Source organism: Lytechinus pictus, chromosome 12 (genome assembly GCF_037042905.1).
Source record: "Lytechinus pictus isolate F3 Inbred chromosome 12, Lp3.0, whole genome shotgun sequence".
Classification (NCBI taxonomy): domain Eukaryota; kingdom Metazoa; phylum Echinodermata; class Echinoidea; order Temnopleuroida; family Toxopneustidae; genus Lytechinus; species Lytechinus pictus.
In genome coordinates, this window is record NC_087256.1 from 496,642 (window position 1) to 618,585 (window position 121,944).

At 35.9% G+C, this 121,944-nt stretch overlaps 5 protein-coding genes across 6 annotated transcripts; 2 read left to right on the forward strand and 3 right to left on the reverse strand.

The window, feature by feature from the left end:
* Window positions 1-6,414: 6,414 nt before the first annotated feature.
* LOC129273308 (UDP-glucuronosyltransferase 2C1-like) lies at window positions 6,415-16,568 on the reverse strand. Its single transcript, XM_054910323.2, has 2 exons — window positions 16,026-16,568; window positions 6,415-8,990 (listed from the first exon to the last, which is right to left on the reverse strand). The coding sequence occupies exon 2, from the start codon at window positions 8,984-8,986 to the stop codon at window positions 7,403-7,405; it is 1,584 nt and encodes a 527-aa protein (XP_054766298.2). The 5' UTR covers window positions 8,987-8,990; window positions 16,026-16,568; the 3' UTR covers window positions 6,415-7,402.
* LOC129273131 (hepatitis A virus cellular receptor 1-like) lies at window positions 14,105-35,798 on the forward strand. Of its 2 annotated transcripts, none has more exons than XM_064107161.1 (5): window positions 14,105-14,303; window positions 22,334-22,413; window positions 30,279-30,989; window positions 31,479-31,734; window positions 33,767-35,798. In XM_064107161.1, the coding sequence occupies exons 2-5, from the start codon at window positions 22,408-22,410 to the stop codon at window positions 34,114-34,116; spliced, it is 1,323 nt and encodes a 440-aa protein (XP_063963231.1). In that variant the 5' UTR covers window positions 14,105-14,303; window positions 22,334-22,407; the 3' UTR covers window positions 34,117-35,798. The 2 variants fall into 2 exon arrangements, with proteins under 2 accessions (XP_063963231.1, XP_054766148.2); XM_054910173.2 differs by lacking the exon at window positions 14,105-14,303 and adding an exon at window positions 15,442-15,564.
* Window positions 35,799-37,840: 2,042 nt separating this feature from the next.
* On the reverse strand, window positions 37,841-42,197 carry LOC135156185 (uncharacterized). Its single transcript, XM_064107827.1, has 2 exons — window positions 40,719-42,197; window positions 37,841-40,678 (listed from the first exon to the last, which is right to left on the reverse strand). Exons 1-2 carry the CDS (start codon window positions 42,195-42,197, stop codon window positions 37,841-37,843), a joined length of 4,317 nt encoding a protein of 1,438 aa, XP_063963897.1.
* Window positions 42,198-49,764: 7,567 nt separating this feature from the next.
* On the reverse strand, window positions 49,765-95,976 carry LOC129273309 (adhesion G protein-coupled receptor L3-like). Its single transcript, XM_054910325.2, has 26 exons — window positions 95,069-95,976; window positions 90,055-90,106; window positions 82,536-82,637; window positions 79,982-80,055; window positions 74,185-74,283; window positions 73,577-73,760; window positions 72,044-72,148; window positions 68,565-68,731; window positions 67,530-67,673; window positions 65,882-66,073; window positions 65,413-65,493; window positions 64,554-64,662; window positions 63,969-64,091; window positions 61,930-62,132; window positions 61,360-61,415; window positions 60,796-60,910; window positions 59,968-60,062; window positions 59,328-59,433; window positions 58,946-59,099; window positions 58,436-58,502; window positions 58,035-58,101; window positions 57,375-57,463; window positions 56,120-56,240; window positions 55,233-55,274; window positions 54,481-54,552; window positions 49,765-51,952 (listed from the first exon to the last, which is right to left on the reverse strand). Exons 1-26 carry the CDS (start codon window positions 95,096-95,098, stop codon window positions 51,857-51,859), a joined length of 2,745 nt encoding a protein of 914 aa, XP_054766300.2. The 5' UTR covers window positions 95,099-95,976; the 3' UTR covers window positions 49,765-51,856.
* An 8,376-nt stretch (window positions 95,977-104,352) lies between these two features.
* On the forward strand, window positions 104,353-117,767 carry LOC129273310 (4-hydroxy-2-oxoglutarate aldolase, mitochondrial-like). Its single transcript, XM_054910326.2, has 7 exons — window positions 104,353-104,671; window positions 109,694-109,822; window positions 111,544-111,671; window positions 113,499-113,633; window positions 115,250-115,346; window positions 116,536-116,669; window positions 117,512-117,767. Exons 1-7 carry the CDS (start codon window positions 104,443-104,445, stop codon window positions 117,668-117,670), a joined length of 1,011 nt encoding a protein of 336 aa, XP_054766301.2. The 5' UTR covers window positions 104,353-104,442; the 3' UTR covers window positions 117,671-117,767.
* Window positions 117,768-121,944: the final 4,177 nt, after the last annotated feature.

The window sequence follows — 121,944 nt, forward strand, 5'->3', positions numbered from 1 at the left end:
CATATCAAGTTCAGGTGACAGGTCATCAGGACATATCATCAGAGGTCATGCAAAGGTCACGACGCGCACGTACGCGCGCGTCAAAATTTTAAATTTCCCCAAATCGACCGTGGTCAAGTTTGGGTACGTTTCTGGTCATTTTGAGCATGTCAAGAATTTGCGCGCGCACAGGTATGCGTGCGCGTTCTTGCACCTACCATCGTTATGCATCTTCGAGTCATCATTTCTTTCATGTCTTTCCATTGTTCATTATCTTCTGATTAATTTGATACCTCATTCAGCCTCTTACGACCAATAATACGGGAATGCGCGTCCATTCAAATTTGCATTACGCGCGCGTAAATGGGCTAAAATATGCCTATATAAAATTCACTGTAGCTCTTCAGGGAGTCCGTTGACCCCAATTTTTCTTTTCATATTCGAATAGAGTATGAATAGGAGATATGATTTCATGCCACATTTGACTCTTAATTACATCGTGACGTCATCAAAATGGCGTCGGAACTAAGAACAAGTGTTTTCTGTTTCATGATGTCACCACAGTCATTTAAATTGATTTTAATTCCGTAAATCTTGGTCTGTTCTCGCCAAATTTTCAATATGTTTTAGCTTAGAATGTATCCTTTAGACAATATCTCCACTGTTTCATTTTAAAGCTTGTACTATTCTCAAAACTAGAATTTGTAGAGTTTTGTCATCATGCCAATTTGGAATTGCAAGAATGTACATTCAATGTCAAGTTGACAATATGTTTCCTATTTTGCTCTCTGTGCTTGTCGAACACACTGTGGCCGACTGGATAACACACCTGACTGGTATACCAGGGTTCGGTGGTTCAAACCTCGCTGGACCCCCTTTTTTTTTTTTTTTTTTTTTTTGGTCCTTTTTAGGTGGTCTGTCATTAAGATGACAGATCACCTATTATATTCGTCAGAATTTTCTTTATTTTTATTGCCAAATCTTTGTCCACCTCTATCTCAAAATCGGGCATGTCAATTTCCTTGATTTTCATGTCATGTATGGGCATCATTATGGACATGGGAATGGAAACTTTTCAAGGTTATCAAATCATGATGACGTCATCTAGGCGCCATTTTGTAAAATTAAATGATTGATCATATCATCGCAACTAATCATCAAAAATCATCCATATTTGCATCATATCAAGTTCAGGTGACAGGTCATCAGGACATATCATCAGAGGTCATGCAAAGGTCACGACGCGCACGTACGCGCGCGTCAAAATTTTAAATTTCCCCAAATCGACCGTGGTCAAGTTTGGGTACGTTTCTGGTCATTTTGAGCATGTCAAGAATTTGCGCGCGCACAGGTATGCGTGCGCGTTCTTGCACCTACCATCGTTATGCATCTTCGAGTCATCATTTCTTTCATGTCTTTCCATTGTTCATTATCTTCTGATTAATTTGATACCTCATTCAGCCTCTTACGACCAATAATACGGGAATGCGCGTCCATTCAAATTTGCATTACGCGCGCGTAAATGGGCTAAAATATGCCTATATAAAATTCACTGTAGCTCTTCAGGGAGTCCGTTGACCCCAATTTTTCTTTTCATATTCGAATAGAGTATGAATAGGAGATATGATTTCATGCCACATTTGACTCTTAATTACATCGTGACGTCATCAAAATGGCGTCGGAACTAAGAACAAGTGTTTTCTGTTTCATGATGTCACCACAGTCATTTAAATTGATTTTAATTCCGTAAATCTTGGTCTGTTCTCGCCAAATTTTCAATATGTTTTAGCTTAGAATGTATCCTTTAGACAATATCTCCACTGTTTCATTTTAAAGCTTGTACTATTCTCAAAACTAGAATTTGTAGAGTTTTGTCATCATGCCAATTTGGAATTGCAAGAATGTACATTCAATGTCAAGTTGACAATATGTTTCCTATTTTGCTCTCTGTGCTTGTCGAACACACTGTGGCCGACTGGATAACACACCTGACTGGTATACCAGGGTTCGGTGGTTCAAACCTCGCTGGACCCCCTTTTTTTTTTTTTTTTTTTTTTTGGTCCTTTTTAGGTGGTCTGTCATTAAGATGACAGATCACCTATTATATTCGTCAGAATTTTCTTTATTTTTATTGCCAAATCTTTGTCCACCTCTATCTCAAAATCGGGCATGTCAATTTCCTTGATTTTCATGTCATGTATGGGCATCATTATGGACATGGGAATGGAAACTTTTCAAGGTTATCAAATCATGATGACGTCATCTAGGCGCCATTTTGTAAAATTAAATGATTGATCATATCATCGCAACTAATCATCAAAAATCATCCATATTTGCATCATATCAAGTTCAGGTGACAGGTCATCAGGACATATCATCAGAGGTCATGCAAAGGTCACGACGCGCACGTACGCGCGCGTCAAAATTTTAAATTTCCCCAAATCGACCGTGGTCAAGTTTGGGTACGTTTCTGGTCATTTTGAGCATGTCAAGAATTTGCGCGCGCACAGGTATGCGTGCGCGTTCTTGCACCTACCATCGTTATGCATCTTCGAGTCATCATTTCTTTCATGTCTTTCCATTGTTCATTATCTTCTGATTAATTTGATACCTCATTCAGCCTCTTACGACCAATAATACGGGAATGCGCGTCCATTCAAATTTGCATTACGCGCGCGTAAATGGGCTAAAATATGCCTATATAAAATTCACTGTAGCTCTTCAGGGAGTCCGTTGACCCCAAATTTTTTCTCACTCTTTTATATATTCAATATTTCATTTGGAGATTTTGTAATTACGTCAATTTTAAGTTATTAGTGAAAATTACATATTTCCGCAACAAACGTCAATGACTTGACCGTATCTTCGTTTTTACTGGTCAGTTTTCTTCCAAATTTTGATATCGTATAGTGAAGACAATTCTCTACAAATAACGTGGAATAATTTTGACTTTTGACCACAGCATCAATGTGTTATGATGTGTTTAAATTTTTGCAAATTTTTTCTGGACGTAATTTTTGAGAAATTCTTTAGAGAAATGTTTTATTAACCAATTGTACAGTCTTCCTGAAAATTTCAAGCCCACTTGCCTTGCATTTTTTTATGTAGGACAATTTTTGTAATTTTGCCGGAACTTTTTAAGGGGCAATTTTAACATTGTAAAACATCATTTATGTATTTTTTAGTAAACGCTGCAATATTTAAACGCTATTGGGTTGAAAATTTTCATTCCGGACATTTTGCGGAAATTCCTGGATTTTTTTCTGTTTGTTCATTTTTACTTAATATAACATATAACAAATTTTCAGGTACCTTCTGTGAAATGAAAAAATTGTGCAATTTAGTTAATTACACATGTTCCCGAAATTTTGCGGGAAAATTGCCAGTATTTGAATCTTTTACCTGACTTTTTTTCAGTAAAAATCATCAAGAAAGAATTTTCAAGTAAATGTCAAAGTCATACACAATTAATAAATGGATATTGAAAATTTTTGACGGAAAATATTATTTGAAATGTTTAAAAAGTTTCAGAAATTTGGCAAACATTTACAAAAAAATCTGGTTCTTTTATCAAATACATCACTCATGAGTTTTGAGGTGAATGCTGTGAAATTATAGCATTATGAAACTTCTCATTAAAATCTATTGAAATGTAGCAGAAAATTTGAACAAAAATATTTAAGATATTTTAGCTTTTAAAAAGTATCACCTATGAATTTTCAAGTATTCTGTGAAATTAATACCCACTGACATTGTGAAATGTCAGTGGGTGAAATTTAAAAAAAAATGCTCAAAGTACAAAGAATTTTTAACAAGAATTTGCATAAAAAACATCAAACTGTCGATTAAAAATTAGCTGCTGTGAAAATTAAGGCGCCTTTCATTGCGCAATTTTGGAAAGCCAATTTCGGTAAAATCGTCTGAGATTTTTGGAGAGTTTTTAAGCCGGCATTTTACGTGCTCCTAACTTTATTTCGTATTTAACATATTGCATTATCACCACCATCATTATAATCATCACGATTGTCATCACTACATTTATAATCACATTTAGCAATGGTCAAAATTTATTCCTTTGATGTCTATGATCAAGATTATCAATCATATCTGAATGATTCATTCCCGGGATTCATTTTATACAACATTAGCCGACAATGAATGAAAAATCATGACAGACCACCTAATTCGTCCGCATGACGAATTAAAATCTAGTTGATTATTCTTTTCCCATCTGCTGATCTTATTTGGTTTATACCTTTCCGAGAAACGTTTCTTTTTTCCAAACTTAAGAAATACTTTGAGCTTCTTTCGCCTTCTTCCATCCATTTTACTCTTGCTCGAATACCTGCACCTTTTGATTCAAATTTATAAATAGTTTCGAGTTCTTCTTTTACTGATTTATAATTCATTTCTGTTTCAATATCATTCTTTTTTTCATCAATCTGTTTTCCAAGAAAATCCAATCTTTCCTGTAAAAAATATTTTCTCTCCTTTTTCCTTTCCTTATTTTTGCTGCAAAATTTTTGTGTAAATTCACGAACCATTATTTTTAATAGTTCCCATTTTTCGGAAGAAGTAAAATCTTTAGTTTGAACCTTACATATAATATTACGAACGTTGTCTTGATAGTTTTCATCTTTCAAAATACTAGTGTTCATTTTCCAATAACCAGGACCTTTATTGTTGTTTTTAATTTTGATCCTAAGCGATATTGCGTTATGGTCGGCTCTTATTGCCGGTCTAATATCTGATTTTATTACTCTGGGCTGTACATTTTTGTTTACAAGCCAATAATCTAGTCTCGATGCGATTCGTAGAGATTGGTTTCTCCATGTAAATTGCCTGCATAATGGGTTCATTCTTCTCCAGATATCACAAAGGGAATATTGTTTTAACAGTTTACAAAAATTTCGTGGTTTTTTATAAAATTTACTGTAGGTACCTTGAACATCACGGGCATTTAATAGTCTCCACCTAAGATGAGATTAGAATCTGAATAATTCACACCATTCCTAGTAAGAAAAAGTTGTAAGTTTCTAAAAAATCTCTCCTTATTCTTTTTTTATGTAGGTCCATATATATTAACAAGAGAATAGTGCATAGTATCAAAAACAATTTTTAGAAGCAACATTCTCCCATAATTATTCTGTTTTACAGAAATAACATCAACATCAAATTTTTGATTAAAAAGAACTGCAATTCCTGATGAATGATTCGATCCATGTGAAAAGTAACATGGTCCTTGTCATTCATTTCTGATTAAATTCTCGATATCAGTTGTCCAATATGTTTCTTGTAGAAAGATTATATCAGCTTTTTGTCGTTGAAACCATCGGAATATCTGTCTTCTCTTTTCTTTATTTCTAAGTCCGCGGACATTAAGACTGATCAAATGACAGACTGACATCGGAAAAATGGATGTAGATGTATAAAATCGTATTCAGATAAGCTCATTTCTTTTTTGATTGTTTTTTAATTCCTTTCTGCTTCCTTTTTTTACTATTGACGCTTCCAGATCTTAAACGAGGTCGAACAAACTCTGGTGACTCAGCTGAGACATCAGAGAAACGAGAATCAGCATGACCATTAGCGTGATGTTGACTTTGCACTGGTGTATCGCTGTAAGAAACTCCAGAAGCCTGGTCTTGTAGAAGCGGCGAATTGTTGCTGAAAAGATCTTGTTGCGGGTTGCGTGTAGCGGAGACGAAACGTGTTATCTTCGATTGTGATGTTGTATCGCTTGACGCTCGATCGCGAATACGGGTGGGTCTTGACGGTTCGCTCTCATCATCCCCGTCGTTGCTAGAATCGTCGTTCGAAGATTGCGACTCGAAGGTGGGAACCACATTTTCCGTGACCTTGCTAACTGCCTCTCGTTCTTTCTGCAAGAATGTCGTGATCATGCTTTGTTGCGCTACATTTGGCGGTTGATTTCGTTTGGTAGATGGTGATGAGGCATCCTGTATTCCGGGTTGAGCGGTGTCGTCACGTGAAGCGGGGGAAGGGTCTGGGTCTGTAGTCGTGCAGTCTCTCTGATAGTGGCCAGGTTTGTGACAAAAGCGGCAGATGACTTCATTCTTGCACTTGGAACGGTGATGGCCCCTTTCCAGACAATTCGAACAAACCGTTGTCGTATTGTCGTCGGTGATCTGATTTGGGTGGAACACCCTCGCTTTGAAGGCGCCAAAATTGACAAACCTTGGCAGGGATTGGGAGGGGTTTTCGATGTATAACACTCTGTCCCCGGTTAGACATTCTGTCAGTTTACCATCGACTCGAAGTCTTTGCAGTATGATCTTTCCCACTATTTTCAATTTCCTAGCTTGGAATTCATTCAAGATAACATCATCATGAACAGATAATGGCAAATCTTTGATCAGTACTCTGGTTAGGTTGCCCTGGCTAGCAGGTAGGTATGGGTTTAGCTCAAAGACAGTGACACATGAGTTTTATAAGTCTAGACCTTTTGATATGAGGTCAATTCTACTTTTCTGATCCGACAAGTATAACCTCCAAAGTCCTCCTATCTTCTGAATGCCACGCAATTTCGTGAAGGAAAATGTTTTAGTCAGGGCTTTATACATTTCCTGGCTTGTTACGGCATTGTCCTTGGACAAAGGTATATCACTGTGCTTGATGAGAACAGGCTTACCTTCCGTGTTCATAGCGTGACGTTCATGTTCGTGTGCGCCTGCTTTCGTGGCGCTAGCGTAGGATGAACCTCGGGAAAGCCCACTAGCCGCCATCTTACCACCCAGTTGGTTGTAGAAAAGTTCAAAAGTTTAGGCAATCTAAAGTCCAAATCCTCCAAAACGATAAGATAACAGGTCGACAAAGTGTTTCTGAAAATTATGTAGTCCTTATAAAGAGTATAATATGACTCATTGTGATCTGGTAGCTTTACTGTCTGATTGTCAACCTCTTGAGAATGCTTTAAGATATATATATTTCAAAAGTTTAATAACATAATTGTTAAGACTGGGTCGGGATTCATAAGAATGGTTTTGAAATATGCCAAAAGGAACCCTTTTCAACTTTTTGTGATAATTTAAATGAGGTGCAATATTTTCTCAGTGAATGTAATAAGAGTAAGGACTGTGATGTCCCTGCTTGTAAAGAACTGGATGTGAATGTTCTGACAGAACTTATAGCAGTAAGAGATCAGGAAAGTATCTGCAACACGTTAACAAGGGAAGAAGTGGGTAAGTTCGTTGAATTCCTACATATGTATTAGCTTCAATTTAATCTATCTTCTCTCCCTATATTTTATTAATTGTGATTTATTGTGCACAATTTTTTTTTCTCTCTCTCTTTTTATAGAAGTGCCACATATTATGTTACATGTATATTATTTGGCGAATAAAGATGATATATATATAAGATCTTGACCTGTTAAGTAAATAAAAGGAACGATATTTCCAAACTAGTCAAGTTTGGATTTTATATGACAATTACAAATGAAGGATCGAACTAACATGAGGCATTTGAATGAAACATAGAGAGTTAATATCACAAACAATAAGACGAATAAAATGACATCTATGAGATAGTACTGGAAGAAATTTAAACGGCGTAGAGGTATCTCAAGATGATGTGTACCATGTTTTATTGCGTAATCAATCCAAAACGAAGCTCGTTCAGCTGGCTTCATTTCTCGATTTCGGAAAGCAAGAGACATCTCTTTTGCCCGTTTAGTATAAGTAATGTTCGTTGTTACCTCATGAAGAGCGTCATATAGAATCTCCGCAGTAAGCAAATCTTTGTCCAATTTTAATCCTAATTTTTGACTGACGACTCTTGCTCCGATATCCTTCTGATCGCCGTATACAGGCATTACAACAACAGGTACCCCGTGATAAATGGCCTCATAATAACTATTCTGACCCCCGTGGAAGAAGAGAGCTCTTGTTTTACGATGGCCAAGGATATCATTCTGAGGTAGCCAGGGTAAGATCTTGATATTGGCAGGAATCGGAAATGGAGGGGGTTCCTTCAAAAGCCATATTACTCTTTGGGGCAGTCTATCGAACGCCTCTGAAAATACCCGAATCAAACGAAGACTATTCTGGTCTAGAATAAGAAAAGATCCGAATGAACAGATGATAATACCATCATCATTTGAGCCCTGGATGAATTCATCTATATCAGAAGGCAGTTCTTCTGGTGACCTTGTGGTAAGACCACCAACTGGAATGACATTCGGAGCTAGGGCACATGGAAACTCTCCTACACTATCTGTATTTACTAACCAAAGCTTACTATTCTCCATAAGAAGCATTGGTTCTGATACATTGAACCGCTTGGTCAAACCTTTGTAAGGAGCATAGTAATAATGACCTATCAACGCTCCGAGGATATAAAGTAACGAGTTTACAACTCGTTCATTGAATTTCATCTGGTTTGAGTAAGTTGTCATCAAGTTTGGTACATAGGCTGGGTGAAAATGTGATCCTTGAGAAGATGTTACCAAACAAGGATTAGGAAATGGAAAGACTACAAAGGTTGGTAGATTTAGTAATTCCCCAACCATTGCTCCACAAACCCACGTCATATCATATAAGACTGCAGAAAAATTGGCAGACCGAAGACGTCCAATCAGGTACTTGTCTTCAAGAAGAGCAGTACAATCATTTACGCGAGCCGTCATCAACTCAGTCATAATTTTCATTTCCTGTTGGAAGCCACCTCCCGATATGAGTTTAGTTAGGTTTGCAAACATATCATGGACTGTTTGTCTTGGTATAGGATGCTGAAAGACTTCCCAATGAAACATGTCCCCATAGCGGCTGTTTCTAGCTTGATCGTAAAAAGCACCTCCAAGAAGAAAAGTGACGTTGTAGCCCCGATGAATGAGTTCTTCCCCAATGGCAGCAGATAGGTAAAAATGGCTGCCTTTCCCAATCATCGGATTAATCAGGATATTTTCAGCTTGCACATAGCCCCTGATCAGGACCACAAGTAACAGCCCGCTTGACAGAACGACCAATCTCAGAGGAACGGTAGCCATGACCCTGTAAAGTAGAAAGAAACAAAAATGGTTATACAATTTTGTTATAATGATTAAGTTCAAACTCCCCTAATTAACAATTGGCTATACACCGCTTCAAATTGAAGGTGTACTGTGCAGTCTAGATCTGAATATTCAGTCCCGTTAACGCCGCTTAGGGTAATTTTCTTTAAATTCATTTTCCAAATGATCCCATTTTTTCAATTAGATTTGGAACTAATTTTCATTTTTAGATATATTCTAAGGGGAGGCTGCGTGTATAGCATTTACGATTAGTTCATGATATTTAAGTAAATTCCGACAAAGTGGGAAACATGTCCGTTTCATTTTATAATGGGCTTGTCGAATTGACAAAGAGTTTATAATGTTATCAAACACATTTTATTCAATATTACAGAAAAATTATATTCTTCTTTAAGTAGTACCATTTGTTGACCATCACTAATTAAGCAGCGCAAATAGAAGAGGATGAGTAAAAAAAACAATGATAATTTTAGTTTCGATAGCTTCTGTTGTGGTCAATGTGACTGGCCGTTCTAAACGGCCAATGATGAAGTTTGGTAACATTCCCTGATCGAATTTTGTTTGGTGTGTACCACCATATTTTTTTTTATTGTTTTGTTCATTACCAACGTATCGGGCAGCAAGATCTGCCGTGTGTTGCTGCCCTCTACGTTCGTTGGGTTTATCATCTACAAGTATCCAGAGGAAAAGAATAGTACTCTATGAATTACAAAGCCGGTGGATCATTAAGATGTGCCCCCTTCCCATTTTTTTTTTTCAATTCATTTATTTGACATCCTTTAAAAACATACAAACATATGTACAAGTATACAACAACAAAGGAGTAAAAGAATTTAAATCACAGTATAAGCAATAAAAAAATTGTAGAAATATAAAATAAATGAAAATAAAATGTAGCGGATGTAGGAAGTCAGAAAGGCCATTGACCTGTCAAAGCCGACTCCCTTTATTACTATACATTATGGTACGATTAAAAACACAAATAAAATAGTAGCCAAAAAAAACCAGACACGAACATATCGACATCAACCCCCCCCCCCCCCCCCCCCCCTTAGGCAGTTGGAATTATTAACTATAAGTAGACAGTTGGTTTTGTTTCAATCTACGTTTCAATGATGAGAATGGAACAGATAATTTTAAAGTATCGGGTAAATTACTCCACAAGTTTGGTCCTTTATAACGAATTGTAGATTTAGAAAGCGTATAACGAAAGAACGGTATATTTAATTTGTTTGAATTTCTCGTTACATAATTATTTATACTGCTATTAATTAAAACAAGATGGAAAAGTAGAATTTAAATTGAAATATTTGTACATGAATGAAATAATTTGCGATTCATAAAGTTCATTTAGCTTTAAAAATTTTAGCTTAAAAAATAAAATCTGTGTATGAGCTCTAAAAAAAGAATTTGTTATTACCCTTATTGCACGTTTTTGAATCACATATATCCTTTGGAATAAATATGCTGCACAACCACCCCAGATAATCAGACAATAATTCAAATGTGGCAAGATCAAGGTATTATATATATTTACAAGGATGCGTAATCATTACGGTAATTTTTTTTTTACTCTGTTCAATACTCAAATTATTCTAGAAATCTTTTTACAAATGTAATCTATATGATATTTCCATGTCATATTTTCATCAAGAATTACTCCTAAGAATTGTACTTGATTAACCTGCTTTATTGCTTTATTGGCAATTGTTATTCGTATTGCACTGTTATTAACATGTTTATTGTGTGTTTTGAAAATAACATAATTTGTTTTTTTCGAAATTAATAAAAAGTTTATTGGCAAGAAACCATCGTGGCAATTTTAGTATTTAATATAAAATTCATATTAAAAGGATCATTACCAGATAAAAATATTGTTGTGTCGTCAGCAAAGAGAATAAATGATAAAATACTGCTAAAACTTGGAAAGTCATTTATGTACAATAAAATTAATAATGGGCCTAGATTAGATCCCTGAGGTAAAACGCAATAATTTCTAAGTTTGTCAATAATATTAGACTAAAAAGAACCAAACAAATAAGTAAACTTACATTCAACGGTAGAGACGATAAAAAATAACTTTTTAAATCCTTAATACATGCTAAATCTATTTTGTCACCTTTATATTATCATGAACGCTTTAGAAATTAGGCTTGTGAGGTCCTGATATTAAAAAAGGAGAATATTTTGAACCCACAGTAGCTTCATGTAGCTTTATGTGCCCCCCCCCCCCTCAAATTGCCAGACTGAGATTCCACTCCTTTTCAAATGTATATTTAACCTATGTAAATGCTGCCAACCTTTGACGATGGTGAAAGCAGTTTCAGAGCTACACTCTTAAAACAAATCAGGCAATTGGCTAGACCAGTAGTCAGCTGGGTGCAACTGATATGGCAATCACAAATATATTCTGACATATATTCTAGTCAGAAATAACTATTTTCTAGTAAAAAACGACTAAAGAATAGTCGAATAGACTAGAATAACAGTTGCACCCAGCTGAAGTTGTCGCCGGAGCAAATGTCATGGAACCGCTAAATGTAGTAAATATCAGAATGTTTTTAATTTTCCTCCTATTTCCATTTTTTTTTTAAATGTTGGAACCCCCTGAAAATGTCGAACGGGGGCACTTGTCCCCCGCCATACACATACGCCACTAAAAACGGCAGATTATCACGTTATTTTATTATACCAAGAAGATTCTATGACTGGAGTTCCAACAGGCAACAAATTTATTCAAGCAGATGTTCATTTCTAAAGAAGCACAAAAGAAAGAACAGCAATAAGGACCTTTTGATGTCCGCCTTCGAAGCCGCCAGTTTCAGTGAAGAAATCCGAGGGGTGAAATTTTACGAATATTCATTTGTATCAATTTTCCATCTTTCATATTAATAAACAAACTGAAATTTGAATGCCTGACAAAACATCAATAACCAAGCACTATTACGACGAGATATTTGCCCAGACTATATCAATTAACCTTTAATTATAGTGAAAAAAGAAAGAATTTGACCTTTACTGAAACCAGATTTTAACACTTTTCCGATCGTTTGCGGCGAATGAAAATTTCAAATGTGGTCGGTGGAATATTGTCATTCATTACTGTATATGCCAGATGAGTGCCCGCACATGCCCAGTCGAGCAAATTTGAGTCATATTTCAGGACACATTGCATAGTTTATTTTCGCATGCCTCCGAATTATGTACTACACATATAACCAGACCAAGATGCGGCGAAAAAGTAATTATCATCACAAAAGCATATTTCCCTTTATGTATGACCTATATAGCTGCGGAGTCATGCGGGAATCATTTTGTCTACACAATGGCAAGAGATGTTGAGCAAAGTGCATGCCTGACATACTTTCTGCTGGCGGTTCTTAACCTTGTTCAAAGAGATTTTATTTGCTGTTACTCCATCGCATTGAAACCTCCTTGGTTATACTGCAATCACCCGAATAAATCCAACTTGGGCCAAGTTTAGACATGTTATCCTATCTTGGGGTTTGATTAACACATAAACTTTTGATAATAAAGCGTGAGACATACTACATCTATATTCTCGCTTATGACATTTTAAGATTTCGCTTAATTATTAACAGTTTTATATGCACAATATAAGTGATATTTATGAGCCGAAGATGTCACACCAGGGCCCTGTCTTAAAAAGATTTACGATTGATCCAATAACTCTATGGAAATCCATCCATTTCATATTTTATACAGGAAATATGCACAATGTCCTTTGAAAACAAAGTGAAGTATGATGAGGGCCTCAAAATTTAACTTAAAACTTAACCTGATTTTTTTTATTTCACAGAAAATTTCAGTTGATAATGTTCATTATATTCTTATGAGTAAGTGTGCCAAAAATTTCATTAAAAAATTGAGAGAAATATAAAATTTTCTTCAAAAGAACCAGGGCCAGTCATTTTCAGATTGAACGAAAAGGTGGTATCCCGTGTCTGCGCACCGATTCACTTTACAAATGATACAGGGATTTTAATGAGAAAGGCTGCATTTTGAGGCTGTCACATGAAATGCCTGAAATTCAGTATTTTCCCACCATTTTGAGTCGGATTTTGTAATGAATATCTGTCTATGCATTATAAGTGTGAATGTTCCTACTAGAATCGCGCAGATACGGGTGTACACAGACAAGGCCGGATTGCGCACACTGTAAAAAAATAAGTGCTAATTTATATAGTGACTGCACTACGAGTGCTGATTTTGTAGTTTAAATCAGCACTTGTAGTGCAGTCACTATACAAGCACAGTAAGTAAATTAGCACTTCATTTTTTACAGTGCAGACTTGGGGACATTGCCATGCAATTGGCCTTTCTTTCTTTCATTTAGCCAGAAAATTTTCAAATCGAGAATCAAAATCAAATTCATCGATTATATAATGAATTCATTAACAGGTGACTGTTATTGTCATCTCAATAAATTCTTTGTCTACTTTGGTTCTATGATCGTCACTGAGAGAAGGGCCTGAAGCAGTTCGTGATTCGACAGTTAAATTGCATGTGTAGTAGATAATAAATCACTGGTATCATGGAAAATCGATGTGCAGTTCTTGTTTACTTGTGGTTATCTTAGTTCCATGGTTTTATTTGGGGAAATGTATGCATATTTTAATATAGATGCAATTTAGTGATTGATTGTTTATCATTTAAAATTCAATTTTCTCAAGTTTCTCCTTAATATTCCATATATACGTGGAACATAATTTATATGCATCGTGTATCTCTCAATGTTAACGAGGTCATTATATGTGAGTGGATCGAATTATATCATATTTCATAATCACAAAAATCGTCTCCTCAAGTTTGCTGCTCCAAATATGGAGCATGTTGATTGAAGGCATATTCTGAAATAGGGCATCAGCGAACAAAAAATCAAGACCAAGGAAACCGTCCCTTCTTTTAGTGATCAGATACGCCTTGGTAGTCATGGTAATTTCTATTGTCACAACACCTTTTCTAATAATAACAATAGTAATAATAATTGTACATTTTATTGCGCAATTTCTATATGAATATACTCAACTGCGCATTAAAATAATGTTATCATTATTATTACTCCTGCTATATAGCCGCGTGCTGCCTACAGGCGCTCTGGCATTCGAGGAATTTCTTCCTACCGGGTTCCCATTCACCTCACCTGGGTTGAGTGCAGTACAATGTGGGTAATTTTCTTGCTGAAGGAAAACACGCCATTACTGGGAACCCAAGTACTTCAGATTGGAAGATGAGAGTCATAACCGGCCACCAGACCACGACGCACATGCAGGTAAAACTAGCATAAATTATCATTGGATCAAAGAAATGCTCGCATATTAATGGAACTACAAACTATAGTTTACGAGGTTGGTATTCTTAAAGTGAAGAAATTGGAACCGAATATCCTCCCCTTTGGGAGCCAAAAACTTGATTCTAAGCACAGCCACCTTTGAAACGACATTTGCTCCGGCGACAATTTCTCTAGGCTTTATATCGTCCAAGATATTGGGTTGGGGTTGCAATAGGGATTTATGTTGGGTTTAGGTTTAGGCAAGGAGCTTTAAGACATGGAGAAACATCCAACACTTTCCCTTTATAGCCATTTTGATGGCGCAATGATAAAAAAATATTAAAATATATTTCATTGCGTATTTCTTGCAGATTGTAGACAACGGTCACATTTGCCCTACGGCAACCGTACGGCGAGTCGAAAATGGCAATTTGATTCATTTTTATTCAAACCACCTATTATGTAGCTAGTACAAAAAATGTTGAAACGGCTGGTTTCGACTCGCCGTACGGCCGCCATAGAGCAAATGTGACCGAGGTATTAGATGCGACTTACAAAAGGAAACATGCTTTTGTAACGATAATTACTTTACACTGCCTCTGGTCGGATAATATAAGCCGCAGTGTTCGTTTTACAGGGGACGGCAAACATAAATGTTGCAATATTTCTTGAAATATGATTTGAAATTATTCGACTGGCCGCATTTGGCCGCAGTTCTGGCACATAGCATCACAAATTAGAATAAAAACTAATAATGATATTTTTATAGTGGTGGAAGTTTGCGGGATTTTGTAAAATGTTGATTATAAAATTGTCAAATTATTTATTTTTATCACAATTTAAAACTGTTATCATTCAGTATTTTGCCCAATTTCAGGACACAATATATTTCGTCATGTGTAAAATATCTATGTTTTGTGCTCAAATAAAATATAAACAACCTGTATCTATTTTCAACACAAATAATTTTTCAGTTTTCGCAGGAAACTGCATGGCGGCTTCATATTTCGCCACCAAAGGGTACATTGCACCTGTGTACTTCGTTTTGTACGTCCTTAGAAATTGGAAGACATTTGCATATTATCGTCCCTCCATTCTTTTTACGTCAATGGTTTATGATAGGGTATACGAGTTGGTTGAGTTGGTAACGTTTGCAGTTTGCGGCGGAGCAATAAGCCAGCTCGGAGCTCCGTTCTATGCCCGATTCCGCGCATGATCAGAAGAAGGTCTTTGTACTTCAGTGACAAGCATCAACTTTGAGGTCATGATTATTCAAATATATTCTTTTGAATTGTGTTTTTCATTTGATCCACAAAAAACAACTTAATGCGTCCACTATAGCGACTGGTATTACACAGTTGGCCAAGTACTTACATTGTTAAACAACGTATGCTAATGCATTCAAAGTAAATACAACAAATACCTTCATAGAGCATGTAGAGTGTTCATTGGTGTGCTATCGGTGTGCTATTCTAGTCACCTGGTCTGACTATGCAATTTCTGCATCCTGCTGCTATGTAAGGCATGCTTACATAATATCTTTCTTTGAAATCTGCCTATCATAATGAAAGAAATGAAAGGTCATTTGACCGAAATTGCCAATAAGAGGTAACTCCAAACTTGTCTATTAATTGTCGCGCCAAGTCATAGAACCCATCCATGCAAGATCCCCTGTTTGAAATTGTCTCCATGCGCAGGGCTCTATGAGTTGATATGACTTACCTGGTTTTCAACACGGGGTGCAAGCACAATCGTCCAGTATCAGGATACCCTCACAAGTGCCCAGTCACCATGGATACTTGATGTTGGATGAAACTGAAACAGAGTTCGACATCAAGTTCGCAAAGGTCATTTGTCGGAGAGCGTAATACCAATATAATATTTTCATATGAAGAGTGTGCTGTGTGTCGCATCATGTCCGTGGTCGCATGCAGGTCCTCCGTTTAAAAGCGTGTGAACGCGATGCACTTTTCAAATAAAAAAAATGTTCTGGATATCGGAATAATGAATTATTATTCTGTAGTACTTGTTAAGATAGTAACAGGTCATGAAAACGTCAACTACATTGATATTTAAATCACAAGAGCAAGACTTTCAACGGTGTTATTATTCCAAGATATGTCAGTGTGTCTGTATTTTATTCCATGCAGCTGCATGTAGCTAGACGACTGCAGTGAATGGGTACACCGGGGCGCGGTATATCCTTTAGTCAAAGTCAATAGAATTCTCCTCCATGCTGCCACGCGTGCATGGCTTTCTATTCTAATCGAGGCCGGAACATTGTTAGGTTAGACCAATAGAATAAAAGAATATCGATTGTAAAAAAAGTCTGTCTTGTGCCCGGGGGGGGGGGGGGGGCACTTCCATTGACGAGTGTACATGCTTGACCATGGGGTTTCGAAAAGCGCCCTACACAAGTATTTTCCATGTTTTGAAAGTGCCACCCCTTAACAAGTATTGGCGTGTGAAACCCTAACCTTAACAAGTATTGGAAACAAAACGGTACCCTTGACAAGTATTCCCTGAATTGACACCTTAAACAAGTACACAACGATATCTTAAAGGGATGGTCCGGGCTGAAAATATTTATATCTAAATAAATAGAGTAAACTTCACAGCCAAAATGCTAAAAATTTCATCAAAATCGGATAACAAAATAATAATGAAGTTATTGAATTTTAGAGTTTATCAATATTTTGTGAAAACAGTAAATATGCACATCGTCATGAATATTCATTAGGTGGGCTGATGATGTCACATCTCTACTTTTTTATGTTATTACATGAAATCATAAATGTTTCATTTTTCCACACATGTGTAAATGATGTGTCTCCATATAAGCTGCGGCAATAAATAACTAATGCACTCAATCAGTTGTCAATCCAATTGTTTTAGTTCTTGGTAGAAAATCTATTAATAAACCTGATTTCCTATAATAAAATACAAAAGAACAAATGGGGATATGACATCATTAGCCCACCTAATGAATATTCATAAAGACATGCCCTAGAACTGTTTCACCGGAATAATGCAAATCTTTAAAATTCAATAACTTTGTTATTTTTTATCTGATTTCGATCAAATTTTCAGCATTTTGCTCTGTGAATTTTACTCTATTTATTAAGATATGAACATTTCCAGCCTGGACCATCCCTTTAATTGTTATGTCACTCACGTGGTCATAGACGTCGGCTTTACCTTTACTTTCATTGGGCCCCACACACCTAGCTTAAATCGGACCCTAAACACGTATCGTGTTTCGGGGGTAAAAAGTGGATCCTTTATAAAGTGTTTTAGTCTGGACCGTAAACACGTAGTTTTCATAGCGAAATGTATACCCTGTTTTTCATTATTTTAGTGTTTTTGACACCCTTATTTATTTTACGTACGTAACGTGCCATATCTTGAAAAAGATATCCTTTTATGTAGGTTTTTTTAAGGTCACGCATGGTATCTACTCGTCAATGGAAGTGCCCCCCCCCCCCCCCCGAGGAGGGGGGGTCTTTTGCACTTCTGACTAGCGCTTAATACATCGGAACGACGTCTCTAAGCGCTTTACAGACATATTATTACCCCGGTCATCGGATATTTGCATGCCCGCATACAATGAATGCACCTTCTCCACTCCCTGGGGAGCATTCCAACAAGAGTTCCAAGACTCAATTGCTAGGCATACTACATAGGCTTTCACATCCTACCGGGTACCCATTTAACACCTGGGTGGAGAGTGGCAAAGTGTGGATTAACGCCTTGCCAAAGGATGCTAGGCCATGGTGGGATTCGAACACACGACCCTCTGATTACAAGGCGAGATTACATCTCATTGAACTGCACAACCATGTTGAAGACTGAATACCCTGCATGATTTTCTTGTTATACCAGGAAGACCATACACAGTGCTTCTCACTTATTAAGCTCGTCTATCCAGTAATTCTATACCTCTTTCCATTATTTTCTTATTTTTACTATCTCCGAGACTCCGTCATTCCAATATTCAGTTATTTCAGTATCTCAGTATCCACACTCGCCTCAGTATTTTTTAGTAATTTCAGCATTTTCAGTATTCTTAGTAATCTCAGTAACTCGGAAAATTCATTATTTTCCGTATTCTCACTCTTCTAGTCAGTACAGTACTTTCTACTCTTTCGTATTTCTGCTTTTCCGACCATGCGTTCTTTAGCTCCGTTCAATAACGAAATAATGACAGGAATATGAACAAATAGTCACATTTCTGAAACTCTTACTGAAGTATTTTCACCCTGTCGCAGTAGGTTCCAGGAAAATTAGGGCAGAACTTCAATCAGAAACTACGATGCTTTTGTAGCAAGGCACGTAATTGAGCTTAAAGCTTTTTAAGGCTGCACTTAGAGGGCCGCTTGTCAGGCGGTAAACTTAGAGCTTATTTCAAAAACAGTTAAAATCATAAAATAATTTATTTCATTGCAGGCCTACGAATTCAAAATAATACATGTATTAGACCTCGTAGACTTAAGAAAAATCGTTGATATTATAACAATGTTGGGTCGATATAGATAGATCAAATAGAAAAGGCGATTAAAGTTTAATAAATTGAAGGGAGTTGTTGAATTAATCATACATTGTTTCCGTTGAAAGTAGTAAATAGATTAATCATTATTTGCCACAAATCGCTCAAAACAAATTACTATATAATTAATTGAAAGCCAGTGCAATAATTACAAAATTCAGTAATCAATTAATACAAAGCTGACATCATGTCTTAGAAGTGACATCATACCTTAAATGGACCTAGTTCATTAAACTTGTACATAAGGGTAATCAAGTATTACTGAACATTCTGTATTGGTTTTGGGTCACATGACCAAGGTCAGGGGTTTGGTTGTTTGTTTTATTTCCGAAATCAGATAAATAAATATATATATATACAATATACAAGAGAGATATATACAATAACGGAGGATCACCCAATTCAGCTGTATTTACAAAATACTGCTGTTCTTCCTTTGGGTCATTTAGGTTCAATAAAGTTTGACCATATATAGTGGGGGAATCAATACCGAAATCTTAACCTATGGTTACGTTTTTGAAATGTCATCATAACTTAGAAAGTATATGGACCTAGTTCATAGAACTACACAATAAGGGTAATGAAGTATTACTGAACATTCTACCTGAGTTTCAGGTCATAGGAATAAGTTCAAAGGTTATTAAATAGGGTCAATGAACTTTCGGCACTCATCTCGTTTTCTACGTTCGATTCGCAGACTTACCATCAGACAAGGTATTTGTTGAATTATCAATGTTTATAGATCTTGTTCAGAAAACTTAGACATAAGAGTAATCAAGTATCACTGAACATCCTGTGTGAGTTTCCGGTCACATGACTGAGGTCAAACTTCATTTAGGGTCAATGAACTTTGGTCATGTTGGGGGTATTTGTTGAATTGGCATCATAACTTAGAAAGTTTATGGATCTAATCGCTAGAGGGTATTCATTTGTCTCGCAATCTACTGTGGTCAACAAGGAAATTCGTGATCACTCTCGCAAAAAGTGTTCACTGGCTTTCTAGGAAATTCGTGATCACTCTCGCAAAAAGTGTTCACTAGCTTACAAGTTCACGAGCTTTCGAGTGCCGCTGCAACTCTTTATCAAGTGACGAAAATTATCTGATGACGTACGGTCCTGGAGATTAGTATAAATAGAGTACGTCATCAGATAATTTTCGTCACTTGATAAAGAGTTGCAGCGGCACTCGAAAGCTCGTGAACTTGTAAGCTAGTGAACACTTTTTGCGAGAGTGATCACGAATTTCCTAGAAAGCCAGTGAACACTTTTTGCGTGAGTGATCACGAATTTCCTTGTTGACCACAGTAGATTGCGAGACAAATGAATACCCTCTAGCGATTATTTCAATCCGCAATAATGAACCTATTTAGTATTAGTTTTATGGATCTAGTTCATGAAACATAAACATAAGGGTAATCAAGTATAAATGATTGTTTTTGCACACATCTTAGATCACATATCATGGTCAAAGGTCATTTTGGGTCAATGGACATAATGTCTTATTATCATATGAATGTTGTCTTTTGTGAATAATTATTCAATAGCTGTTTTCAAAGTCATCACTGCTACTTTATCAAATTGCTTAATGCAGGCGAGACTGCCAGAGGCGTTCCACTTGTTAGAACTAAAACCAGGATGTGTTTCATCACCAAACAATAATTAGTCCGTGGTACTTTTCACCGACTTATTTGTATTTCTTTTTTAAAGTCTTTATTGATTTTCAAGTTTCATAGGAATAACAATTTATCCGACTTGTTTCATTTTCACCAACTGTTTTACTACCACTGACTAAATTCCATTTCATGAAAATTTGTCGAAGAAAATCACTAACAAAATTTTAGAAAACATAGACTAGTTCTGAAAATTTTGTCGATGGTCTTTTACCTTCCGACTAACCAATTTTCACCCAAAAAAATCTGCCTTTTGAGGGCTTTGGCAGATATCTCTGTCAATTTCAGATGATTTTCGATACGCAATTTTTATTTCATTTAGAAAATTAAAAGAGAATGTATTTTTTTTTAGTCATTGACAAATAAAAAATGATATTTCAATAATCATATATTTTTCAATGATAGTTCAAATTTATTTCAAACAATGGGGATGTTTTAGGCTGACAAAACTTCCTGGGCTGACTTATTTTGAGGCTGTTGATTGGCTAAGAAGCACTGGTCACAAACTGTTACTATGGCAACCGTCATCGAATTTGTTGTTACTGCATGACAACTTTAATGACACGCTGCATTGGAAAAGTTATACAGTGCCCCTGTTAAGTAAAGTCAAACCTGTGTATAGTGGCCACTGAATTGAAACAGCAAAATTGGCCACTATAGACAAGTAGGCAACCATCTTGGATTTACCATGTATTGTAGATACCATGCAATGTATTGGACATACGTTTTTAAAGATTTCAAGTGTTTTCTTTTTTATTATTACATAGTGTATATCTCAATCCATCAAGGTGATGTTGATTATATAATCGTTATTTTAGAGTAAGATTCGTGTCTAATGCAGCTGCAAGAGTAAGGAATAACTAACCATTGCCGGAGTCAAACGTTTTGGTGAAGCCTATTTTCAGTGGCCACTTATTTAAGGTCTGCTATCGATGGAGGGATGCAAAATGAGTGGCCACTGGCCGCATAAGACCGGTGGCCACTTTAGACAGAGACACATGAAGTTCCTATATAGGGTTACGACGGATCAGAATCAGCTACCCTAATCAGAGACGAATAGGTCCGGAATAGGTCCCAAATCAGAGCAGAATCGCCAAGAATTGACTACCCAGAATAATTCAAATACCTCCAAGAATCTAACCGAATTTCATTCGAATATACATCCCTAATGAAATTTGTCATGGTCACATTCGGGAGTATTTTGGATTTTGGAAAGTGTTCGGCTCCGCTGGTTTTAAACATTTCAAAACGAGCTGAATCCCTCCGGAATTTTCTCGCATTCGGGGAGAACAGAATACTCCCGAATAGGGGTACTCTGATTCGAGGAGATCCCCGAATCATATATTATGACGAATCCACAGAATTCATCCGAGTCGGGCCATATTCAGGCAGAATCGGTCCGAATTTATACGGGAGAAATCGGTTTTGGTGTATAACCCTGGCTTTATACATGTTAGACAGGTTTGACTGAACAAAGTTTTTGCTGTCGTTGTTGATTCACGGTTTATACATTGTTATTAAGCTTAGTTTCTATTTTGATAACCTTTGGAAGCTCCTCCTGTTAGAGTAATTAGAACAATAGACCATGCAGTTCGGACTTCGGAGTAACCTCATGGGAAAGTTTATTCAACTGACCTTTCCTTTCTCTCATTAGGATGATTATTATGATGATGATTATTATATTTATTATTCTAACATTATTATAATTTCTATCATTGTTATTATTATTATTACGATTATTATTATTATTATTATTGTTATTATTATTATTTGTATTATCATCATCATCATCATTATTATTATTATTCGTTTAGCGTCACCTGTGCCTGGGAGGCAAAAGAGCAAACTGAATCACTGTGACCCGCAGATCTCCCCTCCTGATTGGGAGATGCAGGTGAGAACCTTTTTTTTTTTTTTTGCTTGTCAAATTTAAATCAGCACCCCCTGTTAAAAAAAATCATTCACAGGGCCCTGCCCGCCTTCTTCTTTTATTAATTTTTTTATCACCCAAATGTTTTCTGTCTATTTGCCCTGACTTGTCTAACTTGTCAAACTCGTCATGTTTATCTTGCCTTATTTTGTTTTTAAGTTGCCTTTTCTTGGGTCATATCCCTTCCCATCCTGTCTCAAATTAATGCACCAAACACGCTAACAACATTTATACGGCGGAGTCTTCATTGTGTGATTGAACCAGCAACTGGTCTCAAATCCTGTCTCAAATTAATGCACCAAACACGCTAACAACATTTATACGGCGGAGTCTTCATTGTGTGATTGAACCAGCAACTGGTCTCAAATCCTGTCTCAAATTAATGCACCAAACACGCTAACAACATTTATACGGCGGAGTCTTCATTGTGTGATTGAACCAGCAACTGGTCTCAAATCCTGTCTCAAATTAATGCACCAAACACGCTAACAACATTTATACGGCGGAGTCTTCATTGTGTGATTGAACCAGCTACTGTAATATAAATTACTTTTTTTATCTCTGTATCGTTTCATTATCTTTCTTCTAATTTGATTTCTGATTTATTTTCGATAATTTCCTCCCTGTCCTTTCTTATAGGTGTCTATTACAATATCTTTTTTTACCTTTGCATGAATAATCTATTATAATTAAACTTTATTTCAGTTATAAAAAATATGTATATACACTCGGCATAAAAAGTTCTTGGACACTTAGAAAACTTAAAATATTTCATATAGATATTTGATTAAAGGCAAATTATTGTATGTCAACATGACCAGACAATATTCCTCTTCCAGTATGACATGACATTTTCATGTTAACAGTCATGCATGGGCGGTTAAATGCTTTAAACAATAGCAATGTCAGTAAAAGAAAATTGCAAGAAATGGATCAGTCAGTGCATGGCTGGTTTATACAGGCATTAAACAATAGCAATGTCAGTAAAAGAAAATTGCAATAAAACGATCAGTCATTCTTTCAGTTGTGAAAGTTTATGTGGCATAAATATCCATTAAATTATAAAAGCAAACTTAAAGTCAAATACCACTCTAAAAGAGAAGAGAAAGTTATCCACCTTGGATGCATCACTATTCCACTGGAATTTTAAGTCAAAGTAAGTCGATAAGCAAAAGAAAATTCAATATCTCGTTTGTCCACCCTGGCTCTGAATGAGTGCAGCACTTCGACGTCGCATGCTTGTCATAAGTCGGCGAATCTGCTCTGGGGTGATTTTGTCCCATTCTTCCAGGAGATAACGCCGGACATCTTTAAGAGTGTCTCGTGGTTGAATTATTTAATTGACCGATTTTCCTAGCTGATCCCAAGAGTGTTCAATCGGGTTCATGTCTGGTGAACAAGCGGGCCATGGATCCAAGCGCTGAACATTGTGGTCATACAGAAATCTTTGGACAATGTTCGCTCGATGGGGACAACCCCCTGTTGAAATTGTTGAATGTATGCCTACAGGATGGCCATGATCATTAGCTTTTTAATGGTCCATTTCTTGCAATTTTCTTTTACTGACATTTCTATTGTTTTAAGCATTTAACCGCCCATGCATGACTGTTATGAAAATGTCATGTCATACTGGAAGAGGAATATTGTCTGGTCATGTTGACATACAATAATTTGCCTTTAATGAGATATCTATACACAACAAAAAAAGTAAGTCCCCCCTTAAACAAACATCAATAATTTCCGAACCAATGCGAGTTTTTAATATATTTTTACATGAGCCTGTAGGTAATTTTATAAGCTACCCTCTGAGTAAACGTTATGGACGTATTTCACTTCATGCTTCAGTGAGCACCGTCAGAAGGCAAAAATGTCACTTTTCAAAAGTCACAAGCCAAATATCATGACTTTGATTCCATTTTATTGGAACTAATTCCACATTCTCATCATAAAAAATAGTCAGAAGGCTTGTAAAAGGTACTCTCTAAAAGACGATACAACTTTTTTTGCTAAATTTCACGGTTGAATAAACACAAGTCCAAATTTGCTATAATTTGATTTTTTACAGATTTATATCAATAAAAATGATAGAATATGATGACAGTTATTTTTGGAAGAGTTTCTTCAACAATATTCATCGTTTCACGGTTCAATGAACATTTATTGAAAACAAAAAATACGATTTTCAAATATAATAGGCAAGTATTGGTTCATTTTGGGAACTTAAAATGATCTTTTCTCAACTTTTTCGTTATGTTCATGACCAATTAACATGCTTCAGTGATTCAAAGGCGTTTAATTAAATATCCACGCTTGAATGAACATGTGGAATGCGATTAGCTCTTTTTTACGTTATTGGAAAAAATGCAATTTGTTACTATGGATATCTGTCACAAACCTCCTTGCATAGTTCATTTGATTTGATTTTTATGAAAATCCCGCTGTTTAATGCATCGTTGAGCACACAATATTCGAAAATTATGCAAATGAGAAGAAAGTTCAAGGCCTTGGCCCCACTCTGTGTAGTATTGAATGGTTATTTTGGTGTGCGCGCCTTTTGGATAGTGTTACTCTGAAGCCATGTACGAAGTTTCATGAAATAACTATTGGCAGAAGTAACAAAAACCATTTATGAAACAAACCCTCATTTCATATTTGTTAAAATTTTGACTTCGTCTCTCATAGACTTGTGTACATTATGGATGCACATGTTTAAGAATAAGTAACCCCTTATTCAATATGGTGGAACTTTTTTTCACGGCTGTCTTTAGCAATGTCATTTGGCAGTAATGTTTATCAACCTATGGGCAGAATTCTGTGCAAAAATGAAATCGATTTGTTTATTTATGGATGAGTGAGCACGCATCAAAGTGGGAAAATTTGTATTTTCAATGTCACAGACTCATTTTAAAGGGTAATAAAGTGAATATTGGGGGCAAATTCGGTTTCAAATAAGACTTTAATTGCTATTGTTTTTATCATCCATCATTTCTATCACCACACACTTTCCGAACTTTAAACATTTTCATGGTTGAGCGAGCACATTCGAAAACTTAGGAATGAATACTCTTTATACTGCATAAATGTATTCTTTTCCTAACAATTTCTCATGATCAGTTTAATTTATGGACAAATCAGTGGTGGGTCCAGAATTTTAAAATGGGGGAGGGGCCTATAATCGGGGGAGCCACCAACATTTTCAAATTCTAACATGAACTAACAAGTTGCAGAGGATACTACCATAAACCCCTATGATGATACGTCACAATATAGCGGCCGGGGAAGGGTTTTCAAAGTGGGGGGGGGCTGACCATGCAAAAAATCACAATCGTATGGTTATTTTTACATTTTTTAGATGCTTTTGGAAAAAAGTGGGGGGCTGAAGCTCCCCGCCCACCCCCACCCCCCCCCCTCCCCGCTTCCGCGGCCCCTGCAATACATTGTGCTCACTCAACCATGAACATTGATATCAAAATTGTGTGTGGAGTGGCTAAATGATGGATAGTAAAACAGCATAATACCATAAAATTCACCTAAAGACAACATTTGCCCAACTTTGTATTTGCACAATCTGAAAAACGACTCTTGTGACTTTCGCAAATTGTCATTTTTAATTCAATCTTTAATTACTCATGCATGACTCAACCGATCAATCTTATTTTTCCCCAGGAGTTGCTTAATGAGTGTAGAAAACCACCTACGGAATATCATATCTCAAAATAATTCCGTTCAAAAGTTACAGCAATTTGATTTAGGGGGGACTTACTTTTTTTGTTGTGTATATATGAAATAGTTTAAGTTTTCTAAGTGTCCAAGAACTTTTTTTGCCGAGTGTATATTATATATACATAATTGTGGAAAAAGTGAATGAAAAGAAGAATTGCAGGCGTTGCATTGATCAAGGTACCCAAGAGCTATCTACCTTTATCTACCCTGAGGGTGTTTGTGTGTGTGTGTGAGGGTGTGTGTGCGTGTGTGTGAGGGTGTGTGGATGCGAGGGTGTGTGTGTATGTATGTATGTATAATACGTAACGGTACATATTTCCATATATTTTAATTTGCGATGATTCTGTTAAAAAAAACAAGGAAGATATTGTTTCGTGTTATTTTTTAAATATAACCTGTACATGAAATTTGACCCTTTTTTCAAAGAAAATTCAATTTTTATTAATAGCTTGTGATATGAAGCAGCCCGACACTCGACTCTGCTCTCGGTATACAATAATACACATCAATTATTACTACATTACTAGGTAATTAATGTCAGCAATTTAGAGCTTTCAAAAATAGGCCATCCATGAACATGTACATGCACATAGCAACGTTTCCGGAGTCACGTCGATTGGTAGTGTTCTGAAAGGGAGAATGATGTAGACGATGTAAGCCATTTTCATGCCTTCACATCATGATCATGATGTTGTTTTATTGTTTGAATTTATTAACAAACTTCATTCATTTGACATGAAATTTTTTTTTTACAATATTTACAATGATAACATAAACAAAAATATTTATAACAGTGTGTCGCTTAGATCAGTAACATATCAATACATTTTCCATAGATTTCCAATTGATATACATAATTATATACATCTATATATAAAGATAGATAACGTATTGAAATCTAACATAGAGAAAACATAGCATAATGCAAAATAAAGAAACATAATAATAATGAAACATAATTTTATACAAGTATATCTATTTATCAAACACAGATCAGAAAGTAACTTCAATGTATATACAATCTATAATAGAGATATATCTTTGGTATACATTGGATTTTAAATAGCCTGAATGATAAAAGAAATTTTGGTTGATGTTAGAACTCCCCTCTCTTATTTAAAATGGCTGTGATGAATTTACAGAAATTATCAATTATGTTTTCATTATCAAGTTATATAAATTTTGTATATAAATATGTATATGAATTTGTCTTCATCGCTATTTAAACTGCTGATACATTTCAGCTATTTTGTAAAAAATACCCCCTTTCAGTTGTGTGTACATTCCATTCAATTATCGTGTGATATTCATCCCAAACCCTTCCTGAATAACAATTAGTGCACGTTCTTTAAATGCGAGGGTATTTTATCAGGGCGTCTATCCGCCCTTTCACACGGTAAAAAAATCGTAATTTGAATGATGATTCCAGTGAAAAATATTTAGCACATGTGAAACCAAATTAGAACATGATTAGATTCACGAACGCTAATCACATTCACGAAATCAAATTCTACTCCGGTGGTGAATTCCAGTTAAGTATCACTCAAATTACGTACGAATTTTGCGTGTGAAGGGGTTGACCTCCAAAACAGCTTTTTACGTGACCTTTCAAGCACTTCCGTAGATAATACAAATGTCATGCACTCATCGTAGTTTGTATTTGCGATGCCGTGCTTTGATTGATAAGTCACCAAGGACATATCGCCTTCGCTCGGGAATTCGAATTCAAATCACAGTTTTCGAGTGAGCGTGTGAAAGTCCGATGATTCTAAAGACGAATTGCAATTATCTAATCATTTCAATGATGATTCAAGATTCACGTGTGAAAAGGCCCTATGACTTCAAGTTTCAATGAGTAAATTATGGGAACTTATTCTAAACCGACAGATGATTGTATTCAATTGAACGAGATACGTGCTGGTGACCTAGCTAACCTCTACCCTGGTGCTGCCGTTGCTTACATACTTTCGTGGGAAAACAAAAGGCAATTAAATAAAAACAAAAATCGGTAGTCAACATATGTATGTTATATGAGGCGAGCATTGGCATGTAATTGATGGCGTGGCGTGAAGCTGGACAGTCCTTGGACCAAATTAATGATACAAATAAGAAAATAATCGATGTAATTATTGCTGTGGAAAAGGGGGAAAGGTCATGATAAGCAGTTTTAATCGCTCAAATTACTGAATAAGCACAACAAACAAATTTGAGCGGATTATCGAGAGCCGGATCGATCCCATACCCAATATGGGGAGAGCCATTTATTTTTCAAGAGCATCCAATATTGGCATAATTTGTTTATGAGTAGAATCACGTGAACCTATATATAGCCACAATACAGCGTTATACCGTGAATTATGATCTGCCTCATTTCATCGCTTCAAGATTCTGGTTTTACATCAACAGTTTGTCACTTAGCTCATCTCGGTTATAATTTGTACATTCGCGTTGATACTTTTTCATCATTCAAATCATTATCATGGAAGTAATCTTGGATATATCATACCGACAAAAAGCGCATTCTCTAATAGAGCTACTTGATAATCATATAATTATTGTCTCTTGAATGGTATTTGATCGTTATTTACCTGAGCCTATATTGATCACTCTGGATATGAAGAGGAATTATTTTTTCGTAATATCTAAGTTTCAAGAAACTGGCTAAGTGAGAAAGAAAATCTACAATACCACAAACTGTATACTGAGCCGCTGCTGGATAATACTCTGAAAGCAAAGTAGTTTTTTTTTCCTTTAAGCAGAGAAACCCCACATTAATTTGTTTAAAACACAAATTTAAGATGTCTTGAATTAGGTTTATCAGGAGGGAATTGGAGGATTTAATACGCCCAAGATGACTGGAAATTTGGGTGCTTATTTCTTTCTCCTCTTGCTGTCTTTATTTGATTTCAGCTGTGGAATAATTAAAAGATCCTATCGCTTTGCGACTAAAGAAACAGACAGCATCCTAACGGGTCATGTCGTCGAGGAAAAACTAAGCATTTCTTTGTTAAAATGCGCTTTGATTTGCTCAGACAATAGCGAATGTCTGTCAATGAATTATCATAAATTAGAGCGAAAATGTGGTATCAACTCGGCTACATCTGACCAGTATCCACAGGACCTGGTTAAACAGGAGAGCGTGGTTTATTTGAGTCGAATAGATGGACAGGTAAAAAAAAACTATTGATTTCGTCTAGTTGCTACGTGAAATTAACAGCTTTTAAATACAGAATCCACACAGCCTGAAATACTTCGTCAATCTTTGTTGCGTGTTTGTATTTTGTGCTTTATTGATCCTTTTTATTTCAAAGTGTACAAACCAAAATATTCACAATAAGTAATGTATGATTAAGAAAATACAAATGACTTATATATACTTATATGAAAATAAACGTTTGCCTATAACATACAAACTAAACATTCCAGGTGTAAATTAACAGAATTTAAAGAGCCTCAAGTGATTTTTGTTCCATATATTTTAAAGCATAGTTTTTATTTCATACATTACTTGCATGTCTGTATATGCAGGATTATTTTCCTATAGGATATTAGGGTGCAAGAATATGCGAAGTAATATATGTATGTATTTATAGAAATGAGAGAGCGAAGCGACTGAGTTAATTACAAGGAAGTTTCTCCATTAAACAAATTCCACACATCGAGTATATTTCTTGTAATAACAGTATCTGAAAAAAAAATCGGGGTGGGTCTATCATGTCTGCAATGATGAAGAGTTTTTTTTTAAATTGTATGGTAGAGGGCTAACCTTCAAAGCATTTTTATAGGTTTAGTTCATATTGTTTGTTTAAAACTAATTTTTTTAAAATTTAAGCATATTATATCGAGTCTCTATAGTTACCAACGCTATGTGTTTTTTCTGAAATCTGATGACCCCTAAGATGCTTTTTTTATTAGTATTCATGAATAAACATGCTAATCAACCAATTGCAATCAGCGCATTGGTCATTCTACGGATATGAATGCATGATAAATCGTATTATCACTATTATTAAAATTATTATTATTAATATTATTATTATTAATATCATTATTATCATTATTTTGATTATAATTATTATTACTATTTTATCATGACCATTGTACAGACTTCTACAACCGCTTCCACAACAACAAAACCTACCACAACAGTTGATGCGACAACTAAGCCGTCAACAACCACAGTCAATACAACTCCACCAGCTTTAACTACGGCCGCTACCACATTATCCACAACGACAACGGCTGCCGCAACTACGCAGGCAACAACTACAGTCACTACAACACAACCTACAACTACTACATTACCCACAACGACAACTACTGCCACAACTACACAGGCACCTACTACAGTCACTACAACACAACCTTTAACTACTACATTACCCACGACGACTGCTGCCACAACTTCACAGGCACCTACTACAGTCACTACAACACAACCTACAACTACTACATTACCCACAACGACAACTGCTGCCACAACTACACAGGCACCTACTACAGTCACTACAACACAACCTACAACTACTACATTACCCACAACGACAACTACTGCCACAACTACACAAGCACCTACTACAGTCACTACAACACAACCTACAACTACTACATTACCCACAACGACAACTACTGCCACAACTACACAGGCACCTACTACAGTCACTACAACACAACCTACAACTACTACATTACCCACAACGACAACTGCTGCCACAACTACACAGGCACCTACTACAGTCACTACAACCACCCAACCAACGACTACAGCCTCAACAACACAGCCAACAACAACTGCGGTCGAATATCCTACTGATGTGGTATGTTCATAGTCTGCAATTTCTATTTTCCGATTCTTTGATCATTTTGTTAGACCAATAATGGATCTTTATTATCTTCTTAATATTTACCTCTATATGAACATGATAACAATGTCCTTGCTAGGCCTTCATTTGTCACTTTATCATTTGGACATCCACAACTACATATCATTTGTCATTAAGGGGAGAGAAATGGCAACACGGCAGACTTTTTTTAAGTTGACCTTTACTGAATTGCTTACAAATTGTGACTTCATTTCATATCATCTTTGTTCAAGATCTAAATTTATGTATAGTGGTTCTAATGAAATAAATTGACAATAAAAAGAATCGTGTTAACCACGATCGATTGGGCAATACAAATTTTCGAAAGATCTCTGTTTCGAACAATATAAAATATGGATTTTTTTTCGTTAGGAATCGCATTTCAACGATTCATCCTGTAATGAATTATGGCGAGTGGTTGATAAATAAAATCGTTATTTACAGGTAATGCAATCTCGTAGTAGCGGGAGTCTAGACTTTTCACGATCATGGAAGGAATATGTGGCAGGTTTCTCAGATGAAACAGAATCGTGGATTGGACTGGAGTATGTCCATCAGATGACGTCATCAGTCAAATGCGGTCTTCTGATAGAATTAGTCCATCCGAGCGGTTCATATTATGCTACATTCACTACATTCCAAGTGGGTGGTGAGGAAACCAACTATCAGATTGAAATCGGTGATTATGCTGGAACAGCAGGTGAGAAAATATAACTATAATGATTAAAAGTGCTTATATAGTATTTAAAATAGAAATTAAAATTTTGATTTTGATGATGTAGACCATGTTGATGATGACAATGAGGATAGTGATGAACAGTGGCGTAGACAGGTTCGTACACCTGGGGGGGATGATTGGGCTGCCAACGCTAGTGAGGGCGCGAAGCGCCCGAGCGAGGGAGCGAAGCGACCGAGCGGGGGGAGGGTGTGGGTGTCCCCCCTCCCACGGTAGGGAGCTTTTGCAATTTTGAACTTGAAATCGTGCAATCTGATGCATACTTAATGAGGTAAAATAACACACACAAGCGCGCACGCACACGCACACACACACACACGGGTGCGCGCACCACACACATACTACGCCTTGAATGGACAGACATACATCGACAAGATCTACACACCGTGGCATACGAATACAGAATGGACTGACACATAGTATTGCATATTGAACCACACTACGTATTTATTTTATCTCTGTGAATTTTTCTGTTACACCTCTTCAGAAAAAAAAAAACAATGTCAACTGTGTACACGCAGGTATAGTCTTTGTTGTCTTGATATGGGTATGTGGTTATGAATGAAAACAGCCTCTGTGGCCATTTGTGAATAGAACACATAAACAACAAACAAATAACAATATGTCTGTTCATTATAAAGCATAATGAATACGTACATACTATGCTTTTTTTTACCTCAAAGAAACAGGCATAGTATCCATAGATGGATATTGGCTGGCGGCTCATTAACATACAGATACAAAAAACATAAACAGTATCACTATGATCCATGGAGTAACAATACTGCGAGATTGCGCGCACTGCAAAATATGCGCGATTAATCTTGTGGTTTCCAAACCACACACCGTGTTTACACTTAATCGGCATTTGAATCGGCTCGCGGTTCTGAACCGCGAGCCGATGCAGCATCGGCTTTTTCATAGCGTGTAAACGCGAGTAACTTGAATCGGCTCGCGGTTCAGAACCGGCAATTTGCACCACCAAAGTAGTAGGTTCTGAACCGCGAGCCGATGCAGAATCGGCTTTTTTACTACGTGTAAACAGAAAGCCGATTCTGCACCGGCAATTTGTGCGCATTTCAATTACTTTACCATTGTGACGTAATTGTTAGCGCACTGATCCAGCGTTGTCTTTATTATGACGTATATTGTAGGTATGCGTATCATTTCAAGTTTTTGCATCGGCTCGTAACAACGTGTAAACGCAATCCAAATGCCGATTCTGCATCGGCAATTGGTTCAGAACCAATTGCCGATTAAGTGTAAACACGGTAAAGATAACCACAAAATACTTGTAAGATTTTCTTTTTTTTACCGTCTGAATTGGCTTTCACCGTGTGAATGCGGCTAATAACAATAAACACAATTACAATAATGATGAGGATTATTATTATCATCATCATAATAATAATTATTATTATTATTATAATTGTTATCATTATTATTATTACTATAATTATCATCATTATGACTTATTAAGTAACCAAATATCATTCCCCCAAACCTGGGGGGGATGATTGTACATGCCATCCCCCCCACCTTGTGAGTTGGGGGGGATGCATCCCCCTCATCCCCCCCGTTGTCTACGCCCCTGGTGATGAAGAAAATGATGATGATGATCGTGACAATGAAAATGATAATGATGAAGATGATGAGGAAAATGATATTGATGATCAATGATGATGATGTTGACGATAATGATGACGACAACGATCTAACTTTAAAATAATGAAAACTGTATTTTCTTAGATGTGTATATACTTTACTGACTGCGCTGACTGTTAGCTCGCGCCGCCATCAGACTCAGACACAGGAGCTTGGCGTGTTGTTACTGTATGGGCGGGTTTGTGTGGGTGTGTAAGGGGTAGGGTGTGTGTGAGGGTGTGTGAGAGAGAAAATTTATTTGTCGTGTGTGCGCGATATAACATTTTATTCCACGATTAAAGGCCTACAAACATATGAAAATTATTCATCATAACCCAACTTCTCTCATCAGGTGATCCAACTACCACGCTCAATGGCCTTCCCTTCTCAACTGAAGACAATGACCTTTCATCGACTAGTAATCTAATGTCAACCATTAAAGGTGGTTGGTGGGTCAACGATCAGGGGTACACCAATCTCAATGGTGTCTACCAATCTTCGCTGGAATCACCTGCTATAGGACAGGGTATCTTTTGGATATTCAGTCCGTCCGGAACGAAAGTTTCCTATGAGAAGAGTAAAATGACCATCAAGCAACTCAGCTCATACCCTACCAATGCCGACCTAGCCCCTGCCATAGAACCAGCAGGAGATTCAGATGCTGTAGCTGTCGATTCAGATGCAAGATTGGTTGGTAGATAATCACCTCCCCTTAGTTAATATACACGCTGGTTTTAAAACCACCCTGTTTTCCTGGCCACCAATTGGTCAAATTTATACCGTAGGCATAATCAGGTAGATTGTTTTTTCTAACTCTCACCGTCTAAAGATGAGTTATCCGTGAAAGGTATATACCCATTTACTACGCAAGCATGGGCATAATTACTTTTTTGGGCCATACATAGGCCCTACAAAGTACGAAGGACACCTCTGTTAACTTGATCTGAATAAGCACATACAATCAAACAAGCCTGGAATTCAACAATATATCATGTAAAATTATTGAATATAACATTGCTGTCTACAATGGAAGGTATGCTAATGAGCAAGCCGACGATGCCAAGCACTGTATTACTGCATTCTTTGTACTATATTCAATTATAGTTTTTCACAAAAACAATATAGTGCCCTATGTACTTTTATTATTAAAATAACATATTTAGTCACTACTTTCTGGCTTCCACTTGGAAACAATGCACAGAATGAATGAAAAGAGAATGTAAGTGTAAACCCAAAACAAATTGCAACAGAAACGATTTTTTTTTTCAGCAATGAACTATTATTGTAGCCATAATAACATCCAAAATGTAGGCTATTAGGTCCATGGACTGAGAGAGATCTGTGCTTAGAACCAAATGTCATTATAATTCTTAATACTCTTCGAGAGCTCTTATCTTAATATGCCACCAATCGAACATACATTTTTTTAACATTCTAGTTTCGTCTTCCTTGAGCGATCGAATAGAATTTTTTAAAAATGCATGTCAGTGGTCTGCTTTTCCCCCTCCTTTTCCATTTCGCTTTCTCTCTCTCTCTTTCCATTTAAACACCCTCCCTCTCTCTTCTTGCTTTGCTCTTTCTCCTTTCTTACTTTTATCCGGCTTTACTTTCCTCTCTCTCTCTCTTTCTTTCATTTTTCTTTTTTCTTTTCATGCCTTCTTTCTTTTGTTTTCTTTCTTTCTTTTGTTTTCTTTCTTTCTTCCTTTCTTTTCTTTCTTTGTTTTTCTTTCTCTTTTTTTCTTTACTTATTCCCTTCTCTTTCTTTCTTACTTTTTTCTTTCTTTCTGTTTCCTCCTTTTTATAAACCTGTAAGCCTGAATTATTTTTTTAAATGTCCTTGTTATTTGTTACTTTTTCATAATGTTTGAACTGTATTTTAATCTTAAAGGAGAATGAAACTCTTGGAGCAAGTTAGCTTTTATGAAAGCAGAAAAATCAAAGAATAAGATCAACAAAAGTTTGAGTAAAATAGGACTAGCAATAGAAGAGTTATGAGCATTTGAATGTCGAGATCACTAATGCTATGGAGATCCTCCCATTGGCAATGCGACCAAGATCTATGATGTTACAGATGAACAACTCTCCCCTTTTGGACACTGAAAATATACATCTCTTTTTGCTCATTCTAATCATATGACAAACGATTCATCAATTATATAATCTTGTGAAACCTCTGTACTTGTCCTCTCATAAAGAGAACACCTCACCTTATGATAGACTCTAGAAAAGTGAGAATATAAGTTGGTTTATGGTTTATGAAGAACAAAATTCAATCTGTAAAGAATAAACAATTGAACCGGAAATTAGACTATTTTGTCTAGATTAAATCACACTTTGAATAGTACTTTCTCAAAATAAATGATGAACCTGAATAAAACATCAAACCATGTCTCTTTGTGTGATTATTGACTTTTGACAGCTCTATCTTAACTTGCAAAAGGACCATAAAATTATCAGTAGTAATCATAATTATCTTCATGAAATATCTGCATTATTTTCCTAGCAAATATTCAAGAAAAAGCTACATCAGTAATCCTTTTGATGTTTGCACTGGAAAATAAATCTCCAGGAAAATACAATAAATTCAACTTGAATTTAAGTATAAATATTTCACTTGACAAATTGTAAATCCTACTCAAAACAACTCTTTAAAAGTTTGCTTAAATTCCTTTGACTAGCCACATTAAATTGCTTTGGTCTAGTTTGATTCATAATACACAGTTATTTTATAAATCTGAAATGCTTCTATAATATCTCTGTCAATAATATTCCATAGATATATAAGCTTTCATAAACCCTGGACATTACTACTCATTGCTTTATATAAACAATGCAAATTTAGTGCTAACTTCAGTTTTGGTTTCATGTCCCAAATCTACGTAGCTTACATATCCAAAGAAACTAATGTTATTTCTAAAATAATTATCATCAAAATAATTTCTCCTCAACTCAATTATTTCTTTCCGTTCTCCTTATCCTTGACAAGTATAAAACAATGAATTTTATACCTTTTTTCATACAAGACATGTCGCATTCTGTTATCTATACGGCGACCTCACAGTATGCAAAATTTATGCAAATGAACATTTAACCACGTGAAGGTTTTCTTCATTTTCATTTTTACATTTTAGATAATTGGTTCAGAAAACCTTTTAAAACAATATCTAAGCACACTTACTTCTTTGGCAGGAACTACGAACTTTGTTTTACATAATACTAATTGGACAAGCTTCATCCTAGACGGAATCTGCTACTTTGGAGAAATTTGAAGCATTCGGTCGAAACTTGTTGCTCGATGTTTTATGACATGTTTCGAAGCTGAAATTTTAGGCTGAAACCGATTTTTACCTATAAACATATATTATGGTATCTGCAACAAATAAATAGTTTCGATCATCGAAACATCCTCCCGCCCCTCCGGAAGAGGAGACCTTTTGAAAACTTGAAATTTCTCAAACAAATATATCATATGACATGCAAATGAATAAATACATGTATAACATATCAATAATTTTCAACGAATTCAGCTGAAATGAACGTTCAGTCTCAAAGTCTTTAATTTAGTCAATATAACCTTCTGTTGGGTAGATAACCGCTAGTTTTGTAATGGGTCTACGATACTCTCCGGAAACAGTTTTTAGCTTCACATTTCGAACTTTACCATCAGGTCCCGGATAAACCTGAGTGATTCTTGCTATAGTCCACTTTCCACGAATTGCATTGCTCTCTGCAGTCATTACGACGTCACCAACTCTAACGTTCCTTCGATCCGTGTTCCACTTTCTACATGGTACTAGAAGTGGTAGGACGTTTTGAGACCACTGCTTCCAAAATGAATCCACTATTTGCTGGACAAATTCTACGCGATCGCGAGGATTCTTTGTTTGCTTTATAAATGGACCATGGGGAACATTTCTAGAAGACCTACCTAACAACATATCATTTGGACACAAATAATTTCCATCATCTGGGTCATTGCATTTCCGTCCTATCGGTCTCTCATTCATAAGATTAGCTACTTCAAGAAAGCATGTATACAACTCAAATGGTGTGAGCACTTGCTCACCAATTGCTTTCTTGATTGATATTTTGGCACTTTTAACAAGAGATTCAGCGCACCCATTTTGGTGGGGTGCATTAGGGGTGATGAACTTCCACTGTATCCCCTTATCTGCACAGAAATCTTTGAGCTCATCTTCACTCCATCCCGATATCATCTCGCGAAGTTCGCGTTGAGCTCCCACAAATTGAGTTCCATTGTCGCTAAGGATCTGAGCTGGTCGTCCCCTCACTGCTAAGAATCTCCTTAGGACTTGGAGAAATTCCATTGTTGAACAATCTGTTGCGATTTCCAGATGAACGGCACGCGTATTTAGACATGTAAAGATTACACCATAATGTTTGGCCCTCTTATTACGACCAACCTTTACTTGAAAGGGGCCAAAATAGTCACAGGAGGTGTAATGAAATGGTGGAGTGTGAGGTGCGACACGACTACTGGGTAAATCAGCCTCTTCTGGGTCTCACGCTTACATTCTGTTGACCTGCATTTAACACAGCGATGCTTGACAGTTTTCGCCAAACGATGTCCTTGTAAGATCCAAAACTTGCGTCTCGCCTTGGCGGTTGTCGTCTCAATACCTGGGTGTCCAATCTCATGAATGTGACGTGTGAAAAGTAGAGCTATGTGATGGGAACCTGGGAGCAGAGCTGGATGTTTAGATTCATATGATGTTACTAAGTTCTCAACTCTTCCTCCTACTCTGATTACTCCTTCGTTGTCAACGAAAGGGGTAAGGGTTCTGAACTCTCCTCTCTCAAATCTGCCTTTCAGACCCTTTTGCACTTCCTTTGTCCAATATAGCTCAGCTTTCTTCAACTCTGCTGGGGCTAACGTCACATCAGCATCTGGCATGGATTCTTTCTTGAGCTTTGACTTAAGAATCCGCACAAATCTGAAAACGTAGGCAGTCACTCTTACTAACTTTCGCCAACTTGAGAAACGTTCAGATTCGATGGGAGCAACTGACATGTTGACAACTAATACCTTCTGATTCGTCTTTCGTCTCTCTAGATTCTCAAGACTCTGATCATTATTCACCTTGTCTACTGGCCACTCTGTTTCGTCAAGATGCAGGAATCTAGGACCGCACTTCCATTCATTCATAAGGTCGTTTACTGCAATTCCTCTTGACACTTTGTCTGCTGGGTTATCTTCACCAGGTATATGTTTCCAGCTTGAGGGATCAGTGAGAGTCTGAATCTCCCCTATTCTGCTTGACACAAAAGGCTTATATATCCTGGCCGAAGACTTGATCCACTGTAGAGTTATCATGCTGTCGGTAAAGAGCATCACTTTCTCAACCTCTAATCTCATCTCTTCAGTGATCGACTTGTACAGTCTGGTAGCTAATACGGCGGCTTGTAGCTCCAATCTGGGTATTGTCAATGTCTTTAATGGTGCTACCTTTGACTTGGATGCAACAAAGCGAGTCTCGAACTTGCCATCTCCGGTTTGCCACCTTAGATATGCACATGCACCGTATGCATTTTCTGATGCATCAGAGAAAATGCACAACACTGGTTTACCTTGAGCTTCAGGAGGTGTTAGACATCTTTCGAGAGATACTTCATTCAATCCTTTCATTTCCTCGAACAGAAGCCTCCAGTCCACATCTTCCTTTTCAGTAAGAGGGTCGTCCCAGTTGTAGCCTCTTTGCCACAATTTCTGCATCCCTATCTTGGCTCTAACAATCACTGGGGCAGCAAATCCTATGGGATCAAATATGTGGGCGATTTGACAGAGGATTTTCCTCTTAGTTAATCTTTCTTGACACTCTCCATCTATTCTTGAATTCAGTACACTGTCTCTCAGCTTTACTTTGTATGAGAAGGTGTCATTTTCTCTGTCCCAAACTACTCCTAGGACCTTCTCCTCAGCTATGTCATCTAGTAATTTCATCTTTCCTTGGGTGAGGTCTCCCACATCAGATTCATTGGAAATCCACCCTTTAAATTTGAAGCCTCCGTCATTTAACACTTCATCTATCTCTGCACTTAGTTTCCTGGCTTCATCTACAGTCTGTACAGAGTCGCAAATGTCATCCATATACACATTCCTTTTCAAAACAGAAGCAGCATGAGGATGTGTACACTCTCCTTGTTCTGCTGTAAGCTTCAGAGCAGTCTGGGCGATTGCTGGGGCTGGTTTGTCACCGAAAGTGACAACCTTCATCATGTAGACATCAGGTTCTCTGTTCCCATCCATGTCTCTCCATAAGAACCTATGGACATGTTGATCTATCTCTGGGATTGACACACGATGGTACATCTTAGAGATATCCCCACATAAGGCCACTTCATTTTCCCTGAATCTCAGGAGCACTCCGACCAAACTGTTCAAGAGATCAGGACCTTTCATCCAGTATTCATTTAACCGATGACCTTGGTAAGATGCAGAAGAATTAAAAACAATTCTGATAGGGGTGCTCTTTTTTTCTGGTCTTACAATAGCATGATGTGATATGTAATGAACTGGTCCTTCATACTTCTCGATGTCTGCTGCTGTGAGTTTCTTAGCAAACCCCATTTCTTCCAGTTCATGGATTTGCTTGTTGTAAGCTTCTGCGTGCTCTGGGTTTCTAGAAAGTCTTTTTTCAGTTGACTCAAGGATTTTCACTGCTTGACTCTTATTATCTGGGAGTTCATTAGGATCCCTTTGCCATGGATAACCTATTTCCCACTGCTTTCCTTTCTTCTGTGAAGAAGCTCTGATGATCTCTTCCTCTTTCTGTTCATCAAGGGTTAACTTAGTCTCTTGGCACTGACAACTTACACCTTGAGATTCCATTCGCCAAAATTCTGACAAATCTGGACTCTGAACTGCTACGTGAAGGACATTGACACACATGGTTCGCTTCTCTGTGGCACCAAAGATTACCCATCCTAATGGAGTTTTTCTTGCTATGCAGTTACCTCTCTTCTTTAGTTTACCACCTACTATGTATCTTGGATGATCTATTCCAATCAAGATCTCCACTGGTCCACTATCTCTGTTCAGGTTAGGTATATCAAATTGATCTTTGAGGTCTTTCAGACTAACAGCTTCTTCCTCTGTTATTGAAGGTACGCCGACAACCTCAATAATCTGGTGTTTCTTGGTTGTGTTTGCTTCTCTAATCGGCACTCTATATCTGAAAGTCTCTAACTCTTCTTCATCTTCGCCAAGCTTCTTTATTGTGATGCTCGTTTTGGTGCCTTTCAACTGGAGTCTCTCGGCGAGTGAATTTTTTTATCAAACTAACTTGTGAACCGCTATCTAACAGGACATTTGCTCTGGTATCACTGTCAATGTCTATGGATAAGATTGGCAGCAACGATGCTCCAACTGTAGTCGCAACGTTAATGTCATTTTTACTGCTCTCATTTTCCATCTGTTGACTCGCTTCAAAGTGCAACAAAGGATGGTGATAGTAAGTGCACCCTTGCTCTGAACATTTCTGCCTTCTCCTACAGTTTGCCATGTAGTGGTTTTTCCCTGCTTTCTTTAGGCAGCTAAAGCAGCATCTATTTTCCTTGAAGAACTTCAGTCTTTCTGGGGCAGCCATGGAGATTATACGCTTACACTGATCTACCCAGTGCTCATCAGTCTTGCAATGCCAGCAGCAATGTTGTCTCTGAGCTCTGTCTCGTGGCTGCTCTGCATGGTATCTATCACTATGGTCTGGTTTGCTCTTTTCTTTGTATGACAAATGATGAATATTCGCAGACTTTCCTTCACTTTGCATCTGTGATCTCAATGGTGCTGAAGCTCTCATCCTAGCTTTCATTTCCAGGTTCAGCCATGTCAACAAAGTTTCAAAGCTTGCAGCTTGCTTCTCTGATTCTTGGTATCTAAACCAATTCTTCCTATCAACTGCGCACAATTTTCTCTCTATGGTTGCTAACATGTGACTGTTGTCCATGTCACCCTTCTTTCCAACTAGCTTAAGGATGTTATAGCTTCTTCTCACAAGGTTGACAAACTCACAAAATTTGTTGTCTTCGTTCTCTTTCAGTGGTTTGAATTTGCTCAGGTCATTGATTATTGTATCAGCAACAATTCTAGCATCTCCATACATGGCATCTAATAGATCCCAGGCAGTATCATAATCCTGACCTATGCCTTGGATTAAGTCGTGTGCACGGCCAACGAGACAGCTTCTCAGGATTGTCATTGCATCACGTTTTCCATAACGCGAATCAACCATGTGAACGAAGTCTGATCTGAATATCTCATAGTCCCGAACATCTCCAGCAAACTTGGGTAACTTCGGCTTCTCCACCTTAAAACTGCATCTAGCATCTGACATACCTGGAGAAGTGTCTGGTTTTTGCAGTGGAGGGGGATACAAGATTGCCGATTCTGGAGGTATAGGAGACCCTCCCTGCATTGGCGGCATCTCTGACTGTGGTAGTACTTGTTCTGTTGGCGTCTTGACTCCTGAGCTGGTTTGAGAACAGTAATCTGTAACCTCTATCTGCAATTTCAGGAATTCTTTTTGGCAATCACCCATCCACTGTTCCTCTATCTCAAACTCAGCATCATCATCAATAGTCATAGTAAAGTTCTCATGGGTTTCTTGTAGGTCTCCATATGCTTGCTCAAACTTGCTATATGCAGACTGAATTTCTGGCACTTCTCTGTTATTGTTAAGCAAAATCTGAAGACCGTTACTGTGTCTGGTGAGCCTGGCTTTCGCTCCCCTTCTCTTGAGTTTCAGCGACTTCTTGTCCTCCGCCATCGTAGTAACAACTCAGCGAAGTTCCACCAGAAATTGAATAGTATGGTTTATGGTTTATGAAGAACAAAATTCAATCTGTAAAGAATAAACAATTGAACCGGAAATTAGACTATTTTGTCTAGATTAAATCACACTTTGAATAGTACTTTCTCAAAATAAATGATGAACCTGAATAAAACATCAAACCATGTCTCTTTGTGTGATTATTGACTTTTGACAGCTCTATCTTAACTTGCAAAAGGACCATAAAATTATCAGTAGTAATCATAATTATCTTCATGAAATATCTGCATTATTTTCCTGGCAAATATTCAAGAAAAAGCTACATCAGTAATCCTTTTGATGTTTGCACTGGAAAATAAATCTCCAGGAAAATACAATAAATTCAACTTGAATTTAAGTATAAATATTTCACTTGACAAATTGTAAATCCTACTCAAAACAACTCTTTAAAAGTTTGCTTAAATTCCTTTGACTAGCCACATTAAATTGCTTTGGTCTAGTTTGATTCATAATACACAGTTATTTTATAAATCTGAAATGCTTCTATAATATCTCTGTCAATAATATTCCATAGATATATAAGCTTTCATAAACCCTGGACATTACTACTCATTGCTTTATATAAACAATGCAAATTTAGTGCTAACTTCAGTTTTGGTTTCATGTCCCAAATCTACGTAGCTTACATATCCAAAGAAACTAATGTTATTTCTAAAATAATTATCATCAAAATAATTTCTCCTCAACTCAATTATTTCTTTCCGTTCTCCTTATCCTTGACAAGTATAAAACAATGAATTTTATACCTTTTTTCATACAAGACATGTCGCATTCTGTTATCTATACGGCGACCTCACAGTATGCAAAATTTATGCAAATGAACATTTAACCACGTGAAGGTTTTCTTCATTTTCATTTTTACATTTTAGATAATTGGTTCAGAAAACCTTTTAAAACAATATCTAAGCACACTTACTTCTTTGGCAGGAACTACGAACTTTGTTTTACATAATACTAATTGGACAAGCTTCATCCTAGACGGAATCTGCTACTTTGGAGAAATTTGAAGCATTCGGTCGAAACTTGTTGCTCGATGTTTTATGACATGTTTCGAAGCTGAAATTTTAGGCTGAAACCGATTTTTACCTATAAACATATATTATGGTATCTGCAACAAATAAATAGTTTCGATCATCGAAACATAAGTGAAATAAGTACTAAAGTAATGAGGGAGTTGTACGTGTGTGACATCACAGATCTTGGTCGCATTGCCAATGGGAGGATCTACATGGCATTAGTAATCTCAATATTCAAATGCTCATAACTTTCTTATTATTCATTCAATCTTCCTCAAACTTTCAACAATATGTTTCTTTGATTTTTCTCTTTGATATGGATTCAGCTGGTTTCAAGGGTTTCATTTTCCTTTAATATTCTTTTTTATCACCAGCTGATGAGGAGCGTCTCTTAACAGAAACTTGATTTATTTCAATAATCTCCAGACATAAGCTGGTGTTCTTTCCTATTTTGTGTGTAGATTATTATTCTCATATTGTATTTTGAATATTGTATGATGATTGTTTTTAGTGTACTGGTAATTACTAAGCAAAATTAACAAATTGGAGGTGCGTCCTTCAGTACCACGGAATTCCTTATACCTCGGTCACATTTGCTCTACGGCAGCCGTACGGCCAGTCCAAAACAGCCGTTTTATTGATATTTATTCAAACCAATTATGTAGCTGGTACAAAAAAATGTTAAAACTGCTGTTTTCGACTCGCCGTACGGCCGGTGCCAGGTAAAAATGGCAGAGGTGATAATGGCAGAGGTAATAATGGCAGAGGTAAAAATGGCAGAGGTAAAAATGGCAGAGGTAATAATGGCAGAGGTAAAAATGGCAGAGGTAATAATGGCAGAGGTAAAAATTGCAGAGGTAAAAACGGCAGAGGTAAAAAGAGCAGAGGCATAAAGGACAAGAGGTAAAAATGGAAGATGTGATAATGGCAGGGGTAAAAGTGGCCGAGGTACACTATTGGAAAAAACAGTAGATTCTACAGAAGAAAAATAAAAAAACAGGTTTTACAGAAAAAAACAAAACAAATAATTTTGTAAATTATAATAACAGGAGGATTTTCCACTATATTTCTACAATTTTACAGAACAGATGTTTTTAAAAAGGGGAAAACAGTTTTATTACAATACATTTGTAAGGGTACACGCACAAAATACCAATTTCTGTTATTTTACACAAATGCATGTAAGATTACACAGTGCAGTAAGATTCCAGGTGTTCTCCAGACTCTGTTGCAGGAATTTTTGAGTTTTAAGTGTAAATTTTCAAACATTGTAAAAAATGGCGGAGTTGAAAATGGCAAAGGTAAGATGGCAGAGGCAAAAATGAAAGAGATATGGGGTGCTGGTTTGTTAAGAAGCCGAGAAAAAAAGTTTTCACTCCAAAATGAAAGTGGATTAGGTTAAGGGGGAAAATGACACAAAAAATTATTTCAACTAAATGAAGTTCTTTTCGGTAAGAAAATGAATTACAACAAAAATAATAAGAATAAGATAATAAACAATGTTTTTTCTTCTGTTTGAAAAATAACATTTGTATCAAATCTCTACATTTTAGCATACCAAGGTAATTGCCAAGAGGGTGCTGCTTATGGTGTACAAAATACCCAACAGCACTTCCGCTTCCAAGGGTTTTGACCATCAAGGCGTTTATTTCATATTGGATGCAGTGGTTAAGGTTCAGGGTCTTCTTTTATGCAAAGAATCCGACCCCAAATTGGTTTACCAGTCAAAGCAAGATTATTATTGATTTTCATAATCAGTTACATATTCAGTGCCAAGCCTGGGAACGCATGCTTATTGTCATTCAAATATTCAAAAAGAATAGTACAGACGACATTACAAATAAGGACATAATATTTAACCACAATCATTCGTGCGTGACAATTTCAACGTCTAAGCTTTCCCAGCTCTGTTCTCTATCCCTCTCTGTCTCTCCACCTCTCTTATGTCTACTCTTCCTCCTTTTTGCATCGGTAAACCTGGCAAAACTTTAGATATAAAAAAAAAACAGCCAGACAAAAAGGAATGTTATAAAATGATGAATGAGATTAGTGCAGTTTCATTTTTCTCCTGATAAATTAAATGAAAAAATATCTGTCGTTTGATTTCTTTTTAAAAAGCGTTCACGGAACACCTCCAACGAATTCGTAAATAGCATTGTTAGGCCGATGAAGACATAATGATATGATGAAATGCCTAACCGTGACATGCACTTCTAATTTAATCTATGTACATGCGGGGGCTTTTTGACAACCTTTAATAATAATAACTCATCTTTTTCAAATGTGGAATGCGGAATTCCGCAGGGGTCCGTACTCGGCCCCCTGCTTTTACTATTATATGTCAATGATTTATGTAATGTTTCATCATTTTCCATTTCATTTTGTTTGCTGATGATACCAACATTGGGCCGTATGCATAAAAACAAGCAATTGCTTGTGCTAGCCTTTTGCTTGAATCGGTATGCACACAAACAAGCAATTGCTTATAAGCAAAAGCTTTTGCTTACAAGCACAAACAATTGCTTACTACTCGTATTAAGCAAATGCTTACCAAACAAGCAATTGCTTAAAACCGTATAAAACAAACCTTTTACTTGTCTTGATAAGCAATTGCTTGCGTTTTTTCAAGCACCTCCGGACCAGCTTGAGCTCTTGCTTACTCATGGCATTCTCGTTTAAGGATTAAATTTTCATACCGTTTCAAGCTCCATATTCCAGAGGTTATGTTGTGATTTCATATCTAATCAAATTCCTGTTATTTTAGACTTTTTACGGCAATTTTTGTCCATCGATCTACACAGAAACCCCCCTGATGCTCTGCGCTGTTTTCCCCCTATTTGCGTAATAAAAAAATACTGCTGCCAGGTCGGGCACGAAGCGTCGTTGTCCTACTGTGCGATGTTCGCACAACCGTAACGATCCTTTGTCCAACACATAAGCAATTGCTTAGGCAGTGCAAGCAAAAGGTTTCAGCACAAGCAAAAGCTTGTGCATACGAATTTAAGCAATTGCTTGAACTTGCCCTTTTGCTTGACCAGCTCTTGCTTTTGCTTAAAGCATTTGCTTATAAGCAATTGCTTGTCTTTATGCATACGGCCCATTGTGTCTTCACACAAAGATTTTGATATACTTCAGCGTAAGACAAATGAAGAACTCCGCAAACTTATCGACTGGGTTGATTCCAATAAGTTAGCAATCAATTATGATAAAACATGTATTTTGTATTTCTCTAAATCAAATATTAAGTCTCCTCACCACAAAGTCAAAGTAAAAATAAATAATTTATATTTGAACATTTCAAAGTCAGTAAAATTCCTTGGAGTTTTACTGGATGATCAACTTTCTTTTCGAGACCATCGCATGAATTTACTTCATAAGATTTCCAAGAATGTTGGTATCATCAGTAAATTACGTTCTATTTTACCCGAAAAACAATTATTTATGTTGTACTTCCTTTTATCTATTATTGTAATATTACTTGGGGAAACATAGAAAAAAATCAATTAGAACCCTTTCATAAATTGCAGAAAAAAAAGCCTTACGTATCTGTACTAAATATTCCTATTATGCATCATCTGCCCCCCTCTTCTTTGAATTAAAAACACTAAATATTTATCATATTTATGAATTTGAAGTTGCAGTTTTGATGTATTATATAAAACAGGAAATGGCACCTGGAAACATGAATTTTTTCAATTGTAATAATGATTTTCACCAGTATAATACTCGTTCAGCTTCTCATTTTCATCTTCCACTGACCTCTAATAATCAAATTTATAATTCTTTTAAACATGCAGGACCTAGAATTTATAACAATTTAGATCCTATAATTCGTTCTTGTTCAACTGCCTCCTCATTTAAAATTTTACTTAAAAGACAATTAATTAGTGGTTATTCATCTTGATTCCCTTTTCTAAACATACATGTACCCTCCTCCCCCTCTCTTCTCTCTCTTTTGTTTGAGTGCAATGGGTCATGGATGTGTGTTGGGTGTGGGTGATTCTGTGTTTGATGTGTGAATGTATAATGATTACGTTATGATAATTAATGATTGTTTGAATACTTCTAAAGGGGCAACTGCCTTCCAAGATTTTAATCTTTTTGGTTGCCTCTTACCATATGTTGATTTTTCTTTTACATGAATGTATAAATTATATTTATTTGTTGTATATTTATATTTTGCATGTTTTGTCACATTTATGCATTTATATATTGTTATTTTTACATTGTATTTAAATATTTTGTATATGGTTAATAAATGAATTGAATTGAATTGAATTGAATTGAAATTGAATTGCGTGGGGGTTTAAGACTGTCCATATTTTACCTAGAGCTGTCATTTTTACCTCTCCCATTATAACCCCTGCCATTTTTACCTCTGCCATTATAACCCCTGCCATTTTTACCTCTGCCATTTTTACCTCTTTCATTTTACCTCTGCCATTATTACGTACCTCTGCCATTATTACGTACCTCTGCCATTTTTACCTCTGCCATTTTTACCTCTGCCATTATTACCTCTGCCGTTTTTACCTCTGCCATTTTTACCTCTGCAATTTTTAGCTCTGCCATTTTTACACCGAGCCGTACGGCCGCCGTAGAGCAAATGTGACCGAGGTATTAAAAAAAATCTTTGAAGAATATTGAGCATGTTGCAATAATTTCTTTAGGGGTGAAATTCCAAATCACAGGAAAATTATGTTGTACATATCCATTACATAATGTTTTAACAAGAATTAGCGAAAAAATGATAAAAAAGTATGATATTGATTGTGATAATGTAAGGGTCATCTCGAGACTGATATAAACCAAGAAGCAATGTTTCAAAGTGAAAATGTAAAAAGTTGGCAGAATGGACATGAACTAACATCATGCATACGAGAAAGGCTTTTTCTGCATTTTAAATGATTCGTACAATTTTGTTGGATTACAATTGCCCCCCCCCCCCCCCACACACGAAAAAGCAACGTAAAAATGAAATATGATGCCATGAAATTGTCATCTAAATAGTAATATTAATGCTGAATAATGAATGGATTCTTTTCATCTGTATATAATTTAGATACATTAAGATTCTTTTGAGGTGACTTTATTGGCAAGGGTGTCCCATTGCTTATAATAATCAATAAACAATAAGAAAATATAACATTTTGTACCTGACTTAATGTTAATTGAACTTTGTTTATTTCATAGTAACTAAGTTTTATTAAAAACATGTATACAAACTATCTTTACATTGTAAAATTAAGATTTGGTTCTAAAATTTGGTTCTAAATCATCGTTAATGTGTAAGATCATTATCATCTAATTCCATTTCATACAACCAATGTAATGCATATGAAATGATATATCAATTGAAATAATAAGCTTGCGTTACGTATACGCCTAACATCTGGGTAGACTTGTTTATCAGTTGGTATGGCGAGTGAAGTTTACTGAAGACTCATTTGCTAGCATCTTTATTGATAGTAGAGTGATGAAGTCAATATATATATATATAGGTTGACGGTATTATCGATGTAATTAAAGCACAAAATCTATTATGGAACGTGTATTTGAGAAATAAACAATTTCCCTATAGGTTTCATTTGTCCGTGACAATATTCATGATGTTAATCAATAATATAAGCATGGATGCTACAAGCATGATAAGGGCATTTTGCACAAGGGCTTCGAAGAACATTATGTGGTTGTATTGTGGGTGTGAGAGGGATACTACCTACAAACTCCATTGTTCTATTATGCTCACAACTCTCTATCAGCGCATATTGTACACGGTCATCCTTGCAATTTTGTTTTAATGTAGACAAATTTCCACTACCCACTGCAAAGAGTTTGAATAAACATAGAAAATCAAACTGTAAAATCAGAAACTTTCAGACATTTTATGGTTTCGCTAATTTTAGCAAACTAGTACGGTATTACAACAAAGGTGATATGACAATGAAAACCAATGATTAAACGTTTTGATTGTATTATATGAATTATACATTATTTCATTTCTGTCGGAAAATTTTGCAACCAATCACTTTGGTGTTTAAAACAGATAGAAAAGTTAAAGGGATAAGAAAGAGAAAAGACCAATATATAACGAGAGAAAGAAGGAAAGAAATAAAATGAATTCTTATTCTTCTATTTTATCTCTTCCCACCCTCTCCATTTTTTTTTGTTCAAGGGCGATGAGAAGTTTGGTACATCAAAATTTCTCTTCCCAAGAAATGCCCTTGATTACGGCCTTGAGTGAGCGCTTGAATACATATTTTTCTACACAATGCAATATTTTCATCAAGATTGTCGAGGACTGGAAGCCTGTATCTTGCACGTAGTACATGTTAAATTATCTAACAAAATGTATTTGTCACTGTCGGTTTCCTACTTTCTCCCCCATTCCACTGAAAAGTGTTTATTTTTCAAAAATGAGGCCCATTATTCTTAAGAAAACTGAAGAACGATGATAACACTGTGAAACTGAAAAGACAATAAATATATCAGATCATAAATTTATTGAACACTCTTAGAAACAAAATTGTAATAATGACGTAACAGAAATACGCATTGTGAGTTTAATAGGGGCGGCACCATTCCAACGAACGTGTGTTGCTGCCTTCTACTTTCGTTAGTATTTTTGATGGGGGTGTAAAGACAATCTAAAGGCGACATTTATTTTCTTCTATAAACTATTAAAAGGTTTACATGATTCTCTTTTACATACGCTTCTCCCTATATTATCTTCCTTTCCTTATCTTTATTTTTTCTCCATACTTAAAAAATTATACGGACAGTCGCCCCTATCCCCTCCGTGATGCCGCCTGGGGGACTATATGAAATGGTTTTATCATAACTTTGTAAGATCATAACTTCATTTTTTAAATCATATTCTTACTAACATGCTGCAGTCTCATCAGCAAAATGTTGATAGAATGCACTTCCCCTGTTACCATGGTAACCATAGTGTAGCATGCGTAAATTGATCAGCGCGAAAGCACATTTAGTATATTTACAACGTTTATGACATAGATATAGAGCATATTTACATAATACAGTCATAATAATAGAAGACTCTGAAGGGTGTTAGCACTGCGTATAAGCATTCAATAACACGGTTTTAAACTATTTTACAAAATCCTTCTCACACAATTCCAAATTCCCATGTAATACTCTTTTTATGGTATCCGTGAAGTATTGACAAAGAATGCATGGTTGTAACGATCTGCATTATAAACATAAAATAGATTAACGAAAGAAAGCACCACGAACAGCACATCGATGTATGAAATTTCACTCAGTCTTATAACTTCTATTTATCGTATTAAATAGTTTATTGTAAAATAAACCGATTAAACATGTGTACACGGTGGATACATCGGCTCTTTGAAATGGTTATCATACTTCGTTCAAACTGAAGGCAGTAAATATATACAGATACGCGATAAGATATTTCAAGTATGATTACAAGTTATTGGCATTCATTCTTGAATCTTGTTTCTATTTTAAGACTATTTGGTTTCAAATTTGAATGCACTGTCGGGGGGAAATAAAAAGAGTATATCATTAAGAATAAAATGTATTTAAAAAAAAGAATCTATTTAAAAAAATTGTTAATTTTTTTGTCACAAGACAATAATAGGACTATACAATTCACTTTTTTAACCTTTGCCAAAGCTTTTGCTGGCTTTGTATGCAAAACAACGTCAATTTGAGCTACAGAGAATATCTAATTAACAAATCAAATTTCCAGAAATTCACCTTTCCAAGAGCAAAACACGAAAGACAATTGGCAATAAGGGACAACAGTGGTAAAGCTGAATATATAAAGGGGTGCATGGATGGTATCATTTCATTTACTATTGGTATAGGAGTATAAATAAACTAAACATACAAATCAGTTATTCAAGAAATTTGAAATTTCATTTACAATGATGAAATTGTTCAAAAAGCTAGAAATATTTGAAAATCAGTGTGATTAATAAAGTAAACAGTAAATAAGTTAAAAAAGAAAAAAGGTGAATGACTTGAGTAAAAATCTGACATTAAGTATCATTTATCATCTGCGCTGTTGTTCCTTGATTTCATTGTTCATTCCTTTCTTCAAAATCTTTAAATTATTATCCGGAACAAACTTTGAAACTATTGATTTAGAACAACCGAAATGGTACAGATTTCAGACTATACAATCAAGTAAAAGTTGTTCTTTATTATCAATTTCTCAACCTATCATGATAATGAACATGCTTTATTATTCGTCACTATGACAACATGAACAGTATTTCATCAAACCATAAAAACATATAAAGGTATCAAGCTTTCATTTCGATACGTCTTACTTTGCAAGATACAATATGATACGGTGAATTTATCAAAATTTTCATAGATGTAATCTTTGTAAGAATCAATCCAAGATATACTTACAACTTCAGGATTTAGTTATGACTACCCCCTTCAAAAAGACCAACCATGAAATTAAGCTTTAAGCTGTCGATCGGCGAAATTTTGGATGAAAATATCCCCCCCCCCCCCTTACTGGCGAAAGCTGGATCCGCCCCCTGGTGAATCATACATTGGCCTGGATAAGGAGTGCTGTTACTTTTCAGCGGTAGATTTGTCACAGCTTGGTGGGGCTGGGCTTACACGGACCTTACGAATTGTCACAGATGAATGTGTCTTCTTAGTATTGTCCTAAATATAGAAATGATAAATAAAGAGAAACATAAAAAGGAAATGACTGGAACATAGTTCCGACCTGATGGTTAACACTAATAAAATATATTTTTATACTCATCTGATTTTGCATGAATAAAACAATCAAAGATGGTATGTTTTTATAATATATATTAGGCCAATTTGCTTCAGTACAGGAGGTTCTCTTTCTTATTTCATTGAAGAAAAAAAAACAATTTTTTTGTAAAATCATATTTTTATGAAGAAGTATTATGACATGCGGAGTTACAGCAAATGAAAATCATACAATTGATAAGCTAACTTCTTACGTTCCATGTGAAAACAAAATTTAATCAAAAATTATTATTTCGTCTCAGTTGTATAAAAATGAGGATAAATTTTAGGCACTTCATCGATCCATCTCTACAAGTGATATATTACCCCATTCAACACTATATACATGAAAATTATGACAATTCACCGATCAAATTAGTGAACACCAATGTCAAAGCCGCAATAACCGGAAAACAGCGCAATAGATAAATAAAAATTATATGTAAAATGGCGGTAGCTTCAATGCGAGCCATCATATATCATTCACAAACCTAATACATATTTAAAGGAAATTATTGTTTTCCGTTAACCATACAAATCAATATAAATATTGAAGCCTGGTTGCTTGATGCCGCCTCGTCGTCGGTAAATGGTCTTTCAAAGCCGAGTCATTGTTTCGTCCTCACGCTGTGAACACAATTTATCGATATATTTCGCGTTAACTGTAAAATGATATGGATATTGGTAATGTTTGCTTTTATTATTGATTTTGGAATTATTAATGGCTCACATCCACTACGCACTGGGTATAATAATAATAATAATCATTTAGAAAATGTTCCCTCATTCACTTGCTAATGCATGGCGCGTTTTCCTTCAGCAAGAAGTTTACCTACATTGTGCTGCACACAACCCAGGTGAGGTGAATGGGTACCAGGTAGGATTAATTCCTTGAATGCACCAAGCGCCTTTTGCAGCTGGAGCTTTAGCTGGGGTCATGTAGTGCACCACTGAAAAGGCATCTAGATAATCGGTGTCTCATTAATGCTATATATTATTATTCAGGGGCGGCGGAGCGAAGTTAAAAGTGTGGGGGCACAAAGAAAAGGGGCACTACCTTAAAACAAAGAAAAAATGACTTATCTACAGTGGCGTAACGGGTCGAAAATTTTGAGACGGCTAGATATGTCGTATCACGTAAAATTTATAAAAAAAATATTAACATTTTTATAACAAAAATCCAATTTAAATTTGTGATAGATTTTGACATAATATTCAGAAAATAATATATTTCACCATTCTCTCTTTCCTTTTCTCTTTTTTACTTGGTCGTTATTTTTTGGGGGGCGCAAGAACCCCCAAGCCCCCCCCCCCCATCTGTACGAAACTGTTTATCTACCCCCACTCACATGACCTATTACTTAAGGCACGTAGGGTTATCCTTACAAGGTTTTTTTTTCTTAATAACTCGTAACACATAAAAATGAGAATATTGTTTTCTTGTTTCAAAGGGGCACTCGTTACCATAAAAACGGGTCCTTCTCAGGTGAAAGGGGCACAGAACACGTTCGTGAGGGGCACTTTCTTGGATAAAAGGGGCACTGATACGAGAAAGGGCACTTACAAGAAGGCTTTCATTATGCACTTGAAGAAGGAAGCAGAATGACGCTAAATAAAGAAACAGTGCGCTCAACAGGCATGCACGAAAAGAGTGTTTTTTTAAAGAAAACTTAACTGATATGAAGAACAGGCACCTATGAGAAAGCAAAGGGGCACTTGCTCGCACATAAAACATGTCCTCCTCAGGTGAAAGGGGGCACAGTACACGTTCGTGAGGGGGCATTTTTCTAGCGTAAAAAGTGCACTTTTTCAGTGCTTTAAAAAGTGGGGGGAACTGTGCCCCCGGCCCCAGGATCGCCCCCTGCTATTATCAATATTATTGTTATTATTATCATTAATATTATTATTAGTAGTAGTAGTATCATTATTATTATTATAGTTATCATTATTATCATTATCGTCGACCTCCGAGTAGCCAAAGTTGCTATTACTTTATAGTGCTACATCCCTAGACTCATAATCAGGGATGGTGCTGGGTCATATGAGTGCAAGAAGTAACCTCAATTTAAATTCAATGTTAATCTTCTCCTTGAAAATAGGGGTATTACATAATTATTATTATCATTATTACGTATCAGTAATGCTGTTTTCCCTTTTCAACTGTTTATGAGAAATCACTAAGTGCATAGATTAGAATGTCCCGTTTTAGGTCTATAACTTTAATAAAATGTGTATTGAGATGCATAACTTGGTCTACACGTGCTTAGCATGCTTAGAATGCCACTTGTCAGGTTGGAATATCGAAATTTACAGCTCGTGCTCCCAGCTCGCATCAATTGATTAGTGAGATATGAAAGTAACTGTATTTCTAAGATGAATCACCAAGTGCCGCCACCCCCCCCCCCCCTAAACACACACTTTATCAAACTTACAGAAGAATTAGTAAATGAAGCGTTCTGACTGTCACGTGTTTTGCGCATGCTCGATTGGATTGTTCGTCGAACCTGTCAAGAATAATAGCACATCATTTTAGGCATATCAACATTGAGTCTGAGAAAAAAACGAGATTCGCCGATATCATGACTTAAACAGAGATATACATTATAAAGAACACATCCGTAAAATATAGAATCTCCTCTTTCGTGTGACAATGTTGGATGTATATTTCACTTACAGTACAAATATGTAACCCATGAGCATGATGAGTGAGCATTATAATTTCACAACGGAATGTCAACAATTTATTTGGCATCTTAATTTTAAGAGTAAAATCACAAGACCATAAAATTTGATTTCTGCCCTTTTACGGACACTGCAATCAAGAAAATGTGTGTACATAAAAAACCCTCAATATTTGCTAAAAGTATAGATACTGGTATTTTCATACTTTCCAAAATGAAGGCTTTATTGAACCTATACTGATTGGCAGAACCAGTCACTTGTATACTATATGTATCGTTCAGTCAGCAAAATACCAGGATTGGCACATCACGCTAACTGACTAATCTTACGAATACAGACCTACATCAGGCAGTCAATGGTTTCATGAAATTATGGAAATTCAAGTATTATTTTGAACAAACATGACCCTGATATTCTGGTAATTTTTCTTGATTGACAAAATTACAACCCATCAATGTCTGAGAAATAGTTGATTGAAAAATATTGTTTTTTTTTTGCTTACCTCTGAGTTCAGGAAACAGTAAAATAGAGATATGAAGAGTCCCTAGAAATAAAAACATTGATTAACTAGTGTTAGACTCGTTATAAACTTTACAATATTTATAAACATCTTATTACCAAAATTACAGAACTAAATCTACTTAAAACATACTACTTTTGATATGAAAAATAGCATTTACAATTTCTAGGCCTGGATATTACAAGAAAAGTTATATTGGGTTTGGCACTACCTTATGAAATCTATCGGGCATGTGTCCATCACATGCCAAGTAGGTGACGATAGCTTAAAATCAACATATAGATATCATTGACTGATAAACCCTTTTAAGGTTGCCTCCTACTTGGTTCCATTATCAGACTATTGGTCAAAAGTACTAAACACATCGGTTTGATTGATTGATTGATTGATTGATTGATTGATTGATTGATTGATTGATTGATTGATTGATTGATTGATTGATTGATTGATTGATTGATTGATTGATTGATTGATTGATTGATTGATTGATTGATTGATTGATTGATTGATTGATTGATTGATTGATTGATTGATTGATTGATTGATTGATTGATTGATTGATTGATTGATTGATTGGTTGATTGATTGATTGATTGATTATTTGATTGATTGATTGATTGATAGATTGATTGATATCATTAAAACATATCTAGAAAATAAATATGGTACACATGATTTCGATATCTTTTCACCAGGTTAATTTCGTTTAACATGTTAAGAATTATGGAATAAAATGATAATGAACAGAGAATGGATCAAATATATAGTTACAGGAGGGAAGAATCTAAGCATTCAACAGAGGTGAGAGAGGCTTGGGCAGAATGGGAAGCAAGGGGCAAGTTATTGTTTTGTTCTCGAGTAATATTTACCTGTAGAGTATTAAGAAAGTCAAATATGTAGGTCAAAGCATAGTTGAAATGAACAAATGGACCAAGAAGCCATGGAATACCAAGCAGAGGGAGAAGGAGAAAAGAACTACGGACTCCAGCCCTGCATAGAGAAAGAAAAGATACGAGGGTGTTCTAACAACTTCTATAATGACAGGTCATCCTCATATCACTTTTTAATCACAATGAATGAAATTGTCATTATTAACCAAATCGTCATTATCACCATCGTCACAATTTTCGTAATCATTATAAACTTTCTCATCAACATCAATATTATCACCGCAACAACAAAAAAACACCATAGTCCATCCGCACCGTCAATAACCCTTTTCCTTTTAATAATAATAATAATACAGAGTACTTCTAAAGCGTCAAATCCACATTGATTATGTGCTCAAGGCGCTGCGAAAAGGAAATAAGAGAATAATTTCATGGAGCAGGAAGGGACAAAGATAAAAGAAGCACAGTCATGACAATGAAAGGAAACTACTGGAAGGCAATTTTAAACAAATGGGTTTTTAGAGTAATTTTGAAATTATCAATATTTGAAATACTACGAATGGAATATGGCAACTGATTCCACAAGGATGCAAGCAATTTTGAATCAGAAGATATTAAACGTCGAGGAGGATTGTATGGCATCAACAAATTAACATTATATTCTGGGGCAGATCCATGGATACAGTGAAAAACTAACAATAATGGCCCGAATTCACAAAGGTCGACTAAAGTTATACCGGCGTATAAAACGCGTCATTTGACGTAATTTTAATCCATGGACTAAAGTTAGCACCGGGGTATAACTCAACCGTGGGTCAAATTTAACCCCGGGTGCTAAAGTTAGTCCATGGATTAGTTAGTCCACCGTTTGTGAATAGCGCGGTGGACTAACTTTATACCCGGGTGTTAGTTAACCCCGGGCTAAATTTAACCCCGGTATAACTTTAGTCCACCTTTGTGAATTCGGGCCATTTAAACTTAAATACAATACGGTACTCCCCCCCCCCCCCTCTCTCTCTCTTTCTCAATCTCTTTCCTTTTCTGTCTGTCTCTGTCTTTCTTTCTCAGTCCCCCTACCCCACTATCTCCTCCTTCCACATCCCTCTCCTCATGATACCCATTAACATACAAAGGGGGACGCTTGGGGGCAATGGTCCTTGTTCACACCTTTTTAAAAATGTTGCCCCATACTCCACACCCCCTCAAAACTCATTACACCATTTGTGATACCTACTTGATGAGATCTATTTGTCCGACTTCATTTTGTTTCTTTGAAGCTGTGATGACCGTCTTTACCACCAGAATGAGAATTACAAGATTTATCTGAAAGATATCATCACAGATAAGCTATCGTTATAACTTCATAGTCATACTATTACTAGTACACAAGCATGACAAGTACACTTTTAAATTCGAAACTATTATATACGAATAACAAGATTCTCATTGCTTGAAAGCCACGGGTACCCAACAAATGTGAAAAAATATGAATAAAAAAAACATTGCAATATTATATTACATTTGCAATATGAAACAAATGATAATCTAGGATTTATATAGCGCATCTATCCACCTTGTTAGGTGCCCAAGGCTAGTCTGCCTATTCCTGTGTGCGGCATAGCTTACTTCTTGCCGGTACCCATTTACCTCACCTGGGTTGAGTGCAGCACAATGTGGGTAAATAGTAGAAAATAGGGGAAGAATGTCTTTTTAAATGGGTCTGTTATGAATATCTTAACTCAATGCTTACTCGTTTGTCACAAATTCAACAAGGCTTGTATTACATTTAATTTAATTCACAATTGAAACCATTAAACCAACCGATGGTCAGCCATTGGTTTGTTTATCTGTGTGGAGTCGGTTTCTCTTGTGCAACTCTGACGTTATTACTCACCATCATGATAGGAATAGCAGGTCCAATAAAAAACCAGATTGTGTTATCCATCGTGGACAACCAGCAACTGAGGATGAAAGATATTAGAGTTTGGGAATGAGAAGTCACCATGTATCTATTCATTAAACCATTATGATCTCTTTCTGAATGTACACCCAAGAGAGACAAATAATGGTGGTGGTAAAATGGTCACTTAGTTTGTTCTCAATGCTGTGGAGACAACTGTAATGAGCTGAAGAAACGAATCGGTTCTTTGGGTGAGAATCTTATGAATGGCCTTTTTTTAATATCAAGTATGGTTGAATTATGAATTGAAAACAATTGTTACACAACTTCATCTGTAATATTAAGGCTCAAAACAGGGAAATCTATATTAGGATTAACAGGAGTTTTCTACTTACGCATTTCCGACGCCATAGCTTGCATGCTTTAGGCCACCAGCTATACCCACGATGACTGCCGGTATTCCTGAAAAATGAAGACAGTCAAAATCTTACTCTTGGGTGTTTGATTATACTGTACGATTAAAGGTCTCCACATTGAGATAAAGTCTGCATGATATTAGTTCCGAATTACAAAATAATTATCCTTCGAATACTGCCCGATATATTTTACCTGTATTTTTGCGACTTGCTATTGAGTAAAAGAATGAATAAAGCATTTATATTTTTCATGAATGATTGACATTATCATAGCTTCCAATGCTAAGTGAAAGTTGAATGTTTTTGTTTGTTTCTTTTCATTGCTCAAATTAAAATCATTCCATTGAAAGTATGAATAAGAATTTTCCCATCATTAGACTAATATCATGGTTAAACTTTTTTATGTCGACTGGTTCCCAAGCACTGTCTGACAGTAAAACAAAAATATACTGATATTTTATAAAAAGAGTTAGCTATGATGAGACCTACCCCACCCGACTAAAAAGTAGATCCATGTTCGAGGTCTCTCCGACTCAAACACTCTGATAATCTGACGATAGAGATGTACGCCCTCTACGAGCATCCAACAGATCACTGCTTCATAGAAGAAATGTAGTAGGAACGCCACAGCCTTACAGATGGGCTGATGGATGGATTGATTTAAAATGGATAAAGAGGAAAGAAGATAATGAAAGATAAAAAGCGATGGTTGCATAACATTTTTACTCTTAAACGAAGTTATGTCCGTGAAATCATTTTAAGAAATAATGACTTATTGGCATTTTTGTGGAAGTTTTTAAATAAATAAAAAATACTGAAAAAGAAATGCAAACTGCAATTATCTTTGTGAATACATGGATTTTAAACATACCGGTTTGCTAGTTCTGTCTATTCCTGCTAGGAATGTGACGTCAGCAAGTAAAATGGCGATCATCAGGTTGACATGTACAACCACACGATCAGCTGTCATAGAGTGTCTAGGAAAGAAAAAGAAACGTAGACCTAGACGCTACCTTCATAAGGTGTCAATGACTCACAATTTCACAATTATGTTTGAAATTCACTTTGGATATACTTACGAACATAAACTGCACAAGGGTAAAATAATTTGAGGTACAAAAGGGGTCTTAATGTTGAAGTTATTCGATTTCCTTAAAAAAGTAATATCGATAAGATCCTTTCCTCTCTATTCAATATGGTTCTTCTTTTTTTTTTTTTACCTTCCCCTTCTTTCATTTCTAATACCTTGAAAATTACAGAGACAGATCTCCATACACCAAAAGTAACTCCCTCCCCCTTTCCCGTAGCACAGCCCGCCAAAGTGATTAGCAGGAACTATTATCTTTTATTGTATTGATGCTTTTTATATGAAACAAAAAATCAAGACGATAAAAGCAAAGGGAAGGAGAGTAAGAGAGTAACAGGAGAGGAGAGAAAGGAAGGGCTGCCTCGATCATAAACAGTGCCAACTTATTTGTTATTATTATTATTAAAACAAAGAATTTATTCACCTGAGAACAAAGAATATGATGAGACTGATGACAAGAGATGCCACAGAAAGTCCTAAACCAGCGTAGGTCAAGATGTCAGAGGCAAGATCGTATTTCTGTTGGTTTTAACAAAAAAAATAAGTAGAACCTTACTTCAGACAGAATATTATAGCCATTTGAAGCTATCTCCTTGCAACGATACTTGGTGTACTGTGAACAATTAAAATGTTTAGCGTCGGGCAGACGAGTGTTCTAGTAATCGGCTGCGAAAAAAAATGGTTCGGTCCATACGCCTACACTTTATAAAACCAGAGCGACTGTACGAAAGTTTGGCAGGAGCCGTGCGATTTCTCAAAACTCGACCTTTCTTGAAAACATGCAGTCCCTTTATGATGTCCGAACCAGAACATCCATGCACAATTTTGTGGGGGGGGTCATAAAACACCGTGTATTGAATGTAATTACGCAATAATCCTTTTTTTTTATTAAACCGTATTACTTATATAATGTTATCATCGTGATACGATAACTCAATCTCTGCAGCAAAACTTTCAGTCCCGCTTCAGTCCCAAATCACTTGTTCAGTGTGCTGTCAGCATCTTCTTGCATTGACTTTTCTCTTGTAATCTGAAGCGGCTTCTCCAATTTCTTTCTACATGCGCTTTAAAAAAAATATTATTTCAACATTTTAGATCATAAAGTTCAGATCTGCAAGAAATGGACACGTCATTGTTTATTGCGTAACGTTGAACGAAGGAATTAATTTTGATATGCAGTGCACTATATACACAATAAAAAAAATACCATAGTAATTCCATTGTTTTAATATGGTGTTTCTTTCATATATACCTGAGGTTCTTTGGATAAGCTCATCAAGATTGAGAAACTAGTGGTGTGATTACAGAAACATGTAATACCAGTCAGAGAACTGTTCTCCATGTTACAACCATAAGAACTCCATCGTCTACAACGAAAGGAGAAAAAGGAAAGTCGTATAGCGTTTATCTTAATACTACGTAGGTCAACCAGAGACGCAGTCTTTAGAATCGCAAACGACTAGCTCTCAATCATCAAGATGTCAGGTCGGAGAATAAAGGCAATGAAATAAACATCAGTCTATCGACTCTCATTTTTTTTATATGCAGTATTATGTTTGTTCGTTTATTTTCATCTGCATTTATTACAATAAATTATAAAATAATATCATATTGAAATGGGTTTTTATGACACAGAACGGAGATAATCTGATGTTTATGATAAAAGACGATATACCAGATAACAATGGTATGTGGTGAGTTAAATTAACATGAAGTGAGGTACTTGGTAATAGTATGAAATCGAATTGCAGTTTTAAGGGAAATTTCATTCTTATAGGTTTAATCCCATTGATAATGAATAAATGAATATACTTACTTTGATTCCACATCCCAGAATTTGCAGCTCGGAAATCTGTATTCATCAATATCATCCTAGGCGAATGATAAAGAAAGTTAAAATACAGTGATATTCTTGATCTATTCCTACATTATCTCCACTATAAACTACTGACCATTTGAATTATGTTATTCCAATATGTCCAATGTAAAGTGTTCATGTGATTCCAGTAGTTAGGTGTGTAGTATACATGCGTGTAGCAGCACTTTCTCTACAAAAGAAAAGCCAGAGAATCAAATTTACCTTTTGCCCCTGTCTTACCTAACGTTCACCCTTACAAACTATCCATTTTATGTAATTGGGATATAAACAACGGATGACAGGAAAAAATATTTCACAAATCCTTAAACAAGACTTGATTGTGTTCACAATGATACGACCTGTCATGTTGACTCTGTGGTAGAGTACTCCCCTAAAAAGGAGATCGTGGGTTATCTTCTGACCTCTTGTCTGATAGTGGGGAACGGTAATGATATGCAAGCCCTATTGGGAGAGCAATTCCTAATTGTTCTAAGTTGGCTACTCTGATTATCTTATAATTATACTCACTTTGGTAAAGCTTAAGGTGAATCGAAAAGGCACAGATTCTTGCGAAGAGTCAAAGTATACCACAGCTGATATGATATCAGTTACGATTACATCCTCCTCGAAGACAACGACGTCGTCTTCTGATGATCCTATCTGAAATTGGTTAAATATGGCGCCCAAGGTTGAGTAGGTCGTCACTCCGATGGTTATGTTTTGATCAGCATCTGTTCGTTAAAAATGATTATCGATTTTCTTGTTACCATTATTATTCTACTTATCATTACCATCTTTTTCATTACCATTACATGATCGTTACCAATAAATTTCATTAAAATCATAATTATATTATCATTATTAATATTATCATTTATATTTTAAACGTGTAGTACTACTGCTTTTACTATACTACTACTATTACTTATAATGATAATAATACTAATGATAATAATAATAATAGTAATAATGATAATAATAATAATAGTAATAATGACCATTATTCTAATAATAACAGGAAAATTAATATTAATCATCATCACCATAAAACTATGTTTATAAATATTATAATCATCGTCTTGTCATTATCATTAGATATTAACTTTGAATGTGATTATCTTTAGTAGATATGAATGTCTTAATGCGTAGTGCTACTGCTTTTACTAACACTACTACTACTACTACTACTAATAATAATAATAATATTATTATTATTAATGATAAAGATAATAATAATAATGATGATGATAATAATAATAATGATAATAAACAAAAAATAATAATAATAGTAATAATGATGAAGAAGAAGAAAGTTAATATTAATGATCATCACAATAAAACTATGTTTATAAATATTATAATCATCGATCACATTGTTATAATCATCATCGCCTTGTTGTTATTAAGATTAGATATTAACTTTATGAACATGATTATCTTTAGTAGATATGAATGTCCTAATGAATGCTGGGTAATGAGATTATTTTGGATTACTGCTTCTTTGTTTCCTTCTTCTTTTCTCATAAGCAAACGATATTAAATGAGAGACTGTGTTGATTTTATCGCATGGTGGCGCATTTTCACAATCATAATTTGAGACATCAATTAATAAATAAAAGAGGAAAATGAAACGAGAGGACATAGGTATGCATTAAAATAATTATACCAACGTTGAAAGTACTCCTCACTGTTTTTGTTCATTATAAAAAAGCCACCTAAGATCAAACCGAAAAGGAATATCAATTTCGTATCATTTCTCATTTATCAAAGAAATTCTATAACGCTACCGTGTTACTCCTATATTTACTTCATCGATGTGGGTCTCTATGAAAGATCGAATGATTGATAACATTTTGTTGTTGTTTTTTGCACGTAAGAGTTAATTCCCCTAAACAGCATTATTATTATTTCAATGATAAATATAATAGAGGTTGTTTTTACATTGCGCACAAATCACTAGCGTACCTAACGGAGGGGGGGGGGCGCAGGGGGGCAGACTGCCCACCCCCCCCCCTGACGAGTCACAACTCATGCAGGGGACGTACCCCTGCCCCACTGACGAGTCACAACGGATCCATTTGTAATGTTGTAAATGTAAAAATGCAATGAAAACCTACGTGTGCCCCCTCTTTTGAACCTGAAGACATTTTTTTTTTTGCTTGTCAATTTTTTTCGGGTAAGAAATCCTTTTATTTTTGGTTGAAGACCTTTTTTTTTTTTTTTTCCGAGGACGAAATCTCCTTCAAAAAATTTGCCCCCCCCCCTTTGGAAAATCCTAGGTACGCCGCTGGCACAAATGCACATTGTTAGGTGCTCAAGGGGCCGTTCCTATTATATTACCCGGCTAAGTTAGTCTATCGATTCTGGTTTTCACATACTTTTTAGGAATTACTTCCTCCCGCCAATCATTTACCTCAAATGGATTGAATGCAGCGCATTGTGTGTCAAATTATTGCTGAATGAAATTGCGCATATTTTTTTTTTGCAAAATCTTGTTGCAAAACACAAAGGTGCAGATAATAATATTAATTCGCTAAAACGATAGAATTATTACATGGTGTATTTACCTGAGTTGGAACTTTGTTGTTTACAAAAGAACTTCTTCGGAAAAGAATACTGGTTTCTTTCTGTATCTACAGAGAGGTCATTCATGCACAGCTCTCTAGTTGTAGATCGCTGAATCTCAAGAACTATTGAGGAAATGAAAACGAGATTTGCCCGGTCACTCAATAAACTAGATTCGAATTTCGATACTTTGGAGCGGGGACTTCCTTATGTCAACCCGTTTCAGCATTTTAATCTCATTTCCTGATAATACCTCGATAACAAATCATAACTTTTGAAAGTTAGCGTTTTATAACATTATTTGAAATGACCATGTTGCATAATGAAACAATACAGATTTTTTATATCAAAATAATAATTCGTTATATTTTTAATACTCACACGTTTTACAAGCTCTCACCCCGATCGTCAGACGGCCCAAGATATAATAAAAAAATTATTACAATCTTTGTGCTAAAAAGTATACAAAGTGTGCATGGAAACTAAATATAAAAAAATAGATCAAATTTGATTCGATTTATAACAAATAATGTTGATCATGAATGACAGATACCATGGTTATTATTCTATACTTGGTTGACACTCACCGAAGGTATCACGAATAATACTAATATTCTCTCCTGGTTTAAGATCATCACCAAGATCCAATACACGTTCATCAATAAGAGTAGGGATGTCAAGAGGTTGAAAATCGTTCTAAATAATTGTAAGATGGGATAATAGAATATGATATATTCACCGTAAGAAACTGACACTACAGTTGGAGTCCATACAGCACCACACCCTAAGGTGCTAAAATTACACCCTGAAGATTGAGCATTACACCAAAGAATATTAAAAGTAACAACCAAACGTGCTGTAAAAACACCAATTGGTGTTGAACTAATACTAGAAATGTACACCGGTTTAAAATGACTGGTATAGTGTCCCCTTTGCAAACCAATTAACACCATAGTTCATATGTAAAGGCCTATTGATATTATTATCATGTAAATTCTGTGATCAATTTCGATTAAATTAAGTCGAGATAAGAATGGAATAGAAAGATTATTTCATCTTCTTTTTTATTTTACTAAATTATGATAACTTTGAATTAAAGTTAATTGTATTTTCCTTGAAATCTATTTTGATAATCATCTCTTACCTGAAAATTGCTATTAAAACGGCCACTTATCAAGAAGTTCGAACCTCTATTCCATGTATTCATGTTACAAAGTTCTTGATTCAATAAGGAACCATTCAAGATTCTTTATACAACCCGAAGAAGAAGCCAGTCATTTTTATAGGCTTCTTTACACCATCAAGATGTCATTGTAAAAAGAACATATAAGGGTTCCTTGAAGAACAAAAACAAATATAAAGAACAGTTTAGAAACCTTGTTTCTGTTCCTTTAAAGAACCTTAAAAGAATGCAAATACGAGACAGGGTTCTGATATTTCGCATACCTGTGAGGATAGTTCCCAGTCATTAGACTTGTTTGGAGATGAAGGTGAAAGAAGTTCATTGGCGGCAAAAGACCAGGTAGGCTGGAGACAAAATAATGAAGAAAAGAAATGGTCAATTTGAATGCTGTCATAGCAATAAAGCATTTTATTAGATCAAACTGATTTGCATGTCATGGATAGGTAAAGTAAAAATACACATCTTATTGTATATTAACGTGCAGCCTTTTCATCACATCTCTCCTCTATTTCTCTCTCTCTCTCTCTCTCTCACTCTACAAACGGGATATTGTCCAAGCACAAACATCATAGACCTGATAGACATTTATCTCCTGCCAATTGTTGAGATGAGACAATATTCTTTGGTTGTTGAGAAGTACTGTTATCTGACTTGTAATTGTCAGGTTGTTAGTGCTGAATGCTGATAGCTTTAATTAAATGGTTCGCTTGACAATGTGAGTTTAGAGCTTACTGAATCTGATTGGAGAGTCTTCCAAATATCACTATTCCTCGCAGCGGAATCCGCTGCTTCAATGGCGGAGAATCTTCCACCAATCAAATACAAGCTTTCAGGTTCTGTTACAAGTAGTTTTACGACGGTCGTTACGACGGGTTCAAACAAAGAAACAGTCTCGCTGTGGAACCGGACGCTTGAATTAAAAGTCTGTTGTGTACAGAAAGAGAAGTGGAGTGGAGATAACTGAATTAATTTAAATATACAGTAAATGAAATGGTACAAGATTAATTAATAAATAAAAATAGATGGAAAAGAGAGAAAGAAAGAAAGAAAGAAAGAAAGAAAGAAAGAAAGAAAGAAAGAAAGAAAGAAAGAAAGAAAGAAAGAAAGAAAGAAAGAAAGAAAGAAAGAAAGAAAGAAAGAAAGAAAGAAAGAAAGAAAGAAAGAAAGAAAGAAAGAAAAAAAGAAAAAAAGAAAAAAAGAAAAAAAGAAAAGAAAAAAAGAAAAAAAGAAAAAAAGAAAAAAAGAAAAAAAGAAAAAAAGAAAAAAAGAAAAAAAGAAAAAAAGAAAAAAAGAAAAAAAGAAAAAAAGAAAAAAAGAAAAAAAGAAAAAAAGAAAAAAAGAAAAAAAGAAAAAAAGAAAAAAAGAAAAAAAGAAAAAAAGAAAAAAAGAAAAAAAGAAAGAAAGAAAGAAAGAAAGAAAAAAGTATTGGAAAGAAATGAAAAATAAATAGATGAATTAGTCAATACGTTAGTAAATCTATTAATAATATATACCTATATATAGAAGAATTGTTCAAATGTTAACTTCGTGAATTAAATTACAAAATTATGATAAACTACAACTAACATGTTTGATCATGAATTCACATCAATTCAAATCCATAAAAAAATAATGAGCTTACTAATTTGAAAAAAAAAAATCTTTAAATTCGTTTTACCCGTGAGAACGCTATGACTGTCATTGGAAAACTGCAATTCCTCTTCTCATTTTCAAACAAAACATTTTCGTCTGCAAAATGCGAAATTGTTTGGTTATGTCGTCTTCCATTTCAATAATCTATCCATTTTCAAAACCAACTCCATATTGCCATCATTTCAAAGCATATATATCTCTGTGACCGAGATCATCCATGGAAGGCCATCGACATCATAACCGTCCATCCAGAAAACATATTTCTTTGCATAATCTCGTTCAATAACTCGGTCCGTAATATGTCATCAATCTCACTATCATGTGTATCCCTCGGGATAATAGAAATAGGGTTTGGAAATTCTTGCGAAAATGCTCCCTCTGGAGTGGAGAAGGTGCATACCATAGAGATATATTATTAGTTTGCGTATATCTCTATGGTTCATACCTAGTTTGTAAGGGCAAGCCAGGGTGCTAAGATGCGTCGTTCTTGGCCCCGTTTTACAAAGAGTTACCATTGATCAACCTCAACTGTACATGTTAGCTTTCCATAGTTGTGGTTGATCAGATCAATCACAACTCTTTGTAAGACGGGGCCCTGATGTATTAAGCGCTAATATAGAAGAGGTGATGACATTGAGAATATGCCGAGAAACGAATAATGAGGTTCCTAGCTATTCATAGTTTTACCCACAAAAAGATAACCCGTATCCAATTATCAACATAAAATATGATCACATATATTATTCACCTTCCTCTTGTCACCCATCATAATGAAGAATTCTTCATCTCCACTCATGTAGGCAATTTGAAATGCATCAATCCTGCGATTGAAGTCAGCAGCCATTCCTTGAGTTACAATGCCAATAATCGTCCGAAATTCATTGAATAGTATCTATCAAAGCAAAGTAATATTAGATATCACCATTGGTATCAAAATGGAATGGCGAAATGGAAAATCACCAAGTTAGCACGTTGCACTACTTACAGCACATAACCATCATTTCCCATCTGCAAATGGCAATGATTTCTTGATCTTTTGTTGAATTCTTTCCTCCTTCGTTTTTTTTTTTTTTTTTTTTTTTTTTTAGTTTTCCCTTCTTAAAAGATAAGGGAAAGGGGGCACGTGTCCAATTCAAAATAATTTTTTACCTGTCGAATATTTTGACGAGTCCCCCCTCCCTCCTTCATCGACTAGTGCTCATCATTTTTTTAAGTGCCCCCCCCCCCTTGTAAATCATCGATCCACCCCCTTCATCTATAACCATGGTAACTCTGCACTCATGCAGTGAGTCTTGTCCATTAGTAGATGAGTTCATTTATCATTTAAGATGTGATCAACAATACAACACTTGTCAAGATCACGAATGGTTTCTCTTTGTAATCGATAACCTTGAATGTTACAAAGGTGGCATGAGAGAGATTGAGTGGCTGACAGGTTGGGTGTAAGAGAGAGAGAGAGGGGGGGGGGAGGTGGATGGTTACACAGATAATAGAGGAACACACTGAGGCATACAGTGGAAAAGATTGTTATCGGGTATCATGCGAACTTCATCAAAATTTAAAAAAATAATAATAATACAAATTTGTGAAATTATCGACTATTCGTAGAATCATGCAGTTTCTCTTAGTGTAAGAGCATTTCCCGTAAACACATGAAACATATTTCTCATCATCTCGTCACTTTAAACATACTACATAATAGTAGGCCGACTGAAGAGAAAATACGAATACATGTTTTTATTGTAAAGAAAAATAAAAGTAAGTGAAAAGCGCTGAACTTTACCTGAATGAAGGGTTGTGTATCGTAAAGGTCTGGTGCCCAGCCCCCGTCTAAAGCGGGTTCAAACAGACGGAATTTACCAAACTCTGCTGCATAACTTCCTGTTAGATTAGAAGATGATGAAATCTCACATCCTAGCCATGCCGTGTCACCACACCAGTCATAATGATCTGAAAACGGGAGAAACAAGAATGACATGAAAGTTCTGATTGGAGTCAAGTAAGCAGCGGAATTCCGCAAGGGAGCGTGTTAGGACCCATTCTCTTTGTCATCTTTATAAATGATTTACCTAATATTTTGGACAATTCTGTGTATATATTTGCCGACGATACCAAAATCATCGGTGATGTTAGCTCTGATGTTAAACAAAAGACTCTTCAAGCAGATCTTACTCATGCTGTCGAATGGCGTGAAACCTGGCAACTTAAGTTTAATACTAAGAAATGCAAGGTTCTACATATTGGAAAGAACAATTCAAGAAGTGTGTATACTATGAATGGAGATGAATTAGAACCATGTAAGTAGGAAAAAGATCTCGGTGTTATTATGGATGAAGAGCTCAATTTTCACCAACATGTCTCAGCAGCTGTTTTGAAAGCTAACCAAATACTTGGAATAATACACAGGACTTTTTCTCAAATAACCCCTGAAATATTACCAATTTTGTTTGTATCTCTGGTTCGACCTCATCTGGAATATGGGAACATTTTATGGCATGTGAGATTCAAAATGGATGCAGACAAAGTAGAGAAGGTGCAAAGGAGAGCTACTCGCATGATTCCTGGTCTCCAGAGCTTACCGTATGAGCAACGTCTACAGAGACTAAACCTTCACTCACTGTTTTACAGAAGACGAAGAGGAGATATGATTACTGTGTACAAACTGTTAAATGGAAAGTTTGGGATCTCGAGTGATATATTTTTCACACCAGCAATCCATTCAGCAACTAGAGGTCACAAGTTCAAGCTCTTCACAGGACGATCCCGGTTGGAACTTAGGAGCAAATTTTTTAGTCAAAGAGTAATTTCTGACTGGAACAAACTGCCTACAGAAGTAGTGGAAGCAAAATCAGTGGAAATGTTTAAACATCGTTTGGATAAATTTTGGTGGGGGGAAAGATTTAAAACCTCCATTTCTCAACGCACGTAAAGTCTCACAAGTTTAAACTGTCTAGATAATCGTCAATTACCGGAAGTTAAGATCGGAAAACCTACAGGAGAAGTCCTTCATTTCCGTACCTGATGATGTGATGTGATGAATATTTTCGCAGATAATAAGGCCGTTCCATTATGCCCAATATTCGCGCCAATGAATAAGATTATACATTGGCTTAATACATTCTCTCAAATAAATACAATCTTATTTATATTCAGTTACCAAAGCCAAACATGTTTTGCCAAAAAATATGCCTGAATATATCCTGGCGCCTATTTTTAAAATAAACTCCAAGAAAATGTCGGGAATTAAATGAGTGCAATATTTTGTTTGATATAAAAATCCATAATAAATTAAAATGAATCATACTACACGTTTGGATTCACCCCTTACTTTTCAATTGCTTCATTTTCCATGTTTTCAACATTATTATCCAAGCGCATTATTATCTTTCGTAGATATTGTTTAGTTGATAAAACTTGGTTGATATCATTGTTTTTAAAGCAATTTTAATTCGATAATCTCATTTCATTTTGCTTATGTAAAATAAAATGATTGGGAAAGGACTTGCTGATAAACAATCTAACGACTGATTGCAAGTGTATTTATCTTTGTTTGAATAAAAACGACATGATAAACAAACATTCATACTATTTGGGCAGGGGGCATCAATTTGAATATTATTTACCCATCTTGCATTTCAATAATTGCTCATTACTAACTTGAACCATAAAGACAATCTATTTTTATTTCAATGAATCCCTAATCATATGTTATAATTTCTATTAAAGCATGTCTTTACCTTTGGGGGTCAATAATGTGAACTCTGCTTTGATCTGTATTTATTCAACCACCAATTCTTGTTAAAAACACAAATATTCAATTCAAACATAATTATCTATATCGCCCCAGTATCGATGTTGGGTATATCCTTTGAAAGGGCTCTTCGAGCATTCATCTTACAGATGTACAGATTTGATATATTATGAAGAAGCTATAGAAAAGGATTATTATTTTCCTGAAATTTTCAGCCCAGTCCTTCCTTTAAAATAGGTTTCAAATCAAATACAAAAACCTTGTAAATATTTCATATAGATTGGGCACTTGGTCAAAATACATTTTCATGTAAAATCTCAAACTTAATCGTGTGGAACACATTTCAACTTCATATCCTCAACATCATAACTGTCATAAGGCATACATAATCATTATAATCTAGTAGTAAATTGTAATATTCATAGCCACATATGTTGGGGGTGTATTTACCAAAGCTATAAAGACAGACTTTTAAGAAAATGGAATCTCCTGACAAGTATCAAGCCATTTAAACGAATTAAATCTATTCATCTTTTAATGTCTTTTTTAGAAATGCTATCAAATACCCCTTTGATAAGATCTATATTGAAACCATCTTTCAGAATATATTTTTTTTTTCAAACAGTGATTTTTATCAATTAAAAAAAATTGTTACAGCGTCTAGATTCAAATGTAGTCATCTATAATCTTGATTACAATACGTCGTAAGAAATGGGAACTTACATAATCGGGCAACGTGGTCTTCAAATTTATTTATTTGTATCCGAACTAGTGGACATTGCATCAGATAGATTAAAAAACATGCACGGGAGCTTGTGTAATTTTCATCGATAATTGAACAAGATAATACAATTATTGTTGGTTCGTGGCGGGCGATGAGGTCTCCTTAGCACTAGCTGACCTATTAAAACAAATAACTTTTCAGAAAATTATAGTTTCTACATCTGAATTCTTCTATATGCCCAATCTCTTTGCCAATGATTGGTAAAAATGGAACGTGGTTCGAATTGCTTATTGCCACTTAATTTGATAACTCGATCTTTGCGTGAAGGCTATTATCAGAACAAATCAAATTCATCTGTTCAGGAGCGGTACTAAAGGGAGAGGGGGCGACCCCTTCTCTGGATCTGTTTTCTTTTTAAGTAAAAATATCGAATAAAGGAAAAGAGGAAGAAGAAATAAATAAAAGTATCAAAGGGAGAGATAGGGGCCCCGATTTATAAAGAGTTACAAGTTACTTTGGTAACTTTGACGTTTTATGGAAACCTTGATTTTGATTGGCTGTCGGGGATTATTACCATAGTACTGTTATAAAAGCAAAATTACCATAATTGTGAGTCTTTACGAAACCGCCCCATCTGACATGACTGTAACCCACTGAATTAACAAAATAATGTCACCTTTACGCCATCTTGCCCCCACCTCTATCAAACTATCCTCATTATCCTATAGCACTGCCCCTTTTTCTAATATTTCATCAATAATTGATTAAGGTAATATATTGGAATTACCTGATGGATTGTATCGGGTGATTGGATCTTCTGATGATGTGTAAGCACAAAGCCCCTCGGTACAGCTCCAGGTTGTATCACCATAGCAACTAGAATCTGTAGCCGCTGGTGAGGTGAATTGAGATATGGAATTGGGAGGGTTGTGTTGGATGATGGGGAGGTGATGTTCGGTTTGAATATCGGAGAAAAAATACCGATATTTGAGGTGGAATTTGATAATTCAAAATGATGAGCCTTATCAAAATTGTTCTGATTCTGATAGGGTATGCCTGATGCATTTGAAAGCATCCCATACCTGATCATATTCGATGCTATCAAAATTACTTTCTGGTGATCAAAAGTTTTATGACTTTCGAAAATTGATGAAAATAATAATTTCAGTAAATATAATTTGGGACAAGTAGAATTGATCGTCACTGTTACAACGAGTAGTATTAACACATCTCAAAATTCATTGAATAAACAAATCATATCTAAAATCAAATGCATTATATCAGATAAGTTTCGGGAACTGTTTTCAAACACCGGCATTGCCAAGGCGGTGGAGTCTTCGCCTTCTAAATATTGAGTCTTTCTGACTGCATCACTTCTGTACCATCTTCTATTGGAAATCAATACCGAGTTGATAGCAGACAAAATGAAATCGATCTAATGTACACAAGAAAAGGGTCTTCGATAAATAAAAGAAACTCTAGAAATCTGAAAAACAGAAAAGTTTGAGATTTACTTCGTTTTATGAAATAAAGCATAATCGCTTTGCATCGTCTAAATCAATATTTATGTTTGACTGCAAGGAATGCAAAACATGGAATGGCTCCTCAGCAAACTTACAAATAGCAAGCGATTATGCTTTATTTCATAAAACGGAGTAAATCTCAAACTTTTCTCTTTTTCCGATTTCTAGAGTTTCTTTTATTTACTGTTTTTGATCAAATGAATTTAATGCCAGCGTGGAGTTTCCCTTAAAACGTTTTAATTGAAGATCCTTTTCTTGTGTACATTAGATCGATTTCATTTTGTCTGCTATCAACTCGGTATTGATTTCCAATAGAAGATGGTACATGAGTGATGCAGTCAGAAAGAGTCAATATTTAGAAGGCGAACACACCACCGCCTTGGTCATACATCTAAAAAATGTGAATAGAAGAAATAATATTATGACCAGTTTATAGGTTCTACCTATAATCATGACAATGGAACGGTAACAAGCTTGTTTTCCGAAACAATGCATTTACTGTCAAATTGATATAATATTTTACATCCGCAATTAATTATTGCGATTGAATGTCTACATTGCTTTTAAACATATTAATGTTACACCAAATTTAGATATTAGATATGGTTTGTGATGTTATTGTTAAGAATGATAATTTCATCCAAGATACATTTCTTATGAAAGAACCCTAGCTTCGGCAACCCCAAGATACATCTTTAGATAGAATAGGTAAAATACATCCCGTCCTGACCAGCTGATGATTATGCCCCCCCCCCCCTTCCACCACCACCACCACAGCCACTACTCCCACTACTTACAAAGTTCTTCTGGGTAGATACTATTATGAGTTGTACCATCCAGTTCCCAATCGCTATATGTTGGCCATTGTGAACTGGTAATATTCTCCTGGCAGGCTTCATCTGATTGTATAATTTGAATTGCTTGGAATCCTCCTACAGCCTCACAGTCCTCAGCTGCGAAAATCACTGTAGAAACTCTAACCTGGATCAAGAAAAGAAATCAATGTCAAAGTTAGGACAGGGGGACAGATGAACATGATGAAGCGTATTTACTGAAGGATACTGATGGTCGATCAATACGAATTAATACCCATACATGCGCGATATAATATCTCTATGGAATGGAATTCATGTAATTTTCATAGTTAGAGACAAAAATTGCCATCTTGCTAACTGAATAGAAACTAGTCAGACATCTTAGAGTAAGAAAAAGAATGAATATTCTAAGGATTAAAGAGTTGAAACTCATTCTGTTAAGAGTGAAAGAGTGGACATTTTACGTTTTTAGAGAACATAAGCTCTCAAACGATGTGCAATTCAAACAGCGATCGCTGGCGCCACTTCAAAAGTAGTGAGAATTCGCATTTTTTTCACCTAAAATTGGGATGTTAAGAAATAAAACTTACATATCTGGTGTCTTTTAGCAAGAATACCTCAGCCTTGGTTTGTTGGTAACCATTTACGTCATCAATCGCAATACTGCGAATAAGAAGCTGTGGTTCTGCCTATTATATCAACATAGATCATGAAGAGATTCACATAAAGATATGAAATGTAATGTTCAAACGGCTCAACAAGTTCTAACTAAAATGAAAAACTGAACCCCCTCTAAGACCCTATGCAAATGCCTTACAATCTGACAATGTTGAGTTTGATGTTTGCTATAATTGTATCATATAGCAAAAAATAGTATTACGATCTATTTTTCCAGCATCATCGGAAATCCCCCAACGCTTATGATGCTTTTCTGTCAGGTGCAATGATTATACCAATACCAAACGTCTCAATCTATATGCTCATCTTGGAGCCTATAACGTTCTGTTTAAAGGACAAGTCCACCCAACAAAAAGTTGATTTGAATAAAAAAAGAAAAATCCAACAAGCATAACACTGAAAATTTCATCAAAAATCGGATATAATGTATAGATTTTACTTCCTGTTATCCTTTCAGTCACTCACCTTCACTTGTTTACAAACTCCCCCAATGTCATCTAAGAATCCCAAAACCCCCAATACCATTAACTCCTAAACCTTGACCATAAATGACCAACCCTCAGTGACGTCAGTTAACTTCAAGGAACAAAAGTTCTAAGAAGTATGACTCACACTTCCAGCCTCAATCACTTGCACAGAGCATCACCACACCCCTTGTAACAGAAAAAGTTTGATAGACAGTTACCTGTAGACCAATCAGAACAAGTTTAGATCACTCCCACCTTAAATTGTTACACCCAAAAACTAATGATGTAAATACGACTTCTTGATTATTAGAGAGAGAATACTAGACCCACACTCATCCATATAGACTGACTGACTTCAAGACTTAGACGTCCATCCAATATAAGTTTAACTTCAGAATCTTCATCTTATACTTCGAAATAATTATATTCATTGTCTCCTGTTTTATCTGAATCTTCATCGATATCATGTACTTCGAATTGTAAACTGTAGCTGATTATTGATTATTAAATACCCTGTGATTTTGAACTGTAAAACTTTCTCCAAAGTTTCTTCATTACGCTTCCCTTCTTAATTTACCGATCCCAACACGACATTAAAATTGAAAAAGTTATGACATTTTAAACAGTTTTATGCACATCCCGGTATGCAAATGAGGAGACTGATGACGTCATCCACTCACTATTTCTTTTGTCTTTCATTTTATTAAATTTGAAATATATGAATTTTCTCCTCATTTTGAAGTGAAAAAAAATTCCTTCTTGAAAATGTGGAATTTGCATTGATTTAATACTATATGGTTCAGTCAGGTTGATCCTTATTGTCAAATCTGTAACAAATGAAATATTGTATGATTCAAACAATAAAATACAAAATAAATAGTGAGTGAGCAGGCGCGTATATATCCAGGATTTTGTACCCTGGGATCCCGACCTAATTTTGGCACCCCTGTGAACTTTTCGCAAAATGGCGCCCCCCCCCCCCCCCCCCCCCGCTAGGCAAATATAGGTGACTTAAATGCATGCTGAAATTATCTTCATTTACAATCACATGAAAAAAAATATCAATGAATGTTTTGTAATACCACTTGTTGTTAAGAATAAATGTGACCAGAAACTATTTTAAACACTCTGGGGGGTTTCAATTTAGTTTAATTTCTCGTCAGATTAGGCCTTAATAAAATTATGTGAGTGGGAGCTGTAATTTCTTTACCATGGACGGATTGTGCTTTCGGCAATAGGGGGGGTCGGAAAAATATTTCAACTATATGTATCCCGATCGGACATTCTAAGCACTATTTGTAACCGTGGATATGATGGATATACGTATATCTAAACAATTGATGCGAGCGCGAAACGCGAGCTGAACATGTTTAATATTTTGACTTAAAATTTGGAAAGTCTAAAAGCACTTTTGGTATTCAAGAACAGGATGGGTATCTATCTCAACATTTTATGCAAGCGCGAAGCGCGAGCTGAAAATTAAGTTAAAAACTGGACATTCCTAAGCACTTTCCGTAACCATGAGCAGGATGGATATGATCTAAATAATTGATTCGAGCGCGAAGCGCGAGCTAAAATTATTGATATTCTGACCTTAAATTTGGAAAGTCTATAAGCACTTTTGGTAATCATGAACAGGACGGGCACCCCTATGTCGAACATCAATTCGGCGTCCCTAAGTAAAACATAAATTCGCCCCCTTCCCCATGTCGAACATCGACTTGGCGCCCCCTCGATCGAACATAAATTCGGCACCCCCCCCCCCCTAGGATGAAGATCGATTCGGCGCCCCTTTGTCGAACTTCCATTCGGCGCCCCTAAGTAAAACATCAATTCGGCACCCCCCCTAAGTAGAACATCCATTCGGCGTCCCCTTTAAACTTCCCATTTTTTTCTTCTCTTTTTCTTCTTCTTTCACTCCTTTGTTCTCCTCCTTTTCTTTTCCTCTCTTTTCTTCTTGTTTTGGCGCCCCCTTTTCGCCTACCCGGGGGCCCGAGCCCCCACCCCCCCCCCCCCAGAATACGCGCATGAGTGAGGGACATCATCGACTGTCTCATTTGCATGTCACCGAGTTGTGTATATTAACCGTTTTGTGAAAAATAAGCGAATCGTAACTTTCTTATTTTACAGTTTTACATCCAATTTTGATGAAAGTTTTATCGTTATGCTAGTTTGATTTTTCTCTATTTATTCAAATCGATATTTTTCTGGGGTGGACTTGACCTTTAAATGTACGACTTCTTGTGCGATTGTTCAAACTCAGAACAGAAATAATGACATTTAACAAAATATTTTTAATCATTTTGATGTGTTTCATATATAACAGATTTATTGACAAGATTATTAACAACTAAATCTCCGACAGCAACTAGTCAGATAATTCACCTCAAACAGTAGTTCACACACAAAAAAATATATATATATGGGAGAGGTTAAGGGCGATGAGGAAATCAGGAAAGATGGGAGAGTGATAGAGAATGAGAGATGCTTATATCTAATAATGAAGAGACGATGAGATTGATGGCTGAGTGATCGAACAGTAATACGATAATGAATAGTATGAAAGAGAAATCAGAAGCCTCATAAGAGAGACGGATTGGGTGACATTGAATACATAAATGACATGATTTTATACATGAAATGATTGATGCCAGTATGAACTTTTTAATGGCATAATGTTGAAGGACTCGTTGCTTAAAATAATTGATAATTACATAATTACAATATATGTTATTCATGTAGTTAGGGACTAAGCTCTTTTGTCATGGAAGTAATTTGATGATTGCCACAGTCACGTTACCACCTAATCATGGCTTCTCCCAATCAATCCCAAGGTTGTGATTCTACCTTTTTTCTATAATCATCATCATCACCAACATCACGATCATTATCACCATCATTTTCACCACAATCATCATCATCTTCATCATCATCACCACCACCACCAACAACAACAACAGCAACAACATCATCATCACCACCACCAACAACAACGACAACAACAACAACATAATCATCACCACCACCAACAACAACAACAACATCATCATCACCACCACCAACAACAACAACAACATCAACAACATAATCATCACCACCACCAACAACAACAACAACATCATCACCACCTCCAACAACAACAATAGCATCATCACCACCACCAACAACAACGACAACAACAACATCATCATCACCACCTCCAACAACAGCAACAACAACAACAGCACCATAATCATCATCACCACCAACAACATCATCATCATCATCACCACCAACGATAACAACATCATAATCATCATCATCACCAACAACAACAGCAGCAACAACAGCAACATCATCATCATCACCACCTCCAACAACAACAATAGCATCATCACCACCACCAATAACAACGACAACAACAACATCATCATCATCACCAACAACAACAGCAACAACAACAACAGCACCATAATCATCATCACCACCAACAACATCATCATCATCATCACCACCAACGATAACAACATCATAATCATCATCATCACCAACAACAACAGCAGCAACAACAGCAACATCATCATCATCACCAACAACAGCAACAACATTATCATCATCATCACGTCCACCACCAACAACAACATCATCATCATCACCAACAACAACAACATCATCATCACTACCAAAAACAACAACAGCAACAACATCATCATCATCACCAGCAACAACAACAACAACATCATCATCATCACCAACAACAACAACATCATCATCATCATCACCACCACCAACAACAACATCATTATCATCACTAACAACAACAGCAACAACATCATCACCACCAACAACAACAACAGCATCATAATCATCATCACCACCAACAACATCATCATCATCACCACCACCAACAACAACAACATCATAATCATCACCAACAACAACAGCAGCAACAACAGCAACATCATCATCAACAACAACAGCAACAACATTATCATCATCATCACGTCCACCACCACCAACAACATCATCATCATCATCATCACCACCAACAACAACATCATCATCACCACCAACAACAACAGCAACAACATCATCATCATCACCAGCAACAACAACAACACCATCATCATCACCAGCAACAACAACATCATCATCATCACCACCAACAACAACAACATCATTATCATCACTAACAACAACAGCAACAATATCATCACCACCAACAACAACAACAGCATCATAATCATCATCACCACCAACAACATCATCATCATCACCACCAACAACAACAACATCATAATCATCACCAACAACAACAGCAGCAACAACAGCAACATCATTATCATCACTAACAACAACAGCAACAACATCATCATCATCATCACGTCCACCACCACCACCACCATCAACATCATCATCAATATTCCTATATTAAGTGGATATAGTGAAGTTACCGTGGCCGAATGGTCTCAGGCGCCTGACTAGACACAAAAGTCTGGGATTCGATTCCCAGCCACGGCACCTATGCTTTTAGTCAATAGTTTTATCAATACATTTAAATAAATGGAAATGCTGTACGCAGTCTTAGTGACTATATGTGTGTTCTTGTTTAAAACCAAAAAAAATAGTGATTACTATACAGCAACCCTTTGGATATCAGTGTTATCTATAGTTTTGATATTCCCTATCTATTGTCACGCACGAATTTTCTTGTCTCAATGTACTTTTTGAAATATAATTTGTACATATTATGTATAGTAGTGGAAGTAGTAGTAAAAGTAGCAATAGAAACTTTGTAAAAGCATGCATCAACAGTCGCTTAAAAAATCCGAGTCATATCTGATCTTTTTGCCAGGAATGGAGTCTTGGGGTCGATTGCACGAAAGGTTCTTTGCAAGAACTATATTATGTATTATGATGCTCCAAGTGAAACGCATTTTAGATAAATTACCTGCAAACATATTTTATTCGTCCGTGAGAGTAAACAAAATCTGTGTTATAATGTGATGTGATATCTCATGAAATTGTTTAAAATTGATTTTAAATCTAGCTAACGAACTTTATTTATTTATAATAAATTTCAGAAATATCCCGCATACAGCGCATCATAAAAGATGGGCGACACGAAAGACGGTCCTGGACTTTGTAAGAATGTGTGCACAGTGTAAGTAATATAGTGTTTGTTGTTTGTGTTGTTTTTATTGCCGTTGTTTTGTAGCAGCATTACTTAAATACAATATTAGAAAATGATATTTTCACTCACACGTTGTTTCATGATACAGTAAGGCATGAAATCACAGCAGCATGGCTCACTCATTAGAGACGTCATATTACATTCTGTGTGATAATCAAACAAAAAATATATATATCAAATAGAATTAAACACTAACTCTAATATCAACCGTCAAGTTGGATCGCATATTCATCAAACTATTTTTCTTTCAGACGGTTTAAAAGAATATTCCAGGTTGGTTAATAATATTTGTACCTACCAACTGTTGATTAGCAGCAATCCCCGTTCGTTTTACACAAAAAAAGGTCCTCACCCCTGCATTTAAAAAAGGCATTACAATAAGTGGGTGCAATATTACACCCTATTCAAGTCCTTCCTTTGAATTAACCCCTGCTTCAATTTTTTAATGTTTTCCAGGGAGAAAATTATGACAGCCGGCCCATATGCTTAACCGAAAAAATACCAGTATCAATATTGAATATTAAGGAAAGCATCATTTTAAAAAGGAATGTTAAAAGGCAAATATTGGCCTCCTCATATTTCAATAAATATGAAATATAATAGAATAATAGTATAATAAACATAATGAATTATTACGATAAACCCTTCATTTTTCTTCCTCTTCTCTTGATAAAGTCAATTACACCGAGGCTAATGACAGCTGAGTAAATTTATCTTTCTCTGTTTGCAATTCTAAATGCAATCAATGGCTTCCTCCTGCTGCTGACTGATCTCTTTCAAGATAAAAGTTACTTAATTAAATGCTACTGTGTCTTCAGTTTGACATGAGAGTCGATATCTTTCAAACGGTTTAATACACCAGATACCCCAAGAGTAATGAAACGACTATGAACCCCGTTCAAAGAACACTTTCTAATAAGTTTGTTTATGGAGTGTAGTAAACACTTTTTATGTTCATATCACTCTTTTAAGAATAATTGGTGAAGAGAAATTATTGGTGAAACGTAAGTATTGAAATCGGATTTTTTTTTTTACCGGGAAAGATTGACCCTGATTCAGACCATGCAGACTGTGTGGGCCACACCCCACTCCCCGTAAAAAATTACATGGAATAAGGTCGGATTTACCCTTTTCATAATTATGACAACAGCCACTTATTCGGATTAAATCTGGCACCAAACTATAACGAAAATACTTTAATTTTTTTTTTTCGAATCTGACCCGAAATTCTTACTTATTATAACAAATTTTGGCAAGTTGTAGAACCTATTTGGAACGCTAATTGATTCAAACAGGTCGCCTTTTCTTCTTTGACTGACCTATTTATCAAAGAGTTATTCAAATATGGTCAAATCATGCTCAACATTTTAATGAAAGCATCTGTTTGATTGTGCCTTTATCAGCCGATTCTTCCGTTGGGTAAAACGTAAGTATCAAAATAGTATGACAAAAAAGTAGAAATGAAATAATGCAAACACATAGGCCTCATGTTATTTTCATGGCGTTTATCAGTCAGCATTAAGGAAAAAACTTGCACCTTCAACCAAAGACATTCTTCATGTAATCTGAGCTCCTTTTATGAGCTTAACTTTGACCCCCCCCCCCCCTCACGCACACACAAGGAATAATAAAGAAAAGAGTGATGATAAAAAAGTAATAATAAAATGAAAAATCAAGTTTAGATATAAAAAACAGAAAGATAATGAAATTAATTTAAAAAATACACCTTCCGGAGCATCGTATGTTCATTTTAAACATGTTAAGGTGCACAGTCGTACATTACCGAAGAATGTGGATTAAACAATATTTCTGGATCTTTTATGTCGCATTATACAGGTGGGTGAATAATTCCAGATGCCAAGTGCATTTCTGCACCTTTCTTGTGCAGGGTGCAAAGAATTATGTTGCCATGGGTGTTGCTTTTGGAATGTAATTTGAATCGCATCAGTTTAATCTGTAAGTTGAATGTAGGGGTGTTTATCATGAAACATCTTGTCAGGAATTTGCACTGACAAATTTCTTCTAATCCAATCAGATTCAAGGGTTTCAGAGGCTTGATTCACAAATGCTAATCACAATCACAAATTCAAATTCTGCTCCGGAGGTAAATTCATGTTAAGTTTCACTCAAATTACGGTGTGAATTTTCCTTGTGAAAGGTCCGATGATTCTAAAGACTAATTGCAATCATCATTACAATGATGATTCAAGATTCACGTGTGAAAAGGCCCCTTGTTTCTTAATCACTGCATGCAAGGACTGAAGATTCGACACAATGTATATCCAGAGTCTCTATTCAGCACTGATAGATTAATCACTTTTATCCACAGTGATTCTTTCACCTTTTTCCCTGAAAGTTATACAGGTGGGTGAATAATTCCAGATGCCAAGTGCATTTCTGCACCTTTCTTGTGCAGGGTGCAAAGAATTATGTTGCCATGGGTGTTGCTTTTGGAATGTAATTTGAATCGCATCAGTTTAATCTGTAAGTTGAATGTAGGGGTGTTTATCATGAAACATCTTGTCAGGAATTTGCACTGACAAATTTCTTCTAATCCAATCAGATTCAAGGGTTTCAGAGGCTTATAAAAATATTATATTTTGTTTATGAAATGCTGACATACCTGAGCAGGTGGCGTTCATATTAAGAGTCGCTTCATCACAGTTACATGTTCTCTGTTGACAGACCACATCAGGAATACATTCAACTGATTCCGAACAAGATTCTAAGCATTGGATAAAAAAGAAGATTGATTTTAGTACATATCATTAGCTAGCAGATACATTAATCTCGCCGATCAAGGAATAATACTAGATTCCGATGAAAGTTTTTTTTTCAAAGTGAATAGGGAATCGCTACAATCATAACGATGCTTGTTAAATCACGAAGCGAGAAAGAGGTATGTTTTTAGTAATTTTTAAGCTTCAACCAACCTCAATGATTATTTGGGGCTAGCTTTCGTCCACTCCTGTGGACTTTTTCAAGCCAATTAAGTCACAAAATTTGCAGCCTGTGGTGCTATCGTAATTTGAACGATTCCAGTAAAAAAAAATAAGGCTAATTACTATTTTTAGCACGTGTGACACCAAACTTGATTCACAAATGCTAATCACAATCACAAATTCAAATTCTGCTCCGGAGGTAAATTCATGTTAAGTTTCACTCAAATTACGGTGTGAATTTTCCTTGTGAAAGGTCCGATGATTCTAAAGACTAATTGCAATCATCATTACAATGATGATTCAAGATTCACGTGTGAAAAGGCCCCTTGTTTCTTAATCACTGCATGCAAGGACTGAAGATTCGACACAATGTATATCCAGAGTCTCTATTCAGCACTGATAGATTAATCACTTTTATCCACAGTGATTCTTTCACCTTTTTCCTCCAGAAGTTACTTTCAAAGTAAATTACTTGCCGCCCTTTCACACGGTAAAAAAAATCGTAATTTGAATGATGATTCCAGTGAAAAAATAAGGCTAATGACGAATTTTTAGCACATGTGAAACCAAACTAGAACATGATTAGAATCGCAAACGCTAATCACAATCACGAATTCAAATTCTACTCCGGAGGTAAATTCCAGTTAAGTTTCACTCAAATTACGGTGTGAAAGGCTTGACACCCTAAACATCTTTTTTTGGGGGGCAGAGCTTATGTGACCTTTTGATCACTTATGTAGATAATACAATTGTCATGCACTCATCGTAGTTTGTATTTGCGATGCAGTGCTTTAATTGGCAAGTCACCAAGGCCCATGCCGCCTTCGCTCGGGAATTCGAATTCAAATCAGAGTTTTCGAGTGAGCGTGTGAAAGGTCCGATGATTCTTAAAGACGAATTGCAATTATTATTACAATGACGATTCAAGATTCACGTGTGAAAAGGCCCTTGGAATGCTTGTTGCAAACGAGAGGATATGCTATTGACAAAATAGGCTTAATCCTGGTTTTGTCTTTTGCTCTACTTCATAACGATGCTGGGTAACCTCATGACTCTGGCTAGGTAACCTCATGACTCTAGCTTGGTAACCTCATGACTCTGGCTAGGTAACATCATGACTCTGGCTAGGTAACCTCATGACTCTGGCTAGGTAACCTCATGACTCTGGCTGGGTAACCTCATGACTCTGGCTAGGTAACCTCATGACTCTGGCTAGGTAACCTCATGACTCTGGCTGCGTAACCTCATGACTCTGGCTGTGTAACCTCATGACTCTGGCTAGGTAACTCTGGCTGGGTAACCTCATGACTCTGGCTGGGTAATATCATGACTCTGGCTGGGTAACCTCATGACTCTGGCTGGGTAACCTCATGACTCTGGCTGGGTAACCTCATGACTCTGGCTGGGTAACCTCATGACTCTGGCTTGGTAACCTCATGACTCTGGCTAGGTAACCTCATGACTCTGGCTAGGTAACCTCATGACCCTGGCTAGGTAACCTCATGACTCTGGCTGGGTAACTTCATAACGATGCTGGGTAACCTCATGACTCTGGCTAGGTAACCTCATGACTCTAGCTTGGTAACCTCATGACTCTGGCTAGGTAACATCATGACTCTGGCTAGGTAACCTCATGACTCTGGCTAGGTAACCTCATGACTCTGGCTGGGTAACCTCATGACTCTGGCTAGGTAACCTCATGACTCTGGCTAGGTAACCTCATGACTCTGGCTGCGTAACCTCATGACTCTGGCTGTGTAACCTCATGACTCTGGCTAGGTAACTCTGGCTGGGTAACCTCATGACTCTGGCTGGGTAATATCATGACTCTGGCTGGGTAACCTCATGACTCTGGCTGGGTAACCTCATGACTCTGGCTGGGTAACCTCATGACTCTGGCTGGGTAACCTCATGACTCTGGCTTGGTAACCTCATGACTCTGGCTAGGTAACCTCATGACTCTGGCTAGGTAACCTCATGACCCTGGCTAGGTAACCTCATGACTCTGGCTGGGTAACCTCATGACTCTGGCTAGGTTACCTCATGACTCTGGCTGGGTAATATCATGACTCTGGCTGGGTAACCTCATGACTCTGGCTGGGTAACCTCATGACTCTGGCTGGGTAACCTCATGACTCTGGCTGGGTAACCTCATGACTCTGGCTGGGTAGCCTCATGACTCTGGCTGGGTAACCTTATGACTCTGGCTGGGTAACCTCATGACTCTGGCTGGGTAACCTCATGACTCTGGCTGGGTAACCTCATGGCTCTGGCTAGGTAACATCATGACTCTGGCTGGGTAACCTCATGACTCTGGCTGGGTAACCTCATGACTCTGGCTGGGTAACCTCATGACTCTGGAGTGCATCATTGTCTGTGGTGATGTTTTGAGCTCTCAGATACAATGAGCTGGCAACTCCAAACTTTGTGTTGAGGGGATGATCTGATTCAAAATTCAAATATGAATGGGTATGAGTTGGTTCCTGTACACACTGATGGATAATGAAATGTCATTGTTTACACGGACCTTCGTGTCCAAAATGTCTAGTGACCTCTGAACTTCTTCCTCAACAGTGAAGATAATGTAATGATCAATATTATTTATATAATGGGTGAAATCGTTGATATATGATCACAGTCAATGAATACGAATGTGTCGTCCACATGTCTTCATTAAATCCGAGAAAACCTCCTCCTCCGATTGTTCTTGATATAAGTTGCACACAACTAGCTGGGGAGAAGGGTGAATGCATGGGTGTACAATGCGTTTGTTGGTATAAGTCGCCATTGTAAGGGAAATAAGTGTTTCCAAGAAAAATACGCAATAGATGACCTTTTTCTTTAGGACTTAAACCATTTCTCTCGTCAAGTGTTGGATCATCTTGTACAGAGCAATGGTATACAGATAAATGTTTTCCCGACTTTTTACCGGAACCCCGCTTTTATAGCAGGGAACATTCCTTTACCAGAAGGGCAAGATTGGTTGAAGCTTAATTTATCATCCCCAACTGATGAAAATTTACTGTATTAGTTATGTTTATACCTTTTCCTATTCCTTTCCACCTATATTTGTGTTTTGCTATTCATTACCTATTACCTATTACCGGATGTACAATCTTATTCCACAAGTATAATATGTATGACAGTGTCAATTTACAGTGTACATGGTGCATTTACAATCATTTTTGTCAAATCAAATCAAATCATTCCCCCCAAGGTTGACTGTACCATTCTTTACTCCAAAACTTATCAAGACTGGCTTTAAATGAGTTTACAGATGGAGCAGAGACAACTTCATTTCCGGTTATAATGGTCATGCACTATTCTGGCTCCAATGGCATTTGCTCTTACATCCAGTCTGTTTCTTTTCTTGAATTTGTGGAATATGGGTGGGGGGGGGCAAATGAACATAAATTGAAATAAACTTTCTCTTAAGTACAATTCATTATCTTGTTTACTTGAAATGAACATTTGTGTTTTTTTAATAGCTCTCAGTATAAAACTTTTTTTAGATAAAGGCCAATCGCCCTTTATTCTACCGCATGATTGCACAGAGGATAATTGCAATATTTTTTTATCCATTTTCATTAACAAGATTAATATCACCATCATCAATTATTCATTCATACTAGCTCATTAGATGAATTGGCGTAAAAAAATAATGCACGTTATTCCCTTCAATCAAAATAGAAGTTGCAATTTAATTTCACCGTTCATGGTAGTCATAATGATAAATACATCCTTTGCAGTTCAATTTGCCATTAGACTTTAAAATAATTTGGGGGCAATCAATTAATTTTATTTGCGCATCGTATACCACTTAAATGAATAAAATTACAATGTAAACTCCTCGGTGTATCCATGATTAGGGCATCTACGTTATCATGTTTATTGGTGATACATTTCATTTTGGGGTTGTTTTTCCAGATGTCGAGAGTACGTTCAACTTTCCGGAGTATATGTATCTCTCGTGAATTTAGAAACTATTATTACCCTGTCGTGCATTGAAGAGATTATTTTTTTTTTTACATTCTGGGAAATTAAGGTGATTTCAATTTAAGCACTGCGTGAAATAAAGCATGAAAAACGAATAAGAACCCAATGATGCATGGTGACTTAACCTGATAGTACATTCACACACTAGAAAGAAAGGGGCTTGAAAATGAAGACAGAAATCATAATTTAATATTTTTCATCTTAAACCATCCTGTATTGTTCGGAAGCTGAGGAAGCTAATATATCCACCGTACTGATAGAAACAATATTCACTGTATAAAGAAAGGGAAAAGAACGGAAAATGACAGCGAAAAAGAGGTTGAACCCTTCATTTCAATTTCATTGTTTTGTGTTTCTGTCGCTATGTTTATCTCTACTCCGTCCCTTTCTATCTTACAACGATATCCACCTAAACTATTATGTTGAATTATTCTGAATGAATATCTCTATCCATGCTTCGCTCAAACTTTGACATGGAAATGATTCATAAACCTGGTCTTATATAAAGGTAGGCCTATACACGACTCTTAGTTAAAAAATGAAAAAATCAAAAGGGTTGCAGAAATTTATGTTGACATATTTTTTTGTCAATGATTTGATGTTCAAAATTAAAGGAAATGCTAGCATATGGCATTTTAACCCTTTCTGTCCTTTAACGCATATTTTGCTGCTATTTTCCGGAAAGAGACCCATAACAAAATAACGTGATGTTATTACGTGATATCATTATTGTGTAGATATTGATTTGTTTGAAATATTTAGGTGAACGGATATGAATAACGAGAGGAAGAAATATTATCATTCCAATGTGATCTACTAGTCTTGAAAGTAGAGATATTCTATCACGTACCAGTTTAATAAATAATTACACTTTAATTTTGATCGATAGTTTCTCCTCTACAAAAAAAATCAAAAGGGTTGCAGAAATTTATGTTGACATATTTTTTTGTCAATGATTTGATGTTCAAAATTATAGGAAATGCTAGCATATGGCATTTTAACCCTTTCTGTCCTTTAACGCATATTTTGCTGCTATTTTCCGAAAAGAGACCCATAACAAAATAACGTGATGTTATTACGTGATATCATTATTGTGTAGATATTGATTTGTTTGAAATATTTAGGTGAACGGATATGAATAACGAGAGGAAGAAATATTATCATTCCAATGTGATCTACTAGTCTTGAAAGTAGAGATATTCTATCACGTACCAGTTTAATAAATAATTACACTTTAATTTTGATCGATAGTTTCTCCCCTACAACTCTACTCAAACCTATATAGCTATATTTATCTGTTTTCCTCCGTAATTGTTTTCTTTTGTCTCTTTTCTTCTCCATCTCTTTTTTTATAATTATTTTTTTTACCTATATAGCTGTCAATTTGCAAGATCTTGATTTGTAATTTTCAATTTCATTTTTGTATATTGCTTTGGGTTTTTTTATCGATAAGAAAACATACAAACCCAACCAAATAACGTTTTCTTCCATAAATTTCAATGATATCTGTTATTCAACTATTTTTTCAATATTCATTATTTTTTCTGTCAAATTAAGCTGAGCGGTGAGTAATCAAATTAATTACAGTGTACCCTACTCCTATAAAGTACATGTTATAGCAAGACGAAAAACGAGAATCCATATGAAGTTCAAGCTTAGTAGAACTTAAGTAACTTAACGTGCAGGGGATGCGACAAATGAAGGTGGGCAAATAAAAGCCAAAACACAGGAAAGGGGGAAGTATGTAGTGTAGAACATACAATTATGTAATACCCCTATTTTCAAGGAGAAGAACATTGAATTTAAACTGAGGTTATTTCTCGCACCATCCCTAATTATGAGACTAGGAATGTAGCACTATAGAGTTGTAGCGCCTTTGGCTACTCGCAGATCGACGATAATAATAATAATGATAATAATAATAATAATAATAATTATAATAATAATAATAATAATAATGATAGTGATAGTGATATTAATATTAATAATAATAGTGATGATAATAATAATGATGATAAACATCTTGGGGTAGGGGTATAAAGGTCTTTGATGATTTGTTCGTGGAGATTTATTTTGGTATTACAGGATGGATGGTGAAGGCGGAAATTTTGTGTACTCAGTTACAGCCACTGCTTATGTAAATATGTACATAATCTTCATACAAACATTATCACTGATCGATGAGATTCGCTTTATAGCTTACAGGGTAAAAGTGTGGATTACGATAGAAATGTTCTGTATTTAGTTTCACTATCGTTATGATCTGCCCTTTGAATGACGACAATAATTTCAAACGAAAAGCATTTCGTATGTAGATAAAATATTCGATGATTTTGACAGATTCGTAATAATATAAATTCTGTTTCTCTGTGAAAGCTTTGGCACTCACAAAATAGGATACACACAATATAAACCACATATAAAATAGATATCTAAGGTAGATGGTAAGTTACTAAGTAAGTAGGCGATAAGTATAGGGTAAGTTACTAAATAAGTTGCTAAATGGTAATATCAAAAAGTAGATGGTAAGGTAGTTACTAAGCTATTTATGTGATTAATGTGATTTCTTAGGCTATAATTGGGTAATCATACAAAGTTTATAGGTGCGGAGTTTAAAGCCATGCATGTATAAACACTCAATCCCCAATCGGATTAGAAAAGTACAGAATTATTTGTAATAGGATCGTCTTATAAGCTTAAGACGCTCCTTTAAATGAATTATTGAGGAAAGCGAATCCTCTGTATAGCAACCGCTAGTCATAACGTGTATACCCGAAGGTCCGCTAGTCATAAAAATGAAATCGGGCCACTATTCATAAAATAAGATCATTAGTCCTATTCATGAAGTCTGCTTTTAATATTGTAACTGATAAAATGGTTGATAATCTGATTAGTTATGCATTCTTTCATTCGATTTTGACTAGCAACCCTTTCCTATTATTAATGATTGATGACTTTCATATTCGTGTATGAAATCACACCTTACCTACTGCTTCCCCTTATCATAAGTAGAGAAGGCGAGATTATTATACTATCTTTTTTATCAACTTTTTTTTTTCCAGGGGGCCCCCTGACTCGCCACTGTGTAAATTGATTTGAACTCGTTGTTCTATTGATGTGCATGAATGGACGTCAATTATGAGTAGCTACCTTCATATAAAATATTCAGAAAATAATTAAAAATCAATGAAGCAATGTATTCACCTGAGGCAGTGGCATCAGTAGGAGCACAGAGAATAACCATCACCGTAAAAACCTTTAAAAATGAAGAAAAAAAAGAGAATAGATGAACATGATTTATTAACACAACAATGATTATAATTTTAAACAAGGCATACTGACGGTATATAATTATATTGCAGTTTACGGTAATACTATCGTCTGAGATGCGTTTGATAATACACAAATAAGTCATATCCCAATGCTGAAAAAATATATATATTGCTTAATAATAATACGATAAATATCTTGTCACAAAGAGATATTCGTAATGTCAGCCATCAATTCGCTATCATGTTCTTTGGCTATGTAAATTTCAGTGTGTCTTTTATTTACTTGTAAATGTCAGCCTAAAATATCAAATTATAAATTAAGATGAATATCAAAAGTTGACAATTCAGTGATTAACAAACTGAGAAGACAATAGCTTAATATAACGATAATAACAATAATGTTCAGATTTGTAAAAGCCCTTAAGCCACTTCCTTCAAATCACCATATTTACACAAAGCGATCAATAGAAAAATTTGTTTAAATAAGAATTAATATTTCTTATAATAATATCAACACTACTTCGATTTTTTTGCAAATCAATATGAAACAAAAAGAAAAACGAATTATATACATGCAACTACAAACATGTCCATTGCCGGTGCTGAAGTTGAAAAAAAATATTATCCACAACATCAATGATGATGATGATGATGAAGATAATGATGATGGTGGTGGTGTTGGTGCTGGTGTTGGTGGTGTTGGTGGTGGTGTTGGTGGTGGTGGTAGTCGTGGTGAAAATGAACAACCGAATAGGGGTATGGAGGAGTAGGTGTCCAAGTGGCCCTAATCTCCCATACTCAAATGGGTTCTTAATGTTACAATATACAGTATATCTAGATTTTTGCATTAATCACTGAAATATCGTAAAGATATCGGGTTGTAATTTATTAATACTAATCAGTAAATCCGTTTATATATGTTCCTTCGGATCTCTCTTTTTAGGAAGGGCAATACAAATGTATTCGACATGTTCGAGCAAATTATGCAGAGTATGGTATTGAAGGATCTGATGCACACATTAGTTGGATTTGTTGATTTTAATTCGATTATAAGAAAGAAGGTTTAAACATTGCAATCACCCCCTCCCCCACCCTCCGCGCCGTGTTGACATTTTGCACCCATTTTGCTTTCCCATAAATTCCCCCTCCCTCCTACCAATCACATTTCTATTTTCTCCCCTTTACAAATTTTACGCAGAAAAGAGGAAATGGCAATTTTGTGCTGCGACTATATCACATTGACAGGGGATAGATATATCTGCCAGTCTGCCTCCTACATCATCGTAATTGAAAACGCTAATATGTTTGATCAACATCGAGTGATCCCTTCAATTTCGGTTTCATTCAAATGAATTATGGCTCGGGCGTCATAAATTTTCAAACATTCCGAGTCAACAATAATGAAAAATTGCAAATCAATTAGAGAGACTTGAAATTCAACCGCGCTCTAGTTTTACTGATAAAAATAGATAAATCATAATTTTCTATTAGATATTTGATTGGTTGCATATGTAAAAGAAGATTGATCCACTTCAAATCCCTCTTCATTAAAATTCAATAATCAGATCAACTGTGAGAGAATTCGTGCATATATCATTATATTCCTTCAAATTGATTACATTTTGATATTGGAAATGAATTTCAACCGGGCGCTTCTTAAGAATAAGCAGAAAATAGTGATCCCTATCAATTTCTATTTTACTTTGATTTATGTTGTCACCATTGTCGATGCAACGTCATCCCATCATGATTAATGTTTATTTCTATCATTAAGATTATTATGTTTGTCGTCATTATCACTATCGAGATCATAAGTTCGAGATCATCAGTATCGTCATCATTATCAGTTTATGATCACCGTCATCAACACCATAATCTTCACATACCTTGTGTTCATCTTGCTTTTTCTAACATCATTAGAAGTAGAAGCAACTTCTGAAGGTTTCCATGGCGAAAAAGGATATGTAGTAGGTTTCACGGTACGCCATGTATCTTTCTTGGGCAAGTGTTGGTCCTGAAAAGGAAAACTCAATTTGGTGGTCCTTTTCAGTACCAACACTTGCCCAAGAAAGATATATATGGTGTACCGTGAAACCTACTACACTAGAAGTAGAAGCATTTTGCATCGCCATTTTTACCATCATCATCATCACCACCTGCAACCACCACAACCATCATCATAATCATCAAACCACCATCACCATCACCACCACCATCATCATCATCACTGTCATCACCATCATCATCATCATCACCATCATCATCATCATCATCACCATCATCATCATCATCACTGTCATCACCATCATCATCATCACCATCATCATCATCATCATCATCACCATCATCATCATCATCACTTTCATCACCATCACCATCATCATCATCATCACCATCATCATCATCACACTGCAAAAACTCCGGTGTTGATTTAACACCAGCCCGGAATCTATATATGTCCACACCAGAGAAGTGTTAAACAACACCGGTTTTGGTATTAGTCTAACACCAGATAGGTCTTTATACAACACCTATTAGTATTAAAACAGCATCGGTTTGATTCCAAACTGGTGTTGTTTCAATACTTCTCTGGTGTGGTCATATATAGATTCCGGGCTAGTGTTAAATCAACACTGGAGTCTTTGCAGTGCACCACCACCACCACCTGTTCCCTTTCTACCAAATATTGGGTAAAATTTTACTCATTGTTTTAAGAGTGTAAAAAGGGTTCATAATTACATTGCATTACATTAAATTAAATTACATTACATTAAATTACATTACTTTATGTAGCTTCCATATCAAATCTGTATTCTCAACTCTTTTATTTTGTAAATATATTGTGAATAACACTCATATATTTGTTCATAAATATTTTACATTCTGTTGATGTCTTTATTGTAAGTCAATTTGTTGGAAGCTTTTCCTTTCAAATCGTGTTTATACTTTTACAAGTATCAATAGAGGCCCCCGCACTCTGAGAAATGAAATGTTAAATCAACATTTAAAACGTTGGAAGAATGACAACCTCTTCTAAATCTTGCACTTACCACTTTAAATGGTTCGACCAAAATGTTGGATTCAGCTTAGTTTATGCAAGGTTAGATATAACATTTGGAAAGGATTGTCACTCGTCCAACCTTTGATTTAACTTTTCATTTTTCAAAAAAAAAAAAGATATGCTGAACGCAGAGAAGGACAACCTCTTCGTCTTTTTTCATTTTTTTTTAATTGTAAATACATAATATTACTGCTGTTTTTTTTTTATTGAAGCCTCATAAATACAATACATTCATCATCACAATCAGCATCATCATCGCTACCACTATCATCATTGTTACCATCATCTCAACCACGAGCGTCATCATTTATCGTCATGAATAATATCAATTCAAATCAAATCAAAATCACTTTTTTCACAATAATTATTAAAAAAAACATTACAAATATGTACAAAATGGGAAACAAACATATTTGAAAAGGAAAGTGTACCGAGTAGGGTATTCAAAAATAATACAAAGAAATGTACATTTTTGTGAGGGAGCCAAAAGACAAAATAAGACATTTCTTAACAATATATAATATGTAAATATGGCTCTCATTCATAACTTTTAAAACAATACTTAAGAAAATCAACAAAATCATAAAAATAGTAGATAGCGTTACATATTAAAAAAAGAATTCAGAATAATAACATAAGTAATGACATAAACAATACAAAAAACAAGAAAAGACCAGTTTGATTTCTAAGATCTACTGTTATTTGTTAAACTTGTATCAATCAGGTACTTTTTGAAATTATGTTTGAAGGAATGGAGAGATACTGAGTCTTTAATTTCGTTTGGTAAGGAACTCCACAGTTTAGGGCCAGTGAATATAAGAATGGATTTAGCATATATGATGTTCGAACCTTTGGAAAATGAAAGTCATTGGCAGATCGGGTTTCATAAGAATGTAAATATCATCCGTCATCATAATCCACATCATCATCATCATCATCGCCACCTCGATCCATAATCATTAGTACCATTTTCATCATCATCATCATCATCATCATCATCATCATCATCATCAGCATTCTCACCATTATCATTATAATTACCACCACCACCATCATTATTACTAAGACTATCGTTAGTGCTATTATCATCAATCTATACCTCATCAGTATGTCACCAGTAAGATTCCTGTCCCTGGTGTCAGTATACACTTGTCTAAATGATTGTACTCATGTCTGCACTGTTATATACAAAATAGTGTATAGTGGCCTGGGGGGAGGTCAAGTCCACCCTGATAAAAGTTTATTCGAACATAGCTAAAGAAAACTCAAACAAGCGTAGGCCTAATGCTGAAAAATCATCAAAATTGGATGTAAAATAAGACAGTCATGGGCAATTCCATAAAAATGTACGTCCGACCCCCTATATGTGGGACTTTCATGAAATTTTCTGTCTTTGATTTCTTGTTCTTTTTGCAGTCTTTAATGTTCTCAAAGGAACATGACTTGGTCAGTTTATAAAGTGAAGTAAGAATCGAGAAAAAATGGGGTCGGACAAACAAAAAGGTTGATCATTTTATGGGAAGCCCTTATGACGTTTTAAAAGTTTGCTTATTTTCACAAGACAGTTTTTATGTACAACTCAAGGATATGCACAAGAGAGAGCTGATGTCATACTATGTCTTACTATTTGTGGTAATTGTTACACGGATTTGAATATTTTAAATTTTGCAGAATTAATTGTATCACAGTTTTAGTTGCAACTATTGCAATTCCACATATTCATGAGGACTTCAGACCTTTTTCACACTACAAGGAAATTTTATTTCGTTTTCCAAGTGAATCATTAATCGTATGCTAGTATATATTTTGCTGAAGATTAAAAAAAAATATGTTGGAAATTAAAATGACTTCGTCCAAAATCTTTTGGAAATATTGACATACTTACAGAAAATGCAATAATTCTGTGTCCCTTCATCGTGAGTCTCTTGCATTTAGATAGTTCTTCTCCAAGTCATAAAGTGATCCCAAGATGAGAATGTTTATGATGTTACTATGGTAACAATAATTGTACAATCGAAAAGGACAAACAATCTCAATCTAGTCTTGACGTGCGACCAGCCAATTTGCTGTATACCTCGTTTATGTTGTTCAAATAATCTTGCTGACTCCTTGGCTTATATTGGCAATATATCTTCATATAAATTGACTGAAAAGAATGAAGTGGACTAGACTATAACAAAAATCTCATCATAGTGTTTTGCTCGATGTTTTGTAATGCTTATCAAAACTAAAATATTAGTTTGCGATATACTGAAGATGATGATAGGAATGGCCAAGGTGATGATGATGATGATGACGACGACGACGACGACGATATAATGTCTTTGGGTGATGTACTTTAAACAGTTGGAATTTCCATCAATGTGGAAATTCTTTGAATCCAAAACCAAGAAGTCATGCGTACTTTAGAAGGCATTCATGCGTTCCAATTAAGATTTATTTACATTGATGAATCCTGTACTAATGGATAACAGCAAACAGCAAAGTTACTATTAAAAATCATCCAAAGTCCGTGTTCGTCATCTTCAGGAGAAATCGGTACATTATTTAAACATTTACCGCCCTCTAAATTAGCGAGTCAAAACTGTCTGAGTATGACACAAGCGATGGAGAAAAGAAAACCTCTTCCAAGACCATTTAAGAAAGTAACCGAAATGATTTCTAATCGATTGCCAACATCGCTCAATTATCAGTCCAACTGAAAACCATATCTTCTATGTCAATCAATTCAAACACTCTAGTCATACCCAAGGAGTGTGGATGCAGGTGAGATACAGTTAGCACCATCCCATTAGATTGGCAAACCATCCAATCATAGTTCGCGTTACCATAGATACAGAACGCCACTCTGGCACGCTCTATTGTCTCCTAATATTTGTCCTCGGCGAGCCCTGTCACAGTAGATTTGGGCATATGAAATTATCACTTCTCTCGTCTTGATTAGCCGTCACCTGTTACTTTGTTTAATTGTACTATGATGATCGTGATGATGAGGAAAATAATTTTGCTCTAGTTGAATTAAATAAGTTGATTATATGAAAAGGGGATTAAGTTGATTTACATGCCAAATTATGACAGGATGGTGCAAAAACTATTTGCTTAACCCTTTAAATTTCATTATTAAACGCTTTATCCCAACATCGTTCCTCCCTGAATAAATGAACATAACAGATTTAACACCACTACATCAAAAGGTTTGGACATAGTGTCCTTTCATTACATCTCCTCACCCCGAATATGTTGTTAAAAGGAAATAAGGTAGCATTTTCTGTACCCTACTAGACTTCTAGCGAATGCAAGGCTTCATTATCTTTAAACTAATTCCTGACGTAATGGGGTCCTAAAAAAAAATACCTTGTACTTTGACAAATGTGTTATTATTTCTAATGATACTAATGATCGGACGCGTTCTTACTCACCGAAGCAACCCCATACCTTCACCCCCCCCCCCCCCCGATAAAACACCCACACTAACATCAATTTGATAGGTACAATTCAAGGTCATTAGAGATTGCGGTGTGAAAATGTGATTAGATGGAATCAAATATCTACACCTATGTATTTTTTATCTTCTCACGTTTTCAATATTTGATTTATTAATACCCCTATAATTCATGTACGATCCTGTATGTTTAGTAGCCACTTGCGTAGAAGATTTGGAAGCTATAGACCCCAAAAATTCCATGACCGATGAAAAAAAAATGAAAGGGGTGAAAGGTAAAATATGAAATTACTTTTGCTTATTATGTAAATGCCTGTCACATTGTCATATTATCATTTAAGCATTCGTGATGGACAGTTATTTTTCTCGCTTGCGATTACCTTTTTTTTTTACTCTGTGTATAGGCCATGTTCCGTCCCTCAGATTTTATTGTATTTTATTATTCTTTTTAAATTTCATTAATCACTATAGTCAACTGGTTTGGAAGGGGATAGCTGGTTGATGAGATGTTATGCTACAGTACAGTCGGCAAGAGGCCAGCAGGTGTTTTATAAAGCTGTTTGTAAGTTGCCGTGGTAACGCACGAGTTTACCAAGTTTTACCATGACTGGCAACCTGACATGGCATGCCCTTGTGTTAAATGAAAAGAGAAACCCAAAGTTCTCCCTGGCCATGCCGGCGTTTTTAAAATGTGTGTCACTGGATTTCCATAATCCTTCTTTTACGATCGATATAATACAGATGCTTGTAATAACAAGATCAAAGCCAGAATTTCAACTGTACCAGACGAAAATTTGATTTACATCCCAAAACAAACGTAAGTGTGTGGATAACGCCATGTTAGACTTATACAAATAGTTCATGAAACACTCTCAGGAAATAAATAGCAATTATAATCAGAAAGACAATGATATAGGGACAAAATTGAAATGTCACAGGACATAAACCAAAACGATTCGATTTCATAATACACATTTTTAAAGACCCATTCTTGAGTTACCATGGTTACAGTGGTGTAAGAAAAGGAATGGAAGCTAAAACAAACTAAGGCTCCTGCGCTTGGCGAGAGGAGGATATTTAAAAAAGCCAGCCCCTTCGATGCACCAACAGCCCAACACCTTTCAATCTTGAGATGATCATTAAATCATTATGGCGTGCTTTTGACATTTCTCACCTTCACCTTTCTTTAAAGTACCATGTATACAAAAAAAATCTATCACAATAAAAATAAAAAATCGAATAGAATTTGATTATATTTCTAGTATTGCTTTGGTTATAAAAAAAATGTATATATATCGGATTCGGAGGTCAAAGATTCCACGCTTCGCGCAGGAAGAGGAAAAGAAAACGAATTTCCCCTGAAGCCATCATCCAATCGATGAAGGTACTACTATTAGAGTTATCTTGCCCCTTATAAATGTTGATAAAAGGTCAAAGGTCACTTACCTCATTGGAACATAGTTGGTAGAGCCACGCCCCCTCTTTATTGAACTTTATTTTTTGTCTGTTGTTGTATTCCCCAGTTATCCCTTCCTTAAATGTTCTAATTTTCTTTATTAGCCAACAAAATTTAGCTTTAAATGTCAAAACTATTAAAAAATGTATTACCCTTAAAACAAAAACGCAACTCGAACCGCTTGTGTTTTTTTTTTGGGGGGGTGTATTTTTGCCTCATTGGGCACAGCCTACTCTCAATAGCCTTTTTCCATCCAGTGCACCCCCCCCCCCCCCCGTCCCCAGGGGCCTGTTTAATCCCACTAGACATCATTATGTATCTTCCGGGCACAGTTCTCACGATCGTTTCTTTCCTATTGTAATCGATCACAATGATTTCGAATAATTGGTTGAATTTTTTTTTTTTTTTTCATTTAATTTCTTTTATTTCAATTTCCAACGATTATTAAGTTTGGTTTATATCGGGCTATAGTCAAAATTATCATACGAAAAGTTTGGGAGTGGAGGAGGCTAGACATGCGGAGCTTGTTGGGTGCAGCCTCCAATTAAATCATATAGATAGTAGTTGGATCCTATGTCCTATTTGCCCTTTTTTCATAAATAGGCAGTTACAAAGAAACGAAAATGGTGATATCGTCTAGCATGAAACAAAATTTTGGTTGTAGTGCTTTATTAAACATATTAATGTTTATTTTAAAGAATATGTATATTCAATGCTAATTAAAAACAAGTGGAACGCCTCTGGCAGTCTCGCCTGCATTACGCAATTTAATATAGCAGCAGTGCTAACTTTGAAAACTACTATAAAATAATCATTCACAAAAACACCATTCATATAATGACATAATACCACGTTCATTGACCATAGATGACATTTGAACGGTGACTTAAGACTTGTCAAATACACCCATGTCCACATTTCATTCACTCTATCCATAAACTTTCAAAGTTATGATGGCAATTCAACAATTACCCCAACATGGCCTAAGTTTATTGACCTTAACTGACCTTTGACCTTGGTTTTGTGACCTGAAACTCACAGGGGATGTTTAGTCATACTTGATTACTCTTATATCCCAAGTTTTATGAAATAGATCCATAAACTTCAGAGTTAGGATGGTAATTCAACAAATACCCCCAACACGGCCAAAGTTCATTGACCTTAAATGACCTTTGACCATGGTCATGTGACCTGAAACTCGTACAGGATGTTCAGTGATACTCGATTACTCTTATGTCCAAGTTTTATGAACTAGATCCATAAACCTTCAGAGTTAGGATGGTAATTCAACAAATACCCCCAACACGGCCAAAGTTCATTGACCCTAAATGACCTTTGACCTTGACCATGTGACCTGAAACTCAGGAAAGTTGTTCACTAATACTTGATTAACCTTATGTCCAAGTTTCATGAACTAGATCCATAAATTTTCAAAGTTATGATAGTAATTCAACAAATACCCCCAACTTGACCAAAGTTCATTGACCCTAAATGACCTTTGACCTTGGTCATGTGACCTGAAACTCAAGCAGGATGTTCACTAATACTTGATTAACCTTATGCCCAAGTTTCATGAACTAGGTCCATATACTTTCTAAGTTATGATGTCATTTCAAAAACTTAACCTTCGGTTAAGATTTTGAAAATAATTCTCCCAACATGGTCTAAGTTCATTGACCCTAAATGACCTTTGACCTTAGTCATGTGACCTGAAACTCAAGCAGGATGTTCAGTAATACTTGATTAACCTTATGTCCAAGTTTCATGAACTAGGTCCATATACTTTCTAAGTTATGATGTCATTTCAAAAACTTAACCTTAGGTTAAGATTTGATGTTGACGCCGCCGCCGCCGCCGCCGCCGCCGCCGCCGTCGCCGTCGGAAAAGCGGCGCCTATAGTCTCGCTCTGCTATGCAGGCGAGACAAAAATGTTCCTGTATTTTATTGAATGTTTCATGAACAATTTAGTTATTTGTTAATAACTTTGCAGTCGCTGATAGAAGTGTTGACTTTTCAAATACGCATGAATTGTTGGAGGCTGATTTTTACCAGTATCGATTTTTGTCCACTCTGCTAATTTTATCCCGTTCGGATAGGACTTTAGATCACTCGTTTTGTTCAAATTGTAATCGATTGCAAATATTTAGATCCTTTTAATTCGTTCAAATTCGTTTTCCATTCTTTCATGGATTTGCCGAAACAATAAAAGATAAAACAATGCATATAAGCTGAATATTATTTTGCAGAAAAATCAAATTTGTTTGTTTAAAAGTTATATTTTGATAATTAAGAATTCTTCTTTTTAAAGAATTATAAATCTATTTAATGCTAACGGGAAAATATATTTCCTTTTGTGTAGATGGATATTTCATGTTCTTTCTCGCAAAACGATGTTGACGACGCTGCTGCCGCTGTAGCAGTGTTGACTTTGTTAATATTCTTTGGTGGGGGCTGATATCGGCAAGCTACCGACTTCAGCCACTAAGCTGAACATAAATGAAAATTTTAATTGTTTAATTACTTGAACCAAATTCCTTTATGTCGGAGGCATTCACATTGTGCGTTTATATTGATAAAGAATACAATACAAGCAATGAAATCAGCTGCATAAAAACATAAAACTTTCACACCAAATGTATATTGTATAAATGAACAGAAAGGTGAAGTTTAAAAAGAACGCTGTTCAAACAAGGCTAGAACAAAGAAGGGGACAGCATCCGCCCCCTTCGCAAATCGGTAGCTGAGGACCACCAACCCCCCCCCCCCCCCCGCTATTCGATTGTGGGAAGTTGCAGCACGAAATAAAAAACATTAATCCCTTTACACCACATAACTACCCCTGACTACCATGTGAGTAAAAACAAATCCTCCCCCTCCTTCGACTCACACTTTAAAACGAATATATATAGAGAGCATTTGCCTTTCATTAGAAGTGGAGTAAGTTTAGCTCTTCAGTTAGGAGAACAAAAAAGTCTTGCCTGTAATGCAGTGTAATGAAATACTTGTTGCCCTGCATGATTCTTGGGGGCTGTGGGGTTCCCTTGAGAGGCGCCGGAACTGAAGGGGTAGACAGGGAGGGGCAGTCGCCCCCCCCCCCCCCTGTAAAAAAAAAGCGGGTGCCAATTAACTCTCCCTCCAAATTCACACCTGCCAAAAATGATAATAATATGTTCCATTTGTATAGCGCAGCTACTGTAATTGCATATAATTATACTCTACTGCGCGCTTGATGCTTAGTATCATTATTATTACACTGGCTGTATAGCTGAGCCGCCGTATAGGCGCTAAGGCATTCAAGGAATAAATCCTAACGGGTACCCATTCACCTCACCTGGGTCAAGTGCAGGACAGTGTGGGTAAATGTCTTTCTGAAGGAAAACACGCCATGGCAGGGATTCGAACCCACGTCCCTCTGATTGAACAGTTGAAAGACGAGAGTCGTAACCACTAGATAATGACTCCCCACGACAGACAAAAAGGGACAAAGAAAAGCATGGTCATACTCAGAATTTTTTTACTGGGGGCAGGATGCGTAATATTTTCTTTAAAAATCTAAAACGTAGGAGCGAAGCGACCGAGCTTATCATTATAAAGCACTTTTGCATTTTGTAAAGTGGTATTACATGATTTCGTACGTACTTTTGGTGTATTTTGTGAAAATTTTCAAGAAAAAAATATAAGTTTTCAAATTTACCCCCCCCCCCTCTCTTTCTCTCTCTCTCTCTGGAATATTTTTTTTAAATTGGGATTCCACATGCGACATTGTTGTAGCTTTCCCATAGAGGGTCTCGGGCCTACTACAATATAGCCCTATACATAAACAGCCAATGGGTCACATCCATCATATAGCTGTATCGATCGACCGTTAACTGACTTGGGGAAGAGGCAGTTGCCGTTTAAAGGGGGGTCAAGCCTTGGTCATAAATTGTTGAGTAGGAAAGGAGAAAAATGAATTTTAAAAAATGGTGAAAATTTGAAAGAAGCAATAAGAAAGTTATGGCTAATTCTCTAAATTGAAATCCCTAGGACTATGTACATTCAAAATTGACAACTGGGAAAGTAAATTATATCATGGGACAAGGACAGCTTTCCATAGGCCATGTATTTAAAGGGGTACTCCGGGCTAAAAAATATTTATATCTAAATAAATAGGGTAAAATTCACAAAGCAAAATGCCGAAAATTTCATCAAAATTGAATGACAAATAACGAAGTTATCAAATTTTAAAATTTAGCAACATTTTTTTAATACTTATATGCACATCATCATGAATATACATGAGGTGGGCTGATGATGTCACATCCCCACTTTACTTTTTCTAAAATGTTATTACATGAAATCATAAACATGATAATTGTTTCATTTTTTCATACATGTGTGAATAATGTGTCTCATTTAAGATGAAATAAGTTGCAGCAATGAATATCTAATGCACTAAATCAGGTGACAATCCAGTTTTTGTAGTTCTCGGTAACAAAAATTGAATAATCCAAATTTCATATCATAAAATACAATAGAGAAAGTGGGGATATGACATCATCAATTTGCTCATTGAATATTCATGAAGACTTGCCTAGAACTGTTTCACCAGCCGGAACAACATGAATAAGGCTAATCTTTAAAATGCCATAACTTTATTATTCCTTTTCCGATTTTGATCAAATTTTCAGTATTTTTTTTGTCTCATTTTTCTTTCTCTTTTAATCATATTATTTTCAGCCCGGAGCATCCCTTTAATTATCAGGGATTTGTGGTTTTCTCCTGAGTACCCATTCCCCTGGGGCGGTATAATCTAAATATTACCCAGGTAGTATATTATTTTGTATAAAAGAAAAATATCATCTGAAGTTCAACTTTTGAAAAAAAATACACATTAGCCATTTTATGCATGTAAGAGTAGTCCTTGCCTTACATCACGATTACATCATATACAGGGGCCGCGGAACGGTTTTCAAAGTGGGGGGGCTGAGCCTAAAGTGGGGGGGGGCTGACCATGCAAAAAATCACAATCCTATGGTCATTTTTACGTTTTTGTACACGGTTTTGGAAAAAAGTGGGGACTAAAGCCCCCCCAGCCCCCCCCCCCACCCCCGCTTCCGCGGCCCCTGATATAGGCCTATATGCGGCCAATTTGAAGTCTCCATGGGTAGGGCCTAATAGTGATTGATTACCAACATTTACAACCTTGTTTAAAAATCCATAACTTTCTTATTGTTTGTGTGATACGTTCAAACTTTCACCCTCTGATTTCCTCTCAAAACAAGTCTTTATTTTGGTTGGATTCCCCTAGTAAAGGCGAAGACCTTTTTGCTTAAAATCTTATAGAAGTCATCAAATTTTTGCATCAACCAACATTTTCATTATGAGTCGCTTTATCACTTCAATTTTTCTGTTAAAAATACATTTAAAGCCGGTAACGGAACACCCCCCCCCCCCCCCCATCCCTCCACTCGTAGGTCCAGTTAACTCAGAAAATGTGTAATGAGTATGGGGTAGAAGAACAAAATAAATGAGGCAGTGGAAGGAAATATTGCGAAGGAAATGAAATGGGCCAGTGGCGGATCTAGTTTTGTTAAGGGAAGGGGGGTTGACAAGTTGGTTTGACCAATATCGATGAACTGAGTATAAGTAGGCCAGCCCTCATATCCGCGCTGCGCCACCAAGCTGTTCTGCTTGTAGGCCTACGACTCTCTCGTTGGAGTTTGATCCCATGCACACACCTTATTTATTCTTGTTGGGGAGCCCTTAATTAAGGTGAAGGTTTAACCCAATTAGCTGACCTGCATCCCCCCTCCCCCTCCCCTCCCACTCCCAGCTCCGCCTTCCCTGCCACTGAAATGTAGGTCAAAAGGGGCATAAATTTGGTCCTGCATTTTTCCCTACACGTTAGTCATTATTTGGTACCGCACAGGGGCCGCGGAACGGTTTTCAAAGTGGGGGGGGGGGCTGACCATGCTAAAAATCACAATCATATGGTAATTTTTACGTTTTTGTACACGGTTTTGGAAAAAAAAACCAGCAACCCCCCCAACCCCCCCCCCCCCCCCCCCCCCCCGGCCCCATGACGCACCATAGAGATGGGTAGATTAACCTCCGTTTAGTAATATACACATTTTATTAATTTATTTATTTTTTCATTTAAAATTTGTCTCGTTATCGATCATCTCAGCTCCACTAGCTGAGACCAGCGTCGAGCTAGCGCTAGCGATCGACACCGCGCCCGCGCCCCGGGGCGCGGCGGGCGGTATCAGCGTCCGATGGTTCTATTTTTGAACGAGCGGCTAGACTAGAGCCTGAGCTGGTGCTGCTGACCTTGGACTTTGTTGGAGCTGAACTGGGTTTCAAATTCGATAAAGTCACAATGATCCAATTCAGAAGTTCTTGTTTACGTCTTCATGTATTACTGCAGTCATCGAATGTTTTAAACCCTTGTTTTTCTCAACGCTATATTCGCACGATGACAACTGCAAATCGACTCGACTTGAGCGGTGTGATGCCACCTATCGCTACTCCTTTTGACCATGATGAGAATATTCGATACGATTTGTTGGAACAAAATCTTAGTAAATGGAGTCACTTTCCATTCAGAGGTGAGTGTGGGTTAAAAATAGTCAGATGATGATATGTTGATGTTGCATTGTTAGGTAGGACAACGGAAAAAACGGCATTTTTACTAAGACTTCTAACTTAGAAGTTAGAGTTAGAACTTAATCACTCACACAACATGCGAGGTTAGTATACTAACCTCGCACAACACATGTGATTTCATAGTGCATTTTGACGTTTTCATTCATCTCACGAATGTGAGGGACTAAACTACGCCAAACCTTTCAATATTTGTCCACTATGTTAATCTTGATCGTATGGTTTAAGTTTAGGCCTATTTGAAAAAGAAATTATAAATTATTTATTAAAGTGTTTTTATCGCTTACCTCCAAATCTCAACCAGGATACTTCGCTCGGTCCGTCCTTAGTCATCCTTCGTACTGCGGTGGAAATTACGCAAACAACAATCGAAATGCGAAATTTTCCTATCGAACATTCTCGATTCAAGTCGTCGGCGCATAATAGGAAATTGTACCAAAAATCAACATAGTTCTCTATTTATTCAAACAATTTTTTCTGGGGTGCACTTGACCTTTAAGAGATTTTCCAATGAAAATATTACATGGAACTTGGAAATACAAATCATAATTTGGTTGAACAAAATGTTTTCTGTTAAAGTATAAAACAGAAGAGGAACATATCCTTCACATATTTTTATATCCAAAATATGTTGCCTTAGTATGGAATAATCACAATGACATAAAATGAAAATGGGTAAAGTACCTTCCTAATGATCATTGAGATTTCGCCTATGGAATCATTGTTTAATAATTTTCAAAGCTTTAAATAGATGAAAATGTTCATTGAGAAAATATACATATATATATATATGAACAAAATGATAATGTCCCGATCGTTTCGCATTACGTGTGTCAGATTGCGGGCGTTTGTGTGTGTGTGTAGGAAGCAAGATATTCGTGTTAATGTTTGCACAAAAAAGGAGAGGGAAAGGGAAAGGAAAAGGGGAGGGGGAAAGGTAGAGGAGAGAGAGGGAAAAGGAGACCATAAAATAGAAAGAAAACAAAGGAAAGGAAGAGGGGAAGGGAGAGAGAAAGAAAAATGGAAAGAGCGAGAAAAGAGTAGGGGAGGGAGAAAGGAAAGAAAAGAAGGGAAAGGAAAAAGGGAGAAAGGGAATGGAGGGGGTGGGAAAGGAAAGGAGAGACAATAAAAGACAGATCAGGGGAGGGGGAAAAGTAGAGGAGAGAGAGAGGGAAAAGGAGACCATAAAATAGAAAGAAAACAAAAGAAAGGAAGAGGGGAAGGGAGAGGGAAAGAAAAATGGAAAGAGCGAGAAAAGAGTAGGGGAGGGAGAAAGGAAAGAAAAGAAGGGAAAGGAAAAGAGAAAAAGGGAAGGGAAAGGGAGAGAAGAAAAGAAGGGAGAACGAAAATGGGGAAAGGGAGAAGGAGAGGGGATGATGAAGGGGATAGGAAAATGTCAAGTTTGAAGATCTGAATATTAACACTAAAACAAAATAAGACTCCCATGTTTTATTTATAAAAATACCATCTTTTTCATGATTATAAAGGTTCAACGTCCCTGTTCTAGGTCTAAACTTCAACATAAATCTACTGGCGCTTCGCGCTTGAATTCTGGAGGTCATTCCTCTTTTAAAAGTATAGGTAATCTGTCGGACTTTTCAAATCCCAAATTTAAATCTTAAGCGCAAATGCCCTCGCATTATTTTTCATTTAGATACAGTCCTGTCATCAATATCAAAAACTCTAAGCGCGAGCTTCGCGCTGGCATCATTTTTGTAAGTGACATTTATGATGTTGTTCATATTTTAAAAATGTCCATTTGTTGAGGTTTAAATGTCCAAAAGTTCAGCGCTCGCATAATTTGTAAGGTAAATAGGCCTACCCTTTTAATTGTTATACAAAGGCACTTATACAACGTCCAGAATGCAGTTCGGAATATTGAAAATAACTATTGGTCCCGCTATTTCTGCCCGTGCGACAAGCATTTATCATTTTGAATCATGAGATTCACCTTTAAAATATGATGAAAAAGTATCGTTAAGACTGAATTAAGAAAAAAAGAAGCTCACGTTTCACGCTCGCATTTTGATCCGTTAGCTTGTGATAATAATGGTGACTTCGTTAATATATCTTAGCGGACATGTCCACCTTTTGGTGCTTCAAGAAAAATAAACACAACACACAAATAATAATAGAAAACGAACAAGAATAGAATAGATAGTTACCTATCCCACTCATGAATTCTTATTTAACAGTCCCCAAAACGTCTTTTTTTTTGTGTTAGCTTATTTCATATACATATATATATATATATATAAATATATATATATATATATATATAGGTCTCCTCATCATGGTTATAAAAAGTGCTCAGAATGTTTTATTTTCAAGTCCTTGTATCAGAATTTTCAGCTCGGGCAGCTCTATCGCATTTTGATTACTATCCTGTTGATTTATTTACTTGAACAAAATATTTAAAATGTCCAGCTTTTAGAACAGATATCAAAAAAAGGTATTCACCTTTGATCATAGATGAGGAAGAAGAAAAAAGTGCAAAAAAATAGGAAACAAACTAACGAATTAATGTGACATAATTTTCCTTCATTTCAAGGCGACTCTTTACATTTCATCATCGCTGATGGCGCTACAATAGAAAATACCGCTTGACAGCAAAAAAAAAAAAAAGAAAGAGGAAAATAATGCTGAGCGTCTAAAATGCAGCTAGCAGTACAAGCTGCAGAACCGTAAACAAACATCTTGTGAATAATATCGCGCGCCCTCTTTAAGCAAAAGTTTACAACCACGATGACCCTGCGGTATCTACGTGAAGATCACGAGAAAATGCTTTTTTTTTCTTAAAAACACACCAAAGAGAAGTCAAGAAACGATCCATATGGTTCGGTAAGTGTCATAGCACAATTAGAAACATTATTTTAAAAGGAATGGCATAGTTATTTTAGTAAAAAGGGTGTGAAAAATTCGCGTGCACCATGTGCATATGAATCCTTCGCACCCGAGATGCATTGATCCCATGAGTGGAACTTAATAGAAGTCTGACTCTTACTCTTAGTATTTAGTAATAGTATTTTAATAGTAAAAATGCCGTTATTTTTCGTTGTCCTAGTCCTACATGTACCTAACAATGCAACATCAACATAACATCTAAGATAAGACTATAAAAAGTAGTAAGTAAGTAAGTCTAACTAAGTAAAATTAAAAAGCATAAATTACCTTATAATATTAAGTTATAGTCATGATAGTGCCGGTAATTATTATTAGCATTATTGTCAAAGACATGTCATTGCTCAAAACTTACCATAAAATTTCCCAAATAGTGAAAAATAAGGCTTAAAATAAAAATGCTCCAGAAAATGTGCTTAGAAATGCATACAGCATTTTGGCCCATCTCCAGACAGTAGAGGCGCACGGCCAATATTGGAGACTGTCTCCAATATCAGAGACTTTTGTAAAGAATTTTGGTATCCAATTTCAGAGACAGTCTCCAGTTTTGGAGATCAATTTCCTTTGTTTACATTTGCTGCAAAAGGATTACCTTGGCGGCAAATAAAAATGTGATAAGCAGATTCCTCATGAAAAATTACCCCTTTTCACCGTCTACTTTAAAAATTCACCGTCTACTTTTGTTTTGATAAGGATTTTTGTTGTCAATCACACACAAAACAAATGGGCTTCTGACCTCAGTGAGACAAAATTTTGGGTGGAAAAAATCATGTTTTTGTTGGTGTTGTTTCTTTTGTCCTTTTGCAAAGCAAGTCTCCAATGTGGGATATTGTCTCCCCTATTGGAGAGAGTCTCCCATATTGGCCGTGCGCCTCTACTGCCAGACCATAGCCTAGGCTAGGCTATACGGTACTGTCATGACTGTGTGGGCTAGTGGCTGAAAATAGGCATTTTTAGTTTTATGCTGACCTAGAGTGAGCCATAACCTTGTTCATTGAATGAGTGGAGTGAGCCTCTGAAGAGCCATGGTCTGGAAACATGTCACACTGGATAGATAATCAACTTGGCTGCCAGAAAATGTGAAGATGTTGCTACATTTAACTACAATGTTCACTCAAAATATAGAATAAAAATTTAAGGCAAATTCACCTATTGACTTTTTTTGACACATGTCTACTACAGCACAAATCTGGGGGTGGGAGAACTCGGCACACGGTCCGAGTTGTCCCTGATTCCTCATGCACGATTCTAGTAAAAGAAGATACACAACGAACACAGACTTTTCACATGCAATACATAGACAGATATTCATTAAAAAATACGACTCAAAAATGGTGGAAAAATAATTAATTTGGGGCATTTTATGTGATGTGACAGCCTCAAAATGCAGCCTTGAGTTTCTCATCAAAATACTGAATCTTGTGCAAAGTGAATGGATGCGCAGACATTGGGTACAATTTTTGGGTTCAATCTGGAAATGACTGCCCGAGGTTTTTTCCAAGAAAATCCTATATTTCTTTCAATTTTTTATGAGATATTTGGTACATTTACTCAAAATGATATAAGGAACATCATTATGTGAAAGATTTTTTGAAATAAAAAGAAATCCATGTTCAATCTTATCTCAAATTGTTAGGTGCGCTGACTTGGGAACCACCATCATACTTACGGCTGCCTTAGCTTACATGTCTCAAAGTCTGAAATTGCAATTGATGAAAATTTGTGTAGGCCTAGATCTTGTAGTTGGGAGATCAGAATTTCAGATCAATTATTCACAATGTGAGTTTGATGTATATTAAGTCTGATTGACTTTAGAGTTTAGACAAGGGCCAGGCTTATAACTTCCACTAAGTTCTGGAGCCCAGGCTAGGGCCTAACTAAGGTACAGTGGACAGCACCTAGTTTTGCAATCCATGTAGACCTACAATGTAAAGATATAAAAAAAATTGTTGAATAATGGGTAGAATCTAATCAATAAAAAAGGCTACAGAAATCGGCAAATTCCGCAGAAGAAGGCCTATACTGAAGCAAGTCCTGAACCAATATTTCTTGTTTGTTTCTTTCAGGTTATGTGGTGCAGGGTTCTAATGGAGAATACATGTATCTTACCAAAGAGGAGAGAGTTGAAATGGTTCATCGAGTGCGTCAAGCTGTTCCATCCAACAAACTCATTGTAGCTGGATCAGGATGTGAATGTAAGGATCAGAGGGATGCCAGTTTTCTGATTAAACCATGAATTCAGGTCATAGAAAACAAAAAATGGCTAACACAAGATAAATTCAAGGTTTATAACTTTTAATAATGTCAGTTTGGTTGGGTTTAGAAATATTCAATCCAAAGGGATGTACTTTGATTTTGTCAGTTCAAATTCTAAAAGGAATCAGTCATACAACTAATAGAATGATGAACCTGTGAATATGGTCCAAGAAATTTCTTTGACAAATTTTCTTTTTTGGTTTTCAGGTAGGAATTACATATACATGTACTACATCTTGTTAATAGAAAGTTTTTGTAGCAAAATGTACATTGTATATGAAGAGCCACCTCAATGTATTTGAAGATACCTTTGATCAGCTATTCTTTCAATAAATAAAAAGCAGCAGAAATTTGCCTGTTTGTAATTATAAAAAAGTGATTCTCAGGTTTTAGCTCATCCGGCCCGAAGGGCCAGATGAGCTTATGCCGTGGCGTGGCGTCCGTCGTCTGGCGTCTGTTGTCTGTCGTCCGTCCACAATTTCAAAATGCTTCTTCTTCGCCATTTCAAGTCCGATTTCAATTCTGTTTGCTTTATATGATAGCACTAGGTGGGGGATTCAAAACTTCCACACAGAATTTTGAAACTCATTAAATATGCTAATTTATGCACATTTTTCAAAATTCACAAAAAATGCTTCTTTATTTATTGACCGATTTTGAATTTTTTGCCTCCATTTGGTAGAGCTTTATGAGGTTCACCAAACTTCTACACAGAATTTTGAAATTTTGACTAAAACAAGTTTTATGCTAATTTATGCAAAATTAATTTATGCATATTTTTAAAAACTCACATAAAATGCTTCTTCTTTATTTGTTGACCGATTTTGATTTTTTTTTCTTCCATCTGGTAGAGCTTCATGAGGTTCACCAATCTTTTACACAGAATTTTTAAATTTGCAGTAGAAAATTATTTATGCTAATTTATGCAAAATTCATAAATCACAGAAAATGCCTCTTCTTTATTTGTTGACTGAATTTCAAAATGCTTCTTCTTCATCATTTCAAGTCTGATTTCAATTCTGTTTGCCTTATATGATTATTGGGTGGGGGATTCAAAACTTCTACACAGAAGTTTGAAACTCATAAAATATGCTAATTTATGCGTATTTTTAAAAATTCAGATAAAATGCTTCTTTTTTAATTGTCGACCGATTTTGATTTTTTTTTTCTTCCATCTGGTAGAACTTCATGAGGTTCACCAAACTTCTGCATAGAATTTTGAAATTTTCAGTAGAAAATTATTTATACCAATTTATGCAAAATGTATTCATAAATCACAGAAAATTCCACTTCTTTATTTTTGTTCCATCTGACAGCTACATGTACATGAGGTTCACCAAGGTTTTACACAGAGTTTAGAAATTTTGACTAGAAAATTATTTATGCTTAATTTATATGAAATTTATTCATAGATCACAAAAAATGCTTCTATCTCATTTATTCATCGATTTCAATTCTATTTCCTCAATTTATGTCACCAATGTAATTCACTAGTGTCAACTGGGCTGAAATTAAAATTGTGTTAAATTTCGTTGCGAGATGCCGGATGAGCTCCACATCATTGATGTGCTAGTTCCCATCCAAACAAAAGTTCATATTCCTCAAATGGGATAATCTTATTTGTGGTTTGTGTATTTCATCTAATATCTTTCTTCTCCAGCAACCCGTGATACAATTGAGATGAGTCAGAGAATGTCTGATGCTGGTGCTGATGCTGTACTTGTGGTAACGCCTTGTTTCTATAAGAGTGGAATGACTGCAGAAGCCCTTATACAACATTTCACGAAGGTAATCATTGAATGAGTGGGATTCTTGAAGGGTTAAATCAAAATTGATAAATTGTGAATAGTTCAGCAAAGAATTAAGTATTACAGCTCTGTATATTTCCGTACATTTTTATCATGGACATTTATTTTTCAGCTATGAACATAGCAGCTATGATTGCATTTTTACACCATGGTGGATATCCTTCTCTTGGAGGTAAATGTACTATTCAAAGCCCCATAGAATATAACTAATTATTACAAAGAAGTATGAATAGATAAATAAATTAATCAAAAAGAGAATGAAATAGAATAAATAATTAAATGAGTGAATGAATGAATGGATGAATGAATGAATGAATGAATGAATAAAAATACAAATAAATGAATCAATTAATTGGCCAGTGTATGGTTGTGGTATCAAGAATAGCTTCAGTATTGATGTTGTTTTAATGGGAATGGGATGGGTAAATAATTTGTTTGTTTCCAGTCTAAAGACCAGTTCATTCTGTTTATTTAGGGGAGGGGTGTAATATTTTTCTCTTTTTTAGTTATCCTTTTAAAGCACCTATATTTAGGGGGGGGCGTGATGTGCCAATCCTGGTATTTTGCTGACTGAATGATACAGATACAGATTTGAGTAAATTATTTTATTCATGATTTCTCTTTACTCTTGACAAAGAAAATTTGTTATTTCAAATTCAGTTGTGTATTTAAAACATGCTCAATTATGAAGTCATGACAACTGTAATACTGTATTACATGCGATTGGTACAGAGATGATGATTCTTCTATTGGTAGATTAATAAATAGTTTTGGAGGGGAAAATATATCATACTCTTCCTGTGGAACCACCTATTATTAATGTTAATAATAATAATAATAATAGCCAATTTTTATAAAGCGCTTTTCCCAGAATGGCTCAAAGCCCGTTACAGCATATTATTACCCCGGTCATTGGATTCATTTCAATCCCGCACGATAAGTGCACAATTTCCCCTCCCTGTGGAGCGTTCCTTGCATTCATCGCAGCCTCATTATGGCGCGGGCAAAATCAAACATACAATATCTTTCGCATCCTACCGGGTACCCATTTAGCACCTGGGTCGAGAGTGGCAAAGTGTGGATTAACGCCTTGCCAAAGGACGCTAGACCGTGGTGGGATTCGAACACACGACCCTCTGTTTACAAGGCGAGAGTCAGAACCACTACACCACGGCTCTTCCATGCTGCATGTTATAACCAGCAAAAACAGTATCACATGACACCACATCATCATGGAACCATGATTTCAGCTTTCAATTGCTTAATTTGTCAATTGATAATTTTATGTCATATATACTTCAGATTATGGATTCTATTACAAATCTTCTGTACACTGCTGTTAAAGCAGCTACATGTAGCTTGTTCAGAGCTGAAATCATATGACTTTTATGGCCTATACAAATCTACTGATTTCTCCCAAAGGCCAAAGCAATAACAAATGACAGTCATTTCAAAAGGAAGTCCCTCGGAAAGGGCCAAAGTTTTGTTTACTTAATACACTATGTAAATTTTGACAACAAACACAGGGTTAATGTTCATGTAAGTCTGCAATTTGTTACAAGTTTCCCTTTATGTATGTAGTGTATGGTTGGTATGTAAGTTTAATGAATGTATTTGTATGCATGGTAAAGTGTGATGATAAATACAAGTTCTGATACTGAATGAATCCATGAAACTTTTTGAAAATATAAACTGTTTATACTATAACTTGAATTATGCTAAATATTTTCAACCACAAATACAAATTACAAAATATTATGAATGTTTTATTGTAACTGGTTTCACCTTATTTGATTGTATTGAGCAGGTAGCAGAAACCAGTCCTGTACCTGTCATCTTATATAGTGTACCTGCTAACACCGGAGTAGATCTTCCTGTTGAGGTAGTAGCTAAGATGTGCAGTCATCCCAATGTCATCGGTGTCAAGGACAGCGGAGGTGATGTAAGTCAACTCTGGAGATCTTTTGGGAAATACCATAAAATTATAATAATAATAATAGGCATTTATATAGCGCCATCTATCTAGAAATATTCTATTCCGAGGCGCATTTTTATTATTATTATTATCCCAGCTTTAGATCAAGCTGCCTTTCAGCGCTCATGCTTTCAAGGAATTAATCCTGCCGGGTACCCATTCGCCTCACCTGGGTCGTGTGCAGCACAATGTGGATAAATTTCTTGCTGAAGCAAATTACGCCATGGCTGGGATTCGAACCCACGACCCTCTGTTTCAAAGTCAGAAGACTTATCCACTGAGCCACAACGCTCCACTTATCAACCTTTTTGTACATCCGACCCCATTTTTCTTAAATTCATGAACTGACCAAGTCATCATCATTTGAGAACATTACAGACTGTAAAAAGAACAAGGAATTAGAGACAGAAAATTTCATGAAGGTCCCACACATACATGTAGGGGGTCGGACATACATATTTTATGGAATTACCCTTTTGCTTTCAGGCTAATAGTGTTATACAAATAATGCACAAATGACAGTGGCCCGTATTCTGAAGTCAGGTTTGATATAAACTCTGGTTTTAAGTTGTGGTTTAACTATGGAAAAGTAGGGCATGAATCAGCCCCCCCCCCCCCCCAGTCTTCTTAGACGTCGAAATAGCCCAGTCTATTTAGGGTTAAATGGACCGCAAGTAATAGCACCCCTGCCTGGATCCGCCACTGCAACTACAGGCTTAAGTGTATCCTTAAGTGTGCGCACTGAAGAGTCATTGCTTCCTACAACTTTTGAATATGAAACCACATGTATATAATTACGAAATAGATTTGTTGTAAGCATAAGAGATATCATACAGAAGTTTAAAGTTCATTCCAATATTCATGCACTCTGGTACATTTGACTCCAGACACTTTGGTAAAGATAATAATAATATGTCCATTTATATAGCGCAGTTACTATGTGCATATAATTAAGTTAACTGTGCATTGATACTTGCTATCATATTATTACCCTGGCTGTAGCTGAGCCACCATATTAATAGGCACTAAAGCGTTCAAGGAATAAATCCTACCAGGTACCCATTCACCTCACCTGGGTCGAGTGCAGCACAATGTGGATAAATTTCTTGCTGAAGAAATTAACGCCATGGCTGGGATTCGAACCCACAACCCTCTGTTTCAAATTCCAGAGACTAATCCTCTGGGCCACAACACTCCACATACTGATACTGTAATGTGAAGACAATTTTGGCAACTGAAACAATAGTAATTAAGTTTGAATGTCTTGCCATGTCTTGCCGTGTTGTTTCAGCCCCTAAAAATTACCCTTACACATTACCATTTGGGCTGATTATTTCTTATGTCAACAATATTTTGAAATGAACATCAAATAATCATCAGAAAGAAAAGGACAAAAATTAAAGTATAAGGAATAAAAGCCAGTCCGATTCATGTTTGTGTTTATTATATTTTTCCTTGGTTTTGAAATAATTGTTTTTCTTTTATTTTTAAATGTGTTTATGATTTTATTATCTCTCTCCTTATATTCTTACTACAATCATATATTTCATAAATGTCTGTTTTTTATTTCCATACTTATGCAGGTTTCCAAAATTGGTTTGATGGTTCACAAAACAAAAGGAGAAGATTTCCAGGTTTTAGCTGGTTCAGGTGGATTTTTTATTCAAGCAATGACTGTAGGTATGTACTACGAATCCCTCTGGGTCTTATTCTATTAATTAAACCCAGGTTAAGGTTTAACTTTTTACCAAACAGAATTCTAGTTTACACTTCCATGGAATACTAGGTATCATCTTACTTTTTCAATAATGTGACAAAGGATAATGTACCAAATAATTAATAATAATAATAATAATATATGTGATTTGTAATGCGCCAAATCCACACGGCAGAGTGCCCAATTAATGATTTCCTTACTACTCATATTCTTTCCTTCTCATTTCATAATTTTCTTCTTCAACCATTGAAATTAATTCAGTGATGTTTCTTTTCACATTTCTGCCATGATCAAAGTTGTATTAGTAATTAATCCATTATTGTTAAATTACTTTCAGTTTCAGCAATATATTTTATTTTCTCTGTATATGTACGTTATCTGTATTTAAATAACCATGTCATGGAGTTGTACAATCTGAACACAATTTCTATGGGTTTTAAGGCCACCGCACACCTTACGACCCGACTGGTCGGCGACTGGCTTGCGACTGAGTGGGGGAGATGTGATGTCACAGATCTTGTCAGCTTGATAGTTGCAGACCGGTCAGAGACAAGTCGCAAGGAAAATCGTAAGGATTTGACATGTGAATCCTTATGACTGGATCGCAAGCTCAATTCAACTTCCAGCCAATCAGACAGCAGAGTTGCACGACGCGTATATGATAAACAACGCGCATACGCAGTAGTAAGCGCATTTTCTCAGTTGTTATGGCAAAAAGCAAAGAGCGCATGCGTGAGTCGCAGATCGGATCGCAAGGTGTGCGGTGTCGAGGCTTATGACTACCTTGCGATTCATCTCCTCCCACTCAGTCGCAAGCCAGTCGCCGACCAGTCGGGTCGTAAGGTGTGCGGTGGCCTTTAGAAATATGCTGAATTACTGGAACAAAGTTTTTCTATTTTCATCAATGTTAATTCATTCCTTTAACCTGGATTGTAGTCATGGATTACTTCTGCTATAATGCTATTTCTAATAGTTTTGTATTAGAAACAGTACTTTCAGATTCTTTGAAACAGGCACTCTGGTATTGGTTTTCATTTGACATTATACTTTACACGTTACCTTAGAGGAAATGACAAGCTAGACAATGTTATTTCATTCCTTTAAACTGGATTTTAGACAAGTACTACTCTTTCTGATTCTCTGATTGTTTAGGTGCAGTAGGGGGAGTCTGTGCTGTAGCTAATGTTCTTGGTGAAGAAACATGTCATCTATACCAGCTTTTCAAAGATGGAAAGATGGAAGAAGCAGTAAAACTTCAACATCGCATCATTGCTCCAAACGCTTGCGTAAGTATGAGACAAAACAAGTATCCGAGAACCTTAATGTAAGAATATTATAGAAAGCCTGGCACTGATTTTTCAATCTTTTTTATCAATAACAAATGTGAGAAGTCAGTGACAAATATTGTCTCTTGATGAAACCATTCAGTTTAGACCATATCAGTATTCTCTGATAGTGCAAAAGAAGGCATTCAAGGTACTTCCTTTTCTCTTCTTCTAGGAATAGACTGTTTTCCCCATTTCTCTTCTTTCAGAAGGCCTGTTCAAGAAACTTAACATGTCAAGCAAATCCATGTCTCTAATAGGTTGGAAAGAGGCTTGAAAGTTATGTTTAATTTGGAGTTGTATTTAATTGCAAATATTTTGGAACAGGCCCTAGATGTGCTTATATCTCAAAGATGATATTTTAAGATTTTTTGGGGGGGAGGGAGAATTGTCAATGATACCTGCCCTGAATATGCCAGCTTCAGACATAAATCAACGAGTTACCATTCACTTCATATTAGCTTTTGACTTATCCTTTGGTGGGCCATAGTGTTTATAAATATTGTTATCTGATTGGGCAGTTTGTTTTAGAGTTGAATCTGTATTTACCTCATATGATCTTTGTGTTCCTTAGTAAAGATTGTATAAGTGTACATACACATAAAGAGATGAGATCATTAATCATTACACTCTGTTTTTTCTCACTGCAATATGGGAAATATCTGCTTTAATTACCAAAACATAGATATTTCCTTTATTGCATGAACAAGTTGAGTGTAAGTATGTAAACACCACATTGGAATGGTATTCTGAATATGTAATTGATCTTGACCATTTCTCTATGTTTCTGTGTCTTATTACAGGTCACTAGGAAGTTTGGTATCCCCGGCTTAAAGACTGCTATGGATTGGTTTGGATTCTATGGGGGTCCTACACGCTCCCCATTAGTACCCCTATCACAAGCACAGGTGGATTCTATGAGGAAAGACTTTGTGGAGAATGGATTCATTCCAAACGAATGACAGCCTTAAGAGGTGATCAGATTGTATGATCTTTTGTAATTGGACTTTTGACAAGGCTCCATGGAAATAATGTGTTTCACCATTAAACTACAATAAACAAAAACAGCTGAGGAAGTCTACATACTCATGAGCTGTCTGATGAGCCTTTTGTATCTCCTTGGTTTGGGTAAATACATGAATATTCATCGCTGTGTACCGTGGTACAAAATTACAACAATTGACCAATCAAAATGATCGGCTCTCCTCATTGGTAATATGTGTGAATTGAGACAGCTCCTGATTGGCCTCTACTATATTGTTAGTGAATAAGAAACAAGGTGACCTCAAGGAATTTGGTCTGAATATGCAGCCTAAGGTTCTTGCCTATGACCTGTGTACCGTAGATTCCTCAAGTTTTATTTGTGCTAGTCTTGTGTGAAGATCCGCTTGTTGATATTGTTTCAGTCATGGTCTGTGCCTGCAGACTAATAGATCACTGCTTCACGAGTGTAGTCTCCTGTATCAGACCCTGTTACTGAAGGCTATGGCCCGAATTCACAAAGGGGGTTTTCAAAACCATCGGTTGAACCCATGGTTTATGCAGATTGTCTGTATAAATTACGCATATTTACTGCATATATTAAACAATTGTCCAATGCTGATGCACGCTTTTGTCACAGTGGGCAAAATTGACGCCTGTTGTCATGGTTAAGCACGCTATTTTATGAGTCAACTGTTTTTAATTAATGAGTCCATTATTAAAAAAGTGGACTCATGAATGAAATAGCGTACTTAACCATGGCAACAGGCGTCAATTTGGCGCACTTTCACAAAAGTGTGCATCAGCATCGGACATTTTTTTATATGTGCGGTAAATTAAGCATAATTTATACAGGAAATCTGCATAAACCATGGGTTCAACTAATGGTTTTTGTCTCGCCTGCATAGCAGAGCGAGACTATAGGCGCCGCTTTTCCGACGGCGGCGGCGGCGTCAACATCAAATCTTAACCTAAGATTAAGTTTTTGAAATTACATCATAACTTAGAAAGTATATAGACCTAGTTCATGAAACTTAAACATAAGGTTAATCAAGTATTACTTAATATCCTGCCTGAGTTTCAGGTCACATGACCAAGGTCAAAGGTCATTTAGGGTCAATGAACTTAGACCATGTTAGGAGAATTATTTTCAAAATCTTAACTGAAGGTTAAGTTTTTGAAATGACATCATAACTTAAAAAGTATATGGACCTAGTTCATGAAACTTGAGCATAAGGTTAATCAAGTATTAGTGAACATCCTGCTCGAGTTTCAGGTCATGTGACCCAGGTCAAAGGTCATTTAGGGTCAATGAACTTTGGTCAAGTTGGGGGTATTTGTTGAATTACTATCATAACTTTGAAAATTTATGGATCTAGTTCATGAAACTTAGACATAAGGTTAATCAAGTATTAGTGAAGATACTGCCTGAGTTTCAGGTCACATGACCAAGGTCAAAGGTCATTTAGGGTCAATGAACTTTGGCCAAGTTGGGGGTATTTGTTGAATTACCATCCTAACTCTGAAAGTTTATGGATCTAGTTTATAAAACTTGGACATAAGAGTAATCAAGTATCACTGAGCATCCTGTACGAGTTTCAGGTCATTAAAGGTCAATGAACTTTGGCCGTGTTAGGGGTATTTGTTGAATTACCATCCTAACTCTGAAAGTTTATGGATCTAGTTCATAAAACTAGGGATATAAGAGTAATCAAGTATCACTGAACATCCCCTGTGAGTTTCAGGTCACAAAACCAAGGTCAAAGGTCAGTTAAGGTCAATAAACTTAGGCCATGTTGGGGTAATTGTTGAATTGCCATCATAACTTTGAAAGTTTATGGATAGAGTGAATGAAATGTGGACATGGGTGTAGTTGACAAGTCTTACGTCACCGTTCAAATGTCATTCATGGTCAATGAACGTGGTATTATGTCATTGTATGAATGGTGTTTTTGTGAATGATTATTTTATAGTAGTTTTCAAAGTTAGCACTGCTGCTATATTAAATTGCGTAATGCAGGCGAGACTGCCAGAGGCGTTCCACTTGTTTAAACCACCTTTGTGAATTTGGTCCTATATGCTGCATATTAGACTTAAAATGAGATCAATCCTTGTTGTTAAAGTAATTGCCTAAACACATCTAATTGGAAGGTATACTGAGATGTAAATCATGTATAAATAGTAATGACACAGCACATGATTTGGTTGTGTGAATTAGCATATAATGCCCAGCATGCACTATACAATGTGATTTTGGAAAATATGTAATAGCATTTGATATGAGCTTTCCTAACTATACATTTGTAATGATAGAATTTCTGAATAGTGGTATGAATACTAAAATAAAATCAGACTGTTGCGAGCCTCCATTGGAGGAATAAAAGCGGATTTAGTTCTATAAAATTATAACGTCATAAAAATCATGCTATGATTTGAAGATATCTCCGGGACTTGACTTCTAAAAATGTTTTATAAATGTATGTAATGTTTACCCGTCCTTTGTTGATGATCAGTTTGTCACATTCAACCAAATATTATGTATCAGTATTAAAGGAGAATGAAACCTTTGGAACAAGATAGCTTGTGTGAAAACAGAAAAATCAAAGAAACAGATCAACGAAAGTTTGAGAAAAATCGGACAAATAATGAGGAAGTTATGAGCATTTGATTATTGCAATCACTAATGCTATGGAGATCCTCAAATTGGCAATGCGACAAAGATGTGTGATGTCACTTGTGAACAACTCTCCCCATTACTTTAGTATATATTTTACTTAAATTGCCTCTTTTATCACATCTATCAGTAGATCATGTGTTCTTTCTATAGGAGGGCATGTAATACAGATTTTTAAAGAATACATCATGGATAAAGAGTTTGTATCACCACAAGAAAAAGCAGAAAGAGACATTTTGATGGTATTTTATAGTCCATCAAAGGGAAAGTTGTTCACATTTGACATCACATATCCTTGTCGCATTGCCAATAGGAGGATCTCCATAGCATTAGTGATTGCAATATTCAAGTGCTCATAATTTTCTCATTATTTGTCCGATTTTTCTCAAACTTTCTTTGATTTTTCTGTTTCAACACAAGCCTACTTATTCTAAAGGTTTCATTCCCCTTTAAGTATAATTGTCTTGACTATAGATTCTTATTTTGAATATTGTGACAATTGTGATCAAGTTGGGGCTCCCTTGAGGGGATGCAACCATTGAAAGAGGGTTGCATGAAACTGCCATGAGACATTTTGTTTGTCTAGATATTAGTATGTATTTCATCTTTTTTCTTATACTGCCTGTGAAAATGAGATGGGGAGCATTTGTTTTTCATATTGTGTACAAAATAGAATTATGAATAGTGTTTATTGTATCACTACAGACTTCCAATATTCAGTTCAACAGCAATAAAAAAATCATCCTATTCACATTATTGTAGAAATCATGTTTGGAAATTCTAGTGCATATCTCAGGAGGTAATACCCAAAGCTCTTGAATCTTGGAAAGAGTGGCTGTATATCCTCATGGCTAGAAAAATATATTCCTTTGAATATTATAATATGTATATCTAAGATTGCACTGATAATCATAAGATGTAGTTTACTTTGCCGAAGTTGGTTCTTTTGGTAACGCAAAAAAAAAATCAGTTTTATTCAGGAGAAACTTGACTGGGGAGAAGTCTATAAGACATGTTTGCATGATAAAAAAAAAGTCATGGAAGTTGGACCTACACTTCACTTCATCATTCCTTCTTTCCTTTTGTCAATGAAGTCAAGGGGTGTATATGTATTTTGTTGTCAAATATTAATTTTCTTGGGTGTTGGAGATGATTATGATTTCATTATCAGTATATTCTGACTTACTTTTCAGTTTAAGTATGTACATTTAATTCAAGGGAGGGATGTAATAAATCAGATTAACAGCAAGGGGATGGAAAGTGACTATTTGACCCTCAAACTAATGAATTCTATTATTTCCAGGTTTTTACAGGGCCTATATTTTTACCATTGATGATGGGTTAATAAACGAGTCTCGTGGAAAATCTACTGGATTATCAAGGTTTTTGTGTAACATGTGCTTTTAAGTATCTAGTTTTTAGGGCCTATCACTTGCCATATGTTCAGACAATTGCCATTTATTTAATAAAGTATTATTTCCAAGGGCACGAAACTTTTATTAGCACACCTTTAGCTACCACTTCCAATGCTCATTTACTTCACCTGGGTTGAGTGCAGCACTATATGGATAAACCATGCCT

What these genes read in the sequence shown, in the direction of transcription:
- LOC129273309 (XM_054910325.2), bottom strand. Translation starts at nt 95,098, where the DNA reads ATGAAGGGACACAGAATTATTGCATTTTCT. An exon ending in ACTTTCTTAATACTCTACAG is followed by an intron (nt 55,275 to 56,119) that starts GTAAATATTACT and finishes TTTTATTTCTAG; the next exon opens with GGACTCTTCATATCTCTATT. An exon ending in ACTGTTTCCTGAACTCAGAG is followed by an intron (nt 54,553 to 55,232) that starts GTAAGCAAAAAA and finishes TATTCTTGACAG; the next exon opens with GTTCGACGAACAATCCAATC.
- LOC129273131 (XM_064107161.1), top strand. An exon ending in TCGAATATCCTACTGATGTG is followed by an intron (nt 30,990 to 31,478) that starts GTATGTTCATAG and finishes CGTTATTTACAG; the next exon opens with GTAATGCAATCTCGTAGTAG. An exon ending in TGATTATGCTGGAACAGCAG is followed by an intron (nt 31,735 to 33,766) that starts GTGAGAAAATAT and finishes TTCTCTCATCAG; the next exon opens with GTGATCCAACTACCACGCTC.
- LOC135156185 (XM_064107827.1), bottom strand. Translation starts at nt 42,197, where the DNA reads ATGGCGGAGGACAAGAAGTCGCTGAAACTCAAGAGAAGGGGAGCGAAA. An exon ending in TGTTAGATAGCGGTTCACAA is followed by an intron (nt 40,679 to 40,718) that starts GTTAGTTTGATA and finishes GAGAGACTCCAG; the next exon opens with TTGAAAGGCACCAAAACGAG.
- LOC129273308 (XM_054910323.2), bottom strand. Translation starts at nt 8,986, where the DNA reads ATGGCTACCGTTCCTCTGAGATTGGTCGTTCTGTCAAGCGGGCTGTTA.
- LOC129273310 (XM_054910326.2), top strand. Translation starts at nt 104,443, where the DNA reads ATGATCCAATTCAGAAGTTCTTGTTTACGTCTTCATGTATTACTGCAG. An exon ending in GAGTCACTTTCCATTCAGAG is followed by an intron (nt 104,672 to 109,693) that starts GTGAGTGTGGGT and finishes TGTTTCTTTCAG; the next exon opens with GTTATGTGGTGCAGGGTTCT. An exon ending in AGCTGGATCAGGATGTGAAT is followed by an intron (nt 109,823 to 111,543) that starts GTAAGGATCAGA and finishes TTTCTTCTCCAG; the next exon opens with CAACCCGTGATACAATTGAG.